Raw genomic sequence first — 120,961 nt, 5'->3', positions numbered from 1 at the left:
TGGATGCACTTGTTCATGGTCATATCAAATTGGCAGTACAACTGGTGCACCACATTGAATAGCAGAAGCTGTGCTCTTAACTGCTGAATGCATGCTTTAATATTATTCCTATGATCCTGGCCCACAAGATTATCATACAGAAAGAACTGAACAATCCACTTTCCCCTTCAGACCTGGCAGGACCTACAATTTTGCATCCCTGTTCACCTAGTCCTTGCAATAAGGTCAACAATAAAATTATTCAAGATGAAAGCACACAAAGTGGAATAAAATGCAGGATGAGTGATCTGTGATGAAAGCATAGCAGAATGACTTCGTTGTTGTTGTTTTTAAAATAATAGTAGAGATGGGCTCTCTAGATTTAAGCATTGCACTTGAAATAGAGACCCTTAGGAAACTTGTTTAAGGAAGAGATGATAGTTTCTGACTAAAGAGACTACACAAGGCTATTTTGAAATGGGAATTCTCGTCTCTTCTATGGTTTCCTCACATAGTGATGGGGACACAAAACTGTAAGTCTTGTCAGCTCTGAAGAGAAGTGTGGATTATTCAGCTCTTTCTATATGATAATCTCATGGGCCAGAGTCATAGGCATGGTATCAAAGTATGTATTCAGCAGTCAAGAAAACAGCTTCTGCTATTCTGTATGGTTCATCAGTTGCATTGCCAATCTGATATGTAAGATTAATTAAACAAGTCTAATGGAATCCTCAAAAGTGTTAGTATCGTTGTAAGGCACTGGTAAGAGCTCAGATACATGTATTTTTAAATACATGCACAAAATATGCTATGTATTTTAAGTAGAACAGGTGCAAAGAGGGGTTGGTGAGATGACTAGAGAAATAAAAAAAAGTTAGGCTTGTTTAACTTGGCAAAATGAAGACTGAAAAGGAACTTGATTTAAAAAATGCCTTTGGGTGTTTAAGCATTTTTTTTTTCTCCCTCCCTGATATTTAACTGGAGTCTTGCACAAAATCAGTGAATATTAAAAGATCATGCATAAATTTAGTCTGGAACTTTTAAGGTTTCATACCAGAAGAGAAGTGGAGTTTTGCAACAGCCTTCCAGCTAGGGCCAGGGCAAAGAAACTATTCTTTCAAGATCCAAGTTGGTATACTCATGAAAGGAACAGACATTAAACTTGGGCTTTTCAAGGGGAGAACTTGACGAGATTTGGTTGCCACTGTGGATATTGTATTTCTTTAACCTTGCATTAGAGAGTTTATTTCTGCTCTGACCAGGTTCATGACTTGGCTTCTGGGATCTTATCACCAAGCTGCTCAGAGATTAGGATCAATTTTGGGGACCAGGAAAGCATTTCTGTCACCTCTGATGAGGAAGCGCCTGCTTAGGGAGCACTGGTGGAGCCTTTTCCGCTCTGAGCCTGCGGGCTACCGGCTGCAACGGCAACGCTTTCCGTTACAGGCAGGGCGGGCAGCGACCGCGACGCCACGTAGCGGTCGTAACAGCCTGGCGCGCTCCGGTCTCCCCCCGCCCCAGCCACGGCGGCCTGCAGCGCCCCCGGTGGCGCCTGCGCAAGCCCGTCGCTGGGGCGCCCGGCACAGAGGGGAGGCCCGCGTCGGGGGGGAGGAGGGGCGCTGCCCTACGGGTTCCGGCTCGGCGCGTGGCGTCACTTCCCTGCGGCGGGGCAGGGCGGGGGAGGCGGGGCAGGACGCGGTAGGTGATGGGGCACCCGGGGAGCGGGCCCGTCCCCATGGCAATGGGAGGCGCGGGCTGCCGGGGCGATGGGGGGGCGCGGCGCGCTCCCGCGGTGCTGGCGCGCGGGAGACCCCCCGCAGCGCCCGGGGCCGAGGGGCGGGGCGCGGCCCGGGCCCCCTCCCCGCCCGCTGATTGGCTGGACGGCGCGCGCCCCCCGGGGCCGTTGCGTCGCGGGGGGCGGGGCCGGGGAGAAAATAGTATTTAAAATTTGGGGCCTCTCCTGTACCCTAAAGCGGCTGTAACTGCTGCCTTTGTGAGGAAACTCCCTCCCGTTTTTAGTCGCAGGAAAGCTCTATCGATGAGGGTATTTGTGTACGTGAAGCTTGAATTGGTCTTGGCCTTTTAGCTGGTGCTGAGGTCGGTCAAAGCAAGCCCAGGGAGCGTGGTGGTGCCGCCTGTCCTCCCGTAGGTCTCACCTCGCTGAGTTTGTTTATAAATGTTCGTGTGTCCTGACTGCTTTTTTTCCTGGAAGTGAGGTATAAAAGAATAACGATTCCTGAATAAAAATTAAAAAAATCCCTGCAGACATAAAAGTAGAAGAATACAGGGCAAATTCAGTGAACACAAGGRTTGGTTTGTTTTGTTTGTCCCCAGACGTTAGGGTAGTATGTATGCTCTTGGTGGCTGTCTCATGTGAAAGTACTTTTTATTTATCTGTTTGTACTCTTAAAAATAATAGCTTTAGTTCTTAACTACGATAGCAAAATGATGCTATGCTATTGAAAATTCTCTAGCTTCTTTCTCTTCTGTTTTTTCCATGGAAAGAGAGAACCATATTTTGTGTTTAAAACAGTAGGTATGGATGAAAAAAAACAATGATTGTCTCTGTACATGTTTTTCCCTTGAATGCTTACAAGTGTTTTGAGTAATTTGGGTGAGGTAACGTCTTTTTATTTCTGCTTAGGGTGTCTGCAAACAGAAGTGAACTGATAACCTCTGCTACTTTTAATTCCAAACAAAATGAAGATCCCCTCTTTACTGCTGAGATTCCCTCACTGTTATTTTTCTAGCAGCGCTTGCTTCAAGAGCTTTCACTTCAGTTCCAGATCACATTTTCTGTGCACTGGATCTCTTAGGCCAGTGCACCTGTRCTGTACAAAATGGATGTTTTCGTTAAAGGGCTTGAGGAGAGAGCTGTGTCATCAAGCTACCGTTGACCAGCCAATAGAGGGACTTTCTGACAGAGAGCAAGGATTTGTGGACAAAATATACAGTGGACTAATACAAGGTCATCGAGCCTGTTTAGCAGAAGCCATTACCCTTGTAGAATCAACTCACCACAGGAAAAAGAAAGTAGCCCAGGTGCTTCTTCAGAAGGTATTATCCTACCACAGGGAACAAGAAAAATTAAATCAAGGAAAGCCACTTGCCTTTAGAGTGGGTCAGTCCTTTTATGTCTGTCCAGTAGTTACTTTGATGTAATTATAATGATCACTTCTCATTATCACTATTGCTCTTTAAGCATTATGGTCTGTAGTCTTGCATCACTGATTTCTTGTGGTTTGTAGCAAATCCAGGTCACTTCTGTTGTCCAGTAGAATGATGTCTTGAGCTGGAAAATGCTCTTGAAAAACTCTTAAAAATAATTGTTGCTTGTTGAGTGTTTTGGGAGTTTTTTGTTTTTTTGTGTAACTGTTACGAGCTGAAACGTTTGGCTATTTGCATGATTGTTCCAACCTATTACCTGCCCTCAGATAGGGAAGGATGTAACCAAGCAGACCGTTCTTTTTGTGAAGTATGTGTTTTTCTGAGTGCTTCCTGAATCCCTTCATCAATCCACAAAAGGAAAAATATGTACCTTCCTGTTTTGTGACCTTACTTTAAAGCAGCCTGCTATTCAGCTGAGGAGAGTTGAACCTGGTTCTCTTGGAAATCATAAAATATTTTTCACTGGCAAAGAGATGGACTATGAAGGCATGTCATGCCCAACTGCTATCCTTCATATGCATGTATAAAGGTAGCAAGAAGAAAACATAGGTATGGAAATGAGAACTATTTGGTGCAGGTCAACAGGCTAATCTTAGTTTGGATGCTTTGAATCATATGTAAATTGCCTGACTTTTGAAATAACAGCTCTTCAAGGTAAAAGTTTTTGCTTTTAAAGCGTGTCTTGTACAAACAGTAAATCTGAAAAATACAGGTTTGAGATACTACACTTTAAAAGTTTTTAAGTATAAGCCATTATAGATTAATTTCTTTTGAGAGGAGGGAATAAAATTGGGTAAACAAAATGTATGTTGGAATGGATGGGATGAGTGGTGGTGAAGCGAGCACCACTGTCTTGGGTGAACCAATGTACTGTATTTCAAGTCAAATACAACTGCTCAGTTGAAGGTATCAGTTCTGGTATGCCCTTTTATTTGCCAAAGTATGAAGTACGGATTGTTGTCAACTTCTTAATGTTGACTGTGTTCGTGTGATGTATTATTTATTTGACTAACAAGATGTTTCTTCCCATTTTCCTAATGTGTTTATTCAGGGTTGTCTGGTCCTCCCGGTGCTGGGAAATCAACTTTTATAGAATGCTTTGGGAAAATGCTTACAGAAAGAGGACACAAAGTGTCAGTGTTGGCTGTAGACCCTTCCTCTAGTACAAGTGGTGGTGAGTATGACTCAAARTTTGAGTCAGACTGCTAATACCTTGTCAACTATAGGAGTTTCTCTTTGGGAGCAAGTAGTGGAAGAAAAATTTGGGGCCTGTAAAAGCAAAATGATAAAAATGAATGTTGTACTACTCTTCCCTTTTTTCTCATGTGATGTGAAATTAGGAATTAAGGTTCTATGTCTAAATTTTGTTAGGTTTATTTATTTCCAAAGTTTGCATGTTGTTTTACTCTGGTCCTTTTTGGCTGAAACTTTAGATAGCCACTACTTTCTCTCTCAAGATAAATAAATTTCTTTGTCTGTGTGTTAAGGAGCGGAAGAGCATTCATTTCTGCACAAATTTCAACGGTAATAAGGCAGGAAGCACATGCTAATTTAATTCTATTTAGAGGACGCTGCAATCCAAACACGTATATCAGCTTGGATTTAGTGGCACAGGCCATGGATTTTTTCAGTTTGACGTTGTTCAAAGTTGTGTGGCTAACGTCTGTCACTCTCACTTCCAGCCAGTAACTTGCTAGTCCTAAACAAAGTCTTTGGCAACTGTTATTGGGATGTTTTTATTTGACCTTTTTCTTCCAAGAGATCTAACTTTTCTCACACTTATTGAAAGAGAAATCTGGCTGATTTGCCCTTTTGAAATAACTTAATATTAAATGTTTAAGGTTCTTTGTTGGGTGATAAAACACGGATGACTGAGTTGTCAAGAGACATGAATGCATACATCAGACCATCTCCAACCAGAGGGACATTAGGAGGTGTGACAAGGACCACAAATGAAGCTATCCTGCTGTGTGAAGGAGGAGGCTATGATGTTGTTCTTGTGGAAACTGTAGGTAGGTGTTTAGGGTTTTCTTCTAATTGTCCTGCTYTGATACCTACGTAAGGCATGCCACCAATTACATACTTTCTATCTTCTTTCATCTTTGTTTTTGCTTTGTTTCTTTTGTATGTGGTCTTTGGTTGATACCTATTTTTTAGTCCTGTACAGCTTGTAAATATACTGTGTTTCATGTTGTCTTTGTTTATGTTAATGGCTTTTGTTCACCTCAGAAACGTGGTGCTATACTGGGATGTCTCATAACAAATGTCATTAACATGAAAGTCTGCCATGAATTATTAATTTAATTTTTCAGGTGTGGGACAGTCAGAATTTGCTGTGGCTGATATGGTTGATATGTTTATATTGCTGCTACCACCTGCAGGTGGAGATGAATTACAGGTACTTTTTAGTTTCTGTTATTAAAATACTAGCTAGGACCAAAAAGAACAATTTAAATTGAAGATGTARTATCTGTCTGTGTGGTAAATCTGTATCAGTAACATTTTATAAATTGCTGTGCTACCATTGAAATCTTTTCAGAGCCTTATCAATTTATTACACAGTTGGGATCTGAATTTTTCCAGATTTTGGAAATATTAGGATGTAAGGTTTTGATTCTCTCTGGCTTTATGTGCTAGTTATGCCTTTTTTCCTTTGATTTCTGGAAAAAAAAAATCTTGTCAGTTTTGCAAACTTGGTCATGTTTCACTTAAATCTCTATACGTAAAATAGGTTCTCATGTAAACTGCAATATTCACATTCAATGTCCCTGTGTCAAAGTAGAGTAATAACTATTGATGAAGGAGGCCACTGGTACTACTCTTGCATCACTCGCTCACACTCACACACTCTCACTCACTCGCTCACACTCACACTCAGCAGATGCCACCAAAAACTAATGAGGCTTTTCTGGCCTGCTTTCTGTGATAAATCAGTGTGTCGCAGTCATTCTGGGTATTCATGATTTATCTCTATTTTCCATTTAGGGTATCAAACGAGGTATAATTGAGATGGCAGATCTAGTTGCTATAAATAAAGCTGATGGTGATTTAGTTGTGCCTGCACGGAGAATACAAGCTGAATATGTTAGTGCTATGAAGCTACTTCGCAAGCGATCAAAGGTTTGGAGACCAAAGGTTTGTATACTTTTCTTTTTTAAGAAGAAGTGCTGAACAAGTCAGGATTGTTGTTGTCTCATCTATCTGCATTAGTCTCTCTAGGCTGTTTTGTTTAAAAAAAAAAAAAAAATCAGTTGTTTTGCTTATTTTATACTGTGCTAGAAATTGCTGCTGTTTCCATTTCACCTCTAGTCTCAGTGTGTGTCACGTGAAAACACTGTGCAAAGCCCACAACTTCTGTCCTGAGGTACAATCTCAGCACTGGCAGAGCTGTTACTAACATGAGTAGTGGTACTAACTTGCCTTTCTTTCTGTAAATTATGCATATCTTAAAAAGTTTGATAAGCTATTTCTCCCCGAGTCTAACTCTTAAAAGTGTGGTATTATCGATGTTTTTTCACTTGTTTCCTTTATTCCTTTGCTTTCTTTTTAATTTCTCACATAAGAAAAGATGTTCTTGCAGGCAAGAACTTCACCTACTTGTGTATGCAATGTCTACCCTTTTGGGATTCCCATCTTGAGGGCTATTGGTACTAATGCAGTATTCCATTTACTAAAAGGTATAGTAAATTATTAAGGAACAGATTCAGTACTAATTTTATGCACGTATATATATTTACACAAACATACACATGCATTCACTATTTATATATATGTATATATAAAGGAGGTTGCTGTGCACTGGTTGAAATGGACTGCTGAATTCAGTTTAAATCAGCTGGGCTGCCTGAGGCTCAGCCATTATTTTGTAATTTCTGTTTCTAGATCTGACGAGTGTCTTAGTCATAGTAATTTGAAAATCAATGACTGAAGAGTTAATGCAGGAGAGAGAGCTGCTAATACTGAAATCACTCTCATTTCAGGCAAGATATTTAACCCTGTAGGTTTTCATCTCTTATTGGTTATGTAAACAAATACATCTCCACCGAAATTCTGTTTTTCTTTGACTTTTGATTCCTTTTGTTGCTGGAACATATTATTTTTAACATATTCGTATAGGTGGTACATGGGTTTTTTGCTTTTCATTGGTTTATGTTTAGTTCGTCACTGTTTAACAGGAACTGATGCACCTAGATATCTATTTGTTCAACTTGATAAATGTGACCCAGAACTGCTTGGTATTAGTGATTTAAGTAGGTTATCAGAAATCTGTCTCAGGGATGACAGTGCCTGACAATTAAAGAAAATATTAGTGTCAAGGAGCTGTATTTATTAGATTGTATATGTATATATAATATATATATATTTTACCAATTTCATTTAAAAGGTCGTGTTGGATGCCTGGAATATTCTGGCAAAATGAATTTGTAGTCTGGAAAGCAAATGCAAAAAGAAGTAGAAATACCTCCTTTCTGGAATATTTAAACTGCAAAAGAGTAGCTATCGGTGTATATCTACCAGAATATTTAATTAACCCTGCATTTAAGTAAGTTAGCAACACTGTACTTTTTATCTAAAGGGCTCATTTAAAATGATTCTCAGTTGTTAAGCAAACAGTTGGACAAGCCCCATTTATCCCAAACACCRTGGGATCTGAGGGGCTGTTTACAGTTGGTAGAATCTAATTTTTCAGATTTTTTTGAAAAAGAGTGAACAGCATTAAACTGCTTAGAGCTTCATTAGATGAGTGTATTGAAGCAAGTTTGCCTTCCACATGTCCTAATTTCCATGAAATCTAACTGATGCAGTGATTGAACCCTCAAGCCCAGTAATTACATTCCTTTAAAAATTCTTCTGAATCCAACAGGTAATGCGTATCTCTGCCAAAACTGGAGAAGGCATCTCAGATATGTGGGATAAAATGACGGAATTTCGTGACCTCGTGCTCATGAGTGGTGAGTTGATTGCCAAACGACGGAAACAGCAGAAAGTGTGGATGTGGAATCTCATCCAAGAAAATATGTTGGAACATTTCCGGAGTCACTTGGCAGTCAAGGATAAAATTCCACTTTTAGAAGAAAAAGTTCTTAGTGGTGTCTTTTCTCCTGGGCTGGCAGCCGACCTACTACTGAAAGCATTCAAAGATGGTCTCTAAGCATATATATTCTATGGTGTTCTTGTTAAGTGCTTTATGTAAATTTGAACATTAAATCCAGTTTTTCTATGTGTGGATTCAAATGTTTTACTACAACAGACACTAATAAAATATCCACCCAATACTCTATGAATATAAAGAAACTGACTTGGGAAAAAATTACACTGTAGGATTCTGTGTATGAGAAGAGCATGACAAACCTATATATGAATGGAAACACTGCTTTTCAAAAAATACTACAGATTGTATTTGGACAGAAGTACATTTCTAAATCTTCTGTTTGTACACAGCATAGATTTGTTGGTGGGCTTTTTGTTTTTGTTTTTTTACACACATCTGAGGGGGACTTTTTTTTTTTTTTTTTTTTAAGTGACCATACTGTAGAGTTATAAATGGTATGTCTTTATTGCAAATAGAAGCCAGCACTTGCCTTGTTCTGCTTATCAGGAAAAAAAGGGTGTATCTGTTTCTGCTCTACATGCATAAAAAACCCTGCATCCTGTTATCTCAGGAAGCACTGTTAATACTGCTGTTAAATTTTGCAGAGTGATCAAGATTGTATATTCAATATAGCAAAACTTTTTTTTTTCCCTAATGGCCAAAAATGTGTTTGTGATATAATGTGACTGTCTTTGGATGGGTGGGAGAGAAAAGATGGGTGTTGCAGATTTTCATGCTAATGATGGGGCCATCTTAGAGTCTGTTGACACTACAGGTTTCCACTCTATTACAGCATCAGCTGTTGCCAGTATGTATTGCCTTTTCCTTCATCACCTTGAGTGACAGCAAGAATGTCAGACTCTGTGGAAGCACCCTGACCACAGTCTTAGTTTTAAATAAATAGCGTGCATATAAATAGAATAAAGTGTTAATAGAGCCCTGTTTAGAAGGTATAGTTTTTTGTTATATTCTACGAGAAGGGAAATTTTTTTTTTACGATTCTACTTTCTAAATGGACATTTTAATACAAAAGCAAAGTTTAATTAGATTACGTTTTAAATGTAGACTTCATGTGGAACCTGTCATCCACCATGTTTTAATAGCAAATGCCTTTATACTAGAATAATTGATCTCTAGCAATGATGGTTTGAGGTTTTTTAATTCGACTGCAGTAAATCTTTCAGGTTTAAACAAAATACCCAGGGCTGTGGGTTTTTTTGTCCCCTATAGAAGATGTGACTACTCAGGATCAAAAGTACATTTTTGGACTTCCCTTGAGAACAAATTTGGAGACATTTTCCTAATCCATGATCTGGAAAGCAGGGTTCATTTGATATTAACTAAATATAAAGAATAAAGTGGAAAAATGCTGATTTTGGAGACTTGGCAAAAAAGCAGTAAAATAGGACTTTTTTTGAGCCTACTGTTACTATGTAAGTTGAATTTTAAAAAAGCATAGAAAGTGATAATTTTTTTGATACATTTTTTATTTTCTTGACACACACTGAATGGGATGGACTAGTGTCTTTTTATTTAAGCTTAATTTTACCCCTTTGGGTCCCTAAGAAGTCTGTGTTTCATACAGTGATTGAGTTCTGGCAACCTGAGTCTGAATTTTTGAGACAATTCCAGGGCAGCAACAATTGGATTGCTTAGATTCTCTTTCTTTTTTCCTTCAGTTTTTTCCAGAGCTGTTCTTTTCTCCTCCTTCTCCCATCTCCATTGTTATGTACACAGTTAAATTTTGTCTTCTTTTTAGATCCCTATGCTTCGGAATTTTATTTCCTGCCTAGGTATAGTTTAGCAACTATCAGAAAAGATGAATGAGTGTTGAAAATGCCAAGGATTTTTTATCCTTTGATTTGACAAAGTGACACAAATTAAACAATGTAGAAGTCGTCTCCACTGGCAGTGCTAGGATTTGGTTACTTTTCCTATTATATGATGGTTTCTGTCTTATTGCCTGTATATTTTCACTCTAAAAATACAAAGCAAAAACAGAAAGTGAAAAGCAAAATGCAAAGCAAAATAGAAATACTTTGTAATTAAAAGCAAGAATCCCCATGTATATTTGCAGTGAGATGCTAACAAAGAGCATTGTGGTTGTTTGTGGGGCATGGAGCTGAGGCATTTCTCTATGAAGAAATTTTGCAGCAGAGTAGTTTGTATGAGTGGTTTCTACCGCATAAATTGTCAGAGCTGCAGTGCTCTAACCCCCTTATCCCTATTTCTTAAACTCTTCATCTTAAGTTGCTAATTTGAGATTGCTGCAGTCAGTTTGTAGAAGTAGCGAAAGGAGCGTAGGGGCTGGCAGAAACACAAGGACTTTGTTATGACCTTGCTGAATTGTCATCATGARAAAATGTAGTGCTTACAGTTTCTTTTCTATTTAAAAAAACAGTTTAGGTTTCTACTAAATATGAAAGAAAATACCCCAAACCAAAAGCTGTGTCTTATAACCTCTCAGCTCTAAAAACCAACTGTATTTTGATGGTACCTAGCAGAAGGAATGACAGTCAGATGGAAAATGAACTCATGAGACAGCATCATTTCACTGGCGGGTTCTCAACTTTTCAGTAGTCCATTTGTTTCAGGTGACAGTTTCTAAGGTGAGATCATTTGTGCTTATGTTTTAGATCAAACCCTTGTCATTACTTTTTCTGTGTCAGGGACTACTATTTTTCTATCTGTTATAGTTGAACTATCAAGCCAGTAAAATAGAACCTGTAACTTTGTTTAAATAAGGGCTGCTCTAGCAGAATACATTTTATCACTTCAGGGTTTGTTTTCTGAACCCAGATCCTTTGATCTGCTCTAGCTGCTGGTCACCATTGTTTCTTCATCTTGTTGCTCCTTTTTAAATATGGTTATTTTACTAACAAACCCATAGGAGAGGATAATACAGTGGCTTAAGCAAGTTCGACTTTCCATTCAACTGTATTTTTCTCTTATTTGAACATTGAATGAAAATTAGATTTGCCTTATTCCTGTGTTCATTTGTGCCTCACTCTTCAATATACACAAAAATAGCCTTATACCAAACTGGGTCTTCAGAAATGACATGGTAAATGAGGTTCCCTGTTTTGTTTTTCAGTGATTCTCCAACCAAATTGAAAAAGTGAAGTTTTGTATTGCGTGAACTGAGACTGAGATGTGAGAATCAAATTCTTTTCTAGCTTGTAAGCTATTGCTGTGAAATGGTTTGGGGTCAACTGTTACTGAATTAGTTGTGCAATTTTGTTTATGTCCTGACCCTCTGGGAAAATGGATTGTTTTCAGAAGGACTGTATAGTTTCATTTGGTGGGCTAGAATTTAGTAAACAATTTAGTGTTTCCCAAGTTGGGGAATGGCATTTGTAGCTCTATGGGATTAAATGGGGTAAAATGCACTAAAACATTGTCATTCAAGTAAACAGGCTTCCTGAAAAACCGTAGTAAGCAAATCTGTTGAGTAGGAGGGTGACATACTCCTTAGCTTCTAGATTTAAGTTGTTCTCCTGTTAACATTGTAAACCACAGCTACTGTAGAACAGGATGGGAAAATATAACTGTATGAGAAAATAATAGCAAGATTAAGTTTGTAGCTAGAGGTATGCTAAACTATTAGACAAATTAATATGGGAGGTATGGAACAAACTTTTCAAGTATGCAAACTCTTCTGTTCTTCCAAGTCTTGCAGTTGTATGTAAGCATGAAATTTTTCCCCAAGTCCCTGTATAATAGATGTTGCTGATGTTTCACAGCTGGAAAAACAAGTGTGATGAGATCAAGTGATTTACCCAAGACTCTGAAACAGGTCAGTAGAGTATAAGGGTTGCAGTTCAGTACTGTTTACTCTGAGCCCCACGTATATTTACGGCCATGTTACTTAAGGTTGAAAAAATGCTCTTAGCAAGTTCATGCTCTTAGTGTGACTTATTCCTTTCATATCTAATCTCTCTGTTTTCAGTGACAGGACCCAGTGACCCTTTCTTGACTACTGTTCTGTTGTAATGTCCTGCTTTAAGTAGCTGAAAACTTTTCCTTGATATCTGATCTGCCCTCGTCTTTTGCAAATTCATTACTTCCTGTTATACATGCCTATTCAGTCTTTGTGTTCTCCTCATGTATATTGTATCTTTATTTGTGAAATTTGCAGTGTGTGTTAGCTATCTTTTTGTGGGTTTTGAGGGGGGTTTTTTTGAGTTAATGTAAAGAATGCAAATTAACTTTTTTTGACTTAAACAGATCCCTTTCTAAAGTTTGCTTTCTTAAAGTAATATGGCAAGACTGAATTATTGACTTACTCCATGTGTAAACATAGTCATTTCCTTTATATTTTTTTCTTGCTTAGAGTGTCCTGTTTTTTCCTTCTTGGATGCACAGTCAAGAAATAACATCATTGGTGGTTTTTCCATGAGTTGAAATGTGAAACTGTTCTTTACAGAGCTTAATACTTCTGTAACCATTCCTTCTGGACTGTTCTAAAACAGATGTCATGTGAGGCATGATGGAACATAGGTAGATAAAATGCATTTAAAGAAAAATTGGTGTGTGTCCCTGGAACTTACAATTTGAACAGTCTGTAGTGCTCAGACTACTAACAGGGTTCCTCTTTTAAAAAGTAGCTCAAATATTCTGTGATTCTACTCATTACTATTTCTTTAAAACATAATCCCCCCTCCTCCCCCCGCAATTGGAACATAAAATTTGTGGATTGAGAATAAAAATTTTAAAAGGAAAAGTTTGTAAGCAATTACAATGCCTTTTTTAGAGTGGAAGCATTATAAACATATATTGTTCCCTGCTGCCATAAATACGTGCAGTCTGTTGACAAACAAACGAGGAAAAGAGGAGCTGACATTCATGGTAGTCTATGGAGATGGTATGTTATGGAGCAGAAAGAATAATATCTACTCTTCTATTTTTTTCTCTAATGGGAACATAAGCATTATGTTAGACAAAGATAACGCCAATTCCTTTTTTTAACTTTTTGGATCTGTATATTGAGAGGGACTTGTCCTTTGGAACTAGATGATTTTGTTTGGGATTATGCTCTAAGTGGGGAAAAAGAAGCTAATATGTTCAGAAGTCCTTGTAGTTTGAGTAAATGGTTGTTCACTTGTAACAAAAAGGAAAAACTTTACTTTTCAGAATGCACTTCTTTTTTTGCGGTTTTACTTGATGATGGGATTCCTGTATTTCTCCTTAAAACTACTATGGCAATGTGATTTCCCTTCTGTAAGTTAGTTACTTTCTATGTCTTCATTTTATTTTATGTTCAGATCTCTTTCACTGGTAAGGTAGTGTGAAAAAAATTTATTGTACCCTTTCTTTTAATTATTTGAATATTCAATGCTAATCCCTAATTAACATTATTTTTACTTTGTTTCTATTATTGAAAGTGACTAAAGATTCTTGAGCACTGAGCTGGCCTGCACTTTGGCTGACTGCGGTAGCTGATGACGTGTAATGTACGTATAGTGAAAAGATACTCTCTTTGCTTGTGTGGCTTGTAGCATTATAATGTCGCACTGCTAAAGGTTTCTCTCAGTCCCAAATCTATAACACAAAAATCCTGTTTGCAGTTTTCTAATTGCAACCAGCGGAAGACAAGAGTAGTGTTAGTTTTTATGACTTGTTGCTTAGCAGCATTGATCAACAAAAGTACAGCCTTTTCTTTTCCTGTAACCTTGGTGAACCTTGGCTTGGACAGAGCTCACCAGCAGAAGACAATGAACTTCTGAAGTCATGCGAAACAGTTGTTCAGTGTCTGTTAGCAGCATCTATGGCAAACCATCTCTTTGCTTCCTTTATTATCTTTGCCCTTTAGTCTTCTTTCTCTCTCTTCCCAAGCCTTTGAAGAAATTGCTGGGTGGAGGATGGGAAGCTTAGAGACAAGCCAACTGTGCAAAGATGCATTCTGCCATGGATGGGGGGAAAGGATCTGAGCTGCTCCCCCAGCTGTGATGTGAGACCTTGCTCTCATGGCAGGAGAAACCGAGTTCAACCACCAGACTGAGGCTTATTCCTATTTAGAGAAACTTTCCTGGTATTTTGGAGTAGGCAAAATATTCCACCAAGGAAAGGGAAATTAGGGTAGAAGGAATTTCCTGGTTTACACTTCTTAGGAGGGAACTGAGCTAGAAGGGAGATTGAATGCTTGTGAAAATGAATAGGGATTTGCAGTGAGGGTAGAAATCAAGACAATATTCCCTTTTTTCCCTCTGATCAAGTCTGTCAGAGCCTGTTTAAAGAGTAAGTTGCATGTTTCATCTTTGTTTGGTCTTCATTTCTAGAATGCAAATTGTTAGTAGATAACTGGACAAAGCATTTTTAATGACATCATGACATGCACGAATTAATGTGTCCTATAACATCAGAAGCTTAGACTGAGAATTACTGCCATCCAGATGCTTGTCTTTTAATTCTAGTTCTAAGCAAAACATAACTAAGTATTTGTATGCTTTTTCTGCCAAAAGTGTTTTGAATCAGAGACATCTGTAAGATTGTAGGCGTTATGGGGAAAATAATGCCTGGTCAGACAGGCTATAGGCTTTCTCCTTCCCTCTCTCTTACCTGCAGTACTTTCTCCCTCTACCAAAACTTCAGGATTTGTTAATAGCTGTTAATAGCAGTATGGGTATTAAAAGGTCAACATATGTGTCACAGGTCTGTTATGCTCTGTTGTCCTGACTGTTCTGAACTTCAAAGAAAAACTCTCCTGTTCAACTATCCCAGTCTCATAAAATTCATGAAGAAGATATTCATATTGTTCTAATTGTGCAAAGGAGATCAGATCCTTGTTCCAGAAAAGACAGCCATACAAGAAGCTGGTTTCTATCCTATATGTCATGTCAAAAGCATGGCAAGTATGGTGTCTACCAGAACTCAACCAAGTGAAATGAACACCGAACTATAATACGAACAACTCTGCAAATATTTGTATGATAAAAATCTGTTTTTGTTGAAATTGCACAAATATTAACAAAGAATAGTCTAAGTAGAAATGCTGGGTGGTACCTGAGACTAAGAAAAATGATTTTCTATGCCCTTGCTTGCTGGACAGAGCAGATTTTGTTCACCAAAATGATAATTTTTTGAGCTGTGAATGTGATTTGTCTGGTTGTAGTGGACAACAGCTCAATAAGCTTTTACAAACGCTCAGTTTCAGTAAAACACTTTTTTTTTTGATATTTAAAAACACTGTGATGCACAATACCTGACCCTTATTTTTTTCTGTGAGCAATGGCAACAGAAACTAAGTAGATTTGAAAATATATGTTTCAAACTTAAGGTAATTAAAATATTGTTATCTTTCACCTTTCCTTTTAGATATCCATTAGAATACGGTGTTTTCTTATATGCGGAAAAACATCTTTACTGTGAGATTCCTTAGCGTTGTCATCTCCACACGTGCAACAACTGGGCAGACTATGCCTGCTGCACAGTACTAGCACAACTGAAAGCCACTAAATGTTTTATTTCCATACCAAGATAATCAGTTCTTTTGATTTATTACATGTTGAACAGGAAGGTCCCAGGTTCATCTCTTGCAGGATGCCCATGGCTTTTGGTTTAGTTTTAAGTACTGCTCCACACACACATTTCAAGCCCAGCCTATTCCTTGCTGTGCTTTTGCTCATATTAGAAATGCTGCCATTTCTCCATACCTTGCCATCAGTAAAGGATGGCAAGGGATGGCATGTGCCCAACTGTGACTGAATAGGGGTCCTAGAATACAGGCCATTTGAGTTTTGTCCCATTAATGGGTCAGTTTTCCACTTTTGAGATAGGAAATTTGATATACAATGAGACAGAAAATTTCACAGGGAAACTAGAATAAGTTAAAATAAACTTGTTTAGTCCATGGCCAACACTTTCATCTTAAAATATTGCTTTGGAGACATGCACAAATCCTGTAAGTGAATCTAGTCTGGATATTTCTCATCTAACATTTTGAACATGCATCCTTGGTGAGCATCTAAAGTACAAAGACATTTCTGTGGGACAGTTTGGATAGTGTTTGGTTTCATAATTTTGTTTCTTTATYGGATCCTGCCTGAGATTAAGACTGTACTAAGTGGCTCCTCAGATTAGTGTGGTGTTTTCTCTTATAGACTGCATCATAAAATCAACCCAAACTTGTGAAGAAAAATAAGATTGCGGTGGGAAGCTCAAATGCAGATTTAAAATCTTGCCCAAGCTGCATAGAATAAAAGCTTCTCTTGTTTTTTGGTTTTATAAATCTAAACACAGGAGAAGAGAACATGTTATGGCTTTTAATCTAGAGTGTTTATGGTAAACTGCCTTCTTTGCATACCAAGAAGTTGCAACAGAGATAAACAAATTGCTACAAATGACAAAGGTAAATCTTTTTATTCTGAAAATTACTTCTCAGACAACTTTGCAGTACTTTTGTTTTCTAGCTTCCCATTAATGAAGCAATGACAGTGATTTACAGAGAAAACAAAACTGCTTAGTTTTCTTATGATGAGACTGCGGAAAGGGCACGTAATGTGACATGATATTTGAAAGCTAGCTGGGAACAACTGCAGCTTTTATGTCTCAGTTGCAATATATATAGCGAGCCCTTAGATGGTGCTGTATAGCAAGGTCAGCCCCTCGTGACTCTGTTCAGCATGTGAGGTGGTAGCTGCTCTACAGAGTTAGACATTAGGGATGTGTTTGTCCCATCTGAAAGTATGCTTTAATAAAACAGTAGAAGGCTTCCTTAGCAGCTCTCTGGTTTCTTGACCCACTAATCTTGGACTGCTGCTGAAATTTAAACATTTTTTCCTGAAGGTGTCAGGTAAAAGAAAGTTGATTCCCAAATGCTGTATGAATAAGACGTAGAAGCAAAAGTGATCATCAGAGCCTATRTAAAGGTGTCCCACAGAAGTCAAAGCTTTCTGCCTAGTRGTGGAAATGTCCTGTTTTCTTTCCTAAGTGTTATATCTAGCTGCATGCTATGTAGTGCCTATTCCTGTCCCTTGTTTTCTACATATCTGTGGATCCATAGCCCAGGTCTAAAATTTCACCTTAGTTCAATCTTGAGAACATGGATAAACTATCTCTGGGCACTGTTAATTAAGACTGTTAAATGCAATCTGTCAGTAGAGACATTTTAAATATTAAATAATATATTCAAACCTAGATTTCAATATATATATGTGTCACGCTGTCATGCTATGAAGTTTCAATAGCAACAACTGAGACAGTAATGTAGTAAAATAAAAAAGATGTTTATTTCCTCACACAAGTTCTTGGATTAGTAACATCCATTAAAATAATGCGATTACTAATTTAGAAAGGATAACACAAAACCATCAGTTACTAATTTAGAAAGGATAACCTGAAACCGTCGATTACTGCGTTATTAATTGGAAGCACTGCTTATCCCTACTTGAAAGCTTTCTTGTTCACTCTCCTAGTGAGAGGGCTCTCAACCTCGAGGAGTTACCTTCACCCAGCGTCCCAGGAAAAGGGGAGGGGGGGAATACTCACGGTCCAGCYGGAGAGGATGRTCAGGTCACGTTCCCGTCCCTGCTCAAACTCTCCTAGCTGCCAAGTCTCTTTTTATACAGCTGGGGCTCTGGGCAAACACTGCTTTTGCTGACTTTTTGCGAGTTTCACAGTCACAGGACTGTCTGTTTGTCTGCTCGGGAGGACCCCGCTAGCGAGGCAAGACCACAGCACCTCCGTATTGCTTCTTCCCTCCGCGGGGGTCCGTGCAGGTTCCAGGTGGCAGACTTCACTTCTGCAGTCTTGTTAATCATTCCACAGCCTTGCGCATATCAGTCCTTGCGCATATCGGCTGGTAGACGACTTTAGTCCTGTTAAGTCCTCTGTTCAACAGCTTTGCACAGTCAGCTCTTGTGCTATTAGTTCTTCTGCATATCAGTTGACAAACTTCAGTCCTGTTAACTTTTCACTTGCCTGTCAATATGCTAATTATATGCTATAATTTAATGCCTATAAAACTTGAACCCTGTCATGCTTAAGCTCTATGTCTAATATGTTGTCTATCTATCTGTAAAACATGATATTTTTATATAGTGACTGAAGAGTTTATTAAGGGCTTTTGAGGATCATTGCGACAGAAAAATAGTATTCACCCTGGTAACTTCCTGACATAATTATGGGTGTACTATTGTGGCTTTCAGGTTAAATCTTCCACACTGCAGAACTCACTTTATTTCTAAAGAACTGCTGGATAGGGGGTGCAGATTTGGGGATTCGAGTTGTGCCGTTAATTATAAATAAATTGAAATGGGTATTTTTTTCAGTGGGACGGATCTCAAGCCATGAGGTAGGTTTTGTTTGGAAGCTGGCTGTGAATTTGTGAAAGGAAGTTATTAGATAACTCTTCAATACAGTATCAGTATCCGGCTTTTTCTTTCATAATGAGGCAAGGGAAAAGTGAGATGTTGAAGATAACTTTATCTCTGCAGATTGGAAAAGTGCTAAGTAGCTAAGTGCTTTTCTTTTTCTTTTTCTTTTTTTAAGTTAGATGTATAGCCTTCATATAGCTTTATTATGTRCTTATGCAGATTTCTATAATTTGGGAGTAGATGAGATTATTTCCCATCTTTTCCCACAATATGAGAGGGTTAAACCTAGGAGTATTCCACCAAAGCAAATCAAATAATTTCATGTTTTCAGAATGACTTCATTTAGTCATGACTTTTATTTATTTTGAGAAAGAGAGAAAAAGAGCTAGTGTTTTTACAGTCTCTGCTGTATTTTTTTAATCTTTGTAACTTCCTATAAGGTAACTTTTTTTTTTTTTTTAACTTTGAAATATTCCAGGCTACATAAATTGAGTATCCACTGTGTGTTCTGCTTGTCCCAGTAACTTTCATCCTATGGTCTCTGCATGCTGTTATTTTAGGTGTATCCTTTACCATTATGTGAGTCAAGTTAACATTACCGCAAATTCTGCTGGCATATAGCTGGGAACAAGTATTGAGTCTTTGCGTGTTGAGCAGCTCTGTAGCTAAAATCACTGATAAGTTAAATGTTACTAGGTATGACTTGTAGCCTAAACATAGTGGCTATAAATTCTCACCTGTGCAAAGGGAATCCTGTAGCTCTGCTCAATATGTTTTTCCAGCTGCAGCTGAATTTCCTCTGGGTTAAAACCCTTAAGCAGCTGTAGCAATGTTTCACATTGATCTAGCACTTTTCACCCTCAAAGCTTGTTCAAATATTTGAACTCAGTAAAGCACTTCACAGTGTTGAGAGTAGGCAAGTATCACTACAACTTTATAGAAAAAGGAACAGCCACTGAGAGGTTAAAGTGACTTTCCCTCACCACACAGTAAGTCAATGGTGGAGCTGGAATTACAGCTGGGGAGGTTCCTGGCTCTTGCCACACTACAATGCTATGTAAAAAGGTCATTTCCCAAAATAGTACAAAAAGTTCCCATTCGTTATTGATAATAGTGCAACAAAGGACTCCAGCTGTATTAATAGGTCACTGTATAATGTCCTTAATGATCCATAATTAGCAACCCTGCAAAAATGGCAACACTGCCTTGTTCTGGGGTAGTATCACTTCCACAGTTAGTTTTGTCTACTCTTGATACGTATTTTTGTTTTGGATCTTCTAAAACAACCTTATTTAAAGTAAATAGGCACATTCAAAAATTATGTGTAAATGTCTTCCCCATTAATATCATGCTGAACTGCTCTGAAAGGCTCATCTTTCAGATCAGTATAACTCCTCCACTGTGGGAAGTACATGCCTGCAGGTGAGGGAGCAGCAGCGCAGGCACTTTTCTCTGTCACTTTGAAGCCATTGAGCAGAGGTTTGTCTGTGTGGGAAGAAACAGGAGGGAACAGTGGGCCTTTGGAGAAGGATATGCATTGCCTCCTTTCAGGCTAAGTGGCTGGCAACAGAGGATTTTGGTGACAACATTTTCTCTGTGTTGTGTGAGAGGGAGCCAGTGTGAGCACGACTGCACAGCGTAGGAGCTGAGGTACAAGTGTGTATTGGGGTGCCTAAGGAGGTGCCAGATTTGGTGATGGTCCTTCGGCTGTCCAGGGAGGAAAGGCAAACCTCATCGCCACACAGYGAGGCAGGGCAGAGGGAGCTGAGTGCTTGTGAAGGGATTTTCATGGAGGTTTGTTCCCTGCTAGACTCCATTCTTCAAATGTCCCCAGGGCTGGGGCATCTGGTAGGTGCTGCTTGATCCTGTAGATATTTTTACTCTGGCATTTATAAAATTCTGTAAATCTCCTTTGAACTTTGAAGTGGTAATCAGCATTTTTACTTATTGGCTTCAACAGTGTGCTTACTGAAGGTTTCTGTTTCGTGTTTTCTCTCTAAATAAATTATTTGAACTGCCAGGTAATTTAGCAAATCCAAAATAGGCACTGAGCGGTAAGTATGAAGCTTGAGGTTTTGGGGGTTTTTTGCTGTTTTTTTTTTTTTTTCTGCTAAATCTATGCATCTACTATTGACAGAAGAACAAAATGGTATTTTATCTTAGCCAAGTCTGAAATACTGTAGTGTGAATGATGGTGGGAGGAGGGATGTTCACAAAGCATCAAATCAATTTACTCAGCCCTGTTTTGGCCTGAGTTAGGGTGAAGTGTTTCAAAACAGGCAAACATAGTAAAAAAAAAAGACTGAGAGAAGAATGAAGATAGAATATTATGTAAACAAAATGTGTAAGTAAAGTTAAGAAACTAGAGCGTGTAGAGCATGGAGAAGCGGCAAGTAAAGGGGATGGGATGCTCTGCTCTCATCTGTACAGTAATATCTGCAGATATATGTATTTGAATTAATAAAGCAATAGGGGCTTTTTGTGCTGCATTTGCTTTTTAATGCTCATTGGTTGAAGTAATTGGCTGTACTGTTGTGGGCACTGGGAATGCCAGCTTGGCTCTTATGGTCACTGGCTTGTGAACATAACCTACCGGAGGTCAAAACACTGGAGAACCTGCTCTGTGTAATTCCCAGGGTAATGGTCATAATAGTTACTGCTTTGGAAAAGCAATGTAGATGGTCCCTGCCTTTATCTGGTTTGTTGCTTGTATTGAATTTTTTATATTTTAAGTATTTTTGCACCTGCTTAACTATTTTTGTAGGGATTCAGAATTTTTGAGGGTGCTTATTTTTAAACCACAATTCAGTTTAAACCACTGAAGCTGATCAAATAACTTGTCAAAGATTGAGCTGTAAAAGTTAGTCAGTATTTTTGAGTGATATTTTGGTACTTGATCAGTCATCCTACTCTCATTCTTCATGGTGATCAAGTCAGACAGAAATGGTCAACCAGTCCCACTTAGGAAAAACAGTGTACTTTCAGCCAGAGGAAAAAAAAAATCTCTTGTGATAGATTTCAAATGATTCATCGCAAATGCTGATGGTTMCATAATTTGAGCGTTGAGTACATCTGCCTTCCTCACGGTGGAACTCCAGAGAGACCTGAGTAAAAACATCCTACAAGAGGAGACAAATGATTTCTTTACTGAATGTCATAGTTCATGCTTCCTGGTTTCACAGTTTGGGCAGTGCTAAACTGGAGTCTCTTTGGCAACAAGAGAGGTTTCCAGGTCTGTGTGGTTTGTGTTTGCTGGTATCAAACGGCTTAGTGGTTCTCTTGGTATGAATCCTTTCCAAGAACTAGGGGATTGCTGTCAATCCTCAGCTTTCCTCCTGCAAACCTGTCGTAACACTCAGTATTTTAATATAAAACATGACATGAAACAGCCCATAGATTTTGTGATCCATTACCGGATCTGCTGAGGCTATAGCAAGGCTGTCAGGACATCGGCGACTAGATCTCCTCCCGTAAAGTTTACATTCTTGCATTTTTTGGGGTGGCAGAGTCGTACTTCCTCAGAATTTTTCTCTCTCCCTAAAAACCACCAAGTTAAAGGTAGCGTGGTTATCCGTATCAAAGACCCAATCTGAACTGGTTTGAAAATTGTTTTTTAATCACAGTGAATAGCCTTCTTGCACCATGCTGCTCCTTAAAAACACTCATTACCAGTTGCAATATGCATCTGCTATAGGGTGTTTTGGAACCTGCAGAATAGACTTACTTTGTCAAGGTAATAGTGGACTTTTTCTGGAATTAGGAGAATTCAGACCTCCTTAAAATTGGGCTCCTGTTTGCAACAGACCTGTGTATTTTTCCATCTTGCTAGAGAGCCTTATTTTTTTTTCTCTCTGCTGCTCTGTGGCTTGGTCAGGGCAACCTACATGCTGTATATCTGCCTGCACTTGTTTGGAGTTGATGCAGTGCACTGTGTGTTGTACTCGGATTTACAGCCAAGGTAAAAAGAACAACCACGTGTTACCATCTTTTTCSCCCCGCTAGGTATGTCAAACTGCTCTGTGTTCCTTCGGAAGCGCATTGAGCTACTCAGACCCAGTGGAAATGTGCTAAAGAAAATGCTAAGAGCCCTGAATCGATTGCTTCAGGTCTCATTTCCTTCTATGTTCTATATTTCTGGCTTGTTTTCAATCAGTTTTTTTTTTTTTTTAACTGCTTTGTGGTGGGACAAAACTACTGAGGATGTGAAAGGTTTTGCAGCTGGGAGAGAGGAGATAGAGAGGAGGCAAGATCAAGGCTCACAACTGTTGTGTCAATAACTTTAAAGGCATAACTTTTTAGAAGAGGCCTGTTTGCGGCTAAGTAGGGCAAAGCATCACTATTAGGCTGGAAATCTTGGTTCTGGAGCCCCCAAAGAGTCAAATCCATTGGGATACCTTTGTTTTTTCTAGGTATCTTCTGCTTATGTGGTGTGGACTTGCTAAAACTATCCTTCAAGCTTTCCTTCTCCTCCTATCTTTGGATTTGCATAAAGATGTATTTCTGCCATCTTCCTGGCAGTGGATTGCACTGCCTGTTGTTCCCGTTCCCCTAACTTCTGTCCTTAGATGGGAAGCTGCTTTGAGCTGGTGTGTAATTCATGCTGCTTTTAATAATTCAGAGCAAAATTCCACTTTTGCAAAGCTCCTCTCTTCCGTTTCCTTCCTGACAGTACCTTTGCGTCACTGTCTTCTGACTCATTTGGCAAATGCTGACAGACCTCACTCTAGCAAGAGAGGCAAGAAGTAATCCTGGCACTAAGAGGCACCTGACGGATGTGGCCCTCTTCACCAGTGTTAGATGTGATAAGGGAAAATGTGTTTTTCGGCTGGAGCTAGAAAAGGATCCTCACTAGTCCCTTGCCCAAACTGCTGACTGTTTCCCTTCAATAGATGTAGAGCTTCTGTCAGGCATCTGAGTGGCTGGTGTCACTTTATGAAGTCTTTATTTATAGATGTGTATAAAATCTAAAAATCAGACTTCCTCTATAACTTGTCAGCTTGCCTCTCCCAGAAGCTGGAGACTACAACTCTGGAGTACGTAAAGAAGTCTGTAGAAAGAGCACCTTTTTCTCAGAAAGACTTGTTTGTTTTGGTTTGGCTTCTGACTTGAGTTGTCTGCAAGTTCTTCCTGAAAAGAAGAAAATATTGCTATTGAAATGTAAAAAAAAAAAAAAAAAAAAATCACTGCAGTGTAGTTTTTAATATGATGTTTTTATTATTTCATATTCTGAGTAAAGGAAATCCTGTATAGTTGAGGGGACATATGATATAGTGGCAGCACAGACAAAATAAGATGTGTTGTCAGGAGATGAAGAAGGATAATTACTTGAATAAGGTGTTCATCTTCTGACATGATTTGTACAAGGAAGAGGGTAGACCACYGTAACCAGGTGTCCTGAGCAGCTGGTAGGGCTGGCTACGGTTCCCCTTCCCAGGACATGGGTTTAAATTATGCCATCCTGTTTGATCATAAACAGGAAGCATGGGATGATATACAAAGAACCATATTTTAGACGGGGCGTACCTCAGGGTTGACTTCTGTGCCTTATAAATTAAGAAAAACCAGTCCTTTTGCTTCAGGGCCAAACTGTGAACCATGGCAGATGCATTCTCCATTTCCTAGCTACGTTTGCATTAATCTTCTGTCTTCTGACTCCTCTCCTGTCCAGAATAACCTGCAGGATAGGTCAGGGCACAGCCATATTGAGCGCTTTGGTCAGAGCCTCGAACTCCTGCCTCTCTGTCCTYGGAGAGTTTTGCTGCCAATCTTGGGCGTTATCACCTGAGCCTCAGCACGTCTCTTTAATGACCTGAAGCCCACATGGGGTCTAGTGCAGGCTTGATCGTCCATAGCCAGATAAACCTTGATTATCAGCAAGAGAAGCTACGTGGGATATACCAGTATGGCTGGACAGAGGGGAGGTGCTGTCTGGTGGGCAGAGGCTGCCGTCTTCTCCTGGGTTATCTCTGCCCAGTGTCCCAGATTGCCCCCTGCTTCCTTCCCTGCAGCTTCGGAGCGCTTGGCAGCTGCCCCAGCCCTGCCTGCACCTGGGAGGCTTCTGCGTTCACGCACCTTCCAGCTGTGCGAGCTTTCAAACACCTTTGAATGGGCAGAAGCGGGTCTGTCCCTGAAGGCAGCTTTCTTCGTTGGCYGTCCTGGTTATCGTGTGGGAGACAAGATCACCATCAGAATTCAGGTTGAATGCTTCCTTGTGATGGGGTAAGAGTTCGGGTTTCACCTGATTAACAGCATTAACTGGTGTATTTTCCCCATACAATATCAAGTGTTGCAGGTGTTCTTTTGTATCAACCATGATGTGAAGATCTCTGTGAGGAGAAGATTTACGGGACTTTGCAGTCTCACTGTAGAAGCAGGATAATTGTTTAGAGTTTGTTATGACTCTGCAAGTTGTTGTGGTATTTTGGCCACCCTCTGCCAGAATGGAGCAAAAGGAGGCAGAGTATGTGCACTTCTTTGTGAGTACTGTTGAGGTAGAGGTCTGCTGGCTTTCAGTGTTTGCACAGTAAATTCAATGTCAATATATGTATAGACAGCAGATCGACAAGGAGTTTGAGGTAAATAGCCTTTCTTTTTGAGGTTTCTCGAGTGAGCTGCAGAACTAAGGGAGTTCTTTGAGCTTTTGCCCAGTGATGAGCTGGCAGATGACTTGGGCAGGAGGTAGCCCCTGGTGGCTGGGCAGTGTCAAGGGTAAGCTTTGAAACCTGCAAGCTTTTGGCAGCTAGGGAACACACACACTAGAGACTGCAGAGGCCCAAAGTCTGCGTGGCTGCTGGTGAAGGGTTTCGGTGATCTACTTTATTTGCATTTGGTCATTAASAGCAGAAGCTAAATGTCTCAATTCCTTTGTCAGTCTAGCCCAGGATGCTAAAAAATATCCCACAGAAAATGTCTTTTCTGAACTATAAAAAAAATACTACCCATTTTGTTTTGCATCTCTGAAGGTGGAGGGTTCTTGAACTCTCTGCTACCAAATAGGAGTCTGGATCTTGAGAAACTAGCGAGTAGGTGGCAAAAAACTAATGACAGGACAGTATGTRACTTGTGATGCTGACAGCAATTATTGAAAGTTGAAGAACTGGCTGTTAGGGTGACAAAATTGAAAATTCATATGCCCATTATGAGATGCTGATGAAAAAGATCCAGTTTCTGACAAGTCCTAAGGAAAACCTCTCTGTGTGAAGGGTTTTGTGAACTGGATTCAAAGGCTGTTGGTCAGAACGTGGCTGTAGTGCTCATCAGGAACCACAAATTCTGCTCAACAGGAAATTCCTGTGTTTGTTTCTAAAACAGCAGTTCACTGGAAAAACCTTTGAGCAATTCTAATTACTGGATATTTTCTTTCCCTGCTTTCTTCTGAAGTGTTAGTTGTTAGTAGTGAGAGTGGGATACTGGAACTGAGGAATGAATGGGCTGATGTAGCAGGGTAAACCCTTTTGCCTCATATGAAAGAAAACCGTGTGCAGAATGAACTTTTCATGTAAATGCAAAAGGTCCAGAGRAGGGTGGCGGGGATGATCACAAGTATGAAATGGGCTCTGTTCGTGGTGACAGTAAACAGACTGGGGCTGTCCAGCTGGAGGGCCTTTGGCAGGCAGCTATAAAATAGCTTGGGGAAGGCAAATTGGGAGCTATTTTTGTAACACAAGTAGTGAGGGGACAACTTAGGAAATTACTGGGTTGCAGGCTTGCAGCAAACAAAGCACTTTCTCACATAGTGGGTTTACATGTGAATTCTGGAACTCACTGCTGAAGCTAAAAATGGGTTTAAAAAAAAAAAAAAAAAAAAAAAGCCAGGGCTGTGGTTTCCCGGGGCACTGTGTCGTGCAAGGGGCGAGGACTGCGCTGAGCCCGGGCTGCCGCGGGCCTGGCTCCTGCCGGCCACGTGCGCCCTGGTGGGCTCGCTGTGACTGGGCAGCGTTGCCGCTGTTGTTTTAAAGAAGGTGCTTGAGCCAACTTGTGGGTATGCATGTTGCATGCATGTAATAACCTGTTATAATATACTTGACATTGTGTTTCTGTAATAATTGGATGTGATTTAAATTTTATTATGAAATTATTAGCTTTAATAGACTGGCCACAGGAAAGTAACAATGTGTTTATCACAAAATGCATTTATCCATAAAATATGATATCCCAACATGTCTGAATTTGGGGAAGCAATGGGCTTGTACACCCTTAATTATATTTTCCTGGTTTGAGTGGCTGGAAGACTGTTCTTTCTGGTTYATCTTAGAGAAATCAGTCACTTTGAATAAGAATGAACCTTGACTGGTGGCAATGAAATCTTGACACTGTATCACCATATAACTGGATTTTATTTATTTTTAATAGAAATGTCAACTTAAAAGATACAGTGCATATTTTTAAATCACATTAACATTTAGATTTTTTTCCATTAAGTTTTAGGTGTGCAATCCCATTAAAAATGGGTAGCTAGCTATAAAAACATGAAGTCTTAAAGCTTGCTTACTAAATATTTGGAGTGCAAACAGACATCACTGGTAACACAAGAGAATGGAGCTATCTGGTTACATTTAAAAAGTGTCACTGGCATGACTGATAGGCCTCAGCATATGCATAGTATTATTTCAGTATCATGCGGATGGAGCGAGCAGCCCTGCAATTACTTATCTTTACTTACATGCCCATGCCATTTAAATTTTTTTTCTCAATTTTAGGAAAAAACATGCTGTGATTTTTTTTTTCCCCCCCTGAAACAGCTACTGCTTCTAACTGTAATGTAATGCAATGTATGCTGTGTACTAGAGTGACTAAATGTCAGGAAAACATTAAGCCCTGCAATACAAGATAAACATGGCGTGTATAGTTTCTAATAATTTATTTGCTGGTCCTAGCAAGAAATTCTGCATTAAAGTACTCATACAGTTTTAGAGCATTTATTCCTACAAGGGAACCAAATGACTTTTTTCTGTCTCCTCAGGTGGCAGTTGCCCTCAGCATCCCAGTGCGGGCTGCATCTGTAGCACCACACTGCACTGTGCGCATGCTGGGCTGGCTGGGGCGCCGCGGCAGCACAGTGCTCGGCTCTGGTCCGGAGCTCAGCCCTCTCGGCAGCACCAGTTCCTCAGCGCTCCTCATGGCCTGGCAGCGCATCTGCCGCAGGTTGGGCAGCTGATAACGGCAGGCCACTCCTGAGCAGGATCTAGATCAGGCTTATGCGCTTATTTGCGATAACTGTGATGTGACAGAGATGGTGAGAGCAAGCAGGGGAAAAGGTGCTTGTATTCATTCATAATATAGGTTCATATATTCATTCATAAATAGGTTCTAAAGTCCTATGAGTGATCTTTGCGTGATCATGTTAGTTACATCTTTGACTCTCCCAGCTGGCTTCCTGTTAAATCTGTTACAAAGCAAATTCCTCCGTCTAGCCTGTCAATGACCATTTCTGTCTTAATAGGTAAAGAATCAGGAAAGCCTTTGATATTTATTGACCAGCCAGCAAGTGAGGCCTGTTTTTGGTTTGGGTCACATTAGCCCATACTGAGAGTGTTGGCATGAGGTTTTTAGGAGCTCAGTGATAGAAAACATTTTTCTATTCTTTATTTAAACAGACACCTTCTCAGAAAAGTAACAGTCCAAAATTTGCCATTCCAATGAAACACTGGCTGAGAAGAACTGGAAAAGAAGGTATGTGATAGAAATTAGAGGTTTAAAAAGTTAAGTAGAGCAGAACAGAAATACATGCATACAACAGAGGCTAATACAGAAAATCAAAAAGTCTTTTTCAGTAATGCTATCCTAAATTTGAAAACTGTTTTCTTTTTAGAGTTGTGCCATATGTTTTATTTTAAATGCATTTGAGGGGGGGAGGGAAACTGAGCAATTATTACAAAATCTCCTAGTATGGAAAGGCCCATCCCCTGCCCCTTAATGACTTAAAGTAGGCTGCTAAGCCTTCGCACAGATGCACAAGGCTGCAAAGAAATGCTCTTGCCAAGCCAGATTATCACTTCCTGCTCTTCCATTGCACAGGGTTTTTTTTAAATTTAATAAAACAAACATTTCCAATTGGTTTCCCTCCTTGCTACCTCTCTGTTCCTGCCGTATATTATCAGGCAGCCTTTTTTTTGAGTGGTGGGTACTCTTGAGAGTCATGCATGTAAATATATCCACATCCAGGGGTCTTAAAGAAAGACAGCTGTTGTGCACATGCAGCACAACAGCTGCATTTCTGATGTGTTGCCTGGTATCCAGCAACTGGATGGCAGCCTAGTACACGTAGTGTCATTTTCCCAAGAGCTATACAGCAAGACCACAAGCCAAGTAAAGTCTGGTCTTTGTTTCAAACGTAACCTATTAACTCAGCCTAAATTTGTCAAAACATTTGTGATTTCTGAGCAGTCCTGACTGGCTTTATGCCACAAGCGCTGTACTCCAACTGACATGCTCTCCTGGCGAACCTGGCAGCTGTTTGCTTCCTCAACCTTCCCATCAGGATTTTGGGCCCAAGTGGTGACTGAGGACAAGCTTTTTAAAAGCAAGTAATGGATTTAGTTGTTGAAGGTGAGCCACCTTGAAAACACCCGTCTTTCAGGGGCGTGAACTCAAGGCACAAAACCCACTCCAGTGCCTTTTCCAGGGGCTTATGCTGGGCACTTGGGCCTTGGCCTCCCCACATCCAAGATTAGCCATTGCTTTTGGAAGTCTTTGCTTATCTGGCAGTTTCTAAACTTCAAAGGAAAAGACCATGCAACTGCCCTTGCAGACTGCTTGAGCGCAGCTGTGATGAGAGGGTGACAGGTGGCTTAATGCAATTCCACAGACCGCAGCAGTGGTTGGCAGCCCTCTGGTTAGGAGCTTTATTAGCTCTTAGAAAATATATAGCACAGCCAAGGCTGTGCAGGCTCCTGCACAGTCTGCCTGAGCTCTGACCCCTTGGGCAAGAGGCTACATTGCTTTTACAGCCTGTACTTAACCTTGCTGCTGGGACTTGTCAACAAGGAGGCCAATTAGCAGCAGATATGATGGTGGTTGATATAATGCAGATGGCTATTTGTTAGGAGCACAACTGATATTTTTAACACAACATGTATTTTAAAATATGGCTCTGCATAAATGATGGCACCTACTGCAAAAAAAAAATCTCTCTACAGTTAACTGTGTTACAGAAAATACTAGTTGACTTTTGGAGGTTTTCAAAGTCTCCTCTTTAAGCCCTGTTCTGCTGGGCTCATGATGACCATGGCAGGTGCAGGATTATGAGAAATGATTCTACTTCTAAAAAACTTTTTTCTTTTTATTTATATATATATGACATATTCAAAATATATGGGGATGCAAGAATGAAAACAGTGCAGTTTTTGCTCCTGTGAAATTTGAGGGGGGCAGTACACAAACTGAGAAGTTTTCTATCACCACACAAATGTATATTGGCATATATGTCAGAAAAAATAATTTCTGGAAACCTGAGTTCCTTGATTAAAATTGCACAAGTCTACAAGCATGCTGTAGGCACCTGCTGTAAAGGACAGTAGTTCTTTACCACGTATTGCTACGTGACACTAAGCTTCTGTTTAGATACTTGTAGCGTTCCTTTGTTGGACCTACCACTTTTGGGAAAGAGAGGCCAAATGTGAGAGGACTGCTGATGTTTTTAGTTGAGATGAGGCCTGATTTTGTTTTAAGCAAAAGTTAAAGTAAGGCTCAAGGGCTGGAGCTACAAAAGGACTTGGACTTGCGCTTAACTGCTAGCTGACTACTAATATAGGCATAATAATTCAAATCCTCTGCTCAGCTCCTTCCTAGAGAAATTGTTTTCCTCTCTGGATGATACTGTGTACCTGCTTCCAGAAACAGCCACATCCCCTTGCCTCTGGAAGCCAAGATGCTCTCTGACTTGCTCCCTACCCATTCTCTGCTTGTTTTGACTGAATTAGTTTAACAATTTGAACCTACATCTTAAACCGTTTCCTCAATTAAATGAAGGGTTATAATCATTTACAATAGAACTTCAACAAGTTACACAAGCAGAGGGCTGTCTTAAAGCAGTCAAGATACAATCAGGACTTGGTAGATCAATCTCTGAAATACCTTTCAAATTTATACCAGAGAATTTGCATGATCATCTTTTAATGGCTAGGATAAATACTTACATATAGCTCAAAAAAACATAAACTAGAGCATCATTGTATATTTCCTGTTACAGATACAGCTCAAGTGGAGAGAAAGACCATCTCTTCCGGAACATGACTTACCGTCCTAATGTCAAAGCYGGAGATGCCTTCCCTTCATGTAACTAGTCACCAGCTGAAAGAGGAGCAGAGGATTCAGCCCACAACTGCATAAGCAGCCCAGCATACTCTACGAGGTACTGACAGAAGGCCTGAAAATTAGTATCCCCAATCTACCCCAGTAGAAATAAAAATAATTTTTCAGTTGATTGGACCTTAATACTGCCCTGATGGGGGCAACGAGCAAACCAAATGCATTAGGTTAACATCAACAATTTCAATTATTAATAACAGCAATTATTACTATAGTATAAATATTACAAACACACAAATATCAAAATTAATGTTAATTAGTAATTAATAAAATATTATTTAATAATTAACCTGAGGATAATTTTTGCATAGTGAATACTCAGTTTTTTTCCTTGGTTAGTGTTTAAATATTCTAACTTTCTTTTAAGATGTTAATTATCTTTTCTTGTTCAATGGGGCCAATAATATCTTTGCTTCTTGGAAATTGTCTCCCTTTAGGGGTTCCCGCCTCAATGTCTTATCTGCATTTTGATTACTTCATTAGTCTTTGGTGAAAAAAATAACTTTTTCCAAGATGTTGACAAAATGCATACATGATATTTTTGCAGTAAAAATTCAGATGTCTACTAAAATCTTTTAATACATGATGTACTTTTATTAACTGTGTAGCTCCTTTCTATGGGCTGAGTTCTTCTGATTTCACTGGGGGGCTGCTTCTGTGCAAGGCCAGGCTCACCAAACAGCTGCTCCAGGATCCGATGTTTGAACTGCAGGGCTGAGGAGGACAGGGCCTAGGAGCTCCATCATCCTCATGCCTGAGCAGATGCCTCCCTGCAGAATTGCCTTGGCAGCCTGGTACGAGTGCAGGGCCCGCAGGGGGAAGTACTGCAGCTATACAAGGAGTATTCGCTGTGTTCCTTAATCAGCAGTATTAACCAGAGCTTTTCTTTTCAATTTAAACTATTGAAAACATCTTACCTTTCTTCTGTATGCCTTCTTGTCCTGTAGGAGAACACTCCCCACCCCCCACACCCCATCACCACCACTAAATCTATTTAAGGTGAAACAAAAGCAGGGGGGGACAAAAAGAAACAAGAGTATAGCCAACCTTTTTAATTAGAGTATATTGTACTTCCAAACTGGATACACTAGAAATTGGCAATGCAACATAAGATGCAAAGGAATATACCAGTTACTGTCAAAATGACCCTGTACAGCCTTATAATGCAAAAAGCTTTATACAATACAAATTTTTATTAATGTACACAAACCTTGACAGATTGATATTTGAACATAATACAACAAATAAAAAAAAAAAAAAGAAGAAAGAAAAAAGTGCTGAGAACTTTAACTGAATTACTGAATGGAGAAACACGCTAGCTTTCATTAAAGAATGCATAGTGAAAACCAGTATGAAATTTGCTTTATGGTGGGGGGAATTTATCAGAACTGTTGGTCTTTCGTAGGTAGGAGAACATTCCTTTCTTTAGCCTTGAACTGCAAACCAATTATTTTAATACACATGAGCTCTGATAAATACTGTTTTTCTTAAAAAAATAAAAACCTCCTAACACACATTTTTCCTTACAGAGAAAACTTCTATAACTTACCAGAAAGAATTAATTGATTCTTTCCAAAGTGCTAAACAAAGTTGCCCAGGTACATTAAACATTACTACTTCAGATACTGGTACAGAGGAACATTGTTAAACACGTGGCATTAGTATGCTGACAGCTCGTTCTTGGAAGTTCCAGCCCTATTTATATTGCAGTTTGGTTTACATAAAGTATCCCATTAATATTCCTACTTCTTCCTTCTACACAGCTGTACTTTACCTGTTCGTTTAAAAAATAAGCCTTTTGATTTGGAAGTGTTTGCTCTACTATGGTGGGGTCAGAGATATGCATTGGAGTGTATTTTATAGAACTGGTATAGTTCCTGGATGCAGATTGCATATTTCATGCTGCTGAGAATACTTGATTTTTAACAGTTTTTATACTTAGAGTATGTACTAATACAGCGTTTTCTATTTTGTCTGTACTCCTAGAGGGGTCACCAGGAGTTCTGATGGAGTAAAGCATGGCAAACAGGGCCCTGAGTTATACACATTGCTTGCTAAGGTTTATACACAATTTGGAACAGATGGCTTTTCTTAACTGCTTACACAGACAAAACTGCCACATGCTCAGTAGAACCAAAACTGTCTGCTGGAATGTAAACAAGATGGTGCGGTTCTCTATCTTTTTAATTAATAATTCCAAACAATAACCTGCTACTCCTTTTGGATAGTTCCCCCTTGTAAATAGCTTCCAGTATGTAAAGAGCAGCGCACGGATAAGGATGTCCTCCCCAAAGCTCTACAGGAAGAGTTTGGTCATGACAGTGGAGAATGTTTGGCTATCTCAGTGCAAAACAAAGGTAGGAATCTTGCAACTAGGTTAAATGATGCAAGTTTTGAGTCAAAAAAGTATTTCTTCACAAGCTTCATTTAAGAAATAATGGAGATTGAGATTATGTTTCTAAGAGTGCATATAGCTAAGAGCCCTTACGGACCAGAAATGCCTCTCTGAACTGGGGCATTGCTTTAGTGCTGTCACGGACAAGGGGCTGGCACCAGCGGCCCCTGAAGCCTGTCGCATCCCTCCATCCCACGACATGCAGGAGAACTTGCTTTGAAATAGCATGAGGGTGGGAGGATAACATGTTAAACACGAGTTGGGGCTTGGCTGTGGGGGAAAGAGGGGACTCTGCAAAAAGCTAGGTCAGACAGATCTCTCATACCTGGTGAAAGACAGCAAGATCCAATTCCAAGATACACCATGGAAAACAATAGTCCAGTAAGAAGAAAGCATTCCTGTAAGTCACATGATAATTTTGAAGTGTTTTATATTTTATACTTCCAATTTTAATGCAGAGTATTTTTAATCCTGATCTTTCTTCCTGGATATCAAGTTCTCTAAAAAATACAAATCAATTAACAGTCAGTCAGATCTTTAAGATCACTGTTGGCATTTTGAGATTAACAAAGGTTACAAAACCAATCCACATTTGCTTCTTCCTGCAATAAAGTGCTACATATAACATGTCATTTTAATGACCACAAAGTAAGAGCATTAAATAAGTATAAAGTTAGTTAGCTTCCTAGCAGTGTACACTCTATCAGCCATTAACAAAAAGGAGTAAAGTATTACTAATAGCATGGAGGGTATTGATAGGCCTGTAGAATCTGCAAGTACAATTGAAATATTGAGGGTATAAAAGAGAACTGTATGGTTAAAACAGCATCTTTTTATAGCTTTATATTTCAAAGCTGTTACTGGTACCTTTTCAAATATACAGTCTTATTACCTTCATCCCACCGAATGTTCTTTTTTTTTTTTTTTGCAAGTGAAAAACAAACTAGTGCAAGACTAAAGCACTGTGCAAAACTGCCTTTTTTTTTTAGTCTGAGTATTTATACCCAGAATTTATCCATACCTTTTTAATCCCCTTTGCTGGATTTTTCCACCATAAAATTCTAGTTATACAGGTTGTTCCTGCAAACTAAAAGGTAACCAACCACTGCATTAATACAGTGTGTGTGTATATATATATGTATATATATGCATATACATATATATAATATTTATATGCCCTTTCAAAACAAAAGATGTATGCTATGGCCCAAACTCAGGTGTTTGTTACACCTGTGTAACAGTTAAGAATCGGGCCTGTTCTGCAGTCTGCATATGTATGTACACCCCCCCCCCCTTTTTCATTGTCATACTCTCCTCCTGCAGTGCTGAAAGCAACTTCTTCCTCATCAGTTCTACCCCAAATCCTCAAACCTCCACAAATGAGTACAAGGCATCAAACAATAAAGGAAGCTGCAAAGCAGCACTCAAATAATACACCAATCCACACTGAACCAAGCGTTACTCCCTCCACAAATCTACAGTTCAGGGAGAGACAAGGGGGGATGGATGAAGCAAGTGTGTGAAAAGGAGGGAAAATTAATAATAATTAAATAAGCCAATACAAGGGATGTGCAAAAGCAATGTCATGGCACGCTACAGACAGCCTCTCTTTCACACACCCATGCACACATGCACACACACACACAGAGACCAAAAATAAAATGCATCAATATGTAATCTTACAAGTGCTGATTGCCATTAAGGACACTCTTGTTCAGCTTAACAAGACAAAATAGTTTCTTAGATAAGAGTACTGGGAACATGCCTCTGAAGGTAGAAGTATGCAGTAGGTCACCTCTTGTAGATTTAATAAAGCAGCTTTCATGTCAATGCAATAAGTATACACAAAGAGCCATTTTCTAAACCTTACTAATGATATATATAGTACAAGTGTTCGTTACCTCTTCGGTCTATGTTTTGCAGCCATGTATACCTGCTGGGTTTGTCGGGGTATTTTTGGTACAGAATGTAACTGCCCTCAGACAGTTTCTGCCCTTTCTGTTAGTCCAAGGTAGGCAAGGAAGGAGTGTTTAGGTGAAGAGGCACCTCCTAGTGCAGTCTGAGGTCTGGGTGGATGGAATGTGAGATCATAGTGGTTTTTGGGGAAAAACATTGTTAAGGGAATAAGGTGGGCAAACTCGGAGTTCCAGTATTTATCAAAGCACAAGGAAGTGCCGTTGATGGCCAAGGCCTTCATTGCCAAGTTTGGCTCTGCCCCGCTGCTGTGTGCAGCTGACATAGCCACTGTTTGCAGAGCCTGGGAGGCAGACATAACTGAGAGGGGTGACAGGAGGTTTCTGGAGCTGTTCACTGGTAGGAGTGGACTGGCTTCCTTGGAGGTTGAATACTGGCCCTTCTTCTCCTCTTCGGAGCAGTCCCCATTCTGGTGCTTCTTCACGTGGCGACTGAAGACAAAAGGGTGGGTAGTCTTGAACAGGCACTCGTCGCAGCTGAAAGTCTGGCGTGGAGCATGCTTCAGTTTCTTGTGCAAGTTGAGATTGTCTTTGCGTTTGCAGCTGTAGCTGCACTGGTCACAGTGAAAAGGGCGCTCACCTGTGTGGACACGCACGTGCTCAATCAGCTTGTTGGCGGTCTTGGACAGGTAGCCACACTGGTCGCACTTGTAATGGTTGCCAAGGCGGTGTTCTCGGATGTGCATCTCCAGCTCCAGCTGATTTGCTTTCACTGTCTGGCAGATCCGACACTTGTACTCCATCTTGTAGTGAGTCTTCAGGTGGCACTCCATCGCTGCGGGGCGGTTTGTGGAGTAGATGCAGAACGGGCACCTGACAACACAGCAAGGGAGGGCAGGGATAGAGAGAGAAAAGAAGTCAGTCAGCTTGGAAACCTGCATTCCTTAACCCTTGTCATTCAGCCCCTTTCTGACCTACTAAAAAGAAAAAAAATGGCAGGTTCTCCCTTGTAGGGCCTCTTAAGCATATTTAGTTCATCTTGACATGCGTTTCCACTTGGAGTAGGATTGCCCATTTAGGGGCAGTAGGGCTCACTCATTCCTAGGAAAACACTGATTCACACTGAAGGAGCATCCCTCTAATCTTCTGGCTTACCTTAATGGGGAAGATACTGCAAAGCAGGCTGGGATGTGCAGAATGGGTGACTGAGTCACAGGTACTTTATGTAATGGCATTCCTAGTGTTTGCACAAAGTCACTTTTGCCATTTTTACCATTAAGAAGTGGTTTAAAGTGAGTTTTTACAGTTGACTATGAAAGCAGCTGTTTAGTAAAAATGGAATAAACTTGTAATGCTGTATGTATAGCAAGGGCTTACAAAGTTCCTTTTATGTGACCTTGAACAATAAGCTTGCTGGGTACCCGCTAGACACAGCTGAAAGGCAGTTTGTTGGGCTGATCTGTAGGCATTCCCTTTTCTGGGAGACGAGCTAGTCATGCTCAAAGAGGACACGTGTTTGGCAGTGTTGGCCTACAGCCCGCCTGTGCCACAGCAGGAATTGTTGCTGTGTGGGAGCAGGATGTGAGTTCTGGTTACTCACTGCAGGTCACATCCCGATTCGGGGGGCGATGGCRATGGGCCTCACCCCTGGCTCCTGCACCAGGGAGGGCCAAGATGGCTGGTGGATGGAAAGCTGGAAGGCTAGAAAGAAAGCCTAAGCTGAACAAGCCTGGGCAACACCACCACAAAACACACCAGCCTTTCTTTACGTAGCTGAGAACATGTTGATGAAGACAGCTACTTGCCAGGGATCTCTGCTATATTAAAGAAAGCATGTTCCATTCCAGATCTGGTTGGTGGGCTAAAAGAGCAAATCTAGATAAAAAGATACAACTAAGGCACCTGGCTGTTGTCTTATCGATGTCTACATATCCCGCTCATCTGCTTTCACCGGTTGGCAGGTCTGACACTTATGCTCCATCATTTAAGATAATTTCTAAGCAGAGGTCCTCTCTCTCCATGCTTATTTTCATTTGCTAGAACTGATCTAGCAGTTGCACATACAGGCTTAATTTTATCTAGCTGATGAACAAGAGACTCTTGAGCACAATGAACAATACAGGAGAACAAATGGATAGTAAAACATCCAGACAGTTTTCCTGCTGTACATGAAGTACTCTGATCCAGAGAGGCAGCTTGGCGTTGAGGCTAACTTGATTAACTCTATTAAAACAGAGGACTCAGCTGTCTATGTCTATGCACACATACCTCTCCTGGGCTGGGAGCTCTTTGGATCAGAATCTCAGATTTTGATCTGGAGCTGGAGGAATCATGKTTTTTTCTCTTCCCCCAAAGCAAACAGGAGACAGAAAAATACAATTTACTTAGATCTCTTCAGACTTTTTTGGATGCCTTAAAAAAAAATCAGAGCTTTTTCTTAGGTGCAGCCTTCAAGGTACTTTATTATTATTTGAGTGAAGCAGGAATAACTTATGTAGACTGAGAAGCCCATTTTGTCAGGAAGGTCTGAGTCATAGGTCATGGTTTTTCCTTGGTAAATAGAACAGATGCCGTGCAGCTTAAACCCAAAGTGCAATAGCCAACTGGTCTGTACATCCAAGACAGACATCATGTCCTTYTGGCACGCTATGTTTCTCAGTCTGGTCTTTTTCCCAGATTCAGTCATCACATCACAAGTGATCACAGATCCCAATTCATGGAACTACTGAGCTGGAGACCAGACTCYGCCTGGCAAACAGAACCAGTTTTCCCAAACTGCAGTGCAAACTGATAGAGCTACTCATGATAATGTTAAACATGGTGCGCTAGTCACGTGACAGTTACAGTGCACTGAAACATTAGTTTACTTAGCAAGAGTAATGCAAGCAGAGAGGTCTGCTGTGCTGAACCCTCGCTGGGCTTGATGTGGTTCCAGCCACTCTTCTTGCAGCAGCTGGAATAAGCAGAGACAACAGACAGGCATCCTTGCGTAACGTCACATTGCCTGCACACAGAGAGCAAGCATATGGCCCCAGCAGTCACCCTTCCCTCACAGGTCCAACTTTGACATAAGGTCAGGTTCACTTTCTAGAAACATTGCTCTGTACCAACAGACCTTAAAGTGCAGCACCTCAGGTCTTAAAACAAATAAAGCCCTTTTAAAAGGAAGGCTTGTAAAAAAGGAATAGTGAGTCCAACTCAGACTCTGATGCAGAAACAGCAACATGGACTTGTACTTCCCCTAGATGGTGATGAAAGATTTGCATTGAGCCCTGAACTACAGCACAAAATACCTATTGCCTATGCTGCAATAGCAAATGCACTGCAAGTAGTTCTACCACAGAGAAGGAATTCCAGCAGACAGTCTGTTATTTGTTAAGGTGCCCCCTCTAATCAGGCATCTGTTATAGCTCAGCCAAGGACCAAGAGCTTTTTTTCTTAAAGAGCTGTGTATTGCTCATTACGTGTTAATTTATACAACAGTATAGGCATGCAAACCAAAACAGTAAGCATCAAAATTATTATTTTCTGGAGAGGACTGGCTTTGCATTAGAATCTACAAAGGTTATAAAGTAGTTGAGAGCACTGATTTTTGAGAAGCTGACTTCATACTTAGTTGCACAGATTGTACAGGGTTTAGTTTCTCTGAGCCAGGTGCAGAACAGAGAATGTGGTGCAYGCTCTCCTTTGCTCTAATGCCTTCAAAAAACCTCTTAGTTTGCCAGCACCTCTGTGTAATACTACCTCATTACCTGTAGGACCCATCACATATTGTCTCCTACTTGACTTGAAAAGGGAAAGGACGATACTTTGTTAGAGCCCTGACACCAGTGGACACTAGGTCTACAGCTAGCATACCTAGCTGTTATGATGCAAGCCTAACTTAAGGGAACCTTAAAGGACTGGGCACGTGTTAATCTAGTTAGAAGGAAGCCCCAAATCTGGATTATCAGACATTTAACTAATCTTTTCTAATTGACTTCCTTTTGTCCTATACCCGCAGTATTAGAGGTGCTTAACACAGTAAAAGTTTGTGTACTTGCTTTCCTTACTTGAGCCCACCGGTGGGGACAGTGTGGCATTTCTTGTGCTCCAATAATTGTTCAGGTGTCTTCATGAACTTGTGGCACACATCACACTCGAACATCCGTGTGATCAGGTGGATTTGCAGATGGCGTTCAAACATGTTTTTTGTTTTGCAGATGAAGTTACAGAAAACACATTCAAAGCCTGAAAAATGAAAAGAAAGGAATACTTATTGCTGGCATTTTGGCCATATCCACTGCATAGAAAGTGACGGTTTGTATTTGTTTAACAAGTTCTTACCTTTCTCTGACTTCTCTTCAGTGTTCAGTGAAGTCTGACTACCAGGCACTACAGAAATGACTAGCAGGTTGTTCGAGCCCTTGTTTTTTTGGGTTATATCTGCGTCTTCTTTGCTGTTGGCAGAATCRCTCAGTGCTGACAAAGACGATGAAGATGGGCTGTTAGATTCACTGGGTGTCTTCCTGTCTTCAACTGAAAAAACAGAATAAAGAGCACTAACTAGTACAGCAGATTAGATGGAAACCCAGTGATCCTGTTTTTAATTTCAGGAAAAATGTTAATGTATTTAAAGTTAATTCCAGCTTACTTATGAACAAGTCTGAAATTAATTGATCTGTTTGGGAAATATCAGAGTTGCACCTCCCTCCTTTTTATAYGCATTCATATGTTTACAACAGTACACCTGTCAATGTATCCCAGATTACATTCTGTCTGTAATGGTAGTGGGAAGGGAGCGTGTAACTCTACTTCATTACTAGACTGAGGAAATCCCAAGGAAGCACTTTGATTAGCACAGAGTTCAAAACCAGTACAGAATTTGTCACTTAGAAAAGAAATAGACTTTCTGTAGGTTTGAGCTGCGGAAACCAAAAGCATGGTTCATGGCACACTTTGTTACTGGTCCCAGCTAAGCCTCTGCCCACCTTCCTGTTTATGTGGGTCCATTGGGTAAACTTGGGAGGAAGGGCAAAGAAGAACAATCTCACTCATTGTACTGTGGGTACATCCTCAATAATGACTGTATGAGCTAACAGCCTGGTCTCAAGATTTATCTATTGTTATTAGGACCTCTTAATGAAGAAAAATTAATTAAAAAGAAAAACTTATTTAACTGGATCTAAAGTTGAAGCCCATTGGAGTTTCCTCATGTGTGCAATATATGTACGAAGTTCTAATACCAAACTGCATCATACAGCGCAAATGAACTAGAGTGAGAGTTCTCATACAAACTCTAATCCATTTTAATCTGCCATGAGCCAAAGAGGCAGAATGGGCAAATTATTAGCTCCCACCTGTGTCTTGGTTTAATCAGAGCTGTGCTAAAAAGTGACTTTACTAAAGCTTCATACTATATATGTGATAAAGTCTCCTAACCAAGTACCCTGCAAACAACAATATCTATGTGCCTAACTCTAAACCAATGAGCGGCACCTTTAAGTCTAAGATAAAAATGTAGGAATGCACTAATGAAATCTGATGACCCAAGCTGTCAATAGGGAGGATGGCTGCGATATCACACAGAAAGACTCACTGACCTTGGGACCAGAGTAATAGAAATGGAATGAAATTTAATAGTACAGAATACAAGGTTATGACCTGAAGGGCCAGTAACAAGAATTTTTGCTACAAATGAGGAGTTATCAGTAGGAAACAGTCAAAGAAAACAGAAGAAGAATTTGAGCAGAACATGGGATGAATATGAGCAGTGTGATGGGGCCTTGAAGGAAGGTAAATATGATCACAGAGTGTATTGGGTGAACTATTCCCAGTAGCTGCTGCTATCTTACATTGCCACAGCTACTTATTACATCTCACCTAACACACCATGTACAGCAGTGACTGTGTATGTCGAGAACAGGAATTCTAACAAGAACATAGCAATGAGGGACTGGTACAATGACAAAAGAGTGTTTCATATGAGAAAAGGCTCAGTGAACATTTAGGGGGGAGAGGGCTGCTCTCCATAAATATATTAAGGGAATAAATACTGGGGAAGGGGAGAAGAAAGGCAAAGGAAGCAAGAGTGGGACTACTCTTTCAGATAAAGAACAGTGCTGGCACAAGAACAAAGTGTATATGTACAGATTATCAGTAAGGCACAGGTTGGAATTTTTAGAAAGGTCCCTAATTTTTAAAGCAGGAAATTCTGCCCCTGCCTCTCCATAAAAATAGTTGGTTCAAAACAATTCTACTTGTTTAAAGACATATACCAATACCTGTACAAAAAGGCCTTTTATGACCTGGTAACCTTACAGGGTAAAGGACTGGAGTCAAGTGACCCAGAAAATCCCTTTTTTTCCCCCCTCTCTCCATATTTACCACGCATGCAAGCATTTGGCTGAATCACCAGCTGAATGGCTGGATTTCACAGGATGAATAGAGAACAAGTATTTAAAAGAGAGGCTTTAAAAGACAAACAGCAGCTCCAAGCTAAGAGCCACARTAGCAAGAAACAGTAGACTACAGCTCAGTTTGAGCTCTGATGCAAACTTCACATGTTGCTCTAGATGGCTGTCTCCATTTGCCTTGATTTCCTATATGTAAAGTGAGGCTAGATACAAAGTTAGTGTGCAGCCAGAGTCATAAGTGAATGTAAACACTGCAGAGAGCAGGGAGATGGGAGCTCGCAGAGTAATGCTGGGAGCTGTGCTCGCACAGAATACCATGAAGGCTGCTCAATACTTTGTATCTCTATAGTTACATTTAATTCATGTATCTGTAAGCACAAACAACTGCATTCTCCTCTCCTTTCTCCTTCTCCACCCCTCCTATTTTCCCAGTTTTATTCCTGGTAGGACAGAAAAAACAATTTAGCAATGGAAAAATTGAGCTAGACACAATTCACCTTCAACATTGTCAACACAATTGTCAGTAGCTTGTGACAGTAAAAACCCTTCTGCCTGGTGTTATGAGAGAAATTAAAACGATTTGAATTTTCTTCTCCTTAAATTATGCCAGACTTCATTAATTGGACTAAGCATATGGAGCTTGTTTGAAAACTGCTATTGCTCTTATCTTTGGCTATTAAGTGAACAGGACCAGAAGAGAACATATGACTTGTTCTGTTATTTAAGATAAAGCTAAATTTATGGTATTGCTGAATCACAGTGTCAACTAAACCTCAACAAGAAATTTCAAACTGATAGACTGTGGGGGAGAACAGATCAACAGCAAAGTTCAATATATTGTGTACTACATACCAACAACTAGGTATGCACAATTAACACCCAAAGTCACCTTGTCACCATAAAGGCAATCATGATTTTGATGAAATAGTAAACCAGCCAGAAAAACAAAACATGTATGCAGTGCTGTCTTCAACAGCAAAGGGGATTTGGGGGGAGGGGAGGGAGTGGGCTAAGTAGTCCTTCATTTATTTCCCTAAGCTTGAAAATTGATCTGCGCTACCAGACCATCTGCCTGGCTGAAGTCCAACTCACTTCAACTTTGCAAGATCAGGCCTTAATTAGCAAGTGTTTCAGTAAAAGTAAAGAGAGTGCTGATGAGAAGTGTGAAGGTTGCGCCTAAAAAGAAAGGGAGAGAGAGATCACTGCAGCTGGGAGAGAGGGATCATCACCTGTGTGCTTGCTGTTGACATGAGCCTTCATATCTGCCTCTTCCATGGTGACAAAATCACATGCTGTGCAGCAAATTGAGAACATCCACTGCTCTTTATCCACATGGAGGGACATATGACTGACAAACTGGACATTCATCTCTGTTTCAAACCCACATACATGACAGCTGCAGGCAGAAGGGAATTCAAGAGCAAAAAACATTAAAAAACAAAACAAAAACACAAGCATATTGCCCTTCCCTTCATTCTGTACATAGAAACTTACTGCACAGATTTCTTTTCTTCCTCACTGTTGAATGTTCACTGGAAAATTCTTTTGTCTGCTGAACTGCATTTGAACTGATGGCCATGCCAACGTGATTAAGGGCAGGCACAATGCAACAATCCTGTACATGCTATAATGATGCTAAATAATCATAAAGTTAATTAAAAACTACAGATTCCAGATGCTGCGCGTCACCTAGCTGATTCCTTTGGGCAATAAGATGCACTGCAGCCTTGCCAAGATGTTTAGTAGGGCTGATACACTGACAAACGGAGAGCTTGCTGCACACTCCAGGAGTTATTTTCAAGCTCTGGAATGGTTCCCATGCCAAACTGGGATCTTGTGCAAAACTGCCTGGCAGATTGAGTGTAAGCAAGTAAAAATGGGTTCAAACACTCCTTATGCTTGACTGGAAAACAGCAGTCATCAGCTATGCAAATAATTAGCAGGGATACAGATTTCACAGCCGGTGCATAAACAGTGATATTTAGAGGCAATGGAAAGGACCCTTTAATTTAACTTTCTATGCAGAGTCCTTCTCTTGCTTTGATTAGGCCATTAACATTTAAAACAAGCCAAAAACATTTGAAAAGGCATATACGCTGGGGCACAATTTTGCCTTCCCAGGGGGATGGACTAGATAATCTAATACAGCAGGTCTCATTTATTTCTTACTTCTATGATTCTGTAATTAAATCTGTTCTTGGCACTTTGACTAAAAACAGGAGTGATTTTGTAATCTGTCTGGCCACTAGGGTGCATATCACAGTTTGCAGAGCACACAACAGTGCATACAACAATGAGCATGCCCAAATAACAGTTTTATCTGGGCAATTCCTCTTATTTTTTCAGGCATATTTTCCTAATGGTCTTCTCTCTCTCATTGTGTTGGTCACTGAATCCTAGAACAAATATTCCTCTAGCAAATAGAGGAAATATGTATGTGGAGATTGTAATTCTACTTTACCATTTGATTTCATGGATTTGGCTGAAAATAATGGAACCAACAGAGGCAATTGGAAGCACGGTGCTTTAGATTTGCCATGAATCTGCATACACAATGGGACTTTTCCATACACAAAACTTAAACGAACACTGCATAAAAAGTTTAAGAGGCTTCTAAGAGCACATCTGCCTCACAAAGCCATTAATAATAATAAAATTAAAAAAMCCCAAAACAGTCTTTCCCAATGGCTAGCCAAGTCAAACAGCACGAGGCAGCCAGCAGGGTTTTGCTGCTGAGCCCAAAGTCAGATATGGGCAAGCCAAATACTTTTGGTGCAGTTCCATCCTGGAAGGCCAGAAGGGCAGCCCTGTAACATGTCCTTAGCAAGCAGATAAGACACTGAGATGCCGGTGTTTTGTGCACAGCCCTCCGCTGGGTCCTCACCTGTAATAATAAGGGTGCTTCTTTCCATCACTGCCTTCAGAAGTGACAGCGCTGACAATGTCCTCAGTGTCTGTACTCACCAGCTTCACAGAATGGACGGTCAGGTGCTGGTTCAGATTAGCACGGCACTTAGCAGCATAGGGGCACAAGTGGCATTTGTATTTTCTCTCTTCTGAAAAAGAAACAGAAAACCTTAAATGTATGCTTCATTTTGAAGCAAGCTGTTTTTAAAGCTTCCAGTAACCAACTGTGCATTCCTTTGGGTTTCTCCAAGCAGCTTTCAGAATGAGGTACTTCAGAAGCTAGAGACTTTGGAAAGTTACAGTAGTTCACAGCAATTACTCAGAAAAATACTCGTTTGGAGATAGTTTAGGGGTATTTTTTTTAACTTGGTCTAATATTTGTAGTCAGATAATATAAAACTTTATAAACTCTGGAAAACTTGCGTAACTGCAGCTCTGAAAGCTGCAGCAGAGCCAGTACAGAATCAGCTCAATAATCTACAACTATATCCTTTACCTAGCATCTATCTGATTTTTGGGTCCAGGTAAGTATTTCTGAAGTTGCCCATGTGATCACTAGCAGAGAGTTGATGTTTGATTTTGTATTAAAATCTGAGGGTGGGAAGGAGAGAGAAGGCTGCATCATTAAGCCAGTTATGAACACAAGCCAACCAACAACCACTCAAAGAACAATTAAACAACCGAAACAAATTCATCATCTGTTTCTGATGCTTCACAACTTTTAAAATAGAAATGATTTTTTAAAAAATTAAACATTTCAAAATCCTGGCAGCAACATTCTTGTACATGCCAGACTTCATTTTGTAAGGAGTTAATTAAAAAAACCAAACATTACATTACATCAGCTTTTACAAGCTTTCCCTTTGAAGACCTGATGCTCTAAATTTGAAATATACTACTACAAGTGTGTTAGGCGAAAGAAATTCAATAGAGCAGTTTAAGAAAACCCCACAAAGTCATGGAACAGAGCATCTGAACCTTTTCAGTGTGGCTCTACTAAATGGTACAACATTTACTGGCATTATACCAACAAGATTTTACAGCACTGCATCAGAAATTCTTGCTTTCAAGTCTTGTTTCGTGCAGTGTGCCTCAGCAAGCTAACAAGGTGCATCTTCCATATAAAAACTCTGTTAGTCTCAGTTGATTTGAAACCAATTGACTTTAAGGAAGCTGGTGTGGGGTAAACCAGCCCCTGTTCCTTTCAGTGGAAGTCAGTGATGAGAGCAAAGGTGAATTACAGATATTAAATCCTTTCAGTTTAATCATATCTGAAACACCAAGGCCAGATCTTTTGTTGTTCAGTAGGGTTTAAAAAGCTCATCAGGTGGATGCAAGAAAGGACAGACAAAAGCTGCGTCTTCTCTTTAGAGCTCTGTGAAGAGGCATGCTTAACCAATTGATATCTACAGACTGGCCTATTGGAACTTGGACAAACATACATTTTGTAAAGATAAATTACAAACTTAGTAAAGATAAATTTATTTTTCTGTAAAGAAAAATAAAATGATAATTAACTCCCTAAATGCCACTCCTATGACATTCTGGCCTGCTGCTGCACTTGGCTGTGCTCTAAGTGCAAGGAGCTGAGGATGGCTCCTTCCACACGTACTCTTCTGCTTACCTTCATCCCCCTCCACCTAAAGAAACCATGATGAACAAGCAGATTTGCTCAACGCTGCAAAGACAGACACTAAAGCATCGGATTACCTGTGTGCAGTGAGAGATGTCGGGACAAAGTCTGCTGTCGGCCAAACACTTTTCCACACACATCACAGGGAAAGAGCTGGTCGTTAAATTTCCAAGATGGCAATCCATTTCCTGCCTCCAGCCCTAGTTTTTCTGTTTCTACACCAAAAAACGCATAAACAGAAAGTCATGTTTTAACAACTCTCAGACTTTCAGATTTCACTCAGTAGAGTCCTGCAGGTGTTGTGCACAACACAACACCTTGACTGCATGCTGTGTGATGTGGCACAGGAGTTTATGTAAAAAGAAAACTTCTCCAGTGATGGAAAGGAAATATTTCGTAGTGCATCTTTCATATGTACTCTAAAGCAGAACGCTTTAGAGTTAAACAAAGCCAAAGAGTTAAACCAGATTATGTAAAGAGAGAAATCAAGAGTGAGCCTGGCAAAGCATTAACCTCTAATTCTGTTTGTGTGGAGAGACCATTCCTTTGGCTTTCTCAATCACCCACCTTCCCTTCCCTTGGTGCATGAAGTAGATGTGGTCTGAGATGGCAGTTTCTTTTATCCTAGATTATTATTCAGGGCTGAAGGAGGATTTTCAAACTTTTTCTTTTCTATTGACAGAGGAACTTTTGCTACCTGAGCAGTCTTCCATTGAAGGAGAACAGAAAATTGCTCAGGCGAGAGTTAAACCAAGAGGACACAGGATGCCAGTGAAGGGGTGGTATCCAGGGTAGGCGCTCCCCAGCACCTGCTGTCCTCAGACATCACAATTCCCAGCAGCTTGGAGGGCCCTTCCATTAAAAAGCTGAGACCTGGAGATAGCCATTATCTTTAAAGAAGTGTTTTTAATTGTTTCAAGAACAGAGAGAGTCTCCTGTACAAAAAGGCAACTCCACACAGCATAAAACAGAGATGAAGGCACTCTGTAAGGAAGTAGACAGAAAAGGACAGGGAAGGAGGAAGAGAAAACAGATACACAGTGTTTATAAAGTAAGTTAAAAGCGTGGCCAATTTTGATCTGATTTGAAGGGAACAGAGAGCCAATGGAGACTGAGGATAGCAGGGACACTACTTAGATCACATGGGAAACAGTATCAGCAAGTCCTGCGTAAAGAAATATCCTCTGTTAGCGTCCTGTTGTGCGTGAGGCAAAGGGACCACAGTAGTAAGAAGTACACAAAACCGCAAGGACATTCAGCAGCTTTCTAAATACAACAGCCAGTGGGCATGGTTTGGTTTGGCAACTTTCTTTTGCTTAAAGACCTCCTATTTCCACTTGAATGAAAGATCCAACATTCAGAGCACCTTCCTCTCATCCCACACCACCTGTGTGACAGCTGCCCCCAACTAGCTCCACTGGTGCGCTTTTGCATGGCGTGATGGAAGAAAAAGATTTGGCTGGGATTTTCTGGTAAACAGGAGGAGAGGAACTGATGACAGTACAAAAATATCATACCAAGCTTGTTACTATATCAGAGGTTGGAACAAAACAGTAAAACCTTCAGCCCATGAAGCACTGAGGAATACCCAGTCCCCACCCCACCTTTGCACAGGCAACACCTCACTGACATAGTCACCTACCACTGCAAATTTGGCTACCATGTCTGGAAGAGTCCCTCCTTCACAGTTAGGTGCTCAGCCAGCTCTTTGGTGATTTAGGCAAATAGTTGTCAACTATTCTAATTAATTTAAGCAATAATAAAACCAATGCAGAGATTGGGGCAGAGATTCCACACAGCAATCTCAGCAAGCTTAGTGATGGTCATGCTTGCCAGCTCCTTTTCAGCTGCTGTTACTTTCTCCTGTCCTCCTTTCCTCTATATATACAATATTTAGCACAGTGGAGGAATGATGAGACATCTCTGAGTGCTGCCATCCAACAACACATTTTTCTTAAAGAATTTCTAGTGAGAAAACAAGTTCTGCGCTTTCAAAAGTAGTCATTTTGTAAAATTTAATAAAGTAAGAAACAGCCCCCAGAGCCCTAAAGGCTGGTAAGTGACCCTTAACCTTCAAGAACTTCAATAACGAATGACTCTTTCTGTTAAGATCCTTAAGTTCAAAACAATGGAAAATTTGACTCTGTACTAATACTACAGATATTTTAGCATAGCTTTTTGAGTACTCAATCAAAACAGTGCCTCAAAAGAGGAATATGGTAATAATTATAGGAAAAGGTCACAAAAAGGTGCATGTTGCTTCAATATGGTCACAACAAAAATGAATTAACTGGGACATGTACCAAACAAGCAGGCTCAATTAAAAGTAAATAAGTCTCTTAACAATTCATTTCAGCATTAGTCATCAGCCCTCTTTTATCTCTTAAGAAGGTGAAATATAATATATCCTCTTCCCTATGGTGGATTTATATCTATGAGTTCTGGGAAGCTCATAGGAAGCTGGAAGAATATTAATTTGCTGATTATCTTGAGCTGGTGAAAGCTAGTCCCTTGCGAGCACCTGCATATTTTTTCATTGATACAAAAGAGGATATTGTCGGTGTTTTTCAAGTACTTCTATTTACTTTGAAGATGGGTTCCTAGGGTCCTAAGTACAGTGTTTCTTTCCTCTGTTTCTCCTGAATCTTCTCTCTAAGGCRAAGTGCTTTTTCTATTCAGCAAGCTTCACAGTTTGTTCATGGCAAACCAGAGCTGGTCTCTGCTGCAGCCTGACCGCTCTTTGGGAGACTCCTCAGCTCCAGTCAGCAGCCTGAAGCCCTCTGTCCACTCTGTAGTGGTCTAGAAATCTTCCCAAAACGTAGCCGGTAACTGACCTCACCAGTGACTTGAAGAATCAAGTGAGTCAACACCCACATCCAATCCTTGGCCTCTGTCTCTAGTTAATGCCAGGGGATTGTGTTTTCTGAGATTTGAGTACATATCCAGTGACACAAAGACCATAATACCAGTTTGCACAAAGCATTTGCTGTGTATCCCAAAGCACTTTACAGAGACAGTCAGCATCGTTATCCTCTAAGAATACCTTAGATAGAGGTCATTCAGTGTCCAGGAAGAAGGTGGACTGAGACCAAGTAATGTTAAATAATAAATCACCACAGAAACCCATCTTTCACCAAGGCATCCCTATACTAAAAAAAAAAAAAAAGGACAAGATACAGAATTTCTGCTTTAAATATATTCAACAGCAAATTCCAAAGCTTTAATGTTAAAAAAGCATGAACGACAAATAATACTTAAATTATTTAATAAGTAATAGACTACATTCCTGTGTGGGCTTTGGAGTTTAAAACAAAATATGCTTAGTAAAATGGAAGGCCTCTAAGTTCTCCAGCACATCATTAAAAAGTAATAAAAATTTTAAACTCAGTATATTATAGGTTAGTAATAAAATTATTTTGAAATAGTTCTACATAAAAGCTTTAAGAATTAAGAAGTTCTTAATGTTTTTAGGCTCAACAAATTTAGTGAAGTAAAACAAATACATTTTTATGGTCACCATTCCTGTCCTTCTGCCTCACTGCATATTGTTTCCCTACTAACTCCAAGTCAACCTCAGAGTGAATAGCTGTCTAAAGCTGATCATCCAGGATGGGGCTAGAAATTGGTGGGACTGTCACCATCTCGGGTTTCCCTGAGGTGAAAATAAAGCAGACTGACTACAGAAACRTTGTTCTGTCCCTCTTCCTGCCCCACCAAATAGATTAATTTTTGGCAAATGAAGCCCAGCAGCTTGAGAGACAGTATTTACCCCTTTCCTAAGCTGTTAGGCACAATTCTGACCATGTACATATCTTCAGTTTTCATATTTAGTGGTGAATGTTTTTTTCTAATCCTCAAACCAGTAATATCCATATGGAGAGCATATTCCCCATCCTTTCTGAAAAGCCTTTAACCTGACTTTTGTCAAGAAATGCTGAGAGAGGATACCACATCTGGTTGGAGCTCCAAGTGAAGAAGAAAATGAAGTATGACCTGAACACATAAATAACTTTCCAGAGTCACTAAGTCAGCACTGTGACTGCCAAAAGTTCTCATGAAAAAAAAAGTTCCCAAGAGACTGGATTTGGACTCTGATGTGTGGTACTTTGATTACTTATTTTCTTGTACTTAACTTACTTATTTTTGGATTACTACTTTACAGTGTTTTATACTACATTATATTTTATTCTGGTGTTCAATGCCATACCTAGCTTTATACCTTTATATAAATAACTAAAAGAATGAAACCACTATTTAACTGAAAAAAAAATAAAGCCAAAAGCAAACAAAACAAGCTGATGAAAGTGTCATTCAAAGAAGATAAATTAATATTTATAACTTTGGTTGGTTTACTGTCTGCTCTCACATCCTAGAACTCACATAAACAGCTGCTTCTCTGGCTCATCTTCACATCTCCATAGACCTCAGAAGCAACAAAATCCACAAGGGCAGATCCTTATGTTCACACGGAATCCTACAGATATAAATTAAATAGACTGTCCTTTGCAACAGGTATTCCTTAAAGAGGTAGAAGTGAGAGGTGATGATGAAACCTAACAAGAAAGGTCAACGTGTATTATCTCTCTGTTTTTTTGAAAGTGTATGTCATGGGATTATTCAGACAGTTTGACACCACACAGATGGTCAACAACATATGAGGTCAGTATTTCTGAAAAAGAAGCGATGTTCATCGAAGAAAAGTTCTGTGAAGGGAGAATACAGAGAGTGGTGGCTACTGAAGTCAGGTAGGAGTGACCATGTTTGATCAGTCCCACTTGCTGGCTAAATGCGGTGCAGAAAGCAATTTAGATGTCTTGGAGATCTAGTGATAGAATAGTCACCTGGGGGGGAGGCTGAGAGCTAAGAGGGAGAGATGGTCAAACTCAGAACCAGACATAAATCAGGGAAAGGTAGATGATCACTCATAAAGAAAAGGGGAATGGAAATGCTCAATATCTCCCTCCTCATACTCCCCAGAGAAAAACTTGATGCAAAGAATATGAGACGCAGGAGGAAGCTCCCGTGGGAGCAAACATCTAAAACATTTCACCAAAACAAAAATGAATAAACTGACAAAAAACAGTGCCAGACAAGGTACCAGGTTTCTATGAGCTAATGGAAAGAGGGCTAACACATGTGGCAGGGCACCTCAGCTTTGCTCTAAAAGACTTAGGAGATTTGCCTTCATTCCTTAAAAGAAATTATTTTTTTTATCACGCGTACACTATGACACGAAGTTGAGGATAATTCTGGACAACACCCTCTATTCCTCTCAACTTCTGCTATACTCTTTACTGCTCTAGCATAAAGCATAAACAGGATTGTCTTGGTGATTACTTCATTCCTTACACAACGAGAAAGAAAAGAATAAAATGCCTGACGTGCCAGTATAAGGTGGGTACCAGTCCTGAGCTGTAACGTTAGTGACCAAAAAGTAGTAGTCATGGAAGAGTTCCTTTAGCTCCTCGCACTGGCTCCAGGGGTTTCTCCATCACTTACAATTGTCACAGTGCAAAAGGTCAGTTTGGTTTCAAAGCTATAGCTGAAGTAATGCAACACGGTCCAGATGGAACCTGAATTATTTTTTGACTGAGGGAGTTGAGATGGTGCAAGAGAGGGATTGGAACCACCAAAACATTTCCCCAAGTTATGTTCTTAAAAGCTTAACAGATCACTGTTGGCCAAGGGAGCAATCACTCACTTAAGCAGCAAAAAACTCCATCATCATAACTTGACTTTTTTTTCTGCTTTAGAAATAATACCTATTGTAAATAAATACTAACTTCTGTATCTATTGCCAGATAGCTAACCTGATACCATGCTCTCTGTTGACTTTGCATGGTCTCCTTTATTTCAGTATAAGAATAGACTACCCCCCTGAATATATCTTCATAAWATCCGTAAGATGTGCCCTAATGATTTTTCATCAGCTCCCCTTCCAATGCAGACCAAAGCAGGCAGCCCTTATATTTAGCTCATCCACTTACAGTGCTTATAACATTTTACTTTGGGTGCCACAACACTGAATCCATATGAACTTAGGAAAGTATTGTTTCCTCCTATTTTTAAAATTCAATTAATTTTCTTAATGTCAGCAGAGGTTTCTACCCTTTGAATTTCTTTCTTACAATTCTCTTTAAAACGCACTTCCTCAGAAACTCTTTTTTAAAACCACTCAGAGACTCTGATACACATTTAGGACCATTATGGTGTATATATAAATTTTACTTTTTTTTCCCCTTTTGTTTTTGTCAATATGCCAATTTCTACTTGCAACTCCACCTGAAATGGCAGCTTTCCTTTCACACAGTGAAGGTGATAATACATTTAGGGCACTGTGCAGAGGCTAACACTAGTAATCTTCRTCCAGAATTCAGATACAAATACAAACAAATTGGCCCTTAGATTACATTTTTCTTTTCAGCCCTCTGCATCCTTTCCAGTGGAAGGGAAGCTGTCGCACTAGGGAAACTGTAAGCTAGTGGCTGGAAACATCAGTTGGGGAAGGCAAAATAAAGGCCCAAATGCAGACTGGGTCCCTCACCCTGAGCTATCTGAATTAACACAAAAGATTCAAAACAAGATAAAAGTAACTGCGAACGTTCAGCAAGAGCCACCTTTCCAGATTTCAGCAAGCTGCCCCAGGAGAGGTACCACCCTTCCCAGGGAGTAGTTGCTGCTGCACAAGAAAATGTTCCTTGTGCTTTTATTCTGGATTCCCCAAGCGAAGAGCATGAGAGTCTGCAGTCTCTGTGAAACCCAAAACTCGCTCTTTGAAGAGATACCTCCCTTTCCGTGTGCTTGCTTGCTCTCAAATACACACATCCGTCTGCAGACCAGCCTCTTCCTCCTCCTGCCCTACTCCGCCGCCTGCCTTCTGCCCAGGCTGCATTTGCAGGGCACCAGGGTAATCAGCTTGACGACCGCCCCAAAGGGAGTTGACTGAAACCCCCAGGAATAACTAAGGCAAATTTTTATGATGATTGAACTCATGCTCTAGAAGAAAAATGACTTCTCCACTTTGCTTAGATTATGTTTAAACAATTGTCTTTTTCCTTTCAGTTGTCCCAGTGGCCTGATGAATTCTGTATTTAATTTACTTTTAGGCAGACAAATACTGTAGAAGACAACCTTGTACAAGATAGAAGATAGGTGAGGACTGGAGAGTCCCAAGGTAACTCTAAAAAGAAATGTCAGAAATGATGTGTTCCAATTCCTATTGCAAAGCCAGAAAAGTAATTTAAAAATCTTTCTATTTCATGTTGAGCCTGTATTTGGATAAGTTTCATATTCAGGAAACTGTATGACTCAATGCTGATGTTCACTTTTACAAAATATTCTGATATTAACAAAGACAAAAGAGGGTATGAGACTATATATGGGTTTGAATAAAATGCATGGTCTAAAACATAGCATGAGGATTTATAAACCAAAAGCCTTGTCTACCAAACCTCTTTCAAAAGGTTATTTACTCATCATTTCAGCTTTGCTGCTGAATTTATACCACAGAATTAGAGCTGGAAGGGACCTCAGGAGGCCATCTTGTCTTTTCCTTGCCCAAAGGCACACCACCACGCACCAAACGTTCCTGTCAGTCCTGACAAGTGCTTGTCTAACCTATTTTTAAAAAATCCTCCAGTGACAGAGATTCCACAGCCTCCCCTGACAGTTGTCCCAGCACATAACTACCCCACAGYTTACTTGGTGTTGAACTTAAATCTCCTCTGCTGTTATTTAAACACGCTATTCCTTGCTCTGCTCACATGAACATAGATTTATTCTTTTTCTTTCATAGCTGTCACTTTTACATACTTGAATACCATTATCATGTCTCCCCTCTTTTCCTCTCCAGACTAAATAAACACAATTCCTTCAGCCTTTACTCACAGCTTATGTTTTCTAAACCTCTGACCACCGCGGTCCTCCACATTGTTCTTGGATTACAGAGCCCAAAATCGGATTCAGGCTCCAGCTGCAGAGCAGACAAATTACCATATGTGCCTTACAGACACCATTCCTGGCATCTCAGCCGGATGTCTGCCCTTTTTGCAACATGAACATTGTCAGCTCCACGTACAGTCTCTGACCCAGACTAATGCAGATCCTTCCCTTAAGTCACACTGCCTGGGCACTCATCCCTCCCCTTTTTCTGTAGCACTCATCACTCCCCCAAGTACTGAATTTTGTCCTCACTGAATTGAGTACTGTTTTCCAGATGGTTTCTTCAATTCACCAAGACAAGACTGAAATCTAATTCTGTCCTCTGAAGTGCTTGCGGCACCTCCAAGCATGGTGTCACCAGGGCATTTAATAAGCACGCTTTCTATTCCATCACTCACAACATTAAAGAAAAGGCTGAATAATATAAGAGTGAGCACAGAYCCTTGCAGAGCCTGACCTGGTCCCTGTAGTTTGACAGCTACACTCTCCCACCTATTTACAGTTTCACCTCCTCAAGGTTCCCCTGCTTACTGTGAGCATGTTGTGGGAGGCAGTACCAAAAGCTTCACTGAACTTAAGCAGTTGAGTTTCTTTAAGGACCTGCCAATAACTATCTTTACACTTCTTTCTCTACAAATCTCCAAGTTTGTTACAGTTGTCCTTCCTGAAGCCCAATGCCTCTATTTTGGTGTTTTCTCTTCCTCCTTTCCTAAAAATCATGTTCTATCACTTCACGGCCATTCTTAGCCAAGTTGCCTTCCATTTCCTGCATCAAAACACAGGTGCCAAGAACTTTCTGGACAGCCTTGTGCTGTGCTGRGTTCTCTTCCCAGCAGAGGACAAGGTAGGTCAGCTCCCACATAAACTCATACTGCGCTTTGGATTAGCGTAGCTGCTCAGAAAGCACTTCACAAATTTGACATCCGCTTGGGTTATGTATTTAAAAGTATTGATAGCTACAATTCTTTTCATTTTTTTAAAAAGTCATTTGCTGCGGAATAACTGTTAGAGATTCAGAAACAACACCCAAAATGGGTAAGAGGTGCCAAAATTTGAAAGAATAAAAAAGCGAGTGCTAAGTTTTATTCTTCATGTGGGATGAAACAGTTACCTTTGGCTGTGTTGCCTTGGAGTTGATGTTGGTGATATTTCTTAACAGCCTCTGGTTTGCTGGGCTTAATGACTGGGGTGTAGTAAGAATTTATTCTGAATGGAACCAGGTGGTGTTTTTTCTTGTTTATTCTGAGTGGAATGACCTTGTTCTTGTGTTCTTTACCATGAGAATGATCTCGCTTTAGCAGGAGTAAACATAAAAGGGAAATGAAATGAAATGAAAATAAGTATTTTTGCCTGTATGAGAATACTGTGCAGTATAAGAGTGAAAAAGTTGCCCTATGTGAAGACAGCCCATAATAAAACAAGGATCACAAAGTTTCAGATAAAAGTCAGCCACTGGACATGGACCTGAACGTAATTCTTTCTGTTTTTCTATTTTAATTTACATCTTTCATCTTGAAGGTCCTGTAAACTATTTCCAAAATAATTAGTGCGGTGACCTCACAGGGAAAAGTAGCCACCACYGTGCGCTCTTAAGAATTCGTGCAGAGTCCTGCTCTTTAGCATGTGCTTTTTTGAGAGGGGACTGGCCAGTTCACCAGGAGTTTCCTGTATCCCTCAGAAGGATCTGATCACGTTCCCCTTATTTTCTGCTGGAATGGCCAATAAATAATGATGGTTGAGAAAAACCAAAGCATGTACACAAATTGTGCATGCTACACACTTCACTTGTCCTATTTTAGCCAAAGAAGGCACCGTGCATGTCTGAGAAAGTGGTGATTTGATGATTTGAAATGGTCTGTCCTGCACAGTAATACTTTCTGTTTTGAAAGGTTTAGTCTGCTGAGACCTTGGTAGTTATGAAGACTGTGGTGGCTGCTCAGGAGATAGTCGCTATTACCATATCACAGACCAGCAATACACATGGACTAAATGCAAACCTGTTTGTCAGCAGGCTCAAAAAAAGTTGCAATGGAAATGAAGTGCAGTAATCATTTGCAGCCAGGTTGGTTACGATCCCATTAAACGCACCAGGAATCTGCAACTCTCTGCTCAGTGACTGTAGCAGAAGCTGGTTGTCAAGGCAGCTGGGTGCACTGCACACAAAGGCTGCACTCAGACAGATGATTGTGGCAATCTGAAGACAGGATGCAATAGATAAAGTGTGCTAGAGCTAGAACCACTGCAACATAGTTCAGCACTGAATTGTGTTGAACAAATCCTGTCAAATCTGTCTCTCTTTGGAGAACTACATCAAGCACAGACCAGTTCTACAGCAGTCCAACTATCTTGCTTTCCTAGAGCCACCTTCTACAAGTTGTAATGAGTTATCTGTCTCTTGCTATCAGACTTCAGAGAGCAACTGTGATGGCTGATAATCCTTAGCCTCCTTAAGGATGCAAAGACAGAGAGCACACATCAGATAATGTGTAACCCAAAATAAATCCTTTATGTGTGAAGAATCAAAGTAAAACGTATACTGGAGATCAGGAACTAGAATCAGTTACTCAAATCRATCTGCCACTCTGTCACGAGTAATTTCCCACCACCTATGAGGCTGTCACATGAGCTGGATATGTCAAAGTGATCCTTCCAGAATTTTTCCTCACGTACCTGCATAGATTTGAAAACAAATTAAAAAAAAGTACCTGGCTGAACCTCTAGCTACACCCAAGAGCAGTACAGGAAGAGGAATAAAATTAATAGCTTGCTTTTGAGGACCAACAGAACCAGACTTTGTAAGGTTTAGCGAGTACCTAACATCATGTTCTGCAGGCAGCGATGAAAGCAGTGTAGTACCTACCCCCAACACCACTTTCAGCTAGCACATTTCACAAAAAGCCAGAGGCAGAAATGAACAACAGGACCAAATGCCTGATGGACCATGCCCTGCATGGTGAATTAAGTGGCACTCTACACTTTTGCAGTTGGCCAGAGAAGCCAAGAGGGCTCAGRCACTCTCATCATCAAGCAACTGAAGGGGTTATCTATCTAATGCCCTGGGCGGGCACAGCTCTTAACTCAGACCAAAACTGAAAACCAATGAAATGACCATAAGCACCAATAATGGGGCAAAGTAGGGGAAAACGCACTATGTAACTCAATTCATGCACAAGTGCACTCCCCTTGCAACTATATTGGCAATAAAAATTGCTGATCCAGCACAGAGACAGAAACTGCTGTCAGGATCTTGAAATACTTCTTTTAGACTTTCAAAAGAGTCTGAAGTCCAGCAAAGGGCCATGAAAATGATGAAGGGACTGGAGCATCTGCCATACGAGAGGCTAAGAGAGCTGGGACTGTTCAGCCTGGAGAAGAGAAGACTCATCTTATCAATGTGCATAAATGTCTGCTGGGAGGGTGGTGGGGGTTAGGGGAGTAAAGAAGAAGCCAGTCTCTTCTTCACTGGTACTTACAGACAGGACAAGAGGCAACAGGCACAAACCGCAATACAGGAGATTCCATTTAAACATAAGAAAAAAGGTCGGATTTTTTGTTGGTTTTTTTTACTCTGAGGGTGGTCAAACACTAGAACAGGTTGCCCAGAGAGGCTGTAGAGTCTCCATCCTTGGAGATGCTCAAAACCCAACTGGACACGGCCCAGTGCAGCCTGCTCTCGCAGCCTCTGCTCTGAGCAGGGAGGTTGGACTAGACAATCTCCAGAGGTCCCTGTCAACCTCAGCGATTCTGTGATTCTGTGAAAAATAACAGCAACTTGGGTTCACATCTTCTGCTGTTGCAAAAGCATTAGAAAACTAATTGCTTGTAATTGTGCTCTTAACCTCCAGTTTTTCTTTAAAAATTCTAGCATTTAGGACTGTAAAGAAAGTCTTCATAAAGTGAACAGAGGATTACCCATAATGCGAAGTTTTAGGCTTTTTGGCAGATGTAAGCAAACAACAACCGTAGGAAGGTGTGAATTGTTCTAATTAACTCCATGGGAAGCTAACCGGGAAGCTATACAATGGCAATTTAAATGTCAACATTTCATTGTTGATCACTTCAGCAGAAATCCTTAGGGCTTGCACGTTTCACAATTCCCTAAGGACCAGCACATTTTCCAGGGTTACAGAAGTGCCAACAGTCCCCTACATAGAAATCAAAATCTCAGGGTTTCCCTTYGTTTCTACAGTGCAGTTACAGTTGCTCTCAGGGACAATATAAGGTAAGTTAGAAATAGACAGTCTGGCAGCAGGCTGAAAGAGACTAAGGAGGAAAGCAGTTGCTGGCAATATGTGGAGAAATGGAAACTATAGCCAGACATACTCTAACTTCATATTCAATTTATTAAAATCCTTACTTTCTTAACTAACCTAACGATGACCCAGAATTCAGAGCTAGCCATGGTGGATTGTTGCAGGAGCTCAGTTTGCTGGAGAGCACAGGAGGTCGGAATCACAGTGGGGATACRGCCAGAAATACTATATATAAATAAGCATGTCTGGGGGTCAGACCAAAAGAGCTTTTGCTAGCTACTTTCTAGATGCTTTACAATACATGTGCAAACTACAGAATCAAGAGATGTATTAACCTTAAGGTGTCTTTAAAAAGGGATTAGAAAGGAAGAAACATGCAAAGTGAAGTACTTGCTTTTAAAGAACATGGTACCAATGCAACATGAACAGCTTCATTATTCATGACATTCAAGTTAAAACACTAAACCATAAGAWGTTTTTCAATGACAGTCACAGAAGAATGTAACAAGATAAGTGTGGTCACAGCCATATCAATCTCACATAAATGCTGAAATTTCACATGGCTGAAAGATAGGTCCTTGCCTTCACCCTGCTCTCATCCCAACATTCCCACCAACTTTTAGAAAAGAGATTAGTTCATTAGTTCCCCTGATCTGGCCTACAGTGTGGCCACACAAGTGTTAGTACCGCTATGTTGGAGAGCATGCAAATATATGGTCGGGGAATGAGCAGATTTGCTCCTTTTAATATAACAAAGTTACTGTGGAACTACTGCTTTAGAGAAGAGATGGACAAGAAGGGTGCCAGTATGAACAGTAATCAGGAAAAACATGTACATCTAATGAATAGTCCTTTAGCTACAAAGAGGCTCTGATGCATCTTCCAAAAAGGAACTTGGGGACAGAATAAAATGTTTTTTGGATTTATTTCATTTAAATAAACACCATGGGAAAATATAGCTGTGGCACCAATGGGCAGAATTCAGAGTCAGGGATATTCATGGATTACAAGTCCCAACAAACTACATCCTCCAATTCCAAAAGTCTGTTTTAGCCATTTGAAATTCATTTACTACAATCAACATTACAGTTTTGCAGTAAGTATTAAATTTTCCACAAAAAGAAGAATGTTTTGAAAAATTGCTAGAATTTTCCTCTGTAGATGAGTCAAAATAACTGAGATTGTTTCGAAATTTGACACTCCGTCAATGTCAATGACGGAAAATGCAAGGTACTTGCTTAATAGGGGAGAAAGTAATGAAATATTATTATACTACAGACAAATACACTTGGAGAAAATATAAGCCCAAAAACTGTGGTTGGAGTCTTCACCAATATTAGTGAACTGACTGAACAGAAATAGTGAAAACCACTCATCTGAATTTCAAGAAGGCAGGTATGATTTACAGAATGAGTCAGTGAGATAGTTCTCCACAGAACTATTAAAACACATTAAAGATTGGCTAAGGGTCAGGAAAGCCAGCACAACATCAAGTTTTTAGTTTATCTAGAGATCTGGACTGAATTGTATAGTCTGGCATACAGCTAAACTCTATTCTGTCAAAAGAAAACAGTCTTATAAGACAGGATAAAAAAATGCCCTTCTCCAGCAACTGTTTGAACTGAAAATTTTCATTTCTTCTCCCTTTTTGTCTTTCACTAGGCAAAACAAAAATGGTCATTTTTCTATTCTTAAAGGAAAAAGCTGAAACTACTGAATTGTTTCATGGTCAATTTAAAAATCAAGATATAATATCACGGAATAATGTAAGAATGAAGTTTCATCTCTGATTTTACTCTTCTCATTTCCAGTTAAGAGTGGTTGACTTACTATTAATGTGAAATAAAAATTAGATTCTCAGAAAGGTCCCAATGAATCACCACGCACAAAATGAAAACTATCCTAATGAATCAATGCAATACAGAAAAAAAAAGTTGTTTTCTTAAAATGCATGGATATGACTTTGATGCTGTGGTAATTTCTRTGAAAACTGTGTTTTATTGACATGATCAATAATTCCTATGAGTAAAGTTTTTTTCATTCTCAAAACATGTGGACATCAATACTATTTTACTTTATTTTCTGGGCAAAAATGAGCTTATTTGGAAAGCAATTGTAACCCAGAAATGTCTATATAACCACAATTAACTTTGCATGTTTATTAATGTACAAAATGTTTTTAAAAAGGTAGGGGAGTAGTTTCCCTAATCTATCCAATATTTTTGAACTACCTACTATAAAAAATTACTATTTCCCCTCCTCAGAATATTAAGAATTCACCACAGATTACGAGGGAGTTACCGTCACTTTTGCTGGCCTGCTGAGTCCTGCTCTGACAGCTGTTGGAGATTTCAATTTCATTTCCTAGGTTACCAGACTTAAAAGCTGCTGCATGATAATCGCTTCTCCTGCTTGTGATACTGCTGCTGATTAGTATTACTTTACCTTAATTTCAGGCCAAATTCATTGCTATGTCATTATTTATTTCATTTTTTCTCCTGTAAATGCCTTGATCAGTGCATTGCTCTCACATATATTTTAACAGGTCTTTCCTGTTTCATATTCCTTGGGGACCTTACATACTTAGTGCCCTACAAAGAGTGCTCTTCCTCTTTAATTTCTGATCTTGTAACTTATAAATTGGCTAGCAAGAGAAGACAAGTGGTTTGCACTGAGAAGAGAACCACTAGGCTGAAGGGCTGTTAGTAAACAAAGCCTCAAGGACTGAACTTTGAACCAATCATACTTAAAAGTTCTCTCTAACAGCTTCAACACAAAAAGACAGCATTGCATTAATGAAAGAAGTATCATCGATATACAGAAAGTTCAGAGTATCAAAGAAATAATCTTGAGAGCTAAAGTAACAAGTGAAACAATACAAATTACATGATTGAATATCTAGGAAATAGTAACAAGAATTTTTGTTGTGTACTGCAGAATCATCAGCTGAAATTGAAAAGGAGAAGAAAAAACGTGTTACTGGTTGATTAGTGGATGAATTGCGAGTCATTAGTGTGTTGTGCTTTCAAAGACTGTGGTGAACCAGGAGAGGCATTGCTATTACACATATGGGAGATTTCTGAACAAATCATTGGTAATACCCTCTCTAGATAGCACATATAGTTCTGAGTACTCACAGAAATTAATTTCCCTAAACAGAGGCAGAGAAAGGCTATGATGTTGATAAGGAAAYGGAGAGCCTATCATATCATACTAAAAGAGTTTGGCTGGTTTATCTTGCCAAAATGAAGACAGGGTTAAGGGGATATAAGACAGCACATCAGATCATGAATATCACAAAGGAGAAGAATTATCAAAGCTGAAGGACACCATCGGTAAAAGAACAAAAGTAAACCTTGCTATGAATAAATTCAGGCTTAAAATAAGGGAGTGGTCCCAGCCCTTCAAAAGGGCGAGCTTCTGAAACAGAGTCCTCATACAAGTAGTAAGGATAGATTTAAGATGGACCTTAATAAATTAATGAATGAGATTACATAACATAGTTACCTATTATAGAAAAGGATTGAACTTGACACATGAGATATTTTACTGTCCTATGGTCCTGTCACTTTTCCCAATTCCCCTCCAGCTAGGGTGCCAAGAAGTCTGCAGACAGAAAGCTGGCAGAAGTCTCGGGAGACAACTGCCCATGCTGGCGCTTCCTCGGAAAGAAGCAGTATATACATGGGGTTCCACCATGGCCACCCAGATGAAGTAGCAGCGAAAGCTTCCTCATACCACTCTGCCCAACTGAGCCATGCCTGGTCCCAGAGAGCCAGTGCAGAGCAGCAGCTCAGACCCCACGTTTGTTCAGCAGCCACCACTGGCTGTGACAGTGACACAGAGGGGCATTTTCAGATATGGGCTGGGTGCTGCTTACTGAACACTCCTGGCCATTAGCAGTTAATCTCCTGACCTGAAGATGACATTGGACCGTGAATTTCCCATCACTTTGCAAGTTGTTGATTTCTACTTCTTSCTATCCTGTTTCAGGGATGGAATAACCCAAAATAAATCTCAAGTGAAGGCATCCCATTTACCTGTGGGATACCACATACACATTTCCATAACATATTCTTTACATCCTGTTGGCCTGTACAGTCATTTGTCACCATTCCTTTACCCTACTCCCTGCAGGGATAAAGGTTTATCTGACCTATCCACACCGCTACCTAGATTAATACTTCTTGCAAGGCTGAAACTAGCAGGAAACATACCTGTGAGTATTCTATTCTATTCTACTGTTCTTTTAAATAAATATAAYGTGTAATTGATTAAAAATTTAAATCACATCCCTGATGCTCCTGTGAAGTTGCACTTCAGGTCCAAGAACGTACTATGAAGCTGAGAAAAATCAAAATCTTTTGAATGATGTGAACTATATGGTTGTTCCAAAAATAAAAATGAAGCAGAAACTGGCAGTTTTGATTTTCACCATACATATTGCTCTTATGTATGGTAGTCTTAAAATCACAGAGCAATAAGCATACACAGTATGCACAGTACACAATACACAGACCTATCCAGGTAATACCTACATTCCATAAGGTAGAATATGGGACAGCACAAACATGCAAAATCCAGTTCCTAAGTAGCCCTTCTAACACTCCAGGCTATCCTAACCAATTAAATATTTTACATCTTTTACACAAAAGATTAAACGTTACCAGGAACAGTCTGCGGTTTCARTGGCCTCATTTAAAATGAAGTCTCATGGAGAATTAGAAATCTTACACATTCATCTCGGTAGGATGCATGAGAATTGCTGCTAGAGGCCATGTCCTCGGAGGTATTGAGCACTGCCTGAGGAATCCATGAGTTCTTGTCTTTCATCTGGGCATATGAATATTCCATGTTACGCCAAGGTCAAAAGGACTGAAGTGATAACCTGGCTTACATTTTAATACTTAAATGTACCACACATGATCTGGTTCTCTTAGTCCTGGCTTACAAAACCTGCTACTTCCCTGAGAAAGCATGGTAGAGGCTAGCTTGAAGACCTCTGTCATTAGCTATGAATTTTCTTCTTTCCTGCCATGCATATTTACCCCTAGACAACATTTAGCTCTTAACCTCATCTGCCACTTCACAAGCTGTCAAATGACTATTCAAGCATTAAAAAAATGAAGGGTCTGTTAAGCTGTAAATTAAATGACAGTCTGTAGCTGAAAATTAGCAGTAACATGCCTAAAACTTTATTGATTGCTAAGAAAAGGTGAATAACCCCCACTATTGCTGGCAGTGTAATTATTGACCTTTAGAACTCAAGAGCTATTAATTTAAGAACAGATAGCAGTGAATTAGCAAACAACAGTTACTTTGCAACAGGGCAGTAAAGGCGTGTATGAAGTTTTTGCATGTGTTCACTACCATCTTGAAAGGTATTGTTATATGCCTGTATTTTCTGTTTTATTGCAGAATATAATCCAAGCTACATCTGGACATATAATACCTGTCAACTAGTTCAGAAGATCAGTGTGAATGTCCCCACAGATACTGAAGCCTTTTAGTGTGTTTTAAGAAGAATCTTTTCAAAAAGGTTCCTAAATTACTACTGTTGAGGGCAGGAGAATTGTATTGCACAGCTCAGCCATTCTGATCATCTATATTGYGAGAGATGGAGAGATAGAAATGACCAATAGCAGAAGAATAGCAGACAGTAATCAGACATCAGTAGAGTTCCTTTAAATATGTGACACACACAAAAAAAGCTCTGTTAATATTGCTGAGCTTTATCTGTTACAGACTCTTTGTTTCAATGTACATTTAAGAGAAATAGTAATACAAAGATATTAAAACAAATGCTTCAGCAATTATAAAAAACCCTTTTTTGTTGTTCTTAGCAGTAAGTACTGATTGTGATGGAGAGATTGTTTCCTTTTGACAAAGCAGACTGCAGCTTAAGAACATTGGTAAGGCAGTGCAGTTTACAGTAAGAAAGAAAAAAAAAAAAGCTAAACTAACTGGAAGTAACGAAAGAAAAAAGCATCTGACCTGGTGCAGATGTCCTTCCATGAAGAGCTGTTTCATTAGGCAGCAGATCTTTTGAGTTGGAAGTGAATGGTGATTGTCTAAATGTGTCCTCAGAAAAGAAAGGGCTATGGGGAAAATAAGATGTCTTTTTGTAAACAAAATAGCAGTCAACATAAGAAATAAGTATGACTTTTGACCCTAATATCTTAATATTATAACAAATATCATAATGTTAAAAGCCTGTATAATTTACAGAATTCATGCTGAAAGATATGCAGACTGTGAGGGAAAGTGTGGTGAAGAGGCATGCTTTGCTACAACTGCATCTCAGAATGAAGACCGAGGTCTTCCCAAAACATTTTTAGTTACAGCATTTCAACATCTCAAATTGGCAGTATCACATCACAATATGGATTGTGAAAATTAATGTTTCAAGAATTTGTATTCTACTTTCATATCTGGGGAGGGCAATGTGGACAGGTGGAAAATATTTTATTACATATTTTAGGCTATTTAAAAATCTGATGAATTATGTTCAAAACAAAACTGCAAATATTAGGTTAAGATGCTTAATGGATCTCCTTTGACATGACATTCCACATATGAAATTAACTCCCTTAATTCTCTTTTCAAAGCAGGRAACAATTCATATAAGCTAACTGAATGGTGACTTCTCAAAGAGTATTAAGTATAAAAATAATTTTGAACTCATCTCTACTGCAATCTGAAAAGTATAAGGTGTTTTGGTTTTAATTCACAGGCAATAAAAGTCAGTTTCAATACTGAACAGGCATTTCTGTTCTGTTTTGTGCTCAACTAAAAATCATAACAGAAACAAGGCTCCCTTGTCTACAGTACRAACAACAGTAAGAGGTACATCAAAACAAAAAACAGAAAAGGACAGTTTTTTCTTGGAAGGCTGTTTTCCAAGGTAGTGTATTTGATCTACATACAAAGTACGAATTTCTTCTGAGTAAAATGAAGACTACATTTAAATCTGATCTCTACTGTATTGAGAATCCATAAACAAGCTGGTGTATAATAGGTGCTTTAAAGGTGTAGGACAGGAGGCCAGCTCATTTCTGCAGCCTGCACTTATTCAGTAATAAAATCCAGGAACCTCTACAGGGTAAGGGACATAGCATCAGGTTTTATGAAGTGTTGCACAGTGGGGAATCCAGACGCAGCATGCATGTGCCAACAGCACTAACCAAAGTAACCTTACTGGTCCAGATACACCAGGTGTCAATCTAAACAATGACACACACATAAATTTTCCCTCCTAAAGTCTTTCTGCAGAGAGAGAGCAATGCATTCTCCACTGATTTCCTGGTGTTCACAGTCAGATCTCTTTTGCCATTGTGAAGCTTGTCGATAATTGCAGTTAACGTGATCTAACAACACTTTTGGTAATCACGTTACTTACTCTCCCATTAGTTTTGGGGCATTATTCATTTCATGCTGTTTCATATGGGACATTTAATGGGATATTTTGATATTTCTACAAAAGTTTGAACATAACCACAAACACGCAGTCAACATTAAATTGTGCTGGAGGTAAGGCAAGAAGCTGCCTGAAACCTGAACAGTTCAGTGTATGCAGACAGCTGAACAATGTGCAATTCTCACAAAAACAAATGATTAATCAGGCTAATGCAAACAGCTCCAATCCACATGTACAAAACTTAACTTTTTCCAAGACTCCCACTCCCACTCAGGGGTAATATAATATAAAACAGACTAATACTATATAAAAATATGGCATCATTTACTGCAACATTCCTCTCACTGGTTTAATAATGATCCGAAAAAAAAACACCACCAAAAAAAATTTATTACTGCTGTAACTCTTCGGAATCTTGTAATCTGCTCAGGTTTCCACGTTGGCCTGCCTGTTTGTGTCTTAGATTCAGTCACTGCGACACTGCTCACTGTTGATTCTGAGCAAAATGGATGATATAGAGCTCATCTATTTCAGGCTAGGCCATATATCATGAGCAGGCTGCTGCTGAAGACTGCATCGTGTTGGGGTCTCAAGGATTTCCCTCTCTGCCATCAGCCTCTGCTGAATTCCAGAGCCGTGCTCAGATACCTCTTTCCTGCCCTTCTCTAGAAGGGCAGTGAATCTCCTCAGTGTCAACCCTATTACTGCTTTTGATTTCAACAGATATGCACTCCAATTCCCAATGCAAAATACGGAGGGAGGAGCTCCCGCTTCACAGTAAGAAACTAATAAATTGTTCTCAATCACTGTGCAAAGTGCCTTCTGAAGAGGATTAAGTTTTAGGATTTTTCTTTCTGGTTGTAACTTTCCAGTTTTATGGCTACACAATTTTCTGGTTCCTAGATGAAAGAAATTCATCCTGGCATCTCATGCTGGCATGCTCACTTCCAGATCATTTGCTTCTCCACTTTCCATCTTCAAATCACAGATGGCAGGCTTTACCATCGCACTCAGCCATTGAACTGCGAGGAATCCTTGCCAGTTTTGGCTCCTTGAACAAAGTCATGTCTGCAAAGTCCAGGAACACTCACAGGAGGAATAGCAACAGATAGGTGAGAGTTAAAACTGTTAATATGGAATAAGAGAGCAAAAAGTAATTCTATACCCCTATCTTACTGGGTTTTGCTGATTTAAGATTCTCACCAATGACAGTTAAATCCCTCCACTCCCCAATTACTCACAGGTGGACCACACTGACTTCACCTTGGTTCTCTGCAGCTTTCAGCAAGCCTCACGTAACAATCACGATTCAAATGTCTTCCTGTCATTACTCCAGATGTAGGTTGGTTAGCCAAATTAACTACACATTTTCTTAATGCAGCGTTAATGCCTCTATCTTCCTTTGCTGCTTCATCACATTCTATTTTTGAGAAGGTGTCATACACTCACCATCAAGTAAAGACTTCCAGCTGTTTTTTTTTTTTTTTGGTTTGGTTTGTTTTTTTGCCAAGTCTTTTGAGTCAATCTGTTTGAACTTGCAGAATTTAGCAGATTGACTGACTTCCCATTAGGGAGCTCTGGCTCTTCTCATTCATGTCTTCTTCTGTTGATAGGTAAGACAAGAAAAGCACCCAGAAAAACTGAATCAGGCACTCAGCTTTTCATACCCTGGTGGGCAGCAGCCGTTATCAGGACTTCTCAGTAAAATTCAGCGTAAATTTGACAACAACCAGCTCTGCTACCCTCACACAAGTTGGCAGCCAGAAGAAGGCACAGTTATCTTTGAACTGTCCTCAGCCTTTCTAGTCTGAATTACCTCCGGTAGATAATCTCTGGGGGTTTGCACAGTGGTCCTGCTAGTGACATCATGAGACACTGAAATTTATTTTCACCTGACTGACAGTATTCAACACTCCCTCCCCACAATGCATGCTGGATGGTGAATGCGTAGTTGGACAAGACGTGCATTTATCTCTGCATGTGACTCTCAGGTTTATGCTTTGTAAGGAGTCACAAGAAGGCTATACAGTCTGCACATCCCATGAAATTCCAAACTAGCAAATATGGAAAGCATTTACAGTAGCCAGAAGTTAAAAGCTTAATTTAATTCTCTTTCAGTTTGTAAAATCAAAAGGTCTCTATCGTACATTTACTGAGCTGGTCAGTTTATTAAAAACAAATTTATCACAGTTACCATGAATGAATGGGATGGATCCAGGAATTTAAGAGCAGCCTGTTTTAGAGTTATTTTTTTCTGCAATTGAAACGTTTTTGAAGTTCTGTCTAGACAAAGTCATCTTAATTAGCAGGCACTGTACACTCCAAGAGCTCCTGTAGAGGGGCTGCAGAGGCACAGGAGGTCTTAGTCCATCTCTGAAGGAACTCTTCACTTTGGCATGCTCAGTCTCCAACCCATTCACACTGACCAGGGAACCTTCAGGTAGGAAATAAATGTGCCCTTGCCCCCAGGGCTAGGTGAGAGCTGAAGAGGGTATCAAAGATTTAAGTTTTGGACTTAGCACCCAATTCCTGTTTACTCCTCACCATGGGTACCTAAGTCTTTGCCGACTCTCGCTGCCGCTCGTTACATAAGATGATCTTTGAATTTTCTCACAGAGACACCTCACTTTGCTGCTCAATTATATTTAAACAACTTGTGGTCTTGTCCCCAGTCAAAATACTGTAAAGTGCATGTTTTTTTAAGAGCATGTGCTATATGTGCTCTAATTGAACCACATTTTAAATTCCCCTACAATTTCACTTATTTTGTTAATGTGACTGTAATCTTGACCAAATATTTCATTAGCATTGTCTCTTACAGTCTGACTTTTTAAAATTCATCTCTGGAAGACACTGAGATGATAAAAATACTCAACTGAAATTTTATTCAAGAAATCCAAGTCTGACAGAAGACTGAATCATAACACCTCTTCTTACAGTGGTCCATGTCTTAAAATCCAGTTGTCAGCCTGTTCTTCCCTCAAGCACTGCATGTACTATGCAGTTTCTTTCAAGGTTCATTTTTTGCAGAAAAAATAGAAAAAACGATTCTTAACATGAAGCATGCATACTTGATCAGTGGAGAACGGTAATTTTGGGAAGAAGGCCTTTTGTCTCATGGACTCCAAACCATCAGATCCATAGACGTAATTTTTCAGGCATAGGTTACATTACTGCATGAAAATATCTTACAATTGTAATATCAGGTCACATTTGCAGGAAATACACGTCTGAGTTCACAAGGCAACATTAACCAATGCCATTTGCACTACAGCTCTGCAAATAACAATGGACTGTACTTACCTGGTTGTAGTTCTGATGGTGTTATCCTTATTGTGATTGTGCTCTTTGCTCACCTTTTCTGCAGAGGAACATATTTTTTGGTGATTAGCATGTGTGTATATATATAGATAGAGATATGTATATACATACACACACGCATACACATATATAAATAAATAAATCCTATTTTCTGTATTGGGTTTTATTCAGTAGAACTATTTTAATGCTCTTTCATTACAGAGTATAATCCAGAATAATTTAGGGCAAATGGTTACAACATGATTAGAAAAGGAGCGTGATTTTATTTAAGCTGTAACTTCCACCAAAATTRTCCTGCTTCATATTTCAGCGTTAGTGCTCCATGCAGAGTTTGCAATACAAACATTTGTTAAACACAGTGCTGAAATCATCGCCTGAATGTAACAGCTGAGGTTCACCTTCTTTGTAGAGAAAAATGGACAGAACAGCCACAGGAACTCTGTGCGCTGTGACCACTGGCCGCTTATGCCAGCAACTGCCATCTATAGACCCCCTATACTCTGAGGCCTCGATCAATCAGCTGTCACAAATTATTTAATTAGCTTTCAAAAATACAGGAGTTGAACTCTGGCTTTTCCAATTCAGTTCAAATATTATGAACCTGACCTGACTGTCACAGTGCTCTAAAGCATATGTTAAGTGTGGGGAACATTTGGCAAGGCTTTTGCATTTCAAGTGTGAGGGTAGAAGGCCTCTAACTCCTATTATTTTTCAGTCTTAGCAGTCTCACACCTTCATAGTTCTTTAATGGTTATACACAATCTCTTTCTGTTCTTTAAATTCTGCTATCAACTATTTCCACTGCTTTTACCTGATAACTGGAAGAGCAGCTCGGATGCCATCTTCACCGATATATCCTGGTTGAATAGATTTCTTTCTGGGAGCACACGACCTTCTGGTGCCTTCTGTATGTGTTCACTAATCTCTCGCCCTAATAAAGTGCTGTAGCCAACATTTTGGCTGGGTTGGCTAGGTGACACTGAAGCCCGTGAATCATGAATGTCAACTTCCATTGGTTCTTCTTTTATCTTTACCATCTGGGTTTCTTTGTAACTCTCAGCTGCAAATGCATATTAGAAAAAAACACAATTATTTAATTGGGTTACAAATTTTCAGAGCACTCAAAGCAGGAATCAGAATTATGAAGTTGTAATTTGTATACAGCATCAAAGCAAATGGAAGGGAAAGCAAGCAGCTGACTGCTACAGTACTCTTCTGGGGGTTATAAATAGAAGGAATAGCTTGAAAATAATTTTTCAAACTAGAGAGCAGAAAACAGTCACATATTTGTAAATATGAGAGTTGTATCATTTCCTGTGAACACTGGGTAATTATATCCCAGTTAGTGAAGCTTTGCTTTGTTTATTAAATGAAGTTACAACTACACACCAGCTCTCAAAAGATGAGCACTGAAGGCGCATTACAAACTCTAAATTACTCCTTATCAGCTGTTGAGATGGGAATTCAGAAGTACCAGCACAGATAGTTAGAAGTACTGGTATGAGGGTAGGGGTGGAGGAAGAAACCCARTCGGTTCCTGTTTGTTCTCTTTGTCTTTTCCAGAAAATTCCAAACAACTATTTGAAGAACCAGTTTGTCATACCAGCATATGCTTTCAAGATGAGAGCAGTATTTTGGGGCTTCTGCTTTTCTAAAGCCCAATTTCCTAACTGCCATAGATGTTCTCGCGTACACTACAAGACCCAATAACCTTAACAACCATTTTCCACAAGACCATCATCCTTCCCTCTCTGCCTTCCTCTCCAATGCCTTAGGTCTAGAAAATAAACTGGTAGTCTAGAAACCAATTTGCAGTTCACTGTCCACACTTGCGATTCCTCAGGTGCTGCTGAACACTCTGGTTTGGCTGCAGGAAAGCAACCATTTTTCTTCAAAGTAAAAGCTCTGACACCTCAAAAGCAAGGCTCCAAGGTAATTTGCCAGTGCTTTTTGACTCAGACTTTCTGCTGCAAATACCGAAGTTCAAAACCTATGTAATTTGTTCTCAGTTTAGTTTCAGAGACAGATGATGATTTTTTTTTAATGATCCGCTTTCAGCAGGCTCCTGAAAGGACAAACTGATGCCACGGCAGAACGGCCCAGCCGGGTTCTGCCGCTGCTGGCTGTGCGCTGACCAGACACTTAAGAAGCAGGCCCCCTAAGAAGACAGCAATATGCCTGGGTACTCAAGGAAATAAATAAATACATGAAATAAATAAATAAAAGTTATGTACCAGAAGGACCATCCAGGCAAGAAATCATTCTGATAAAAAACATACATGGGATTTATTGTTTTTGCCTAAACCTGGATACTTAGTTCTGCTACTAACCAAGATACTCAAAACCTTAAGAAAAATCTGCTTCTGTTTGCTTATGCTTAACGCATGCCCTGAAGAGTCCACCTGTAGCCTTGATAGCCTCCACAGCTGGAGTCAAGGGAAAGCACGAGTTTAAACTGCTTAGATTTCATGAGCCTAAGAAAGAAAAGACCAACCTAGCACCCAGGAAAAGAGGCCATGGTACAGCCCCCAGAAAACCAGGCAAGTGCAGAGCTTAACAGCTGAGTGGATTAGGACCCAAGAGAGCAGTCTGGCCCTTGTCTGGCTTGGGGGGGGGGGGGGGAACATAATCAGACCTGTGACCGTGGGCCAGCATGTTAATTGCCGCAGACAGGGGCTGGCCATCCTGGTAGCATCACGTCACTGATCGGATCCACTCTGCACAACGAGTTTCCTCACACAGAGGTTTCCTCGTCATCTGCCTAATTTACTACTTAGAAGGATCAGTTATTAAAAATAAATAAATGAATACCTGTTTGTAAGAAAAAGCCTCAACTCAAACAGTATCTTCTATTAACTTTGGGTCAGACAGAAGAGGTAAAAATCCACTAACTTTACTTGATGATGAATCCGATGCTGTCCCTCCTGTTTCTCCCTTCCCCTCTAACTCACATAAAAATGTGTCACCCTCACAGATTTTATTCCAAGTATGAATGTTTCAAACCCCATCAGTATTTAGTTACCAATATTGGTATGACACTCAGAACTACTGTAACATGGTTCAACCATCCCTGATAACATCCTCAAGCTAGTCAACTGGTTGGTTTCATCTGGTAGCCTCTAGCCAAGACAAACAGGATCCCTTTAGGACGAAGGAATACATGTTCCACATAAAACTGATGCATTCACCAAGCCCTTTTTCATTCCCTTGGCTTCTCCCTCTCCCCACATTCCTGTCCTTCTTAAGTGCAGAAAAAGTGGCTTTGCTGCTTATAGCTCTTAATAAATAAATAAATAAATAATAAATAAATAAATTGAAGCCAGAAGATAAAAGCCATTTGGATATGTTCCAGGAACAATTTACATGAAGCGCTTTCAGTCTTTTCTTATGACATTTCTTGACCTTTAGGAGAAATGTATAAACATTGATAAAAATCTATACCATCTACAATCCACCAGATGTATTTCAGATCATACTGAATTCTCAATTGAAAATGAGTTAGAAAGATTATCATATAATGCCATTTTTTGCCCTGTTAAGCAGATTTTTTCCTTTTCTTTAAAGTCTCCATTAGCTTCTTATTATAAAGCCACAGAACATTGCTTCTCTGTTGAAAAGCACAAAAATAGTATGCTATGCACTGAAAGCGAACACAGAATGGCAAAGGAACGCATCAGGTAACACTGTCAGTCAAAGCTCAGGTAACCCCACAAACAAATGTGTTCTTCAGATGTCTGACAGCCAGAGCTCTGCACCCAGCTGCCAAATTTAGGTGCAGAGTCAAGCTGACCTTTGCTGCTCTCTCTCCTTTTAAAATATTATTTCTATTTCTGTTCCTGCTTCACACAGTTTAATTCCCTGTTCTGCAAATGCTTTTGAATCAGACAAACATACAACCCTGACTGAGGCAACAGTTCAACAATACCAATGACTTTCTCTCCCTCACGATTAGCTAGCAATCAAATTACTCTAACTAAATTTACAAGTTTGATCATTCCTGTTGTCCTTTCTCTTCCCAGCTGCACCCTTTTCATCCAACAGAATTCCCCTGCCAAATACGAATCCCATCGCAGTCTCCTTCCCAAAACAAACACAGCAGAAGACTGAAGGAGGGGCTCTATGACAATTTTACAAGAACTAAATAAAGGGAAACACAGTTAGGCAGCCCCGTGAACAACAGCCACGCTGTAAGTCACAGGCATACGACTCAGCTGTGCTTGATCCTGCGCTGGAGAAAGGACTGAAATTAAGGTTACGCCTATATCTATCTCACTGTACAGACAGTCAAATGATAACTTCCTGAAGATTATTTTCCCTTCTCTGATACAGACAATTCATTTGTGGAGTAAGGAGATACCCCTTATTTCCTTACATAGCTATCTCACATGCTTACAGTGCAGCTAAAGCTTTTAAAACCAAGGACTGGTACACTGAAAGGTGTCTAGGTTCAAATATTTAAAATCATGATAGCTTTGATTTTTTTCCACTTTTGCATTTCTCCTCGAGTAGATGCGTTAGGTTAAATAAACTGCAGCGTATCAAAATACAAAGTTAGTATACAAGAGTCATTTTCTTCAGCCTACATTTTATAAAAGTACATAGACCCCTAATACTTAACAAAATCAGTGGGAGTTAAAGATTCAAGTAGCTTTAAAATACCTGGACCTTGGTCTGCAAAACATGGTCTGCTCTTCATTTAAAACCAGCCTGGATGAAGCTCCAGAATTACAGTACAGCAGCAAACACTGCTCCTCTGGTACAGGATGAACTAAATGACCTAACACGCCTTTTTTCTGCTGTTAACTTTATGATAAGGAAGCAGTTTAATAAAAGAAGAGAAAATTATTGCATCCACAGATATACTACCACTGTTTCTTTCCAGAGCAGTATGCCTTGTAATCAGATCACCTACAGAATCCTCACAGACTTGATCCTATTCACACCAAGCGAGAAAAGCTTCCACATCAGACACGAAACTGGCATACTGGGTAGGCTCATTCCAGGAGGAAGTAATGTTTTCTGCAGCTTTTAGGTTCTCCGGCATTCACAAGTATGAGGAACTGCACAGTAGTGACACTTGATTAAAAAACCAAACCAAACCAAACCCAGAACAATACTTGTGCGAGGTAGAAGCTCAGGCATCAGCACTTAGCCCTGAAGGCCTGACAATGCTACCGAATGTAAGCAGGGCATAAGAGTGGCTATGAAATTTACCCTTAGACAACACATCTGTCCATACTAGGACAGCGACTGTCAAGTTTCAAAAAGAGATTATTCACACTGCTTCCATCAAAAGTTGGAACCACCACAATCCAACACCTTTAACAGACAAATGAAAACAGAATAGGTGAAAAAAAGGAAAAACTGTGCTTCCAAAACAAACCAACCTCCACAACCACTATGATTTCACTGCTCCCATGACACCTTAAAATAGAGAGAGTCTAATTTATGCATTCTCGGCTCATGGAAAACAACCCAAAAACTGACACGTTGAGTTAGGGAGAATAAAAACACAGAATACTTTGTTAATATTTTCAGAACATGCGTAAGACGTTACCAATGTCAAGACAAATACAGCACTTTTTGCGTTAAAGAGGATAAAATAGAAACATAAACTAGTAGACTTCACACATGTATTACAAATAGAGATACAGGGAAAATTTTCACTTTTTACTGGAACTACAATTCAAGTTACCTTAAAACCAAGAAGATCTACTACAATAGTAAGAACAACTATTGGCACTTGTTTAACATTAATTCTAGACTTTCAAAGCACTTTACAAGATATGTAAAAATAGTACTTATTTTACAGATGAAGAYACTGATATAGAGTCAGACTCTCAGAAATGCACCTGCCCAAGTTGCTGTCGATTCGCAAACCCGCCTTTGCTGCATATATACACACCAATATTCATGATGAAATCTAATAATAATAATAATACAACCCTGGTGAAAACACACAGGAAAAAGCAGGCTTTCAAAACCCAGTCCTAAGCATTTTGCTAAGACTCCACCTGCCTCTCAGTTGCAGAATCAGTCTAGTACTCAGAAGGGACATGAAGGAAGACTGCAACTGCTGCCAGGTCCCCGCTGCAGGGCAGATGTTGTCAAGGTAACCCAGCTGTCCTGGTCACTCAGCATACTGTCTGACCTGACAAGCATGAGGAGACTTTAACATACACCATCCCTGCACGCCCAGGAACACGATCAGGGAGGAGCTGAAGTGCATTTCAATAAATTCCCTGATTTGGACAAGTAGGGCTAGGACTATGGGGCACACTGCAGAGTGCACCTCCATACCTGCAACAACTGAGTCTCTATACTACCTTCTGATCTATAGAATTCCATTGCCTCCATGCTTTGAGCAAAAGGTTGGACTAGATGAACACTGGAGATCCCTTCCAAACTAAATTACTCCATGAACCACCAGCACTACATCAAGGTGGCTGCAGTTTTATTTAGCAGAATTTTGACAACCTCCAAGCAAGCGGATGCTACAGCCTCTCAGGGCATCTTGGGTACCACTTGTTCTAGAACTGCACAACCACCCCAGTGAAGAAATTTTTCTTGATGTCCAGTTTGAACCTCCCAAGCCACAAGCTGTAGCTGTTATCCCTTGTTTTACCATCTGCCAGTATGGAGAAGAGTTTGACTCCACTGTTTTTCTAAGGCCCCTTCGAGTAGTTGCAGGCTGCGATTAGATCTGCCTTTAGTTTCCCTTTGCCAGACAAYGCAAGTCCAGCTCTCTCAATGCCTCCTTGTAGGCCATGAGCCCCTTAATTATGAGGCCCTTAACTATGTTGGCAGCTCTCCTCTAGACCCTCTGCACTTTCTCAACACCCCTTTCAAACCGGGGAGCCCCAAAACTGGCAGAGTATTCTACACACAGCCTCACTGGCTCAAAGTAGAGGGGGATAATCATTTATCTCGCTCTCCTGAGCATGTTCCGCTAATGCAGCACAGTATGCTTTTTGCCTCATTTGAGATGAAAGTCAAAATCAAATGCACAGCATTAATAAAAAAAACAATTTATGTTGTAAATATTGCTTTTGCTGATACAATAGCCGTCCAACGACTTTCCATTGCTGAAGTCAAATGAATCATTTTCAAGTCATTTATCCCTCTCCCCATCATTTGATTTAAAAATACATCCTATAGCTAAAATTCAAAGTTGCTCATATTTGCTGAAATGCCCATCAGCTTTACAAATCAACTTTGTGAATCAGCTTAGAAAACAGTCTTCCCTGTACGTCTCAAAAAATGGACTTGTGTATTAGTTTTCACAATCAAGCAGACAGGGATAACCAGTGGGTCAACTTGTACTGACTCAAAAGCCTTCAGTATGGAGAATCAGGTATTTTATTATGCTAATTGTTCTGATTTGCTAGAAATAAACATGCCCTAAAAGAGCTCAAATAAAACCTTACAGGTAGGGAACACTTGGCAAGCCCTGAAGGTTCTGCTACAGAGACACAACAAGTAACATCTGACATTCCCTAGGGTGCTGTGCTTGATGCTTTATTTTGCTAATATTTTTTCAAACTGCTGTTTTATATAAGACAATGTTGATGAGCCTTGAATCAATGCAACAGGATTCTGCACTAAAAAAAAAAAAATCTATTAAATGGTTGATATTTTTTAAAGCGAAACTCAGAAATCCCATGCCTTAGAATTTTGCAACTGCAGGTTCAGTTTGACAGAAATGCAGACCAACAAGTTAAAGGAACAAATTAAAGCAATAGACTAGTTTGAAATTGCCATATGCATCTGCTGCTCCTTCTGTTTAAATGGTAGGAGTATGGTGCTTATTTGAAAGATACTATTTGCAGAACAGCCCACTCCTTAAATATTCACAAAATAGAAATCAAAAAGAATTTGATAAAAAGCCTACACGTGCAGTGAATTGTAACTTGTACAACATATTCCAACCTATGCAAGTCTCCCAATTCAAGAAATACCTAGCCTAGCATTTCCACAGCAAGCTGTACCTTCACAAAGAGCCTGGCTCTGGTTCTCGGGTCTTACCAAGCTGACTCTCCAAAGGCAAGGGGGACTGCAAGAGACTCTTCTGCAAATACTGCATGTCCCCAATCCCTGATGTTTTGAAAAGTCTACGTGCTCACTCTCCATAGCTTTGGGGCCACTCCCAGGTGGCTGAACATCATCAAGGAACAGCAGTAAAGCTAAAGATGGGGGGGTGTTGTTTAAACTCTTCACTGAAAATTTACTAACACCCTTCCATCCCTGAACACCAAAGGAAGCACATTTGAACCACGAACATTGTAATTTCTTATTACTCCAAATGATCTAATCTTTCAAATTAATAAGGTTTTCATTAGATGTCAAGATTAGCCTGACAAGGAAAAAAATAAGAAAATCAATTACAATATCTGAACTAACTTAGAGGTATAGTATATTACTATTAAACTTGAAGCTAGGCTCTGTTAGAAAGTACTTGCTTTTCTGTGATTTTTTTAAAGATCTATAGAAAAAAAAAATCAGACCTTGCAGACCTCAGTAGTTCCCAACTTGAATTTCTTCTCGTATTTTTTCAAAATTTTCCTGCTCTTGGTTTGAGACATTAATGATATCATGAAACATGACAAGTCCCATCAACAGAGAGGAGTCCATTACTAGTCAAGTTCTTTTGGGGTTATATTTTTATGCAGTTATCATGGAAAACCTTATTAAATTGAATAAATGTACCACGGCCTGATACAAATGTCATATAGTATAACACTGCTAGGAGAAAGTCTCATAATCTGGGAAAAAAAATCTGGAACATGACACATTGCAATAACAAACCTAGGTATCCAAAAGATTTTTCAATACTGTAATTAAAATAAASCTTCACTCTAATAATTCACAATCATTTTCACTTTTTTGTTGGGAAAAAAAAAATCGACTAGTCATGAACTTTAATCTGTTGATGGGACTTGCCATGGCATCTCTCTAGCTCCCATCAAGAGGAAGTCTTGTTTCTGGCCAGATGCTTTCCCACTTACTTTTCTGGGCTTCTACAGAAGCACCTGCTGCTGCTCAGAGCTTTCCAATGCTCTGTTTAGAGATCAAGGGGGGGGGGGGGTGAAAACAACCTCCCCTAAATTTTCACTTCTCCCTCTGTTATGAAGGCTCTCTAGGCAGGGAAGAAAGCACCCTCAACTGCTCCCCTACAATCCAGTACGGAGACTGTTACGAGGGCCTGACCGCAGGTATTTCCAAAGCCAGCARCCTAGCTCCTACAAGCACATCAGTCCCACTGGCTTCTCAGCACAGTCCACCAAGCTGCTGAAAAGCAATACACAGGAAGGCTAGTTTCGCCCCTTCCCTCTCTCCCCCTGGGACCACCTAAGAATGTAGTAATGTACTTTTTCCTCACCGTAGTAATAGTAAACCAAAATAGCCCCAACATAATCCATTAAAGCTGGAAAGATTTCATGACTGTTAAGAATAATAGCTTACAAGCCATGGACTCCTTTTTGTTGTTGTTTAAAAAAAAAATTTTTTTTTTTTTTTTTTAATGGGAGGCTACAGTAGATCTAATCCATCTGGCTTCAGCTAAACATCARATACAGTGTTCAACAAAATTAATTAAAAGGCACAAAATGGGAAATTAGCATAAATGTTTTGAAGTGGATAAATACTTGTTTTAAAAAAAAAAAGACAAAAACCAGTTGTGCTGAAAGAGGAACTGTCATATCAGTGGATGGTTATAAGGGGAGTTGGTCAAGAACAGTCTTAGAACCAATTTTATATAAGATTTTACTTCATGACCTGGGCACAAAACGTAAGTATGCACTAATTACATTTGCTGATAAACCAAAATTAGGAGTCATTGTTGGGGAATTGGAATATTACAAGAAGCACTGTGTGACCTGATGATTGAAGAACAAGAAAACCAAAGGAACTGAATAGTACAAAGGTCATGCATTTGCTACCGATAACAAGTATATCTGCAATACATGGGGAATTGATCCATGGATAAAAAGAAAGGAGGAAAAGACCTGTGTTACTACTAAAATGCAAAATGACTACATCTCACAAATAAGATATAGCTTGAAATAAAGGCAAATGTGAGCCAGACAAGATTTCTAGAAAAGACTAGGACATACTAATGTCATAGTTCATAGCACCAGGGTAAGACCTTATGTACAAAAAACTAGTACCTAGAACAGATTTTATACACCTCCAGCTATGCATTCATTTTTGCACAAGAACAAAAAGCACTATATGCTTCTGAAAGATAACACATGCCAAAACATATTAGTAGCAAGAATATTTCAAGACAAAATGAATTTTTAGACTCTAGCATTAGCATGTAAATGCAAATATTTGTTTTAAAATTCAGCCTCCACTGAAACCTATCTTTCATCTTACAAGACTGAGTGTATAAATTGATCATAGTTCACTTGGCRCATCATGTAGTTAAACATTTTGAGGATTAGCTTTATCTTTTCCATAAAAGATAACTGGTAAGAATATAGAAAACTGGTTTAGGTGTATTTAAAATACATTATTTCACTTTCTTATAAGTGACTTCGTGGAACATTTAATAGGAATTTAAAATCTTGCAGGGATGGCACCCTGCCAAACTGAGATGAGAGTAAATCGCCCAGCTCCACTATCTCCTCAAATTTGTTTAGTTACCATTATGTCTAGTTTCAGTTAAGACTTAGTAATAGATAGCTCACCTGTATGTTTGTATAAGCCACGGTAGCCACTTTAGATGCTTCTGTGAAATGTAGGTGTAAGATATGTRCTGAGGCTGGAACTTTACCTGCTAATCCACACAGACCATTTCTTTCAAATGGTGTTTTGTTTACTGTTAAATACCAGACCAGTTGTTAGCAAGTTTTGTTGACTGTCTGSATTAAAAAAGGGTTCTACTTAGACATGCCCAAGAAACATCAGCCTTCCTAGCTTGATAGGACAATTAATAATCCTTTGGAGGGAATCTTCAAAATTTGATGTCTTGATTAGGTATCAAGTTTGTGAATTGCGAGGGAGAAGATCTGAATCCAGGTGGAACACAGTGGAGAAAACTGTTATAAAAGGACATACTTGCCTCCACATAAAGTCCTGTTCCACTAAAGCAGCATCCAGGCTAAAGGCCTTACCTCAAGCACTGGTTGTCTGCTACCAGAAGCATGCCTGATAACTTGTCAGCTTAATGAAAAAAGAGAGAATCTTGTGCAGTTGAGCTAAAATATAAGTAGCCCTATGTGCGATTCCCTCTTATTTCTATACACCTACCTCTAGAATGACAACTGGTAACTGTTCTGTTAATATTCTATTATAGTAAAATATGTTTATTCTTCTAACTTTCACCTTGCTTTAGGAGGGATCTCTGAGTGGCTGACAAGTCTCCGGTATTATATTCTCAAGGGATTGGTGATTCACAGATGAGTCTCTGTTACAGTATCTACCAGCCCAAAATAAAAGTCCAGAGCTGAAAAGCCTTTCACTAAACCACATAAGCTCAGTTAAGAGCTAGTAACGAGGCATATCTGTTTGGGAAAAGAGATTTCTCAGTAAAAAGTATAAGCTAGTGTAATTTTCACATGAATGAAGACAGTAAGGTATATACCTAAATCTTAAGAGGCTCCTATGAGGCTGCAAAAATCGGCAATGTATATTGCTTAGAAGATAATAAAGTATATATGTTTTCGTTATTATCCAGGTCAGGAATGCAGAAAGCAAAACACTATTATGTCAGAAGTCCTTTGCCAAATTTGTATGCAGTGCAGGTTTTTGATAATTAGTAGTAAATAGAAGAAAGTGCAAATAAGAAGGCAGGAATGTAATCCACTCAGTCTTTACCAGGCATATATAGAGTCTTGAAGGACCTGACTTAAACCCAATTATAAAATATATCAAATCTAACAAGTGCACTTGACTGAAGATTTCCCAGACATTAGAACATCCATGCATACTAGTTCCTTTCCATTTTTTTGCTCCTTCAAGCATCAGGAAAAAGGAGGTTTGTTCTTATTTTTACTTTGTTCTGAAGGAACAACTTAGTTTAAATTCTAAATTACTAAAAACAAAGTGCAGAATTATTGAATTTGGGGAATCAAGAGTGATCTCAGAAGATTCTACCAGACAAACTAAACATTTAAAAAAAATAGATTCTTGACCTTAGATTTTACTCTTATATTTGTCCTACATTAAACTGTATCAATGTTTTCCCCCTTTATGCTGTCTCAGATGGTAATTCAGAAAAGCACAAGTTGAAAATAGTATATAAAATAAGGTTAGTATAACCCCACCCTCTGGCCGATTCAGGAATACCAGCTGCAACAATATTGAATTTGTGAGTAAATCCTAAATAATTCTTTACCTTTTAATCTGCTGATTAACCCAAAAGATCACTATCAGCAAAAACTGCTCAATCACTAAGAGATCAGAAGAGAAATGTTTTACTAATGCATTTCTTACCACAGCCTTTAAACACAGGGAGTTCCCAACAGAAGTGACTGAAGATTTGACTAAGATTTTATATATGCCAGATTTCACCCATATGAACGGACATATAAGGCACTAATATTCTAACATAATAAAGCCAGTAATAAAGCTATTTAAACACAGCCAGCTCGTGGCAAATTTAAGACAGTCAAGAACGCTAGTATCTCACAAGCACTTGAGAAATCATTAAGTTACAGAGCTCTTTCTCTATGAAAATATTTATATAAATTTATATGCACTAAGAAAAACAGAGTCATTGGTTAACATTCATTAAACCATAAAGTTCTGTTTCTAGAACACCCTACTTTAAACACCAATCAGTAGCAACAGTGCACTATGTCAGTAATAAGACGTTTGGTATTCGGGATTCTGTGAAAAACTGGGAAACTTCTGCTCTKATCAGTTTTTGTACATGGGATGCACTTTTTGCACCATCAACAAGGGCGCCTGCAAACCAAAGATTCAAAGTCTTCTGCAAATTAAAATGTGCAGGTATGAACAGGAGAGAATTAATTACATGCTAGAATTTATGGAGGTGAATCTATTTAGTTGAAGTCTTTTAGGTAAAAAATTGAGTTCAAATTCAATTTTTGACAGTATCCAATCAAGCCAGATAATTTCAGACAGATTTGGCAGGGATCTCATAAGTTGCTGAACTTGTAAGCACTTCCACTGGCACCTCTTGTGTGACTTTGGCATATTTCAAACCGAAAAATAAGTGTGGTCTAGTTTTGGAGAAGACTTCAAAGCTAGCTGATCCAGCTGGGGTGGGGAGGTATCACTCCCAACCTCTCAGATTAACTTTCTCTTCTTGGTACTAAAAAACAAAGTGCATTAGAGGTTCAAAGCTTTTCCATCATTCACTTAAACCTGTTCCCAGCAGGCAGAATTCAACCCCTTTACTTTTCTTCTAGTTAAACCTTCCTTCCTCAATTCTGACAGTTAGACAAAGCGTAATTAGCAGAACATACATTTGGCTTTGATTCCCTCCAGCTTTAACAGTACATATGTCTCTGCACATGCATGCATAGTGTCCAATTGTCTGACAGAAGGCTGTATTAGTAAGATAACATAGGCAAGTTCAAGTGGCCTCCCTGTCCACAGAAAGCTGGCTTAGTTTACATTATCTTCTTAACAGTGTATCTTACAATTCTGAGTACAAGACATTGTGAGAAAAAAAGAGAAGGCTTTAAAAGCCTGTAATTTATAAAGCTGTATCAGGTATAGTTCAGTACAGGCTCACATTTTTATGATGTTAACGAAGTGACACAGATGTGGATAAATTGGTATGAACATGTTTTGGTATATTTTAAAACTGACAATATCTAAAAGCTTTAAGCCATCAGTCCTTTTGACTTATCCCATAGTCATTAATTTGAAGACCACTGAAATCTGTGCACAGCACAGATAATTAGATGCTAAGGTGACAGACCAAACTGAGATGTCTGACGTATACGAACCTGGGGAGATCGAGATTTTCATTTGTTCCTTCACTTACCARTAAAACCAAACATTCATTCTATAAAGTAACCCTGCTAGCATACAAGAAAAAAAAATTAAGTTGTTGAATATTTTTAAATTAATTAACTACCTGATAGCTTCATGAGGAGCTCAGATGCTGCCTTGACTGACATGTCCTGCCTCATCACATTTGCCTGCACTTCCTGTGGCTTGAGTTTCTCCTCGGGGACGCTTGGGGCTGAGGCTTCGGATCCCTGGCTGAACACATAGCTGGACTGAGACAAGGTTGAACTTGCAGCTTCTTCATCATTAGGCTCATCTTTCACTTTAAATTTAGGAGTCAAGGGCTCTTTTTGATTTGCAGCTGTCAAGGGAAGGAAAAAAAGCTAGATTTAATGAGGTGTGTAATGCATAATCATAGAGCAGCTAGCAACAGGAAGAAACCACAACCTAAGAAATGCTAGAGCTGGTGCTGGAAGCAAGACCATTAAACAGTATTCAAAGATGCTTCACAAGGTAAACAAACATCTGCATCTTTTGTACAAAGAGACAGTTTTGAAACACAAAAACTGCATGTACCAGAGCTCAAGGAAACATCCTTCTTTTCTTTCTTCTTTTGCCCCTACTCCTACTACAGACATTCACCAGTCATTGATTTGTACGTCTTCTATAGGCTTGATGGAAGTTTAAAATACCTTTTTACATAAGGACCAATTTGGAAAAGCCTGTGGGTATTACATATTGAGTTCTTAAAAAGAACATGGAAAAGAGATGAGAGATGAAGAATAAAAGATGGGGGACGTAAGAGGGGAGAAAGGGGAAATAAAGAGAACAGCAAATTCCTAGATCCTAGAAGTTGGTATTGGTTACCTGAAGGAAGTGAATAGGGGGATTTAGAAGACAACTCTGCACTGGAAGATTCTATTAAAGCATTGTTTCGGGTTTTACATCTGTAAAAAAGAAAGATGGCCTTTCAAATACTTGACGTAAGCAGCTGCACAGCCTCAGAGAAGGATACAGAGACCTTGGGACTGCTTAAAAGCTACACACTGAACTCTACTGTTGTTGAATGGTCTTTAAAATACCATTGGACAGTGCTGTATCCCTTGCACTGACTTTGGTAAAAGGGACAAAACCAAGAATACATGTTAAGCAATACTTCCAAACCCAAGCAGTATAGATTCACAGGCGTCTGCCTGCCTGCATGCCTAACAGAAGGCTAAAGAAGTTGTACTATTTTTCACCAGTTTTTATTTTAATTCTTTATTTTTGACCATTGAGAGATACTTACTCCTGTCACCTGTTAGTGGCTTTTTCTTGTTCAAACATTCAGTTTAAATTCACACACACAGCAATGACTCCCACAGTGCCCCCAACTTTGATGAAGCTATATCATTCTCACCCTTTTAAACCTTTCTCTCCACATGTATGAAAGAGAAAGCATTGTCCCCATTTTGTTCTCTTTATAAGCTCTCATCATTTACTTCACTATCCTTCTCTTCTCTTATCCCACATATTTTCCTCCTTCCACATCACATTCCTCTGTCTACCCTCATGACTCCTGCAGATGAGTTCTATAAGATATCACTCAGAGATCTACCAGATCTCATGCAAGAGAGATACACCCCACAACCCCATTTGCTGGCTGCAGTAGGGCATTAGAAGCCAATATGCATTGCCTGCTGCAGAGAGCCAGCTGTTCTACAACACCGTCACATGAACAGTAGAAGCTGAGGAGCTGGCATAGACCTTGTCTGGCACCTCTGCTACAGGGGCAGTAAAATCCAGCTGAAGGGGAAGGGCACTAGCATTTCACCCTAGTGAAATCTGGCAAAGTTCACCTGCTTAAGCCCTTGGTCTGCTTTCTCCTCCACTTCAGGGTTGCTTCAGTCTCACCATGTTTGCTCCCTGACTCCCTAGTCAGCCCAATTTATGCCTTCCTACCTGCTCTCTGACTCCTCATGTTCCTGGCTTATTTCATAAAATACTCTGCTTCTCAGCAGTTCCCACAAATCCTGACTCCTAGAGTCTCTGGTAGAGAGAAAGAGATTTCTCTCTCCTGTAATTGTTCATATGCACTAATAGCACTATTAAGAATTACTTCTTCCTTTTAAAAAAGAAAAAGCAGCAGCAGCAACATTAAACATTAAAACATGCCTTTAATTCACCAAAATACTGGTCAAGGCTCTCAAAGCAATCTTAACTCTATCAAGGTACCTACAAGAAAAGTCTGTCCATCAACTTTATCCACGTCTACATCTTCTGCCTAGCTTAGTCTATTCTGGGGTCTGACATAGGGCAATGAATGGTCACACAAAAAGAAAGAAAAAAACCCCCTATCCACAACTTTTTTGCCACATTGCCTTCTGCATTCTTTTCCTTTTAAAATAAACCACTCTAGCTGCTGCAGATATGAAAAATACCCCCAAACCAGGAGCAGAGCGCAACCAATAGAGAGCATTCTGCATGAATTTCCAGAGAACTTGGAGAAAAAAAATTTTGCGTGCATTCATGTCAAGAAAGTATTAAAGCACATTAGGCGACGAAATAAAGGAAACCAGAGTCTGAGTGAAGAGCTAAGGAAGACAAGCATTAACCTGGGAAGCCAGCCATGCTTCTGTCCACGAAATCAAGCAGGCAGAGGAAGCACTATAGACCAGGTCAGCAGACAATTTTACCATTTAGAAATACAGAGGTGATATTAAACTGATTTAGATCATTGTAACTTTGCATCCATTTGCCATGCTTCATCATAAGCCAGGTTAAAACCAATGTCAAAACATCTACACAAAAGTAGAATCACTGTAACTGAATTTATATAATATCACAGCCTTAAAGTGGAAATGTTTTGCAGAGTCAGGCCCTGTAGCAAGAGATGGCTTTTCCTGCTACTACAAAAAGGGGCAGTGGCATAAGGATCAAGAGCAGCACTTCTGAAAAAGATTAGCACTTATTACCCCCTCTTATCAGAGAACCAAAATGCAGAGGCCAATTTGACCCTAACCAAGGGAAGGTATCAAGCAGCACCTCTGTGCCCTTCGTTTAGGCAGAACCCGTGGGTGTACTTAACCTCTATGACAGGAAGCCAAGTTCTAGCAGTCCAGAAAACCAACAAGTCAAGGAAGGTCAWACTGACGTTCAGAGTTTAAGAAGTTTCATCATAGTGATGCACACAGGACAAGTTTGGAAGGGCACCAGATTTCCCTCCCTTCCCATCTCTCACTTTCCCCTTCCTTCCCTACCCCACAGGTTAGCTCTCCAACTATGCCACCATATGCTGCTATAAGCCCTCACTCCCTCACTATTCTGAACTACCACCCAGGATAACAAGCTGAAACCACAGTAACAACAGTTCTACTAGCACAATGTTAGCAATAGTCTCAATGAGCTCTTAGTGAGATCTACAGTCTCAGTTTGTGCCCATGTAGCTATAGGACATCACCTATGAGAAATGGAAAATGTAGTCAGGGCCCCACAGTCCAAAGAAAGTCTTGAAGATGTGCATTTGACTAAGTCATGTGAGGGAAAAAGCAAGCCAAACTAACGTTCTTATCAGTATTGCTGGTGCTGCTTGCTCTACTTGCATTGCTTTGGACAGCATACAGAATTAACAAACTTGGAAAGAAGACTCTTCTTGTCTAATTAACTGACAGCACATTACTTGAACTGACCACACTTTTCAGAATCAAACACTTTAATCGTAGATGAATCCCAAAAACTAGAACAGTTATTTACCCCTTGTTTCTTCCTCTTGCAAAACAAAAACAAATAAAGCCAAACGGCCATTAGCTGGTTTCAAAACTATTGCTGCAGCTAATGGGCCTTTTACTCTTTCTTGAAAGATGTTAAAGCAAATTCCAAACTAAATGAAGCCTATATAGAAGGAGAGACAAGAAAAAGGGGAGGTTGTCCAACTTATCAGATCCATACATTAAAGCTAGAGACAAAAATACCCCTTTGCCTCTATCTTGTCTTGGATCCACAGTTACTGGTAGTCATATTGGAGAGAACAATAAACAGAGGTAAGAAAAATTGCTGCAAATAAAGGAAATAAAAGTTGACTGGAACTAATTCAGAGAGAAAATCTACAATTGAAAAATCCTTAAAGAATTTAGAACTAGGCAAGGGTTAAAGAGATGGCGTTGAAGTTTACTTAAGTGTCTTTGAACTATAAAAGTATTACTTCCCAGAAGGAATAACATCTCCTATCTACATACAAAAATAGATGCACATACATATACTTAATTTGTATTTAACTTATATTCATCCTGAATTGCAATGAGAACAGACTGACAGATGAGTTGCCTGCAGACTGAATCCGAAACAGACAGCAATTTAATTTTGAAATACACACTGAGGGCAAAAAACAGAAAACCCAGCCAATAGGCAGCAGTCTCTCAAGCAGGGTTGGTAATTCTTCATTCATCCCATTCTGTATATCCGGCAAAAATGAGATCAAAGAAGATTCCAGATTGGTGATTTTTATCTTCCTGGAAAATGGGATCATTTGATCCATTTGGCAAAAGCAGAACATGAAAGTTGTAACACTTTCCTCAAACTGCCAAATGCCACAAGCAAAGCCTTGGGCATCTGCCACTAATCTGAAATGTTTTGATAGAAGCTCTTGACTGCATCAGTCCGCTTACTGAGGATTTCTAAATGCTCAAATTGTTTATAATTGAAAGAGGGGAAAATGGGCTGATTGCTTCAAGCCAAGCTCAGTGTTATAAGTTACAAATATTGAAGAGCTGGTCACTGTTCCATCTGTTTGAGCTAAGCAAAAGAACACACAAAAACAAAAAGAATCCACAACAAAAATGTTGCTGCAAAAGAGGAGGCCACGAGAAAAAGCATTTACAGAGCCTGGGCTGAAAGGAGCTGTGATAAAGATCTCTAATGCCACAGCACACTGCAACGTCAGGTTATTTTGTGAGTATTGCCCAAGCACAGCTACAAAGTGCAGTGAGAACAGGCCACCCCTGGCGGAGGGAAAAGGGGGAAGAAAGGATACCTTCGAAAACACACTGCAAATTGAACTGACCTCCTTGAGACCTTGCAGGAAAACCTCCCTTTCTGATTCTCCTCAGACCCACCATGGAAAGAGAACGATAGCATGACTTCTTCCTGAGGAAGAAAGGACAGTGTTTTACCCAGGATCCCACTGCAGTTAGAGCAACTGAATGATGCTGTAAGCTTTAAGGTCCAAGGAGGAAGTTGTGAACTGTGGAAATCAGAAGGTGCCAAAGACCTCTCACAGATCAGTTCCACAGCACTTGGAAGACATTTCCCTGATGTTGGGCATCATCCTCCTGAAGGCAGCTATGGTCAGTAAAGGGTAAGACTTGAGTCTTCTGCTATTTTTGCTCTAAAAATTGAAAAGTGCAGAGGAATGTTGGCATTCTGCATGGAGACAACAGCTTACACTTGAGGACATTCAAGAACTGAGCAAGAGGTACAAACACTGCATAAGAAGCCACTGGTGAGCAAACTGCTTTGCAAGAAAAATTTACTCAATTGGAATCTGTTGGAGAACCTCCAGACCAAAATCCAATGGTGCTGATAAATCGTGTTCCACTTACTACACATAGAGGCTGCCTACATTTTAAGTTGCCCAAAAGGAGAAATACCATCCTTCTGGCAGGACAACCTAGCTGGTCTCTTATTTGTTTTTAGTGCTTTCTCCCCAGAAGCACTGATCTGTCCCAGAGCACCTCATGCTACTTACCCCTCCTGTGAGTGCTAACTCAATTACCTTTCAATACCCTCTACACAAATCCTCTGTTGTAAGCCAAATAAACTAACCTACAGGTCTTCAAGGAAGAGGATGGGAACTAATGGAAAAGCTACTTAGGCACTAGGACACTAAGCATTAAAACATTTCTTTTTATCAAAGCAGTGGACTGGCAGAATAGACAAGCATGAGAAGGATAATGATACCAAGACTTGCCACCTCTGGGCTTCCAAAGACCACTAAAAATGTGAGGTCTTCCAAATTATCTTGCTTAAGTATTGTTGAAAGTGTATAAGTAGAGGTCCAGAAAAGGTCAGCTAATTATCCTGATCTTCTCTAAAGCTGCTTTGCATTTAAGGAGCTGTAGTCAAGCCAGAAGACACAGCACAGGAAAACGACCAGTCACAAGAAGAGAGGCTGCATAGTCAGGACTATTTGCCTGCGGGCAGCCCTACCGGATCTTGCTTACCAGCCTTATAGGTGATACAGGTACCAATAGACTAAAGCTTGCAGACTTTCAGCTCAGAAATTTGAGTTCTGCCACTGTTCCCTCAGCATTTTACCAAATTCTAGTCCAAGTAGAAGGGAGGAATTAGGCAAGTTACTAAAGCACCCAACAGACCACATGCCCTGCACTCCCCAGCATGCCTAGAATACAGCCAAAATCCTGCCTGCTAAACACCAGGTTGTAACACCTTGCTAAAACCATCTTCTCCTTTCCAGGCAAAAAATCAAAATAACAGCAGAATAGGTAAGCTTCTGGGGCAGCAGGAGTAAAGAGGGGGAGGAAAGTGAAAGGCACAAAGGAAAATCTGTTTCTGACAGGAAAGAACTGTTTGCAGTACGGAAATTTCTTCTCTCTACGAAGSAACAGAAACAGAGAAGGAAAGAAATGCCACCAGCAGGACCTTTGTATTTGTTTAAGAAAACAAACAAACAAAAAAACCAGGCAGCCAGAGATGACTAAACTAACAATGCCTTCAATTCCCACTTCAGATAGATCTGACAGAAAGGCTCATGAGCTAGGACTTCTGCCTGGAGTAATGGTGTAATCAGGGAAGCAAAAGAGCCATCATTCTAGCTGCTCCTGAAAATGAGAGTTTGTGTAGCTATTAAACAAGACTGTAGGTACAGGCTTGGTACAGAATCACATTTGTATCTTCCTTTATGTTGTACTGGGCCGAGTACACAAAAAAAGCAGTTTGTTATACTGCATTTTAAATGACTAAATTAGAGCAGATTCCACACTGCTTTATTTGCTAAATTCTGTGTATTTCTGTAAGGTGTAAAATATGATGGGTATGATTTTTAAAGATGCCAGGAATTTCTTGGATGTAAGACTAGCAATTTCTGAAACGGGAAGATAAGGGTTGTGATACATTAGCAACAAAGATTAGTAAAACCTTTTATTTGGCCAAGTTTTAATTAGCTGTGCTGTTGCCCTTTTTTGGTTTTACTTTAAATTAAAGGTCCATATGGAAATAACAAAAATGTGAATCTGGAGAGACACTTCAAAGAGAGATCCTGATGACATCAGGGGTATTTACACTGACAGCAGCATTATGGAATTCACAGTACTTTTATATTAAGGATATGACTGAATAATTGCCAGTCCTATGCGCTTACATATTCTAATTGAAATTTTACATTCTGGCATAAACTATGAATCCTAAATATAGGCAGCATAGTCTTTTCTTTGGAACTTGCTACACAAATACATCAATTATGACAATTTAATTGGACATGCTTTTATTATTTTAAAAATAGCTGTCTGAAGAGTCTTCAAAGCCAGCCAGTTCAGTACTGTCAATGGCAAGCACTGCAACATTCAAAGTACTTGCTTCACCTTTAAGGAGCGCGGTAATTTTCAAGAGCCAAACAGAACTGATAATCTAACTGATTACTTAGCTTATCTATTGATATTTTGTATGCAGCTGTCTGATGATTTACTATTTCGTTATTCCACTAATGGAATCAACTAAGAAAACATGAATGTAAAGTCCAAGTTCTTTGGACAGTCACCGAAATCCCATGGCAGCATTTTTTTCCAAAATACAAAAGTTTGGCTCCTAGCATGATGGTGACATCAGACATGACTTAAACCTAGAGAAACCATAGCCTCTCATTTAGCTAACGTAACCAGCCCCAAACGCTCAGCTGGCCTGCTATCTCCCTTCCCCATTTCTATATTAAAGTTCTTCCATGCGAATAACTTGGGGAACATAAAAAGAGCTGCAGAAGCAGGGCACAACTGATAATGCACAACATCCCAAGATAAAGAGCCATGCTTTCCAGAGCAATGCGCTTGGTGAACACAGAGGTGGGGGAGAGAGGCCGGGAATGAAGGATGCTTTACAATTACTGTTTGCACACAGAATTCCTCTGAGATCAATAGTGCAGGAATCACATTCATTTCAATGGGATTCATTTATTTTAGAACGTTACGAAAAGTAACCGCTGCACATAACACAGGCACAGTAATAATTTCACTATACTACACTGGCCATTGTAATTTGGATCACTGTGAAAGACATTTTTTACTACTGAAGAAATCAAGCCTTAGAAATGGCTGGAAGAGCCTCAAAATTTTTAATGAGATGTGTTGTACTATGTCTAGCACTGACACCTTTAAAACAGGAAAAGCAAATACTCTGCAAATTAAGATATGAATGCAGTTACAAAGTTTCAATATCAAATTAATGTATTGGGAGAAGAAAACATTCTGGCAAAACACTGATCCAGCGAAGTATTTGGACAACTTCAAGTACATGAGTAGTCTCACTGAAATAAGAGGGGGAAAGTTTGAAGGTAAAAATAGGCCCATGCTAAAACGTTCTTCTAGTTTAAGGTTACATGTGCAGAGTCATCAACTAATTGTATTTATAAACCATAACCCTTTCCAAATTTAAATAACATTCCAGATAACCCTTTTAAATTGCTTGTGAATTTAAAAGCATCCCCTACCTTAAACTATTATGGACCTAGAGAATGGAGTCTGGAAAGGATTTCAGGGTTTGTTCTCATTTTTAGATTTACATTTGGTGATTTGCCCTATGCCTTATTTCAGAAAGTATGCAACTAAAACCAATCATTTTGGCAAGCAATGGCACAGAATCATAAAAAAATAGGGTTGAAGGGATCTCCGAAGGTCACTTACAACAATATTTCTCAACCTCTTTAAATCCAAAGATCCCCTAAACCTTTCTGAAAAAAGTTCGGAGGCCATCTTGAGCAGTGCAGCCACAATTCACTTAGGACAAACTYAAATTCAGGCCTAACTGAACATCTGTAATTTTTTTTCCTCTGCTTTGCTTCTCTACAGGTTGCTTTTTGTTGTTGTCCAGCTGAAACTTCTGGCAACTTTTTGTGATGTCCCATGGTTCACCGATTGAGATACACAGATCCAGACCACCTTCCTGCCTAACACGGGTTCAACCATATCTGACAGATAAATATCTAACCTGTTTTTAAAAACCTCCAGTGGTGGTGATGCCACAATTTCTCCAACCAATCAATTCTAGATGTTTAACTACTTCAACTTTTGGAAAGATCTTTCTAACGCCAACTTAAACCTTACAGCAATATAAAGCTCTTATTGTTTGTCCTAATCACTATGAATCACCAACAGAATTTTCCCCAACAAGCTTTTTTAATGCACTGGCAGACTTATTAATGACTCTCCTTAGTCTTCTCCTTCCAAAGGCTCCACAGCCTCACTCCCTTCCCATCCACCCTCAATGGACATGTTTGCTAAACCTCCAGCCATTTCTGCTGCTCTCCTTTGAAGTCTCTCCAACTGTTCTCACTCTTCATGAAGTACAGTGCCAAAACCTGGGACTTCAGCAGGGCTGAGATAGTTCCCCCTTCTTGTGGGCTGTTCTTTTCTTTATAAATCCCAGTACAATGACTGCCTTTTTAGCAACAGTATGACCCTGTTAATTCCTGTTTCTTTTCTACAGAACCACTACCTAGTCAGTTCTTCCAGATTTCATATTTGTGCAGACGTCTGTTGAATAGTTACACTTTTTTTTTTCCAGACCATTTCTCCAAATAGTCAGTATTTTGAATCTTGATCTCGTCCTTTGAGGTATTCACAGGCTCCGCTAAGTTTGATATTATTATTCCAGTAACTGCACAATACATGAAAATACCAAACAATGGTAGGCCAAGTACAGGTCCCTGAGAAACCTCATTCAATACATCCTTTCCTTCTGACTGGGAACTTCTCTCAAAGTACTCTTTTCCAGCCGTCTGATATCCACTTCATCCACACAAGTACTGCATTACACAATAAAAATCATTTGATTTTTAAATTGATAATCATTAATAAACACCAATTTTGACCTGTCTTCCTCCCTAAATCCACTAGTTAAACCTCTGCTCTGAGATGGTACTGGCAATTGTTAACTCTTAGGAATGAAGGGAGAAAAGCCTCTGAGTCAGAGATTTGGAAAAAGAAGAGGCTGAAACCGCCCAGAAATGAAAACCAATGGGCCCCAACGTTTCCCGTGAAACTAGAGACAGATGAGCTGAAACTAACCAAGAAGAGGAGGGGCAATAAACGTTGGCAAGCAAATATAACTGTTCATTATAACCATTAATATTCAATAAGAATAAATGCCAAATTCTAAAAGTCTAGATATCTATCTGCTGCTTCTTGCTTAGCCACAAGGCCTGTCACAACAGGAAATTAGATTGTTTTGACATAATTTGGTCTCGACAAATCTGTGTTGGCTGTTACAATTGGCATATACAATTTGAGATGTCAAAAGATTTATATCATTGAAAAGGTAAGGCCAATAATGGAAGTTCTGATGGGCCTAACAAGAGAGTGTCATAATAAAGAAATCACTCAAAGGAACTTGGTTCAGCACAGTAAGCAATCAGAAAAAAACAGTGCTATTACTTAGCCAACTTGCTAAAAGAGAATTACTTATACTCTAAATTTATGCACATTGTATGAAGAAAAGCATGAGCTAAATGTATATAACACAACATAAATCTCAGGAGAAAAGAAATTCCTTTCCTTTTAACATTGCTTTCCTCGTGTAGTAAACTTGGTGCCTGGCAGTACATTTTCATCCAAATATGCACACATACAAAATTACAGATACATCTCACTCCCCCAGTGACTTTATAACATGTTGCTAGGTAACAGTGCATACAAGTCAGGTTTCAAGACCTTTAGTAAGTCACCATAAAATAACTGCATAGGCCTTTTGCATGAATAATGTACATTTGTATCCTTTTTCTGATGCCAATAGATCAGACATTGAAAACATGACCGTCTGCCAAACTGTAAACCACTCCCCATCAACTGCTACATGAAAAACAACAGATCAAAATGTGTATGCTTTTCCAGCTTTCAGGCTTTTTCCCCCTCTTGCTTTCTGCTCCCATTCTTGCTACATGCAGCCATCATGAGCACTATCATCTACCGTTCAGTACAGTTGATGTGTAGAGTCACTTAGTGCACAACATGTACTTAAGCAATACTAATTTAAAACAGACATCAGAACAACAGCATATATGGGACAGCTGTCAGACATCATCAAAATGGGTTTCATATGGAGTTCAAATGTGAAACTCAATTAAAAAAAGTGCACGCAAACCAAAACAGACTCTCTCACGCTCCATTTTTTGGTCACAATAATAACTTATATCAACAGAATTTTTTTAAAAGGGGAGGTTTCTGTGGCTTCTTCTAACGCCCACAGGAAACTGTTAGTCCCAAACCATTTTAYGTCCTGCTTGTCCTCAGTTCTTATTCTTTTTCCTGGTTGGCTCCATGAAGCCTCAGGCTTGATTTCTTATTTTTCCCCATTCTAGCCTGTCTCCCCTGAACTGTGCTCCCAGAGGTATAAAGGTCTGGGCAGATGAGGCAAGACAGCCTTCCCAAAATATATGGCTGCAGTATCACCAAGGTGATTAGAACAGAGCTAATCTAGTTTACCTGACAATAACATTGACTGAAATGCAGCTTACACTCCACTTAAGGGAAAAAGTTGACCAATCATTTTTTATTTAAAAGGATATCTTCTATCTCCAAAGTCTAAAAATTACCATAGAGACTTCCATCTCCTTGCAAAACAGAAGTTTCTTCAATGACTTTCTGCCTGCCTTCTTCCTCTTTAAAGGTCAATTTTGAAAACATTCAGTACAGAACATCTCCCCAGCATGTCCCCAGTGCTGAAATATTCAGTCAAATCAGTAAGAGAACACGTAACATAACAGATTCTCCCTAAACACTTCTTCAGATTTTCACATATTCATATGATTCTCACAGCAATAATCTGACAATGAAAAAACAGAATAAATCCATGGTTTGCATTAGATAGGATATTAATTAAAAACAGTAAACATCTTCAAAAGTTGTTCATAAATCTCTAAGACTACCGATTTTTTGAATGATAATAACCAAGAAATYCAGTAACACAGTTTCATACTTCACAAGCATTGAAGAGTTTGACCTCACCTGCTCCTCTAAAAGGAAAGACAGCAATACTTTATTGGTCCTATTCAACAGATGGGCAAAGGCAGAGAAGTTAAGGGCTGAATTTTCCAAGATGCTGGGCATTTGTGACCCTCGGTGATTTTAAACTGGAACTACAGGCATTCAAAAACACACCTAACAAGACTATAGGTATTCAAAAACACACCAAACAAGACTTGTCGAGCTAATTGCCAGTGAATGTCAAAGCCTGGAAAACAAGTTCTTACTCCCAATCCCAGTTTTTAACAAGTAACAATATCCCCGTCTTCTCTCACCATTTGCCCTCTTCCCTCCATCATGCACCTCACTCATCAAAAGAAACAAGAAGTGACAAGTAAAGAAGTTGCAACTTTTTTCTCCCTGCAATTCCATGATACAGCAGATCCAGGGTTTCTTAGCCTGTAAAAGGAGTAGCTGATGCTGCCACTCTGATGCTCAATTACCTGACAGCTTCATGAGAAAATCTGATGCCATCTTGACAGAGATGTCTTGGCTGAATAGTGCTGATGCTGTATTGGCCACAAAGTCAGAGGAGTCCTTCAGCTTTGTGCTGTTGGGGGCTCTGTCAACAGTGCTAAGAGCAAAAGGTGAGGCTGCGATGCCGTTGTCATCTTTGGGCTCTTCTTTCACTAGTAAAGGTGGAATGCCTCCACTAGCCTGCCCAGCCACGTCGGGCGTTTTAGACGCAGCTGCTGATGCCGTGAGGCCAGGTCCACCTCCTTCCCTCTGTGGTCCAGGACAGGAGTCACTATTTAGCTGTGGTGACCCCTTGACCTCAGTTTCTGGTATTTCCTCCTTCACTTTGGATTCTGTCCTGAGGAAATGTTGATGGCAACGCATGTGGAGTTTCAGGCTGAAGTGGCGGGAGGAGGTAAAAGGGCATAGCTGGCATTGAAAGGTCTCACCCCTGTCTTGGTGCTGATGAACCTGGTTCAAAAGGTGAAAGATAAAAGCACTTATTAAGCAAAACAGTTTACAAGCATTACAGAAATCTCAGCTCTACACTTCACACACCGTTTTTAAAAAGAAAAGTCAACTAACGAGTGAACTCTTCATTCTGATCACTTGGAAAGGAGTCAGGTACTAAGAACAGTAGGATTCTTTTGCACAGAAGTCAAAGAACATAAGCATCAGACTTAACTAAAAAAAAAAAAATCAAATACATGTTTCTGCAGCATGGAAATGAAGAAGTCTGCTTTGGGTGAAACAGCCCTTACAACCTGGTCTTGATGACCTGTCACTGCATAAAAAGACCTTCAAGCTGTAAGTAGCCGCTTCCTTGACTGAAAAAAAAAAAATCCACCAGAAACCCCTTATCTATTATTATATGTTCTGCTAAGCATAATCATTCTGTGCAACCCCATAAATAACAAATGTTCAGAGCAACCCAGCAAAACCCCAACCTGAATAGTAACGTCCATCATCAATTTATGTATCATTAGGGCAAAAACACAGCAGTTGGCAATACCAAGGAGCTATTGAAACATTTTGTTGCGAATTAATTCTACCAGAAAATTAACAGTTCTATTACAATGAAATACAAATATGAGAGATGTTTTTTGTCATCTATTCTACTTTATCAGTCAATTAATAACCAAAGTTAATTTTACTGTTCTCATATTTTGACTGCAAGCTCTTCCTCATACAGACTACATGCTCCGATATAACTATACAATGCCTAGTAACCTCGGGCCTGATCCTGACTACCTTTTAAAGAGAACTCTATCCATCCATCCATTTGTAACGGTTTACATACTAACTGTTTGAACAGACACACACATTAATATAAGCTGTATACATAAACAACCACAATATAATTATACAATATCTTGGTTAACACAGTACTGGCAAGTATACTGAAAAGTTTTTTTCTCCATAGCTTCATCAATACGTTTTAAGTCCTGACAGTAGCCCTCAGGACTATTCCCTGTAGAAAGACTGCCAAATACATACATTTCTTCCTTACTAATTGACGAATATGCGATCAGGGCAAACTGGCACCAACTGAGCTTCACACATTCATTTTCACTTGTGACTCGAGTTGGTTGGAAACGTTTCAGTGAGACAGATTTTTGTTGGAAAATGGCAATTTGTTGAACCCAAAATATTTCACCTGAAACGGGGGGGGTTCAATGAACTCTTGGCAAATGGGGCATGATTCCTCTACCCTGCTGAGTGGCGCTCTACCCTGCCTCCCTGAGCTTGGCCCGGAAGCAGCCAGCTGTGCCAGGGTTTCAAGGCTCACTGCCATAGCCTGGAAGTCCAAAAACCCTGAGAGCCCCCAGTTCTAATCAAAGCTCAGCTTTACAGCAGGGAGCCTGGAAGGCCCGGCTCTAGCTAAGGCTTTCAGCACTTTCAGGTTTCCTGCAGAGCTGAGACCTAGACCCTGAGAGTCCTGGTGCAGATCCTGCTGGACCTGGGGGTAGGCGTAGCATTTCCCAAACACAACCTTGTCGAATTTCAGGTTGGAGGAAGTTTCACATTTAGCCTCATTTATTCTGTATATAATAAGAGGAATTCAGTCACAAGCTCATATCCAGCATTCCTAGATCTACTTGCAACATACACAGGACCTGACTCAGGCCTGCAAAGAGGTAAAGTTGCGAGATCTTCTTTTAGCCCMTTTTGCAGTCAGTGAAAACAGATTTCAATAGTGCTATGTAACTTCTCTTTCAGTGGTTCTTCAAGGGTCCAGAGATTAGGTGCTAAATAAACAGCAAGAAAGAATTTCTGTTGGCCAGCAGCTTTACAGAATGACATTCTCCATATGTATAAACATGACATTTACAGGCAAAGTAATTCTGGGATCTTAACGTTGCAACCGACAACAAAAAAATTTAAAAGCTAATGCTAACCTAAGACAGTCTTAAAGCAACAACCTTACAGATGAACAGCAGCACCATAAATTCTAAATATTAACACATTACAATGAAAATGCCAACAAGATTATCTGTCTACACTACTGGAAACAGGATGGTCTGTAAGCACGGCAGTATGTAAGCAATTTTCTTCATGAAGAACACTGAGATGTACTAATGGTAGCAAGCACCCTCACCATGGCAACTTTATCTCTTACACCCACTGAGGCTCTGTGTGCCAGGGCTTCCCTCCAGGATCTCCACCCATCATTTCCCTGCCTACGTATTTAACCAGTTCTTATAGAGGCCCCATATCGCAATCATCAGTAAGCTTCCAAAGGTTGCCACTGCTTCAGTCAAGTGGCAAAGTCTGTGTAGGAGCCCACCTTCTCTTCCCAGGAGCATGGCATGCCACCTTTGCAATATCTTTTGAGAATGGATGAGAATAGGGAAGACTGATTCATCTGATCTGGATTTCTCTCCTGTCCAAAGACAATAGCTATGTCACCAATGGATTTCTCATTAGAAAAGTATGTTTATAACTTGCAGCCAAGGAATGACAGAATTCAAAAAGAAAGATTTAGAGTTTTAAAAGGCACAATTTTAGATCCACATAAATAATGTACGAAATAACATCAAGTCCAATATTTAACCTCTGACATCCTGGATCCAGTCCCACTATAAGATTATTATTTTTTTTAATTGTCAAGAATAAATAATAATACTTATTTAAAAATATAAACACTACTAGAAATCTAAACTAAGAATTAAAGTCTCTTTTAAGAAAACCTATCCTCTATTTTCTTATTCAAAAGCATCTAAAAGAGCCAAGCATCTTCAATGTATGGTACTCAGAGGGAATAGTCAAGGCAGCAGCTACTTGCCGCAGAAAAAGAAGCAAGAAACCCTGTCGAGTTATGCAGAGGGCCACAGGGGAGATCTAAGCCACACAATGTTACATTTCAAAAAGCTGCCTCCTCCCTCTGTGAGGCAAGGAACAGCTCTCACGCTGTGCTAATGCTGCCCAAACCAACAGATGTCCTCTTTAGAGTCAACTAGGCTTCTGCTACTGGTAGCAGGGCTACTGCAAGGAGGGAAGGATAACCTCTTGCAAGGACAGCCATAGTACCCTGACCCAACTCCTATTCCCCTGTGATAGCAAGAGCCACAGGCAGGAGGAGACAAGCAGGCAGCTGACAGGATTTCTCCAAAGTCCCAGTCAGAGCCCTGCTGCTGCTAAGTCTGGATCTCTCTGAATTATGCTGCAATAAACTGGAGCACATAACCTGTTCATAGAGAAAGGTTCTTCTAGAATCCCATAAAACTACAGTTGACTCGCACCGAAAAGCATGAAGGTCTTTTATCTTCTGAGCCTATTTCTGTGAATATTCTCCTTGACTGTGTAAAGTACCTCCATCATCTTTATTTTATCCTACAGTCTTCCCAGCCTCAAAAGATATTGTATGGTTTCTGTTTTTTTCTGCATGGGTTTGATATGAAGTACACAAGTAAGTTTCAATGGATCTATGCACTGCTTACAGACTTCAGCACTAGTTTGAAGATTTGGGGACAAATTATCTATTGGTTAAAAAAACTTTGGGGGCTTCTTTCAGTTTCACTTGCTGCCTCCTCATTGTCCTATTAAGAGCAAGAAAAAAGAAGCAGTTCAATTTATTTTCTCTATCACACGCATTATTTTGATCACATCTTTCCAGACCTGGTAGTCCCATTCTTTTCAGTTTCTTTCTTCAAAGGGAGTTCTTCTCATCCCACTAATCATTTTCATTACCAGTTTTTTTTTAATCTCTCCTATTTCTGATGCATCTTTTTGACGCACAGTGACCAGAACTGAGTATCACATCTTGAGTGAGAGCACATCATCTACTCATATAATAGCACTGTAATATTTTCAGTGTTATTTCAGACATTCAAATATCTAATGTACTTTTTAACCTCTGCTGCACATGCCAAGAAAACATTTTCACTGATTTCTCTACAATGATACCCAGATATCTTCCCTGAGTAGTTACAGTTCATTATATTAAATACAGCTGGGTGCATCAGTTTAAACTGTTCTTTCCAAGGTGCCCTACCTTGTATTTGTCAACAATAACTTTATTTGCTATCATGTTGATCTATCAGCCAGCCTCTTTTCATTCCTTCTCACGTTTTTTTTTTCCTAATCTTGATTCACGTAAATAAGGTTTTGTGGTTTGCAATTCTGTTACCCCACAGTCACCATTTTGTGAAGATCCAGTTTGTTAAAATACATACAATTGCATTCTTAGCAACGGAACACCCCTCTGGTAGCCTTTTGTGATGCTTAAAATTGCCAATTTCTTCCTGCTCTTTGTTTTACTGTCTTTGGTGAATTTGTAATTTGCCTTCGTACTTTGCACTGCTTAATTTAGTTGGCAGCTTCTTAGTGAGAAGTTTGGCCAAAGGCTTTTTTAAAGGCCAATTAAATTTCAACTGATTCTTAAGCACATAACTTTCTTGACATGCTCAAAACATCTTAGCAGATGGACACATGATTTTCTTTTACAGAAGCCACGTGTCTCTATCATATCACATCATTCACATCATCACATTTTTCTGTTAGATTTTTCATTAATGCACTAACATTTCTGGTATCATATGCAGTTTGTCAAATCACCTTTCCATACTTAAAAGCAACATTGCTGCCAAGCTACCAGCCAGTTTAAGCGATGGGCTGTACACTGGTATCTACAGATGTACCAGTTACAAAGGTATGTGACCCCACTTAACACCGAATAATGAGGAGGGTGTAGGGGAGGAAAAGAATGGCACCGGCCAGTCCTTCTGCAATTCTGTAGTACTGGTGAGGTAGATCTTGTCTTGTCCCCTTCCTTAAAGTTGGGGTAATGCTGCTTGCACAGACTTCTCCACTCCAGTTACAAGGCCCAGGAAGAGAAGGATTGGTGTTCATCCTTCTTTGTGGGATTCAATAGGATTTTGCACTGTTTTTTTAAACCCTCAGAATAAGAGGAGATGTTTTCCTAAGAACCCCCATCTTTAAGTAACATTAGAACATAAGGTGGTGAGGGGCAAACACATTGTYGTATTTGCTTCTGGTTACTCACGCTGCTCACTTTCTGTGACATAACTGCCACTTTTTACTTCACCTACTATACGTTTTTCTGTTTGAAGTGGATTACAATTTTCATGAGGGGTATTCTAATTTGTTTAAGCAACTACTATAGCCTGGCAATTTAGCCACACTTCCCTCCACACTTAGCTTTTTCTGATTATTTTTTTAATCTGTTCTAATAAAATGCCCTCTTCTGAGGCCATATTTGGGTATACTTGCGAGGTCTCCATCTTGCATCTGTTGTACACCCTCTGCCTTTTCATTTAGTGCTCTTTTCTGACAAGCTCCCTCATTTTAAAAATACTGCACTTTCAGAAGTTTAGTGCTAAAGTGCTAGTTTTGATATGATCCTTCCCTTCAGGACACATACATTATTTATACAGTATCTTCTTTTTGAAAGTGTTTCCTTGATTTGCTTAAAAGCRAAGGAAAAAAAGCTTCTCTGCGTGGCTGGACTAGCCTTTCAAAAAATGGTTTCTTTAGAGGCTTTAAGGCCTCAGTGCATTTCCTGTCTCAACCTTGTCTCATATGTAAAAAGTGATCATTTTAAAAAGCAGATATTTGAAGTCACTTGTATGTATCTGAGACTTAGGGCACAGATATTAACTTGTTGAAAAGCTGTACCAGTTTGTATTACCTCCCCTCAACTGAGGTGAGGTAATGGAGTCACAGGGCCTCCCACTGCTTTTCAAGGTTAGTTTAAACAAAACTAAACAAAAAACCGCCCATGAAACACAACCAACCTCCTTCCCCCAATATGGTAAAGATGTTTTTAAAATAACCTGTTCTATGCTTCACCACAAAGGATTGTGAATGCTCATGCAGTTTTCTGACAGACTTCAGGGGAGGAAGAAAGAGGGAAAAGCAAATCACTAAGGGGTATTGAGCACCTGGCTACATTCTTCAGGGCCTTTTCTTATTCCCACTATCATGTAATTAATAGCCTCTCTCTAATCAGGAGGCTGATTATAACCCTCTTAATACTACACAGGAGCATTAATCTAAGATCTCGCTACATGGTCCATCTCCTCAAGGAATCAAGCATCAAGATTCTGTGGTTGAGCATCACATTACTTGTGTGCCCCTACATCTACCTTCTCTGCTAAGCTTCATCTTGCATTTCTTCATTTTCTGTYATACTGTCCTGCTTCAGTAAGTGTTGACTATGCCAAGCTTCTCTTCCACTGCTGGAAGACCTAGTTCACCCATTTCTGCATTATGTCTATATAGCAGCACAAGAAACATTTATAGATATTATTTTTGGCCATATGCTCCTTTTCCCCGTTCCCCCTTCCAAGTGCTCAGACTAATATCCTGTTGCTTTCTTGGAATGTATCTCTATGATCTCACAGCCTATTCTTCCACCAGTTGCTCAGGAAGGTTATGTGCATGATCCAAAGATACCAATTGGCCAAAATCTGACTGATGCTTGTGGTATTGCTCGGAGGTAAATTTAATCCCTACCTGCCTACCAGGAAAAACAGAAAAGTCTGAAAATGTCTTGCTGAATTACACTACCCCTTTCTGTTGCTTTCTACTGCTTCAGAACAAGTCCATAAAATACTCCTTCTCTCAAGGAGAAAATAACGTATTCCAACTGAGTATGTGTTTAGATAAACAGAGAGAAGGACTCGAGAACAACCTTGCTGCCTGCCTGGACAAGATACTTCTCTCAGTTACCCATTCATTTTGTTCAGCTTCATTTCCAATATTCTCAGAGTCCTTGGAAATCATGCTATGACACCAGAATTAAGTGCTAAGATGCTAGACAGATTTTGGGGAAAAGGGGCCAAAACCTGTGGTTATGCAAGCATTATAATTTGTCTCCAGAATAGACTAATAAAATTCTGTACCATGTCTATTTTAGGATTTTTCTAAGGTGCCTGTCACTGTGGAATCTAAATGCCATATAACAATTACAGATAACACTGTGTGCCTTAAAAGGCAGCATTCGCGATCTGCCTTGTTCATTGTGTGTCTGCGTGGGTATTTTCCTTCCACTTCCCTTCTTGTCTTTCACTTCCTCGCATCCAGTTGAGAGTTGGTCCTGGCAAAGTGCCCTTACTGGAGGAAAGCTTCATCAACATGGTGGGCAGCACATGTAGATCTGAATACGGACAGGGCTGGACTGATTCCAGCCCTCTCCCTAGTAAGATTTTCTTTAGCAGGGGACAAGACACCAAAAATGTTGGCAATGTTGTGTTCTGGGCCAATGAGTTTGACWCACTATAATTAACATAAAATTACACATTACTTATATACTACAGTTATTTATTAACCTAAAAATATACATATGGACACACACACAGATCACCAATGTAAAGCAAATCTCCAAACTCTCACTTTCAATGGAAAATGCCTACAAGAACCTAGAAAAGAGAGGAGCTATTCCAGCTTAGGGCTATGCTGCCTAGGAGGAAGCAAAGACAACGCTTCCAGATTTTGGAGACTGCAGCTGGACAAAACACCTCAGCAGGTTTTGTCTGTCATCCTGATCAATGAAACATAAAACCTGAAAACTGAAGAGGAGTATATAGGAAAAAAACTTGGCTTGCGATAGTGTCCTGGAGTAAAACTGGCTTATAACAATGAACAATACCAACCTAATACCACAATTTTGAGTAGCATTTTGTTTTTGAAAAACAAACGTCTTCATCTGCAGCCACTGTTGACTCATGGGGAGGGAGAGAGGGATGGAGGGCTAGAGGCAGCTCTGCCCTTCTGGGTTGCCTGCCAGGAAGGAGATAAGGTAGTTCCCAAAGGCACCAGGTAGTTCCCAAAGGATCCTGGGACAACAAAGAGATCTGAAACCTCCAACTGGCATAACTAGGATGCTGCATCTCGAGAAAGTCTCAGCTTTACTGTACTATTTCTGATGGGTATTTATTCCATCCTGAACACTGTTGGCTTATATATGTTTCAGTTTTATAAGCTCATACTTTTTTTTTTTTTTACATACAAATTTAAAAGCAAAGCTTTTTTTATACAGTTAGAAAAGAAATCTGKTTTTTTTTTGTTTTAATCCTGGTATTAATTTATACTATCACCAAAGGAAACTCAAGTCATATCTGACACTGACACAGTGACTAACATAGCCCCCACCTTGTTCACCTGCTATTATGTATGCACTTCCACTTTACCTCGATTTTGACCTGATACAAAATGCTTTTATGACATGCCTACTCAAATGAGCAAATGCACCAAAGCACTACTTGGTAATAATTAAAGAACACCACGTTACGTGTTTGTACAAAGGGTCTCTTTTAAGATGACATGGGGTCAGTTAATGAAGGAGCTGATGGTAGGTGGGCAGAAAAGAGCACAGGGGTTTCAGATAGCCATCAACCTGATAGAGGCTCTTTCATTGTCTCTGTGCTAATTTTCTCCAACATCCTACCTCTGACCTCCTATGGAAATCATCTTGCCAAAAAGGAAGGGATAGGCTCTCAACCTGTAAATATAATAATCCCCAAAAGGCACAAAAAGCAGTGACCAAGAATTCCTGCCGGAAATAATAGGGATGTCCTTCAGAAAGCAAGGGACAACAACAGGCCTCTGCCAAGGAACAGCCAGTTTGTAGGCGATGCATGCTTCTGCGCAGATTGTCAACAACTGAGAACAAAAACCTCTCTCGTTACACTTTGTTCCCATTCTTTCATGTCAGCAGTTCTGCTCAGGAAAGCCATCCGAGCCCTGTAGTCAGGGCAGAACACCAAATGCTAAAAGAAAGAGCTGCAAATACCAAACCTAATTGTACCTGATAAGGACTAGCATGATACACCAAGGATGCCTGGCACTAGTGCATTGACCCACACTAGTTAAGGGACGGGCCTTCAGATTTGAGGGGGATGATTTCAGACCCAGCAGGACCTGAAGTGCAGCAAGATTTGCTGTTATGATCAGTGGAATCACCTGGATTTATACTCAAGTGAACAGTTACTCGGGTGTAAGCAAGGTTAGACTTCTGTCTTGTGATCTCAGATGTTGTAATAGCATATCTAAAAGCTGAACAGACACTCCTGCCCCTCTCCACACCAGTCCTGTACTCTGTTATAGACACTTGTCTGAAACAGATGAAAAAAAAAAAATTAAAGCATTTCACTGCTACTATAATAGCTGAACCTCTGCAGTTGCATTAACAAAGGAAACTTCTAACACCTCAGCTTCTTCACCCGTGCGTTAACAGGCCAGGTACCATTTTTAATTCACCAAGTATGCTCTACAGTATGCAAGACTGGGCACTTTGCATCTTGCTACCATTGTAGTTATCTCAGCTAAATAGAGAGAGAGTTTCTTTCCATTGAATTTTCCCATTTTTGCCATGTTACCCCAGATGTTAAATTTCCTTCAGAAGATCTTCTTCTTCTAGTCTGAGCCTGAAACCTGAGGTTAAAACTGCAGGCCTGACTATAGCAAGCATGCAGAGCCCCCTGCTAGCACTGGCTGAGTTGATGCCCATTTAGTGTAGGGCAAAGCCATGCAGAGATACTAGCCTGGGACCTGAAAGCAGCAATGCTATGTTTGCATGGTGACACATTAACAGCCCCTGCTTCTTGTAGTTCCAGGTCCAGAACTAAATCCACCACAGATAACTCCTGCTGCATTATATTGCAACAAGTTGATGTAACACATGGCAGCTTCCACACTGCATAAAATGGAAAGGCAAACAAAGGAAACCAAGTTATTTCGTCATCTTCTTACAGTCTCTTTATTTAAATAAAGACATCATTAGTAGTACAGATAAAGAAATTTTATTCCTCCAAATGCCACTGAAATAACTTTGTTACATTATCATATTTTGATTGATGATTCAAGTGATAGATGATTCAAGATTGTCAGTAAATGCTTTCCTTACCTTCATGTGTGATTTGAGATTGTCCTTGCGTGCACAGCGAAATGGACAGAGTGGACACTGATGACTTTTTAAACCTGTATGAATCACCATGTGCCGTTTCCAGTAACTCTTCCTCTTGATAACCAAACCACAGATCGGACACTGGAAAGGTTTTCCTCCTTCTTCTTCTGAGGCTTAGCAGAAGGGGGAAGAAAAAGAGAGGATCCTTTACAGCCACTTGTCGAATATTTTCCCCTTGTAAACATATTCAAGATATCATTTTTCAATGCTAGAATTTCATCTGCAAAGAGACACATTAGTTAAACAACAACATGTACCAGAAATTTCAGTTCTGTCCCTTGCATATCCCCTTCCTCTTAATCTAGTTATTCTCCCTCTGAGAAAGGTCAGATTAATTTATAAAAGTTAATGTCCCAAACATCCTTTGGCTAATCAGTAGGGGATGCTACTCTATCTCACCTGGTCCTAATGTTCCTTATAATTTAACTGAACTGAGATGGATGTCTCTCATAATCATCACTTGGTAGCCTCATTTCCTATCCAATGTCAATTGTAGCAGGGTATGAAAAATACACTTAAACATGTTCAGAAATGATCCATTCCCATATTTGATGGTTAGCAGGGGGAGAGGAGAGAATATTAAGCATAGAACAATTCACAACTTAACTGAAAATCATGCAGGTATTGCATATCAGATATGTTTAACTCCAGAAGTGAAAGATTTCAGAACCCCTGCTGTTGAACTTGTTTAGTTACAGCTCTAGCAGATGCTGCCGCCACTTCACCCGTCAGGGAGTCTTAGGGTCACTGGGTTTCCTTCTATCGTTCTCGTTGCCAGGGCATTCAATCTACTGCCCTCCTAAATGTTTGCACTCTGTTTTACTGCCCAATTCCCCTAAAATAGGAAAAGGAGCTTGGGGTATTTGTCAAGCAAATATGGTTAATCTACTAAGTGTGGAATCATCGCAAGGTTGAAGGAAAGAGAAATTCTTTGCTGCTGACTTCACACAACTAACCATCCATCCATCCTCTCACTGTGATTTCTTCTTATTATTATGAAGATAGGCTTTGTATTATCACAGCACTGGAAGTGTTTTTCCTCAATATAAAGACAGACCATTTTCAAATATCCAGAGCTCAGTAATGTGTATCCTGCTATTTGGAATTTCTCTCAGAATATTTCTTCTCATTATTATCAGTTATTTCCTACTGATAAGGACACAGCAAACATCAACACCCTGTGATCAGGAACTAAGTGATAAAAACCTTCAGAAAGACTTGTGACATCCTAAAATACTGTTCTTGCTATAAGGTAGGAAACAAAAGTATTGGAATACAGCTGATTAGGTAGTCATTATTTAAGTCCAGGAAAAGACGTATTTTCAAAGTGTGCACTTTGCAGGTTCAGAAATGCTACTTGTGAAATTTTCTATCAAACTCAACATATTATCAAGTTGTTCCTCTCTCTGGACCTCTGAGAAATAAGTCAAAACCAATGCTAGAATTGCTTGTTTCACTTTTTTAATATCTTTACTTACTTCCTCATAACAGGTAGGAGAAAGATAAACCACAGAAATATATATTGGTAGCATTTTTACTCATCATTTCTTTACTCAACATTTCTATCATATCTTTTCTCAGGCTGCTGGTTATCCTCAAAAGGAATCCAGAAAAGAAACGTGTAATCTATCAATCACCTGTTTTCCACCCCATTAAAAATAAATCTGCAGACAAGGTGAACCAATAGCAATTTAGCACATTACAAAATATGTGAAGAACTGGACTGCACATGACTTCACTGATAACAATGACAATTCATGGTACACAGAAATTATGTCAATCGCCTCAAAGGCTCAACCTCCTCACTGTACTACATAAACCTTAGCATAAGAAAAATTAGTGAATTTTGAGCTTCAGCTTTCCTTTATACATATTGATGTCTATTTTATGTCACACAATGTCAATTAATTGGACGGAGTTACTCCAGAGAGGAGAGAATCTGCCAGTGCATCCCAAAGAAACTTCAGAAAGAAAACTGCAAGCACTGTAGGCAAAAAGTTACTACCAAGCGAGCATTCAGTTGGGGAAAAAAAGGGTCTGTCACCACAGTCTTTCAAAAATGACATCAGAGCTTAAACAGAGTTTCCAGACTTCTTCTTAAATTTCTTCCAAAAGACATGAGGTTTTTTTAAAGTTGGCACTATTACCAGATTGATAGAAAAGTTAGTCATCTCTGTATGACTTGGAGCTTTAATTTAGTATACTCCATCCAAGTAACAATTAGGTCAGTCAAACCTGACACGTAGTATCAGAGATGACAATATTCTGATAAGCCACAGCTCCTCACCTGAAATAATTCTGAGCAAAGAGCTCAACACGGTAGACAAACCAGAAGCAGGTCTACTCTTGTTATTAACATATTCCTGTTTAAGTAGTCTCCATCTTTGATGCTCCTTACTGGTCAAAACTACTTAATCTCACCGAGGACTGAACTTGTGACTTTTCATACAAAGCTAGATGGTCATGGTGGGAAAGTGAAGCTGATGTGTAACAACCAAGCAAACTCACCAGTGCCTTAACTATTCAATGTATGAGGGGGAAAAAAATCTCTCTCAATCTATGCCTACTGGGAAAAGATGTTTACCTCTCTGGGAACAAGACAACCCCCCTCCCCATGACTCAAAAGGCAAACAGACATACAATAACAGGTAAAACATTATAAAATGAAGTATTATTTTTTGCTGCTAGTGCCATAAGGCCATGGGTGCAAAAGGAATCAGGAATGTGTAATGTTTATTTTCACAGCAAATATACATGCTCGGATACTCTACTCAACTGTTACAGCAATGTCTCCAGTCAAAGGTCACATAACAGTGACCTCTTTCTGCGAGCTGCATTTCTCCATGGCAGAAGGAATCAAGGAGTTTGGCTTTCCATAATCAACATCCAGATATGCTAACCAACAGCTCATTTTTTTATTTTCAGTTGGTTAATTATTTAGAAAGCAAAAAATTAATAGCATATCAGAAAGGGGGCTTACGCTTAAAGAACTTTTGTTATGAACATTACACTACAAAGTTTGCTTGGATGCCAACTGGCATTGGCCCAGTGTGTACAAACCGAGAGGAAACACCCTTCCTCTTGGGATACTAGTCCCATATATTATAAAAAGCAAGTGGTTGTTGCATGGTTAGCAGGGACCTGAGGCAGCCTGCCCTCATTGTTATCTTTTAGCAGCACAGCATGCTGGGGCCTTCAGCAGAGAGCAGAGCTGCTAGGAATTTGCTGCATCAGAGCTAGTTTGTAAATGGCTGGTACTACCAACGCACACACCACACACACAGAGCACTCCTCTTGTACTAGCTGCACAGACAAAGCCCACAGTTTTTTAAATCGAGCACAGAATCTGGATTTTACTACAACCATTTTGACTACCAAAGTTAGACTTGTCAAAGTATATTGACTTAAATCAATGCCTACAGTCATACTAGTGTAACTCCCCCATGTGGGTACTCCTACTCCAACATGAAAGGGCTTTTTTTTTTTTTTTTTTTTTTTTTTTTAAGTTTAGCTTAGTTACTCTGAAAAGGGCTTACACTAAACTAATGAAAACCTTAGGCCAGACCCATGCCAAATATAGTTTGCCGCTTTAACTGCCTTGGCAAAACACACCAGCAAAACACTTGCAGAACAGATGTAGCTAACAGTAAAAAAAACGTATCAGCTGCACCTTGTTGTATCCCTCCCCCTCCTCCTTCAAGGGAGGAACGAGAATTGCTGTCCATGCAATAGCTTCTCCTCTATGAGTTTTTACCAAGAGCTGCACAGGGACAGATCAGACCTCATACTATTCCTAAATAAAAAAGCTAAGTTGGAAAAACTGCAGGTGCAACTATCCAAAGCCCAAGTCAGGCCTCACGCTTGTACACTGACTAGCTATACCTGTACAGTTAGGCTAATATTCCTGATAAAACTCATACTGGTAAAGCTCTAATATACTAAATCACTTTGTATATCTTGCAAAGATACCTGATACGCTTCCTTATCCTCTACAGCAGAATGTCACTACCAGAAATATGAATCAGGGATGTGAACTTTTTATAAAAAGAGGTAAAAGAAATCTTTTTCCTTATTTTGAAAATGGATCATTTAAATTTCCCTGCATAGCTTGCCAATTCTTGAAAGCTTTTGTTACCAAGACTGTTTCTTCTTATTCCCTATATGCCTATCCTTGAATGCCAACAGCTGGAACTGGTGGAGGGAAGGCAGAAGTGTAAAATGGTTCTTGTTGAGCTAAATTAGAAAAATGTTTTCTTTTCTTTTCTTTTTTTTTTATTGTGACAAAGGACTGTAAAAGACCAAACGTGAGATTTGTTCATGCTGCTGCAAAAATTTTAATGAAAAGTGGCAACATAATAATATACTCTGGTAAATTAGGACAGGGTAGTAAGTGATTATACAAAAGTCCATTTGTGACAGACAGCGGGAGGGAGAATTCTCCCTTGTCCAATATTTCAAAAGCACTGGTTTTGTACATGCTTACTTGATACCACGAGCTCCCTGAAAGGGATTTTTTGATCTTTCACATTAAATACTTTCTGTGGCCCTATTCTGAACTTGGTGAGAGGGGAAAAACACAATTGTATGGAATAAAAAATAATAAAAAAACCAACTGAACTGTACACTCATATTTTTCAAATATGAAAACATTTGTGACAGTTTGGTCTTTAAGTGATACTTTAGAAAGCTCTTCTATTGTTTACCTAGAGTAGCTAGTTCTTATTCTCATAACACATGGAACCAAAGCAAATCCAGACCCACCAAAGAAATGTTATTTAAGTCTACAGCAAAACAAACACGTTCTACTTAGTGGCTCAAACTGAATCCATACCTGTACTAGTGGGTTTGGATGCTCTTCCCTTAGGGACTGGCAGTAACAATAATTCCAAAGACTGCGGGGGAGTTGCTTTCTCTTGCTTCATCTCTGAAAGTTGCAGGGGATCCTCAGCAATCAGTGATTTCTTCTTCTCAGCCAACAGGCTGCCTGCAGCCCTTGCAGCAACCTCCTTGAGTAGGGCAGCTGAAGAGGTCATGGAAGCCAGAGAAAGGAAAGAACTTGCTGGAGGAGGGTGCTCCTGCCCAGGAGTCATGCTTCTTTCACTCACTTTCTTTGATAAAGCTGCTAAGGTGGAGCTGGCAGACTGAGAACTAAAAGGTGAAGAAAAGGATTCAAACCTAATAGTGTCTTCAGTCCTTGAAAGAGATTTGTCCTGCAGAACAGCATTGGCTGCTGCCTTCAGTTTCAGGATAGCTGAATCAGGTGACAAACCACAGGTGGTGGTTGAGTTTGGCAACCACTTACCTTGATTCCATATAAAGTGATTACTTGCACTGTATTGGTCACTTGTCTCCTGTTTCTCAGCAAGTTTTCTGGCAAGAACACTTAGTTGTTGGGCATGATGAGCAGGTGGAGAAAAGGAGAGATTTGAGCCAAGATTTACAGGGGACTCAACTCTGCCATTGACTGTGACAGCAGCATCCAACTTGAGGGAGCCAGCCTCCAGTAGCCGTCTCAGGTTACTACTCAGTGGCTTATTTGAACCARGAGATTCTTCTTCACACAGAGATGGCACATCAGGAGAAAGGTGCTCTTTGCTCTGTAACGGGTCTCTTAGAGCTTCATTTTCAATGGTTCCCACCTCCACTGTGTTGCTGCTCGGAGTTGCACGTCCCAAAGAAGTATCTGGGGAAGTGGACTGCTCTTGGATTCTGTCCTCAAGAGACAGCTTAAAGTTCTCCTGGACTTCTCCATATGATGCTTCTGAAGGAGTCTCTGAAGAATTTCCAAACCAGCGTTCTTCTTCACTGAGTTCACCTTCTACTTCTTCCTGTCTAGTACCATCTGCGTGGAACCAAGAACAATGGTTTTACTTCCAAATCAGTGCAAAACAACTTCTTAGCATGAAGGATGTTTTTAAAGTCCAAAACACCCCAGGGGCTCTGCCCTTCCCCAACATCAGTCTAATGAAGGGCAGTCCTCTATATGACCCTCCAGGCTTAACATCCCCCTAAAGTTCATGAACTTGGCATCAGCCTGGATTGAGTGATTAAGAAAAAATTTTTGAAAAAGAATGAGGTTTTCTTTAAAGAAGAAATCCTGGCAAGGTTGTCATCCTTCAGGGTTTTAGTAGATATTAAAGGTTTCTCTAAGTCAGTATGATTAAAACAGGTAAAACTGCAACAATACAATACAAATATATCACCAGGGCACCATTCATATATTGCAGTTATTTTATTATCAATGTAGTCTGCACATTCTGCAAAATATTATGAACTCTGTGGTGTAAAGCAGGGATCTAATAGGCTCAGAAACCTAAATAATTGAGCATCTGTACAGCTAACACAGAGATGCTTTCAAAAGCAGACCAGTTGTGCAGCTATTCCAAGTATTTTCTTCCAGTGACTTTAAATCTCAGCCCAATCCTGCAGTGACCCCTATCTAAAATAAAATAAAATTTGTACTGATGATAACACACACTTCATTTCTGAACAGCTGAGATGAGTAATGCATGAATGCTAAAGCATTCATTTCCCCAGCAATTTGGAAGAGAAATATCGTACACACAAAACTGATGTTTGGTGGGGGTTTTTTCCCCCCTTATATAGACACTACTTGCTTTTCATTTGCTTGTCACTTTTCAATAATATTAAAGTTTTAAAGGCCACCCTAAACTGAACTCAGTTTGGGGGGGGGAGGAGGGAAGAAGTGTTCATCCCTATGCAGTTAGTTCATTTTCTCTTCTCAGGTGACTGCAACAGAGTGTCTCCTGAGACCTGAGTGGTAGTGTTTAAGGTGCTGTGACCCTGGATTGCTTTTCCTCCCAGCAGGTATTCAGAGTAACATAACGTGACCAAATTTTTATTTTATTTTATTTTTTTTAGATCTTGCTGGCCAATCAGAAAGTAGCCAAGAACAACAGCAATGCTAGAATTAAATTCATGCTATCTTCCCTTGCCAGGCACCTCTCACACTTCTCACTTTTTAGACTGAATGTCCTATGCTACAGAAGAATCCTAGTAATCATACTGTAACAAAACAAAAGGATTTAATATAACCCTCCGGACATTCTGAAACAAGCCTGCACGATATGTTCTGTACCTATGATCACCTATTATTCCCAGATTCCCTATTTAAATCCATCAAATGACAAAAATTGGATAGAAATTAATAAATGAAAACTTAGATTTATATTATTGCTTTTAAACAATGAATTTAAGAAGGAAAGACTCAGCCAGCTGTATCACAGTGCAGAAATACCAACATACACTCCRAAGGCAAAGATATGTTTTAAATCATGTCATACAGAATATGAGGAATAGTGCCTCACAGTAAGTTGCTTTTTCTCAAAACCATTTGAAAAATTGTCATCAATGTTTTGAGAGCCCACAATAAAACCATTCTTTTACCTTAGATTACTATTTTAAACAGAAGAGGGCCTCCATCTTTCCTATTCAAAACAAAAAGTCAAGCAAAACCCAAAGCACTTATATAAAAATAATTTTATATTATCCAAGATAACATCACAGATGAAGCAAGATTAACAACAATGCACATGAAGGCCAACACCATGCACATTCAAATAAAGACAGATGCTAATCAGTCGATCCAGCACTTGCTCAGGTTACAAGAAAGCAGAGCGTATTCCCATCTCATCCCATGAACACTAAACAAGCACCTTGAGGCACCCCTGCACAGTTGGGTGCAGACAGATGCAAGATCCCTCTCCTCTTCCAAATCCAAGCAAATTTTAGCTTGGAAGCAATGAAGCCATCTTCCTGGCATGTTGCCCAAAGCAGTATCCCAAGAGCAGGGCACATTGCCTGGGACACAGCCCGGAACTGACACCACTCTGCAGCTTCTGAGCCAGAGCTAGCTTGCATCCCACAACTTGCCTCTGTGTGTCTGTTTGCATCTGCCCATGTTAAAACAACCCCCCGCCCCCAACTCTCTCTCTGTCTCTGCTCCCCATCCATAAATAGGGAGGGAGAACTGCATTTCTCCTCGCTCAGAGAGTTAGCAAAAAATTAAAGATTGAATATAAATGGTTACAGAAGGAAGTGGGCTCATATTTTAGAGAACTCTCCTGCTTGCTTAGCCCTGAGCTTCTCTTTTCTGTGCCACGTACTTCCATTTCTTACTTTTGACATATTTCCTACTTGCAACCAGCCCTTTAAAATACAAATTAAATAACACAGCTTTATAAATCTTTCAATCTTATTTGTCCTGCCTGCATCAGAAATGAATTCTTCCTTCTCACCTGCACCTGTTTTTGCTCTAAACACATAAAGTAACATCCCGCATATTTTCACTGTCTCTCTCTCCTCTCAAGGGCTGACCTCTCAGGGAACATTCACAGTACCTTAGGAATTAGTATTTGAAGTTGACTGCAAGGATGGGAGAAAAAGAACTCCATCTGCTATAGCAGGGCTGCAATACAGCCTTCACACAATGACACTATGCCTGGCACCAAAAAAAGCAGTGAAGGCAGAAGAGCTGAAAACAGGACATGGATCACTTTTCTCTTTATAAACACGCACATTCTCCATTGGTCTCGCCTATAGGGAGGGCAGCCAGCAATCTTTTGAAGCCGGGGAGCAGCAGGAGCGCTGTATCCTTCCTTCACACTTATAAGCTTGCTTCACAGCCCAGAACATCCCTCCTCTTTGGGTAATGCAGTGAGAGCTCCCCCTCCTGTTGCTATCTACCTGTGACCACTGCAGCTGTCTCCAAATCTTTAAGTGGCCTCTAACAAAGTGCAAATTTCCTCTGGAGCATCTCTATCCCAAAAACCAAATGGATTTTTTTTTTTTGGCCACTGCAGTTTCTTTCAGTATCCAGAAACCAGACCCCTGACTGCTGACACTGTTCTAATTTTCCTCTTTTGAGTAATTCTCTCCCTTGCTGCAATATCAGATCCACTGTATTTTAAGGCTGTAAGGTTAATGCTGAAAAAGCTGGCATCACTGTCTTATCACAAACACAGTCAAACCGCCTTTTAAAACTAGTGAGTTTGTTTAGAAGCACAACTGCAAAGCCTGGCAATTTCATTTCCAAGCAAACTTGTCATTCAAGGCCTTCAGGGCAGGATTTTAATTTACACAGACTTGCAAATCTGTGAGTTTGAACAAGCTTGAGAACTCCAGGAGAAATCAGCCCGAACCACCAACTTTCCTATGATTTCAAATTAAACAAAACCTTCCCTCAGAACTCAGAGGACTGATAGGACACCTGGACCAGGTTTGTCTGAAACAGGAGCCAAACCCCATCTACCTGTCAACAAACTTCAGCAGAGGTTCAGGTTTGTGAAAGATCTGATGACACTTCCCTCCCGCTTTTGCAACATTACTGAGGAGTGAGAAGTCTTTGAAATCTTGGAATAGAAATATGTTTGAATTTCCTCTCTCTACCATAAACATATTATAGTTTGTTATTACAGAATTACTTATGAATGTTCAGCTACTAGCATTTCATTTTTATTTAAGCCTGAAAAGTTCAGTGTGGGTAAGAAACTACACAGAACTCTCAAAGCACATAAAGGTAACTTAAGTGTTAGGGGCAAATTCTCACCAGCTTCATTTGGAGTAAGACCTGGCTGGGAATCTCACCTGCTTTTACCGAATAACTACTCATCAGATTACCCCTTCTCATCACAGTTCAAGAGGCAGGACCTGTCAATGCTTCTCTGCCCTGATTTTCACAGCAGTTCTGGAGGGGGAACTGCTTCCTAAATCATTTGTCACTGGTAGTAACTAGTGGAAGTCACAGGTGTTCTGGGTGCTTCAGGACTACCCCATTGCAGAGCACCCAGGAACCACACACAAGTCCTTCCCACTCCTGTCAGCAACAATAAAAGGCACCAAAATACTGCTGGGCAACTGCTGCCACTGATGTAGCTCAATATCAAATCATCTTTGGCAAAGTCACAAATGTGTGCAAAAGCACTCCTTGAAGAAGTGCCAGCTGCTTTGCTTGCCCACTCATCTGCTTGTTTTCAAATATGTAGAAGTTCTGCTTCCTCTTCAAGAGACCAGTTTGAAAGGCAAATCTTATTGATCCCAAAGTACATCATTTAACTTTGTGGGCACCTGCCCTCATACTTAAAGTGGTGAATAGAATTTGACCCTTTTATCAATAAGAATGTGAATATTAACCTGCCCAAACAACTTGCAGCTGAAAACTGAAAAAGTCAGACAAACATGTTTGTTGATTTATAGATCCAGCCACCTAATTCAAATACTAGAAACTGTTTAACTACAGCTAACATTATTTACACACGCCATTCACGAAAGCAGAAGGTGTGAGGGGATGATCCACAGTTCCACTTTGTATGGACTAGGAGTGAAGAAATACGGATGTAGCAGACTGTGATCTAGAAACAGTCGGTACAACACAAGGAGAAGGGAAGAGTCTCAAAGTTATGGAACCGAGTGACAGATTTGGCCAGTAAAAACATCAGCTGTGATTGAAAGAACATGATCTTGACCACCAGACATTATTTGAGAACTGGCTAAAGTTAAGGAACCCACCCCAAAGACACTGTATTTTCATGGTAAGAGGGACAAAATTTCACTTTAATCATTCAGTATAATGAGTAAACTAAACTGTAATACAGAAATAACATCCAAATCCAGCAAATCCATATGCTACAGTGATATGAAACATATGCAAATGATAATTATGGGATTACAGAATGAAAACTAAGTCAAATATAAAAGAAGGTAGATAAGTCAAATCATTTCACAGAAATGTTCACATGAAAATTACTGATCAGGTAAATTAGATAAGATTGCCCTAACTTCAGCGGTTATGTTTCAAGAAAAGTCTGGGAAACTGCAGGTGCAGAATCTAAGGTGGTAGGGGAACCATATGCCATTTTTATCATCTTGATATCAAATATCTTGATCTATATAAGGTATTTAGATATGATCACTGAAGTTTGTGTCAATCTAAATAAGGTAATAGTTACCTTTTTTTGGCTATTTGTTACCCAGATTGTCTTCCTAATCTGTTGACCCAGCTTACTTCTGTCTGGTACCTCTTGTATCTTCCTGATTCCATAGCATCTATTTAGCCTAACCAAAGCTAGATTAACAAATTGTAGTGTAATAGCTTACCTTATTCCATCCCTCTTGCCTATCACAAACCATTTACTTTATTATCATATACTAAATATTATACCTAGGCCAACTGAAAGAGCTAGGATTAAGTGACAGGTCTACATTGGCAAATTGGGGAGCTCTGAAAAGGTGCCTAAGGACTTTAAAAGGTCACATTAAATTTAAATGAAATAGTAAGACATCCATAGAGAGTTCTGGGGAAAGACAGGCTGACTCAGGTGAACAATCAGTTTAAGGTCAAGTAAATAAGTACTCGCATCAAAATAAGGCAGAGACAACAGCTGAGCAATCAGAGCTCAGCCTCATGCGACTTCTCTGGAGAAGAGCAAGAAAAGGGGGGTGAATGAGGAGAAGCTGCAGTTGAGAACTGATAAGGCATGGTCAACTGCTATAGTCAAAGAGAAGAAAGAGGCAAAACAGAGTTAGCTGGTGTGCTCATATTTGGCCTCCAAGATGGCTTCAAGTCACCAGCACAAAGCACCAAAATCCCATGTCCTACTCCCTCCTGCCTTCTTTCTTAGATCCCTCAAACAGGGACTAGGGAGTGAGCCATGGGACAAACTACACTGTTCTAGCAGACTGTTTCAGGATAACCCCTCTCTTACAGGTGCTGTTATCCACATTACATCATAACTGTAACCATCAGCCTCAAACACAAATAACAGGAGGTTCCCATCACACAATGGCTGTGTGTTCAGCAAGCGAACACCTGCCCATCATGCCTGCATTTTAGCTCTGTGACAGCCAGCCACTTTAAGCCCTTTAGAATTGGATACATAAGGATGCTTACGTCCTCTGGCCAAACCAGGTAAGTACCACCGGCACAGAAGCCTTGAAATTTGCCAGTGACCAGTTGCTAGCCACCCTGGGCAGAACAGTTTTAGTGGAATGCGGAGAGTAGATGCCATACTGGAGAAGCTCCAGGATGAAATTAGAGGAGAGGATCCTGAAGTCCTAATTGTAAACTGCACATTTGATGAGAGTTATCAGCCATGAAAGTATCATGTCAAAATTTAGTGCAGACCAGATAATGCAGAGAAGAAAAGAATGAAGGAGCTAATGGCTGAATACAGTAAAGACCTTTAGGTAAACTACATATGCTGTGTAAGTGCATCATTTTAGCAATGGAAAAAAATAATAATTACAAGAGATTACTTGCTAATAACATATCACTTTCTAATTCACATTGCCTCTGGGTGTCAGCTTCATGTAAAGCCTTGCTAATTTCACATGCAGGTACTACAGAAARCAGCATATACAAGCCTAAAAAATGGTGGTCATACCTGGGAAGTCTGTTCTATGGTATCCTATATAAATTGCTTAGACCAGCCACCTGCAAACTGCTTTTTTTGTATTCAGGCTGCCTTTTTAAACACTTCAAAAAAAAAAAAAAATCATTTCTTTGGGCTGGACAACCTTTGTGGGTTCCCACACCCACCAGACCATGCAGTTGCACATGCTGCAGGACTGCCTCAGAAAAGCTGGGCACACTATGCACTGACATCTCAACGGTTCCACCTCTAAAAAGCATTTACAGCCACATCTGAATAGGCTGTACATCCAGAGCAGTAGCAATGTTGATTTTCCCACAGGGATGCTTGCAAGAAAATCATGATTTTAATAAAGACACAAAGGCCTGACTTAACTCCTTTTATTACATCAACTGCAGCAAATAAAACTTAGAAGTCACAGTTACATAAACAGTCATGTGCTAGAGTGCACGCCGTCCCCCATTTTCCCTTCGTGATTTCTGTGACCTATAATAGGTAAGCAGCACAGAAAGTCACTGTCCTCTTTCAGTGAAATTTCTGCCTCGCTCACTTATCAATGGGATGATTATTCAACTCTTGACCTCATCACAAAATAGTTCAGCAGTGTTGCTGATGCTTGAACCAAATTTCGCTACTGCAGGCTGACCTAGAGAGAGCAGCACAGCTGCAAGAAGGAACTGCCAGAAAGCCATAGCTCTTCTGTTCTGTCCTTCTCCCCCGTGTTTAAGATCTGTGAAAATGCTCACACAATTAGACAGGAAGAGAAGCCCTAGGTAGGGCTCCATATTTCATCTCCACATCTTCTAAAATAATGATATTCCTAACTGGAGGGAAGGAGGAAAGGGGAAAAAAAAAGTCACAGCTTTTAAAGACAAGGCCTGTATCCTCTAATTTTATCCTTAACTTAAAGAGGCTTTAAAAATCCACTTCCAAGAAAGCCCCAGAATATTCACCTAGCAATTTCTCTGGTACTGCTTTAAAAACAAACAAACAACAACAAAAAACCCACACAGGGCTCCAAGACCAACAAAATGACACAAAAATAATTTAATTACTTTGTAGTAACTGGAACTCTTCAGGATGCTTTGTCCATATGCACCTTCTAACTGTGCCACTACAAGTGTCACTAACTGTGAGCGTGCAGAAGTCCCACGCGCTCAGGTTTGCCAACTGCTAGCCAATTATAAATGGGCAAAATGCATGTACAGTGCCTCTCAGAGGCAGAATCCAGGCATCATGGACTCCAAGGAAGGAGGAAGGCAGGATGGACTACTGAAAAAGCATTTCACAGAGAACTCAAAACTGCCTTTACTTCCTTTCCTTCAAAGGAGAAAAATTCTGTGGTGGAAGGGAAACAGAGGCAAAGGCCTTTCATTTTCAGTCACTAGTCCCAGAATAAATGTTTCAAAGGGSATTCATTACCATCCCACTACCATACCATACCAGAAGATCCTTCTTTTACTAGCTGGCATGGGAGAGGACAGAGATGCATCATTTCTCCTGAAGTGAGCTGTTACTACTTGATGAAGGTTCTCAGGGGYTGTTGACAGACCAGGAGATAGGACCTCAGATTGATAGTGAGTCTGACCTTACCTAAAACATCAAGTTACTCAAAAGATAACTCCTAGTATGATGCATATTTGACATCTTGCCTCCAAGAAACATTAACTATTCCTCTGTTCTAGGGAAGAGGTTATAGTTAGTAACCCTATATTGAACTTCCACTTTTTGCTGAATTAACTCAGTTTTCTTAGGGTAAAAATGGGTCACCAGCCACCCAGATTAGAAGAAGCTACCTGCTTTCTCTCCCTCAGTGACAGGAGCAAGATGCCTTCTCATTGTAGTGTAACTCTATGAAATGGCCTACCTTAATCTCAGCTAGCTTTAACTGCTCCAGTTGTTGAGGAGAGATGGAGTAGTAGCATAGAAATACATCAAAATGAACTGTATTATGTAACTGAAACTGTGCTTAAGGCTTAATGTAAGTATTACCACGCATGCCTGAAGCGGGATAAACAGTTATTCAGAACAACACCTTACACTCCCAAAGTCAAGTAAGATAATTTGGACACTATGGCCAAGATGCCTTTGTCTGTTAAAGTAGTCTCCCTTTTACAGAGACTGAGCAAAACACCACAGCCAGCCTTACTGAAAGTTTCTTCCACAGGCCCTTGTGAACATCCTATGGTAATCTACAGTTGAGTTTAGATTCACCTTTCATAAAGCACCAGCCAGTGATCCCAATGATTTGTATGCTATAGGAATATGGCCAATTGAAAAAGCTGAAGTTTGTACATTAATAGATCAAAGGAATTCACCTTTTTTTAGCCTGATGAAAAGAGACTATGATAAACTGCTTGCTACAAAACCAAACACTTTTTCAGGCATCAACTCAATTCTTCTGAACCAGACTCAAAAAGCCCTTATCAGGAACTGCAGATTTCCCTGGGCCTTTTAAAATCAGTTAAATTAAGACTCTGATAGAGCATTATGAATTTGAG

The 120,961-nt window shown here is 39.8% G+C and overlaps 2 protein-coding genes across 14 annotated transcripts; one reads left to right on the top strand and one right to left on the bottom strand.

The window, feature by feature from the left end:
• Positions 1–1,662: 1,662 nt before the first annotated feature.
• On the top strand, positions 1,663–31,104 carry MMAA (metabolism of cobalamin associated A). Of its 13 annotated transcripts, none has more exons than XM_026087496.1 (10): positions 1,663–1,677; positions 2,624–3,100; positions 4,199–4,321; positions 4,989–5,159; positions 5,460–5,545; positions 6,133–6,282; positions 8,012–8,099; positions 27,515–27,696; positions 28,149–28,224; positions 30,743–31,099. In XM_026087496.1, exons 2-10 carry the CDS (start codon positions 2,680–2,682, stop codon positions 30,784–30,786), a joined length of 1,341 nt encoding a protein of 446 aa, XP_025943281.1. In that variant the 5' UTR covers positions 1,663–1,677; positions 2,624–2,679; the 3' UTR covers positions 30,787–31,099. The 13 variants fall into 13 exon arrangements, 9 of the variants coding, with proteins under 9 accessions (XP_025943281.1, XP_025943280.1, XP_025943288.1 ...); XR_003256992.1 differs by lacking the exon at positions 1,663–1,677 and adding an exon at positions 28,939–29,100 and having other exon boundaries at positions 1,879–3,100; positions 30,743–31,104; XM_026087495.1 differs by lacking the exon at positions 1,663–1,677 and adding an exon at positions 1,879–2,124.
• A 3,467-nt stretch (positions 31,105–34,571) lies between these two features.
• Positions 34,572–114,366, bottom strand: ZNF827 (zinc finger protein 827). The gene is made up of 14 exons (XM_026087541.1): positions 114,330–114,366; positions 110,903–111,913; positions 106,012–106,184; positions 95,630–96,113; positions 83,093–83,326; positions 69,848–70,096; positions 69,019–69,076; positions 64,293–64,396; positions 46,182–46,319; positions 44,449–44,620; positions 42,794–42,960; positions 39,496–39,687; positions 39,222–39,399; positions 34,572–36,042 (listed from the first exon to the last, which is right to left on the bottom strand). Exons 1-14 carry the CDS (start codon positions 114,364–114,366, stop codon positions 35,235–35,237), a joined length of 4,005 nt encoding a protein of 1,334 aa, XP_025943326.1. The 3' UTR covers positions 34,572–35,234.
• Positions 114,367–120,961: the final 6,595 nt, after the last annotated feature.

This window comes from Apteryx rowi, unplaced genomic scaffold, assembly GCF_003343035.1.
Source record: "Apteryx rowi isolate R43461 unplaced genomic scaffold, aptRow1 scaffold_72, whole genome shotgun sequence".
NCBI lineage: Eukaryota > Metazoa > Chordata > Aves > Apterygiformes > Apterygidae > Apteryx > Apteryx rowi.
Note: the sequence above shows the minus strand (reverse complement) of the source record. Positions and strands in the feature narration are given on the sequence as shown.